This window comes from Thunnus maccoyii, chromosome 21 (genome assembly GCF_910596095.1).
Source record: "Thunnus maccoyii chromosome 21, fThuMac1.1, whole genome shotgun sequence".
Classification (NCBI taxonomy): domain Eukaryota; kingdom Metazoa; phylum Chordata; class Actinopteri; order Scombriformes; family Scombridae; genus Thunnus; species Thunnus maccoyii.
Window position 1 is genome coordinate 27,204,994 of NC_056553.1, and position 128,122 is coordinate 27,333,115.

The 128,122-nt window shown below is 39.6% G+C and overlaps 2 protein-coding genes across 6 annotated transcripts; both read right to left on the reverse strand.

The window, feature by feature from the left end:
* Positions 1-15,559: 15,559 nt before the first annotated feature.
* On the reverse strand, positions 15,560-58,857 carry dtx3l1 (deltex E3 ubiquitin ligase 3L1). 2 transcript variants are annotated; one of them, XM_042399424.1, is made up of 7 exons: positions 58,800-58,854; positions 58,557-58,631; positions 25,457-25,682; positions 23,529-23,611; positions 23,260-23,411; positions 17,430-17,641; positions 15,560-15,794 (listed from the first exon to the last, which is right to left on the reverse strand). In XM_042399424.1, exons 4-7 carry the CDS (start codon positions 23,608-23,610, stop codon positions 15,725-15,727), a joined length of 516 nt encoding a protein of 171 aa, XP_042255358.1. In that variant the 5' UTR covers position 23,611; positions 25,457-25,682; positions 58,557-58,631; positions 58,800-58,854; the 3' UTR covers positions 15,560-15,724. The 2 variants fall into 2 exon arrangements, with proteins under 2 accessions (XP_042255358.1, XP_042255357.1); XM_042399423.1 differs by having other exon boundaries at positions 58,557-58,857.
* A 14,874-nt stretch (positions 58,858-73,731) lies between these two features.
* On the reverse strand, positions 73,732-118,873 carry c1ql3a (complement component 1, q subcomponent-like 3a). 4 transcript variants are annotated; one of them, XM_042399420.1, is made up of 3 exons: positions 118,222-118,873; positions 98,918-99,055; positions 97,228-97,312 (listed from the first exon to the last, which is right to left on the reverse strand). In XM_042399420.1, the coding sequence occupies exons 1-2, from the start codon at positions 118,810-118,812 to the stop codon at positions 98,948-98,950; spliced, it is 699 nt and encodes a 232-aa protein (XP_042255354.1). In that variant the 5' UTR covers positions 118,813-118,873; the 3' UTR covers positions 97,228-97,312; positions 98,918-98,947. The 4 variants fall into 4 exon arrangements, with proteins under 4 accessions (XP_042255352.1, XP_042255354.1, XP_042255351.1 ...); XM_042399418.1 differs by lacking the exons at positions 97,228-97,312; positions 98,918-99,055 and adding an exon at positions 73,732-74,441; XM_042399417.1 differs by lacking the exons at positions 97,228-97,312; positions 98,918-99,055 and adding an exon at positions 116,139-116,688.
* Positions 118,874-128,122: the final 9,249 nt, after the last annotated feature.

Sequence of the window (128,122 nt, forward strand, 5' to 3'; positions counted from 1 at the left end):
ATCATCAAGCCAAAAATCAGAGGACAAAATACAACACAGAGTATCTCACCAACGCTCAAGTGGCAAAGAACTTCAAAGAGGTCCTCTCAAGAGAAAATAAAGAGCTACATCAGAGGAGGATGGAGGGATGGACCATAAACAAAGAGTGGGAACACCTAAAAGCAGCTTGGAGCTCAACCTGTGAGGAGGCCCTGGGGAAGAGGACCCGAAAGCACAAAGAATGGATAACACCAGAAACCCTCAAAACAATCCAACAGAGGAGAGAGCTCAAACAAAAAGTGAGCACTTCAAGAACAAGATCCGAAAAGGTATCTGCCCAAAAGGAGTACAACAGATGCCACAAAGAAGTGTGTAAGAACATCAGGAGAGACAAGAGATCACAGGTGGAGAGACTAGCCAAGGAGGCAGAACAGGTGGCAACTCAAAGGAACATGAAGGAACTATACAACATCACAAGGAAACTGTCTGGGACATATTCACATTCCGATGAACCAATTTTAGACAAAAGCGGCCAACTGATCTCAACTCAGGAGGCACAGCTTGACAGATGGGCAGAACATTTTGAAGACGTCCTGAACAGGCCAGTGTCAACAGACCAACCATATATCCCCAAGGCCACGATACCCCTACAAATCAAGTGTGACAGACCAACAAAAGCGGAAATCAGGGCAGCAATCAGTCAACTAAAATCTGGCAAAACTGCTGGACCCGACAATATCCCACCTGAAGCCCTGAAAATAGATGCCACTCTGTTGACAGACATGCTCTATGGTCTCTTTGGGAGAATTTGGGAAGAGGAAAGGACACCATCAGAATGGGCAGAGGGGCACATTGTGAAACTGCCAAAGAAAGGTGACCACAGCAAGTGCAACAATTATCAAGGGATCACCCTACTTTCTGTACCCAGCAAAATCTTAAACCGGGTCACTCTCAACCGTCTCCAGGAAGCTGTGGACAAGAGGCTCCAGGATCAGCAAGCAGGATTCAGGAAAGATCATTCATGCACAGACCACATACCAACATTATGTATCATCATCGAACAATCTATCGAATGGAACACGTCACTATACATAAACTTGATCGACTTTGAAAAAGCATTTGACAGTTTAGACAGGACATCACTATGGCACCTTATGGACTACTATGGGATTCCAACTAAAATCACAAACCTTATCAAGGCATCATATGAAGGAACATCATGCAAAGTCATCCATGCAGGCCAACTCTCTCAGAGCTTCAAGGTCAGGACAGGTGTAAAACAGGGATGTCTCCTTTCTCCATTCCTGTTCCTCCTGGCAGTTGACGGGATAATGAGGGAAACTACGGAAGGGAGGAAAAATGGGATCCAGTGGACACTGTGGTAGCAGCTGGATGACCTTGATATTGCAGATGACATAGCTCTGCTTTCACACACACAAAAACAGATACAAGAAAAGACAGACAGACTCGCACAAGCCGAATCAAAACTTGGACTGACACCCAAGACAGCTAAGACACAGATCATGAAGATCCATTCCAAATCCAGCAACCCCATCCTCATGAGCAACAATAGCCTGGAAGAGGTGGAGGTGTTCACATACTTGGGCAGTGTTGTGGACATCACTGGCGGGACAGAGGCTGATATAAAAAGCCAGATTAACAAGGCAAGGGTGGTGTTGCTCAGAAAGATCTGGAGCTCAAAAAACATCTCAACAAACACCAAACTGAGAATCTTTAACACCAACGTCAAGCAGGTGTTGCTGTATGGTTCTGAAACGTGAAGGACAACCAAACAAACAACAAACAGACTACAGACATTCACTAACACCTGCCTAAGAAGTATATTCAAAATCTGGTAGAGAGACAAATTAAGAAATGTGGATCTGTGGAGGAGAGCAGGCCAGGATCCCATTACCTTACAAATTCTGAGGAGGGTGTGGAGTTGGATTGTGCATTCCCTCAGAAAACCTGCCACAAACATCACCCGACCAAGCCTTGAAATGGAACCCACAGGAAGCAAGAAGACGAGGTCGACCCAGGAATAGCTGGAGGAGAGATGCCCAGGCGGAAATAACTAGAAGTGGGCTCAACTGGGGAGATCTAGAGGGAATCGCTAGTAATCAAGTGAAATGGAGGTCGTTCGTCAATGGCCTATGCTCCTTGGAGGAGCAAAGGGCCTAAGTAAGTAAGTAACATTGATTTGGAGGAATTTTAGCTCATTCCTCTGTTGGTATGGGAGATGTATTTGCTCCACTTGCTTTATTAATCAGGCACCTATGCACACACACGCACCACACACACACACACACACACACACACACACACACACACACACACACACACACACACACACACACAATGAGTATAGAATCATGACAAAGCCCTACACACGCATGCTCACACATATTGTATAACTACACTCCTTTGCAGTACAGAGGGAACATCTAATTATCCAACTGTAACCCAATACTACTAACCTACAAAAATACAGTATCAGTAAAATGTTTGGACACACTTTCCTGTTCAAGTGAATGGGAAGGTGTATCCAACTTTTGACTGGCACCGTATATCAAGATATGCCTGTTTTTTTCTTTCTTTCTTTCTTTCTTTCTTTTTCTGTCTATTGTCTTGTCTCTTGTGTCTTACTTACATACAAGGACAATGTGCAACAACATTTTCTTAATATCACAGTTATTTACTCTGAGATTTTGTAAACCTGTGTAGTCATTGTTTCCAATATGATTTGATAATATTTCAAAGTCTTTGGTAATCTGTACATTGGTCTTCCCCACTGCGGTGTGGTCAAGACACATGGGGAATAAGAGAGGTTCCATTGCACAACTGTTCCAGCTGGAGGTGGTGGACAGAACTCTGCCATTTATTGGTCTTATTTTTCTCTTCCACCTTACCCGCTTTACCTACAGCCCTGCCACTCTTATTGGTCCAAATTGCCAAGTGTGAACTTTCCCAGTTTAATGCAAGCCTGATGTTCTCTTCAAACTGAATTACAGCCTGGTCCTTGCTCTCACAATAAAGTATAATGTCATTTGGGAGGCCTCTGTCATCCAGGAGCCTCTTAAACCACTTTCTTGTGGATGCTCACACACACACCCATCTGTCCACTACTGGCAGGTCACACAGCCTGTCAAATCTGTCTTCACTGCAACATGCGCACACACACACACACACACACACACACATCTGGGATACACAAGGCAGTAGTATTGTTTGTAGCTCCAGGGGAGAGGAGGCTCCCAGTTTTTTATTTGCTGTGTCAGAATTGTTCAGTTGTGCAAAAAGTGTAATTCTTTTCTTTATATATTTCCTTCCAGTCAGCTTTGAAAAGAAAAAAAACAGTGGATTTTAAATGGGCATATTGTGACTGAAGTTGAACCACAGAAAGCGTTTAGCAACACTACATAGATATTTTATGTGCTGGCATTCTTCTTCCTCCTCTGTCATCACTGTCCTTTTGTTAGAGGTGATAAATAGTCCACAGAAGTGTTTCATTAAGCTCTTTAATTTGGCCCACAATTAGAGGCCATCCCTTTTGGAAGACTAAGCAGATTGTGTGCCTGGTAATTGCAAGGTTTCAGGATGGTGGATGCTGGAGATAGATGTAATCTAGATATCCATCTTTTCTTCGCAAAGAAAGCCAAAATACAATTTATATATCAATCTATAAAAGATAGATAGATAGACAGAATAGCAACAGCGAAGATTAAAGAAAACTGATATTGAGACTGTTGTCTTGAGAAAAAAAGACAGCATCAGTGGCTTGTTCATATGCTTAATATGACCATTGTTTACACTTACCTGACAAGGACCTCTAGTGGCTGTGTGAATCATGACTTATTTGCCTCAGAGGCAATGGTGGAAGTAGTGTGATGTTACAGTGTGCAGTGCTACAACAAAGCATGTGACTGTCACAGGAGGCTGCTGTTTGATTCCCGTTTGCTACTGACAGTCAACTTGGTTTCCTTTAACCCAAACAACACCAGACATAGTTTTTGTGTCTAAATCTAGCCAAACCTTATCACACTAGTGGGAGATCAGTAAGTCACATGAATCATTTTTGTAACAGTCATATGCATGTTGGAAGGCACTTACAAAAATGTGGTAATGATGGGGCACCATTATTAGAAAATGCTGCTATGGGTCACCTAGGAAAGCAATAATAAGTGGTACTTTGTCATTTAGTTTGCAGTATTTGCCTTCAAAAAGCATATTTGAGGGGTGCCCTGGTGGCCTTGGGGATCAAGACGCTGACACTGAGGATAAAAAATACAGCCAAAGTGTTTTCTGTGGTGCCCACACAGTATGATAAAGTGCCAACTAAGGTGCCCCCATAGTATGATAAAATGCCCTCTATGGTGCCCGCACAAAGGGAAAAAAAATACCAGTTATGTAATGACTGTCTAGTTGTAGATAAATCAGGATTAAGTGCAGAATTGGGTGCCCTCTCAATGAAAAAAGGTGTCCTACAGGGTGCACTGTGCAGGAGAAAAACATTGTGAAGTGGGGGCTGATTGAATGTACCAGGTGCCCTTCATATATTTTACTCTTGCCCCTGAGACAGCCTGAGTCCACCACTGATGCTGACCATGTAATCGTAACATTCCCAGTTCGAGTTCGGCTAAGGACCTTTGTTGCATGTCATCCCTCCTTTCTCTCAGCTCATTTCCCGTTATCTCTACTGTCCGTTGTCAAGCCACTCCCCCCAAAAAAAACATTAATTAAACCAATACAGCTCTGCATCTTTGATATCTGAAAACCTTTAGAATCAATCAGATAACTACCAAAGAGATTTTGAGGGTCGTAAACCTTTGGAGAGATATGCTTTCAAAAAGCCAGCATAAAACTTCCTTTACATTCATCTTCTCACTCTTTATTCCCCAATAAGCAGCCCTTTCCAGCCCTGCCCACTCACTCATCACAATGCTATCAGAGCCCAGGCCACAGCCAGCCTGCTAGACACTCACCATCCCCTGTGCTCTCACTTTATCCCTTCACAAAGACTCAACAATGGGCTATGTAGACATATTGTACAGTGAGGTTAGTCCCAGCCATGCTAAGTGAAACTGTGTATGAGGCCTTGCCAAGCAGACTCCCTGAACTCTACTAGATCTTCTGTTATGTGATAGAATCTTCACCCCTCAGTCTTTCCTTTTTTGCTCAAGCATTCTCATGACTGAAGATGGAGGGGTGCGATAGTATATACATAAGAGAATGTGCTAATGTCTTTACCCTCCATCATCTTACTCCCTATTCAGAAAGCAGTGAAGGAGTCTCGGAAAGCTGATTCCCCGTGGACACACTATTCATTCTGGGTCAAGGAGGTGAATCTGGTCTTTGTGGATAAGGGTAGGAGAAACCAGGCCTTTGACTATGTAAAAAAAATGTCCTGAATCTGAATGTGGTTAAGAGTGAGAGAATGAGAGAGAAGAGGAATGGACACCAGTGTTGGAGAGATGCTGACCATGATGAAAGTACAGGTGTAAAGAAAGGTAGTCGCACACTCATAGTCATGATGCGAAAAATATATTTTAATTAAAGCTGCAAGCAGCGATGAACGGGCCCTTGCACCTCCATGCATGTCGGGTTGCGAACGTCTTCTGTCACAGTCATGTAGATGTCTTCAGACTCGGGCTGTTTTCAGACAATGCAAGAGGGAGATAAACATCACGTCCTTTGTCCACTGTTTTGCCTGCTGCTGGGGCTGCTTCACTGAAATTTCATAGGGGGTGCTATTCAGCCAGTTTGCATCACTGATGGAATATTGTCATGTAGACGTGTTCAGGCCATGTACAATAAAGTTATAGCAACTTCCTCTGTCATGGCGAAGCATCAAATTTCAATGGTGCAAGGATGAGAATTATCTGCAGGGTGAGACATGTCTGTCTTGCTCACACCTGTGGCATCAAAATTATGCAAGTTTTGGGCCCATTCACTTGAATTTCAATTAGTAAACAAAACTCTTGATGAGTTTGTATGTAAAACAAATTAATTTCCCAATTTTCATCAAGTTTATTTTTAGAAAAGTTTTAACCCACATGACCTGGTCAAAGTTTATTGAAATGTGTACTGTCAGGTGTGTAGAGACAATAACTAACTGCAGCTGGACACAGAAAAATACAAAAAATAAAAAATATATATTTGAATGGAGAGTGTGAGTGAACCGCTAGGTGCTTGGGCCCCAGTAAAGGAAAAACTGCAGTACAAAGCTACAAATTTTAGTTTTGATTTTATTTTTCTGCAGCACTTTATCACTAAACTGTCACTCTCACTCAATGAGCTCCATTCAACCCCCACACCCCCCCCCCCCCCCCCCCCCCCCCCATTCTCTCTCTCTCCCTCTCAGTTGGAGAATGTCACTCTTCTTGTGAAATATCCTCATAAATCCCATGACTTTGGCCAAATCCTACATTAAAAATCACATTTTTTTGTAGGAAATTTCGTTGCGAATCCATTGATACAGGTCAAAGTGGTCAGACTTATAGTTTAGACATCAGAACCATTTGTTTGACACAAAGTCCATGCCTAAAGATTGCCTCCCCATTGGTTTACATTGTAAGGTGTGATGTGGCACTACAACTTTCAGGGCTTACAATATCTAAACGTGCGAGCTATTACAAAGTTTTTGACAACCTTTGTTCAGCACAGTGTCATAAGTCATGTATTTAAGTTTGAAGCCGATACCATTAATGCCCAAGGAGGAGATAGCATTTCTTGGGGGTCCAAAATTGGTGCAAAGTCGTACTTTGATGGGCATATTGCGGACTTCCTGTTGGATTTAGGTCAGGGGTGTCAGAATATGATTTGTACGTCTTGATGAGACGAATAATTGAGTTTTGGTTCGATCTCTCTACGACATTCCTACGGGCCGTGGCAGCCATATTAGATACATAGGTGGCACTATAGAGCACATTTTGGCACTTTGGGGGATAATTTTTACATTTTATCAAATATTTCACCAGACCTGATGTGCGTGCCAAATTTTGAGAGTTTTTGAGCATGTTTAGGGGGTAAAATTAAGGGTTGAAGTGGCGTAATAATAAAGAAAGAAAGAAGAAGAAACAAACAAACACACGAAATACAATACTTTACAGGTTTGATATGTACTGGACCTGTGCTGGTACGCACTGTGTCCAGGAAGTACGGGCAACATTTAGGTTACAAAAAGCGGGAGGTTTTTTTGGGCGAGACTCCCACAAAAATCGGGAGTGTTGGCAAATATGGTTGCCATGTAATTGCACTCTAAATCTGACACAAACAAAAGCCCTCACCCTCTCCAGCCTATTCTGCTTATTTTGTTACCAAACTAACTACCAGTGTTCAAAACAACATTAAATAGTACTAAAAACTCACTTGAGTACTGTATGAAACTGTTTACATGTTAGGCAGTCCAGGTGACTGGTGACTGACTGACACATATTTCTCCTCAGGGCTTACTGTCATGGCTGGATCTACCATATGGGCAAGTGCCCAGGGGCCCTTTAGCAGAGATGGGCCCACCATGATGGGGGGAAAAGAAATGTGTGCACTTTTTTTGTCAGGCTCTACAGATATATGACACAAGGGGTGACCCATTCTCTTGATGTTGATAATTATCGTTGCTGTCAGGCGGAAACCTAGTATGTCCAAAACTAAATATGGAGTTATGAGGTTTCCACCCAACAGCAGCGTTATCAAATCGGAATGAAGTAAAAGTTGTTTCCAAGAAAATTAAGTCTCATGATTCATGTATTATTTGTCAATTTGATGGCTGGGCAAGTGATGACTGGTTAGCAGGCTGCAATGCACTGTGGTTAGGATGCATCAATGAGTGTGTGAGAAAAATGATCAATTAGTGGAAAATGGACAGCGCCGGCGGTAGCCAAAAGCCCAGTGGGGCTGCCAAAAGAAAGAGAAGAAAGAAAAGGCAGAGAAAGAGGCGGCCGCAATAAAAAAAATGTCCCACTAATAAGTAGTTTTTTCAAAAAAGCTAAAAATGAAAAACGGGAGGTTGGAACAGCTCCATGTATTCTGACGGAAGATGTCGAGCTAGCTAATGGTGATGAGTGAATCATGTCCAGGGATGGCGTCCACGGCAAAGTCTCGTCTCTTCCAGCGAGGGGAAAGACTTCCAGTGGGGGAAAAACACGTGCATGGTCAAGCTGACTCACAGAGGGACCAAAGTTCCCACTAGCTCAGTCGACATGGAAAGGCGTGTTCCTCTGTGTGTCTTCAGGTTTTAAAGGGGCGGTGGTGTCACAGCTGTGTCATCATGACGCTCCTCTGTGCAGGAGCATCTCTGCTAATGAGGGACTGTTTGTTGAGACTGTTTCCTGTTTAGCACCTAGGTGCAAACTTGCAAAGTATCACTGAAAATAGAGTTTGCAATGGACTCCCATTGTCTGTGAGCAGCATTTTGGCACTCAGGGGGAACAAAGGAAAAGCACCTCATGGCCAGGCCTCAGGGTTTACATGTAGGCCATTCTTTGTGTGACCCAATGGTTGAGGCCCAACACCTCCTTACAGAGCAGTCTCAACTCAGGGATGTTGGTGGGCTTCTTTACATGAACTGCCTGCTTCAGGTCCTTCAACAGCATTTATATAGGGTTAAGGTCAGAAGTTTGACTCAGCCATTCCAAAACATTATCTTTCTTCTGCTCTAACCATTCTTTGGTAGAACGACTTGTGTGTTTAGGGTCATTGTCTTACTGCATGACACACTTTCTCTTGAGCTTCAGTTCACAGGCGGAGACCTTAACATTTTCCTATAGAATGTGCTGGTACAACTCAGAACTCATAGCTCCTTCAATGATTGCAAGCTGTCCTGGTTCAGAGGCAGCAAAGCAGGCCCAAACCATACTACATCCACCATGTGTCACAGATGGGTTAAGGTTCTTATGCTGGAATGCAGTGTTTTCTCATCGCCAAACATAACCCTTCTCATTCAAATCTAAAAGTTTGATTTTGGTCTCATCCATCCACAGAACATTTTTCCCATTGCCTTCTGGCTTATCCACGTGGTCTTGAGCAAACTGTAGACAGCTGCAATGTTCTTTTTGGAGAGTAGTGGGTTTCTCCTTGCAACTCTGCTATGCACAACATTGATGTTCAATGTTCCCCTGATGGTGGACTCATTAACACTGACTGTAGCCACTGCATGAGAGGCCTGTAGTTTCCTAGACATTACCCCGGGGTCCCTTGTGGCCTCCCGGAGTATTACATGCCTGCTCTTGGTGTGATTTTTGTTGTTCAACCACTCCTGGGGAGGGTAACAATGGTGTTGGATGTCTTCAATTTGTACACGATCTGCCTGAAAGTCGACTGGTGGAGTCCAAACTCTTTAGAAATGGTTCTGTAACCCTTTCCAGCCCGGTGACTATCAGCAACTCTTCTTCTAAGGTCCTCAGAAATCTCCTTTGTTCGAGCCATGACACACGTCCATAAACCTGTGTTGTGAAGCTCAGACTTTGATGGTGAAGACCCAGTTTTCTCTTCTTTAAATAAGGCAGGGCCTCCCAGACTCACACTTGATTGACATCCCATTTAACTGTACATCATATAATTGTATTTATTTATTGTTTGGGACAGTGTGCAGTTTTAAACATTAATGATGCACTGAGCCAGAGTTAGCTCAAAGCTAATTTACATCCTCAGTCCCCCCACAATCAAAACATACAACAGCACAACAACAAACAGTCCAAAGCAAAAAACACACAGACCACACCATACAAAATACAAAATACAAAGCTACACACAACAGCACATCACACACACCCACAATGTCAATTAGCAAATAATAATGTAAACTTGTCAAATTAAAAGCAAGACTACCCGCGCTAATGAGAAGACCATAGATAAAGTTTAGACTCAGTGATCTCACAGCTGATTGGTCTTTAATAGATTTTTTTAATTTGGCCTTGAATGTATTGATTGAACTACAGTTCTTCATATCATTAAGTAGGGCATTCCACTGAGTTGTGGCTTTCACAGAGAAAGTTGACTGCCCAAATGCAGTGCAACGAAATGGTATGGTACAGTCTTGTATAGAGGATATTCTGGAGGATCTAATAGAACTTACTGAGCGAGTGTACACAAAGTCACATAGTGGAGGAGGGGCCAAACCATTTAAAATTGAAACACCCAACTCTAATTTCCCCTTCAAATAAACTGATAATCCTAGAGGCTCACATACTTTTGCCATGCACAAATATGTAACATTGGATCATTTTCCTCAATAAACAAGTGTAAGGTTTTAATCTCATTTGTTTAAGTGATGTCTCTTTATCTAATTTTAGGGCTTGAACGGAAATCTGATCATGTTTTAGTTCATATTTATGCAGAAATAGAGCATATTCCAAAGGGTTCACAAACTTTCAAGCAGCACTGCATATAACTGCAGGGGGGGCTGTGTGAGTTGTGGATTAAAATAGTCATTGATTTGAGATAATGTAGGTTAAAATTATCTGCTTTGAAAGTTATGGTTGTTCATTTTCCTCGGCCAATTATGTATCTTTCTAAGATTGCTTCCCCATTTTAAAACATAACCAGGCACCTGTGTGTGTGTGTGTGTGTAAAGCTAAAACAGAAATATAAATAAATAAAGATACTAAAACTATGAGAAAGTAAGTAAAAAAAAGGAAATGCTTGGGGGTATCTCTGGTCGGGCCAGCAGGCACCAGAGAAGTGCTGAGGAAGAATGGAACAGGAAGAGGACAGCTGGGCCAGGCCAAATGGATTTTATTTTCATCAGTGCCCAAGCACCGAGTGGTGCGAAGGCCCTATTGTAATTGATGGAATTATTAGAGTCCCAGCACTGACTGCTGCAAACGCCCTATTTTGTCTGATCTACATTATTATTATTATTATTATTATTATTATTATTATTATTATTATTATTATTATTAGGGCAAAGCTTGCTACTGGAGACCTATTGTTTTTGTTCTCATTATTAGGGCCTGAGTACAAAAGTGCCAGGGGCCTGATGGTCTCTGGCATTGAAAGTGCGAGGAACCTATTCTTTTTGAAGGGATAATTATTAGGGCCCGAAAACGAAAGTGCCCTGGGCCCAATGGCACTGAAAGTGTGAGGGGATGATTATTATCATTATTGTTATTATTATTATTATTATTATTATTATTATTATTATTATTATTGTTATTATGGTACACCATTGCATTTTTGAGGGGCTTAGGATGCTCAAAAACTCACGAAAATTGGCACACACGTCAGTACTTGTGAAAAATTGCAGAGTTCTGTAGTGACTGGGCTCACGTCCCCAAACAAAACGCAGGGCCATTTTGGAACAAAGTTTCTTTGAAATTTGGTGGGTTCATTGCTCTTATTATTATCAACATAATACATATTTTTTCAAATTTTTTCACCCAACAGGAAGTCAGCCTTTTTGGATTTAATACTTAAATTTTCATTTTAAAAACACATCTGAGGCCTTTAGGATACGCAAAAACTCATGAACTTTGTACCTATGTTTGAATTAGTAAGTATTGCAATTAATATCACATTTGGGCTTGGGCATAGCACATTGGCTCTATAGCGCCCCCTAATTACTTTTAGCATTTTTGAGGTGCTAGGGGTGCTTGAAAAGTTACGAAACTTTGCACATGCATCAAAAATGGCATAACTTGATATCTGATATGGGTCTTGGGCATGAGTGTGGCAAAATGGCTCAAGGGCACCCCTTAGAAAATTTCAAAGTCAATGCCCCACCTTTAAATTTGACATATATGTACAAAATTTGGTAGGCAGATATGACCTCTCCAGACTTAAAAAAAGCCCCCTGGAGCCATACCCTACGTCCAACAGAAAGTCAGCCATTTTTAATCTACTTTGCATTTTTTTCGCAAAGTGAAGCCATTCACAGGTGTTGTATTTTAACGAACTCCTCCTAGAGGTTTAACCTGGGTGACTTCAAATTTGGTAGGTTACATCTAAACACTTTTTTGATGCTAAATTGCAAAGCTTTTTAGTTTTAATGGAACGACCTTGGTGTGGCATGCCAGGCAATTTTACCCAAAACATGTTTGGGGCATTAAAGAGGAAGTTGTTGTAACTCAGCTTTACGTTGAATCTGCCCAAAATTTCTCATGCTTGATGAAACTTGCAAGGTGTGGTTTACACTTGAAATACAGCAACATGAACTATTATTAGTGGGTGTTATCTAGCACTACATAGTGCACACAGCAAATGACATTTAATTCATTCGTACAATGTCCAATAAGAGCCTGGTCCTGAACATATCTGCATGCCTACAATAAAAGTCATTCAATTGCGTCACACCCCGACATGCGCAAAGGTACGAGGGCCCAATCATCACTGCTTGCACTTTTAATTAGGGCTCGAGCACCAAATGGGGCGAAGGCCCTCTTGTAATCGAATGAATTATTATTATTAGGGTCCAAGCACCGACAGTGCAAAGGCCCTGTTGGAATTCAAGGAATTATTAGTGCCTGAGCACCTAGCGGTGCAAAGTCCTATTGAAACTGAAGGAATTATGAGGGCCCATGCACCTAGCTGTGCAAAGGCCTTATTGTATATGAAGGAATTATTAGGGCCCGAGCACCGAATGCTGCTAAAATACTTTGAGTTTTCACCAAAAGCTGTTGCCATGGCGATGCATTGTTCACCATGGAACAGGAAGCTGTTTTTGAGGGGCTAAAGATGCTTAAAAACTTACTAAACTTGGCACATGCGTCAGAAGTAGGGAAACAAAGTAGGGAAACATGATATCTGATACCCCAACCTTTAAATTTGACGTAGGTAAACGAAATTTGGCAGGCACATGTATTATGTCTAAACACACGAAAAAGCTTCTTGGAGCCATACCCTAAGTCCAACAAGAAGTCAGCCATTTTGAATTAACTTTGCAATATTTGCTCCATTTTTGCCATTTGCAGGCATTGTATTTTAATGAACTCCTCCTAGAGATTTGAACTGATCTACTTCAACTTGGTTGGCTTCATCCTCAGACCTACGATGAAAAGTTCAAAATCATGAGTTTTCATGGAACTTCCCTGACGTGGCGTGTCCATTAATTTGCATGTCTCGCCACGAAACAGGAAATTGGAAAAGGTCCATTACCTTTATCCTATGATGAAACATTTCTATTTTGATGGGCGTGGTCTCTTCCAGGATGACAATGCCCCAATTCCCAGGGCACGAGGGGTAACTGAATAGTTTGATGAGTGACTCATATGCTGTGGCCTTCACAGTCCAGAAATCTCAACAACTGATGTGTTAGACAGCGCTCTCCACCACCATCATCAAAACACCAAATGAGGGAATATCTTTTTGAAGCTCCACCTTTCTTTAAAGCGCCACTCATAAATATGTTTTTCATTTTGTTTCTTCAGTTGAATGTTTGAGCTTCACTGTGTGGCATATATGTGCAGAGTTTGACACTAGAAGACTGTTTTCACATTCATCTGCTGAAAGTGGAAAGTTTTTTTGCACTCAATGAAAATCTGATTTTCTGACCCATAGGAGCTTGATGGCCTTTATTTAGTGCAAGACATGTGATTAACGCAAACTGAGTGAAACATAAGTAATTAACATGAGAACACATATGACATGGGACAGTACAAATGGGAGAAGCAAAGATAACCAGACAGTAACCCAAACAAAACAATAACATGCACAAAATAAAAAATAAATACAATTTTGGTTTAATATTAGAAACACGTAGTGTGTGTGTGTGTGTGTGTGTTATTGTGGGTATGCGTTATGTGTGTTTGTGTGTAAGGATATAGAGGGGAGAGAGCGGGGGGGGGGGAAGAAAAAAAAAAAAAAAGGGATCTGCAGTGTTGTTATGGGGGATCTCTGGTTGGGTGCTGGGGTAAAACCAGGATGAGTCAGGACAGAATTTTATTCATTTTTCTCTCTCCCCCTCTCCACTCCTACCAACCACTTCTTTTTATAGTTTGTTTGCCTGTCTGTCTGTACTCCCCCTTCTCTCCTCCTCCCCCTTTATTGCTCTCTCCTGCTTTGGGCTGCTCCCAGACCCATAGGAGGTTGATGGCCTGTTGCAGGGCAGATACCCCCATAGAACAGCCCCCATCCCTACAGGAGGGGTCTGTTCATTGGGGTCATTTCTATTTGAAGGGGGTTTTACAGGGGATAGGCCCTCAGACACCAAGCTGTCCAAACCAGTCAGGACCCCCAAGCCCCCTCAGCCACCTGTACCCAGTATGAGATGGTCCCATTATGCAAAGCCATCTTTTGGTTTGGGGAAATGAAACTTAACAGAAGATAGATAAATAAGTATGCAAACCAGTAAGTAAATAAAATAAGTAAGTAAATAAATAACTAAGAAAAAAATATAAATAAAAAAGGAAGAAGAATAAATAATAATAATAATAATGAAAACCAAAATTTAAAAAAATGGAGGAAAAATATAGGTGAGTAAATAGGTTGTTAAATCAGCAAGTACAATGCGATTTACAGCCTGAGGGTGAAGATGTCTGTGTGTTGTCTGGCATTGAGTGAAAATAATTTTTATCAGATTCCTATCAATAATTATAGTAATAATAATCATCATTATCATCATCATCATCTGTATGAAATCAACATTATCATACTATTACAAATAATCAGTGTATTCAATATTTTTTGAGCAAAATAGTAATCCTCACCATCATCCCCAGTCTCTATGGACCAATAATATTCAATATATTAATAATACCAAACAACATCATAATAATAGTCTTAAAAATTGTGCAATATTGCTAATAGTATTCTGTTTTAATAATAACTAGTGCAGTGGCTGTTCAAAATGTGCCTGTTCAGAACAGGCTGATTGCTTATTATTTCTCTAGAACTGCATATGTACAAACAAGCGCATCACCGCCGTCCGCACCGTTTCATTTTGGCATGAGTTGTCGCTTAAAACTTGCAGTGCCTGAAGACATTTTGGCAATTGTTTTTATAAGGTATGGAGACAACCACAAAATTGAACCATAAAAATGTTACGTAATGCCTCACGGGGCAGGACCCCAGCAAGAGATGTCTGCTCAACTAGAAAACAGCACATGTCCATCAGTTCTTTTATGTTTAATAAAACATTGATACTTGAGACTTTTCACCCAAATTATTTTTTAGACCACCCCTATCTGATTTTGATCTATTAAACAAAAGTCTGGGGGAAAATAATCATTTAATAGAATGCAATACTTTCACCATATCCATGACTTTAAACATGGAGTGTATTATACAAAATTAAATGCTATACAACAAATATAATGCATAAACAAATCATTCTGTTCAGTAAGTGGAGTTGATCCCTGTGCTGATTAAAAAGATATTACTCATACAGAAAAAACCCATACAAGGATATGGCCCATCCAAATTGCCATAGAAATACAATAATATGACTCCACATTCTGCTTAAAAACTTATTTTTGTGATCATACAACTAAAATAATTTCTAAACTGTAGAAATGTAATACTGTCTGATGTGATATATTTTTGTACCATTTGTTTTGTTTTCTGGGTAAATGTTATGTTCAATTATGTGGTGAATGTGAAACAGTGTATATCTTATTACACAAGACAAATTTCAGAAAAATATTCTGATAATAAAGTGAAATCAAATTAAATAATACACTCAGGATTACACATTGATAAAAACATCCATCAGATAATATTTTAAAAGAGTAATTTTCTAGTAATTTATGGCACAGGATCTATATAGTTTGATGTCTCTGCCTTCATCTGTCCATCCAGTAGTGTGTGTTGTGTGTTATTCAATGCCTTTGTGCTTCAGTAGCTTTCTCACAGTCTTCAAGTAGTCAGGATCTGGGTATCCATCACTGAAAGAACACAAATTACACAGAGATAATGACCTTATTACATTTACAGCAATGTTTCTCAAACATATTCTATCATGCACTCTTTGAAAAAGAAAAAAAACGTGTATACTTAGTATATTATATTAATTTTTACCACCAATTATCAGGAAAATTAGCAAAAAAGCAGGCTCTCACACTACAATGAGTTCAGTTGATTTCAGTTGTGACTGATGTGTTCACTTTAGTAGCATCATCTGTTTTTTGTTTTTCTTCTGTCACAAATCTGTCCATTGTACAAAAGAGAAACAAGAACATTGTTCAGACTGACATTGTCTTGATGTGTGAAAAAAGGCTGCCCTCCCATTCATTTAAATGAGACCTGACTGTCAGCACAGCTGGAGTGCCAATGCAGAGGGTAAAGGCCAAAAGGGTTGCAGGATCACCCAGAAAAAAAGTTGAACTTGGCCACAGCTTTTGCCACAGCGCAAGGTGACGTTGGCCAACCACAAGTGCACATTCAGTTGTAAAATCCTGTCTCTGTTATATGCAGCTGTGCAGTGTTTTGGCATCTTTTAAGCCTTCAAGGCATGGATCCGTTACTCAAAGTGGACGTCCTGGATAGTGTTTCATGTCTCACCAGTGCCTGAAACAACACGCCCCCAACAATGCAGAGCTGTTTTCCGTCTGAGTGTCTGATTAGTTTTTTCAGCAAATACCCCAAAACAACATGAGTTTACATTCAAGTGACAAAGCCCTCTAGCAGCTTTAGGACTTATGACTTTTGTCTGCTGGGACCAAAGCAAAGGAGAAAACAGTGTGACGTTATTATAGATCAACAAAGTCTGCAGAGGGATGAGTTCCGGGTGGATGGGAGGTTCAACAAAACAACAGACTTTGACATGGGAGACTACTGTTCATTTCCCATTTCCTACAGATGGCCAACATTAACTGCAGTTGTTCTCTAACTGTAACCAAGTTACTATTGTAAAAATGTTGAGGAACATCCCCTAACCTTAATCAAGTACTTATTTTAACCCAAGCCACAACATATCCCTAAACCTACTGAATTTATTTTTGTGCCTAAACCTGACCACGACCACAGCATTGTCACATCATGAAATGTTTATTTTTTAAACAGATGTTGTCTTGCTGGGGCGTCTGATCAGAAAAGGCTTCTATGTGTCTTTCTGGAGGGCACGGACCAAAAACCGATGTATTTTGTTGTTTAATTTGAAGGACTTTATTTACTATAACTAGATGTTTGCATGAGTTGAACCAGTATAAAACCCACTGCAAGATGATAATTCATTGATAGACTGATAGAGATCCATGATAGCAACATGGCAGTGACCATTAACTTGCTATACTGACCATCATGTGCTAAACTGAAACAACAGTTCATAAACTTTGATATAACCTTAAACTGGACATATTTGAACTTGATATGTCCACTTTAAGGTTTATTCTACTTGCCTTCACTTTTGTTTCATTTAATGAACCAAAAGTGGTTCATTAAATGAAACCAAACCAAATGAACCAAAAGTGGTTCATTAAATGGGGCACCTATCAAATTTTAGAATTTACTGTATGTTAAATTGTATTTATACAATATTGGGCATTTCTCCATGGCCAACAGGGGCTGTAATGTGTACTCACACCTTGGTCCCTCCGTCTGGTTGTGTTTTTAGGGGAATAGATGCTGGGGTGACCATATCCTCTCCGTCTTTATTGGTGGCAACAGTAAACAGGAGCTGCTCGTTGAAGGCCTTGTCCAGCCCCCTGAGAACCTTTCTGCCCTCACGGTTGTCAGGCAGGTAAGCACAGAGCCGTAGTCCTGCATAAGGCTGGCCAGGGTGGGGGTGTTTCTCCTGCAAACAGGTAAGTTAAGCTTCAGAGTAAATAACACTGCATCGCACAGTACATATTGTACATATATGCAATTAATTTGCTTTGGCTAATTAATTTGAAGGAAACATAATTGTTGCCTAGTTAGGTTTACCAGCAATGTTTTGCTCCAATACAGAAGTGTGCCATATTTATATCATAGGGATGAGGTCAGGATGGATGGTTGGGCATGCCTGTGTGCTGCCTTTTTTGTTGCCTTGCAAAAGACGTGGTTGTGGCTCAGGAGGTAGAGGGGGTCGTCCACTAATTTGAAGATCAGTAGTTCGATTCTTGGCTCCTCCAGACCACATGTTTAAGTGTCCTTGGGCAAGATACTGAACCCCAAATTGCTCCCGATGGCTGCGCCAGTGGTGTCTGAGTGTATGTGTGTGAATGTGTATTAGATTAGATCCTGATGAGCAGGTTGGCACCTTGCATGGCACCTCTGCCATCAATGGGTTAATGTTGACATGTATTGTAAAGTGCTTTAAGTGGTTGAAAGACTAGAAAGGCGCTATACAAGTGCAGACCAGTTACCGAAACTTTTGCAGTTGGTTATCAATTTGATATATCATTGTAAATGCATAAAGATATTACCCAGTTCGTAGCACAATGGTCAGTCGTGCAGGAACTGTAAATGCGCTTTGTTGCTGCTCTTGATGCTTTGTGGTACATTGAAACTTGTGGGTTGATGCTTGACTCATTTTTGTTTTACACACTTTGGAGATAAACTGTCCTTCAACGACATCATGTTCCCAGCAAACACAGACCTTAATTTGGATTATTACAATAATTTCAGGCCAAGAGTCACATTTGGGTCAGGCACATCGGACTGGCACAGGCTGGAGAAAGACATAATAACAGGCTGCTCTCGCCATGAACATGATAGTCAAGTCAGCAGAGGTGGAGTGCAGGGGTCCCTTGACGAAAACAGGAGTACGCCAGCCCCCAATAAGAGCCTTCATGGATGACTTCATTGTCACCACCACGTCCATCCTGGGCAGTAGATCACCTGGGCAAGGATGAGCTTTAAGTTGGTAAAATCAAGGTCTCTAGTGCTCAAGAGGGGAAAAGTAGTGGACAAGTTCCACTTCTCACTGTCTGGAGCCACCACCCCATCCATCACGGAGCAGCCAGTTAAGAGCCTTGGGAAGTACTTTGATTGCAGCCTCAAAGATTCTGCTTCCACCCAGAAAACGAGCAAGGAGCTCGAGGACTGGCTGAGTTGGGTTGACAAATCAGGCCTGCCAGGAAGGTTCAAGGCCTGGATTTACCAGCACTCCATCTTGCCTCTGATCCTGTGGCCACTGCTGGTGTACACAGTACCCATCACAACAGTTGAGGCCATGGAGAGAAAGATCAGCAGTTACCTGTGCAGATGGCTCGGTCTCCCACGCAGTCTGAGCAGCTCTGCCCTGTATGGCACCAGCAACATCCTGCAGCTTCCAATCAGCGGCCTTGCTGAAGAGTTCATGGTGTCCAGAACATGGGAAGCATTGCAGTAAAGGGAATCCAGAGATCAAACGGTGGGATCGGCTGGTATCCAGGTGTGAACAGGCTGGAAATGGAGGGCAGACAAAGCTCTGGAGGTGGCCGAGTCAAGGCTGAGGCAGAGAGCTCTGGTGGGGTTCAAAGCAACGGGGCATGCAGGCATTGGCTACCTCCCAGCAACTAGGGTTGACAAGGCTAAAGGCAAAGAGCAGCAACATCTCATTCAGGAGGAAGTGCGGGCAGGCGTGGAGGAAGTGAATGGAATGGGGCAACAAGGAGCATGGACTAAATGGGAGAATGTTCTGCAACGCAAGATCACCTGATCCAACATCTGGAAAGCAGACTTCTATCACATCAGGTTCTTAGTCCAGGCTGTGTATGATGTCCTTCCAAGTCCAGCCAACCTCCACGTTGGGGGAAAACCGACACATCATCCTGTCCTCGATGTTCAGGATGGGGATCCCTGGAACACCTCCTCAGCAGCTGCCCAAAAGATGGGCTCTATCACTGGGGCCATGACCAGGTGCTCAGGGCAGTTGCTGACAGCATAGCCACGGCCATCAACACCATCAAGGGCCACCACAAGCCAAAGACCATAATGTTTCACAGAGCCAGAGAGAAGCCCAACATACAACCGCAGGCAAAGTCAGGCCTCCTCACCTCCACCACTGACTGGAGACTAGAAGTGGACCTTGGCAAACAGCCAATGACCCCAGGTTACATCACTGAAGATGTGTCCCAGTGCATCCGCAAGATGTATCTTTCAACACATCTGAGCGGACAAAGATGACATGTTGCCCAAGGCTCCATTCTGGGGCCTCTTCTGTACAACATCCACATGCTTGCACTGGTTCAGATTAAGGAAAACAACTAAATATGTTACCACAGTTATGTAGACGACACACAAACTTACATAACCATATCACCAGGGGACTATGGTCCAATACAAGCTGACTAAGTGCATTGAGCAAGTTAACAATTGGATGTGACAGAATTTTCTATTCTATTTCTATTCTAATTAGCTTCAATCAATAATGTTAAAAACCACAAACCAAGCCGGAAATCTTGGTGTAGTCATGAACTCACACCTGAATTTCAACAACCACATTAAAGCTGCAAGCAGCAATGATAAGGCCCTCACACCCTTGTGCACACCGGGGCGTGCTGCAGTCAAAGGGCTTTTATTGCAGGCATGCAGATGTGTTCAGGACTGGGCTCTCATCGAACATTGCATGAAGGAGTTAAATATCATTTCCTGTGTCCACTATGTGGTGCTAGAGAACACCCATTAATTATACATCATGTTGCTGTATATCAACTGTAGGTGGTGCTATGATTATGACTCAATATTGACATGTATATGTGTTCAGGTCAGGGTTCTTATTAAGCATGAGAAATTTGGTGCAGATTGGACAATGTACATTCAAGTCACAACAACTTCCTGCTTCACGGTGAAACATCAAAGTTTGCTGTGTCACCACGGCAAGGGCATTCAATGAAAATTTAAGATTTTGATGATCTTTAGATGACATTGAGCAAATTTGAAGTCGGTTGGGTTAAATCTATAGGAGGAGTTTGTTAAAATACAAAGCCTGGAAATGACAAAAAGTGTGCAAAAATTGCGAAGTAAATTCAAAATGGTGGACTTAGGGTATGGCTCCGAGAGGCTTTTTTGTGCGTCTGGACATGATATATGTGCCTACCAAATTTTGTTCATCTATGTCAAATTTAAAGGTGGGGGCTTTGACTTTGAAATTTTCTAGGGGGTGCCCTTGAGTCGATTTCCCACACCAAAGCCCAAGATCCATATAAGACAACTAAATACGGCCCTTCTGATGGCTTTGCCAAGTTTTGTGAGTTTTCAAGCATCCCTAACCCCTCAAAACAGCTTCCTGTTTCATGGTGAATAATGCGTCACCATGTCAACAGCTTTTGATGAAAACTCAAAAGCTCCACCATTTAGCATCATCAATATCTTAGACCTTAGCTGACCAAATTTTAGGTGGATTCTAGTTAACCTGCTAAGAGTAGTTAGTAAAAATATGGTGCCTATAACTTCCTATTGCCAGTAGGAGGCACTATTACTATGATTCAATATTGTCTTGTACATGTCTTCAGACTGGCACTCTTATCAATCAAGTAAAATTTAGGAATCTGACCATGTGGACTTGAATTACAACAGTTTGATTTGCAATGGCGAAACATCGAAATTCATTGCGTCATCACAGCAACAGAGTTCAATGAAAACTCACAGTATTCACAATATAGAATCATCAAGGTCTTAAGGCCTTTCTGACCAAATTTGAAGTGCATATGTTGAACCTGCCAGGCACAGGTCATAAAAGTATAGCACCTGTAACTTCCTGTTACCAGTAAGTGGCACTATGACAATGAGTCAGTATTGACACATGGCTGCATTCAGGTCTGGACCTTTATCAAGCATGAGAAATTTGGATCAGATTGGGCGATTACATTAAAGTTGTAACAACTTCCTGTTTCATGGCAAAACATCAAACTTTGCTGCGTCACCACAGCAAGGGCGTTCAGCAAAAACTCAAGACTCAAGAAGCTATTTTGTGTATCTGGACATGATACATGAGCATACCAAATTTCGTTCATCTACGTCAACTTTAAGGATGGGTACTTTTAATTTGAAATATTGTAGGGGGTGCTCTCGAGCCATTTTGCCACACCCATGCCCAAGACCAATAAAATATTAATTTTTTTACCACTTCTGATGCATGTGCAAAGTTTCATATGTTTTTGAGAACATTTAGGCCCTCAAAAATGCGTTTCTTTTGGAAGAAGAATTCCTTCAGTTCAGGTCATAAAAGTACAGCACCTGGAACTTCCTGTTGCCAGTAGGTGGCACTACAACTATGACCCAATATTGACATGTAGAGGTGTTCACCTAAGGGAAACACTGCCTATCAAATCTCCTCCTGCAGGAAACACAGTACGTGAGAATGTGAAATCTGCACTTCCTTAAGTGTTCAGCATTTTTCCGTTCCCATCCTAATGAGAACGGAAAAGGAATATCCTCTATACAAGATTGTACCATACCATTTTGTCGCACTGCATTTGGGCCGTCAGCTTTCTGTATGAAAGCCACCACTCAGTGGAATGCCCTATCTGATTATATGAAGAATTGTAGTTCTATCAATATATTCAAGGCCAAATTTAAAAAATCAACTAAAGACGAAATAGCTGTGTGACCACTGAGCCTAGTTTACATTATTAATTTTTAATTGACATTGTGGGTGTATGTGATGTGCTGTTGTGTGTAGCTTCGTATTTTGTATGGTGTGTTCTGAGTGTTTTTTTGTTTTGTTTGTTTGTTTTTCTTTTTTTTGCTTTGTATTATTTGTTGTTGTGCTGTTGTATGTTCAATAATTCATATCAAATAAATGTTGATCAGCTAACCAGACTGACCAGATTATCAGAAAGAATGCTGCCATGATCCCCAAAGAAACCTTTGCTCTACTCTGAGCTCTTTTTGTTTGTTTAATTCAAATAAAATTAAACAAATTACCGTCTTTATCCATATATTTATGCATGAATCAAGCTGGTTTCTGGTCCTAGTTGTTGATTTTAAGAAATAAAAATATTTTCAATAAAAATAATGCTTTTGAATACATAATACACCAAACAAATAAATATACACCGTTCCTGAACATTAAACGAACACACACATAAAAACAGGATTCAATACACAAGGAGAGGCACTACAAAGAGAGGTTTTTAAATTAGACAGCGATGATTACATTACATGATTACAGTTCTGCTATTGATACATGTAACATGTCTATATCATCCAAAGTAGGCTGCCAAATAAACCCTATTTGCCTAGCTGAACATCTTTAGAGAATGTACTAGTTTGCGCACCAAAATCCAATTTCCTGTCAGTCAAAAACGTGATCATGCACATAAACCGTGAACAGTGTTTTTCTTTCCATGCTAAATAATTAAATCTTTTCATATTCGAAACTCGGGCTATTATTGTACATTAAATATAGATATTTATAAAACAAAACCATTTTGTTTCTGAGAGTGGATCATAATATAATTCAGACTTTAAATAGATGTAATGTGTAGTTTTAGCCATGCTTACTGTCTGTATTCCATCGGGGAAGATGTAGTTGATCTGCAGTGTGTTGCTATCAGGGAATCCTGGCAGGTCTCTGTGGAGGATCACCCAGGTCATCTGGCCCTCTGGCTGACAGCCATTCAGTTCTTTATACATCCCATTCACCCCGTCATTAGCTGCACAGACAGCAGGCCAGTTTTAGTCAAATTATCCGGAGATGGATAGGAGATGAGTATGGAAAACTTGACAGACACAGTGAGAGCGGTGTATATGTGTGTAATGTTGTGAAGGACCTTGCTGTAGTAGTGGTGGAGGACCCTGTCCGTTCAGATAGCGGTTACAGTGGAGCTTTTCGCTGCTTTGGCCAGAGCCCATACTGGGAAGCAGGAGACAAGCCACACACAAAGGGAAACAGATCAATAACACTGACTGACTGCTGAGGACATCCACAAATATATTGTCAGTGGGTTTATATCTACAGTAGATTGCAGTGCTTTAAAGGGGCACTCTACCGATTTTACTCATAAAGGTCAATTTACAAGTCATGCGTAGTACTACGAATGCTGTGAAAACAGAATGTCTGTGGCTGGAAAGAAAACAACCTTACACTGAGCATTTTTGGAGTGACTAAAATTGGGCCAAGTCAGGATATCTCTCTCAAAAATCTGTCTCTTGAGAGTCCCCCAACTTTATGGAGGTGTAACACCTAATCATTGAGTACCTCTAAGGAAAGTCAGAAACACCTCCTGGGGAAATTACTGGAGATAACGCCAAGAATATATTATATTGTCATGATCTTGAGCGTCCCTGTCGAAATCTAGTGTCAATACGTTATATGTTTAATCAAATTTTCACGCAGCAAATCTGGTGCCAGGTAGTATTCTGGAATAGAAAATCTGTACACAATATACAGAGTGGGAAAAAGAGGCAGTCAGCGTCACTTCTTCCCTGAGCCCCCAAGCAGGTTGTTTTATTTGTTTTATCTTTTTAAGACAGACCGATTTTAATTTGCTATATTTAGAACAGTTTAGGTCTGACAGCATTTTGTTAAAGGATGTGTTGCAGTAGTTTGTTATCTTAGTCTTGAAAATCTGTCTCCACTGAGACAGGAGGGTTTATCTGCTCTACCCACTGTTGGTGATTTTGATCTTGTGGTTACAGTGATTCACACCCCAACATGACACAAGGGTCATAAGGTCACATGACAGAGAGTTGTTTAGAGTCTTGTGAATAAATGTGTGAATTGTTGTTAAACTGCTGGATAAACATGTCTGGATGATTTATTAAAGCAGCTGTTACAGTATCACTCACCCCACCCCTCTCTTTCTTGAGCTTTACATCACACCTCTTTAACTGTCCTCAGAGGAGTGTCCCCTGTTATTTACATGTAGAAAGACCACTATGTTCGGCATTGCATGGTGCCAGCAGTTGTTTCCTCCCCATCATTAGTTGTTGCATATATTATTTGTTACATCGCACTTCATAGACACTGCAAGTGAAGGCCAAACATTCTCAAGACTCCACAGCAAGTCCAGTTACAGTACCTTTAAACTACAACTAGATCACTGAGTATTTATCTGTTAAATACTGAAAACTATTGTAATTTGACAACATCCTCCAATTATCATCCTCAATGTATTACATATATTTAGTACTAACCCTATATTATACCTGTAAAACTGGTGAACCAGACTCACTGTGGGTGAGAGCAGAAATCCAGTGTGTCAAACTGCTAACACAGGGAGCTGCAGTGTCAGTATGTGGTTAGCTGCCACAAATTACAAAGACAGTTGATGACAATAATCAATGAAAGATCAAGGTTAATAAAATTTGATGGTCTGACTCAATGTTGGTGTGGGCCTGTGTTTTACTAGATTTGAACTCCTTGAATAGACGTTGTTCAGGAAGTATTACAGTAAGATAGATGGTGGTGATGATACAATGGCTAAATGTAGCAGTCTTTATTTATATATATATTTATATCTCTTTTTAAGTACTTGTATCATATCTTTTGACTTCATGGCTGAACACTCTGACAACAAGAAAGAATAAGTCTGTGATATTTTGTAATGAAATCCCAAAGTTTTCGCAGCAAACTTGCAGTCAGTGCTGTAACTACCTCACAACAAATGCAGGTTTGGCTGGCACAGCCCAGGCAAAGAAATTCTAGTCATTACAATAGAGCTGATCAACAGCGTGCTACTGTTAATGTCATTAGTACCTGTTGAAATGCTCCTCTTCTCCACTCCTTTGTGAAATTTTCTCCTTTTCCTCTTTCTCTTTTTTGTGTTATCCTGGATTTTAGACGTTTGCTCAGCTCATGATGACATGAGAAAGTGACAGAGACACAGAGACAGAGAGAGGGAGAGAGCTGGGTGTGTCGAGTTGTTGGGATGTGGTTTACTGCTGAGTGATTCGTCCAACTGGTGTAGCAGCTTAGACAGGTACTGTGATGTGTGTGTGTGTGTGTGTGTGTGTGTGTGTGTGTGAGAGAGAGAGAGAGAGAGAGAGAGAGAGAAAGAGAAAGAGAGATAAAGTATGCAAGTATGTACAGTATGAAGGAGTGGTAAGGAAGCAAGAAAATAAAAACAAAACAATTTTTCACACACACACACACACAAGTTGGTCTATTTGGTATTAGGTTTGGTTGTTATTTTCTGTAAAGGGTTCACTGACAGACAGAGATGGGCTGAAACATTTATCAAAGTGTTTCATAGCTGTACAATCAAAATGAGAACCTGCTGCCACAGTATTTCAACTGCTATCTGAGTGTAGAAGCTGGAGTAGTCCATTGCACATAAACACATATGTGGACACATGTGTGTGGACACATAAACAACCAACAGCAAACAGGAATATAACATCTCTGATGAGAGGTAATTGAGTAGATAGATGTGTGTCTATGTGTGGAGTGTGTTATGTGTGTGTTGTATTAGACCAGGGCGATGGGAGTGGGGTTTGGGGGGGTTAGATGAATCAAGATACTAGCATTAATACACAGATACACTCATACCCATACACACACTGGACATACAGTGTGTGTATTTTTTTTCCCCCTTTTTCTTCCTTTTTTTTCCTCCTTGGGAGGCCATCATCACCAACCCGCTATGCAGCAACTACATATCAAGGACAGCTCCAAATACAGGACAGCTCCAAATACAGGAGGACATGACATACAGGGGGACATCCAGGGCTAGGGGTTTGGAGTTGTGGGGTCAGGTGGATTCAACCAGTGTGTGTGTGTGTGTGTGTGTGTATTTGTGGGGTGCGTGTAGGGAGGAAAAAAAAACTGAGAAAAGAACAATAAACGATAATATGTAAAAAGTACACAAATAAGTTGAGTCCACAAGAAGAAGGAAAGGGGGGAGAGATATATACATACATACACACAATATAATAAATATATAAACTTATCTATTTTACAGTAATAAACATTTTAAACTTCAAAACAAGCAAACAAAGAACAAAAACACAAAGATAATTGATACTCAATACTTGATACCATGGCAAGAGACAGAAGAAAAAAAACTGAGAGAAAAGAACAATTAACGATAATATGTAAAAGTTTACGAATAAGTTGAGTCCACAAGAAGAAGGAAAAGGAGGAGAGATATATACATACACACACAATTAAATAAATATATAAACATATTTTACCATAATAAACATTTTAAACTTCAAAGCAAGCAAACAAAGAAGAAAAAAAAACAAAGATAAACGATGCTCCATACTTCTTGATACTATGGCAAGAGACAGAGAAGAAAATATATAAATACATTTTTTTTTTTAAAAAAACAATTCCTAGCCATGCAACAAAACTTACTGATGTAGCAACAACAAGTCAAAAAAAAAAAAAAAAGAGAGAAGATGGGGGGAAGATAGTTTAGAGGAAGCTTGGGGAAGCCTAAAAGTGTGTGTGTTTGGTATGTTGTTGGGTGCATGTGTGTGCATGTCAATGACAGATATGTGTTTAGGCAATGACGTGTGACTATTATTGTGGATGATTGACAGGCAAAAAGAAGTTAGGAGTATAATTTGTGTGGAAATTAAGAATTAAGACTATTGATGACCGGATGCCAGATTATGTCAAAATCATAGTTTTTGTTTTTGATGGAGGCAGATAAATTTTCCATTGATATGTTTTCAATAAGTAGATTTTTCCAAATTATATTGATTGTGATCCTTGATTTCCAGTTCATGAGGATAGTTTTCTTGGTGATGATTAAGGCCGTGGAGAGTATTCTACTGGATGTGTTGTTTGGGTTGATGTTGGAAATGTTGTTGGAATTTGGTTTTTTTTAGTTGTGATGATTAGATTTGATGGTAATGGTGGTAATTCCAAGTTAGCTGATTTGATATTGATCTTAGTTTGAATAGAGGACTTGACCTATAGAAATTCTAGAAAGTGATTCTCCCCAATGCTGTACTTCTGAACCAAATGAGGGAATGTGATCAGACTGTCATTATGAAAGATATATTTGAAATCCATAATGCTAAGTTTATTGGTTTCCTGTCAATTAAGAAATCAGGGATGTTCCAGATGGGAGTGTGTATGGTAGGTGCAATTGTGGTGTTAGTTATTTGGTGAAACTCCCACCAGGCTGTCGGAGTTGTAGCTATCATTGGGTTTTTGAAACAAGGGTGGTGTGGAACGGCTTATGAATGGTAGATCTGAAATATGGATTTCTTTGCATATTGTTTATTTTATGTCTATCCATGAGTTGTCAGATTGATTGGGATTAGTTCATTTGTGGATGTATTGTAGTTGATGGGCAATGAAGTAATGGAGGAAGTTTGGTGCTTCCAGACCTCCTTGAGTTTTTGGGTTTTGTAAAGTGGCTAGTTTGATTCTGATTGTTTTGTTTTTCCAATAGAATTTTGAGATAAATAAGTTTAGGAATTTGAACCAGGATGGTGGGGGCTTGATCAGGATCATGGAGAGTAGATAATTTATCATAGGAAGTATAGTCATTTTAATTGTTGCAATTCTGCCTGTGAGAGATATCGGTTGATTCATCCAGTATTGAAGGTTGTCCTCTACAGTTTGTAGGAGTGGATTGAAGTTAAGGTTGACTAACAGCGCTCCTGAAAGTTTGTTAACCCTTTATTTTCTCTGTTTCTGCATAAATATGACTTAAATATAATCAGATTGGAACCCAATTAAATAAATGAGACAAAAACATTAGACTTTTTCATTTATTTATGTGGAAATTATTATTATTATATTTGTGTGAGGCAAAAATATGTGAACCCTTGCTTTCAGTAACTGGTGTGACCCCCTTTTGCAGAAATAACTTCGATCAAACATTTCCACTAACTGTTTATTGGCCCTGCGCATCAGCTTGGAGGAATTTTAGCCCAATGCTCCTTGGAGAACAGTCTCAACTCGGGGATGTTAGTGGGTTTCTTTGCCTGAATTGCCTGCTTCAGGTCCTTCCACAGCATTTCTATAGGATTCAGGTCAGGACGTTGACTCGACCATTCCAAAACATTTACGTTCTTCTACTTTAATCATTCTCGTTGTCTTACTGCATAATCCACTTTCTGTTGAGCTTCAGTTCACAGACAAATACTTTGACATTTACCTGTAGAATTTGCTGGTATAACTCAAAACTCATGACTCCATCAATGATTGCAAGCTGTCCTGGTCCAGAGGCAGCAAAGCAGGCCCAAATCATGATACTACAACCACCATGTGTCACAGATGGGATAAGGTTCTTATACTGGAACGCAGTGTTTGCTCATCACCAAACATAACGCTTCTCATTCAAATCAAAAAGTTTGATTTTGGTCTCATCCATCCACACATTTTTTCAATCACCATCTGGCTTATCCACATGGTCTTGAGCAAACCATAGATGGCAGCAGTTTTCTTTGGAGAGGAGTGGCTTTTTTCCTTACAACTCTGCCATGCACACCATTGATGTTCACTGTTCTCCTGATGGTCGACACATGAACATTGACTGTAACCACTGCAAGAGAGGCCTTTAGTTTCCTAGATGTTATCCTGGGGTCCCTTGTGGCCTCCTGGAGTATTACGCGCCTCGCTCTTAATGTGATCTCTGTCGTTCGACCACTCCTGGGGAACACAGTGGTGTTGGATGTCTTCTATTTGTACACGATCTGCCTGACAGTTGACTGGTGGAGTCCAAACTCTTTAGAAATTGTTTTGTAACCCTTTCCAGACTGGTGAGTATCAGCAACTCTTCTTCTAAGGTCCTCAGAAATCTCCTTTGTTTGAGCCATGACTTCCGCAAACCTGTGTTGTGAAGCTCAGACTTTGATAGTGAAGACCCAGATTTCTCTTCCTTAAATAAGGCAGGGCCTCCCAGACTCACACTTGATTGTCATCCCATTGACTGAAACACCCAACTCTAATTAACCCTTCAAATGAACTGAAAATCTTAGAGGTTCACATACATTTGCCATGCACAAATATGTAACATTGGATCATTTTCATTAATAAATAAACAAACAAGTGTAAGGTTTTTGTCTTATTTGTTTAATTTATATCCCTTCATGTAGTTTTAGGACTTGCATGGAAATGTGATCACGTTTTAGGTCATATTTATGCAGAAATAGGGAAAATTCTAAAGGGTTCACAAACTTTCAAGCAGCACTATATGTGATGTTATGTTACGACGCACAAAGAGAGAGGTGGAGTTTGGACTGTCACATCCCAACTACTATGGCTAAGTGGTAGAATCATGGTTTTACACCAGTTGATAGTGTAGTCAGAGATTTTAGAGAAAGTGTTTATGAGGAGGATGTTTTTGGATAATGTGGAGGAGGGCTTTCGTGGATAAAATTAAATGTTGGCTATCTTATGATGTGTATTTTTTGTTTGGATTTGACAGATAGCTGCTACAAGTGGTTTGATGAAGATGGCAAATAAAGATGGGGAGAGTGAGCATCCTTGCCTTGTACCCCTGTGCATAGTGAAGTGTTGTGATGTTAGTCCATTGGTGGTTATCATGGCCATTGGTGATGTGTACAAAATCCTCACCCAGTGGATAAATGATTCACCAAAACCAAATATTTTTAATGTGAAAAATAAAAAATCCCAATTTACTTAATGCTTTTTCTGCATCCAGCGAGACTATTGCTGTTGGTGAGTTGGTGTGTGATGTTTGATAAATTATGTTAAATAGCCTGTGTATTGTTAATCAGTTGACAATCATGTGACAATGAATCATTCAAAGGTCAGAACTCTTACCTGCCTGGATCCTGGACAGTACATAGCCTCTCCTCTAAAGAATTGTAGAATGTTATGTAAAATTTGCTATAACTGACAAGCTAACAGAATAGAGTTCATTTTGTGCTTTTATGTGCTCTTTGTGCTGCATGCAAGACCTACTATGTGCTATTCATTGTAAGTATGTACTTTGAACTTAGAGTTGTGAAAGTTTGTGTTGCAGTTTATCTAAGTTTGTCAATTCTAAAAATCTGTTTTGGAGTTTAGCAGATTCTACAGGTATGTTTTGAAGTTTGGATACTTCTTAGAAAAGTTATAAAACATTTGGATAAATCTAAGTTATAAGACAACAGACAGTGCTGAAGTTGTGCTGTCTTGAAGTAATCAAATTATATTGTGAGTACACAGTTGCAACAGCATTTGGAAAACGAAAAGACCGACACAGTTGTCAATTTCCCATTCAGCACCCACATTGTTTAAATAGCAAATGCACTTGCGCCCATCTGAGCACCCATGGGTGTGTTGGTCTTAAAATGAGGTGTGGTCAGGCGTATTGTTATCTTGAGGCAGCAGAAGGGATTGCCCTATTGACCAACAAAAAACTGGTCTGAAGTCAATGGCACAGTGTTTCACCTAGGCAGGTGCACAACGCTCGTTACTCTGCTTGTTACACACACACAGACATGCAGCAACACATAAACTTGCAAAAGATTACAAAAAGGATTACTATGTGAAAGATTATTATTGTGTACATCAACATATTTTAAAAAATACATGTCATAATGGTTAGTCCTAATATTTATCAGAATTAACTAATCGCAGTAATGACGGATGAAACTATCTATTTGACCAAATTGTGGCTTTACAATATTAAATAGGTATTTAAACAGACCCGTCAGGTTGAAGGTGTCTGTCAAGACCAAGCAAACAGATATTAACAACGGATCAGACACAGATCAACTTTCCTGCTACATCAATACATGAGGACATGAGGAACACATGGGGAAATAATAATGAGGTGAAAGCAATGATTAAACTAAAGAAGGAAAGAACTCTAGACAGCTCCTAGCCGCAGCCAGCAGCAGGATCAGCACCTTGGAGAGCTGATCAAGTCCTGACAACTGTGTATGATGATTTTTTTACATGACTAAAATGAATGATTTTATTTCTGAACAATATTTAACAAATATTCTTTGACATTTTTGAGATTAAAATGATCAGGTTTGTATACTTTCAGCAATTAAATCCCCGTTGATTTTACCTGTTATTCCATGACTGAACAAAATTACTTTAAAAAGAACCAAAGCTGTAATTAAAGTAATAAACCTTCTCAGAAAACAAATGAAAAGAAATGTGCAACAAATTAATCAACAGGATCTTAAACTGGTGGTCTGGGGCTGGCCACAGTAGGGTCCGGGAGCAGCAGGGGCCCGTGTGCTTGTTATGGATCATGCATTTTCACTTTGCGCACAAGCACATCCATTTCCTCTGCAGAGAAGTGTTCCTTCTTACTACTTGACATATGCACCATTATAATAGCAATCCGCCAAGGTGTAAGCGCACCTGGCTTTTAAAGGGAATGGGAAATGACACTCTGATTGGTTTATTGCATGTTACACTCAAAACACACCCATGATTAATGAAGAGACTAAGGACAACCGTTTTGAACCATGCGCCTGGCGCTGCGACCATTTTTTCCGCCATTAAACTAGCAAAAGTGTATTTGCACACACCCTTAATGCACTTACACCATGCACTTCAGACCATGCACTTTGGATCGTTAAAATAGGGCCCTGAGTGGAGGAAGTTGCTAGGGTGCCTAAAGAGGACGGCAACTGAATGAATAATCTGAGATACCGCTGTGTTAGGGCAGAATCCAGCTGTAAAACTAAGATACCAGTATGACAGGGCTGAATCCAGAGTTTGAGTCTGAAATACTGCTGTAGCAGGGCTGCATCCAACTGAGATAACACTGATACAAGGCTGCATCCAGATAAAATAAATGTACCGGCAGTGTGTGTTTTGTATGAAAAAGTAAGAGGTTGTGTGTTGTATAATAAGAGCACGCTGTACATACATTTGTGGTTGTTGGTACAAAATATATGTAAATAATGTGATTAAGTGCCTATTCCTCTGTTTGGAGATATTCATTGTATGCATTATTAGTGCCTCGAAGAGGGTGCTCAAGATCAGGCTTTTCTTGTTCCACTTTGTTCCACCGCACGACTCGTGTGGCCCAGTTGTACTAGTTTCCTTCACCAAGGACACTCAGCTCGTTGATCTAAAACTGTGGCTAAGTACTAAGTGGATCAATTTAAGACAGGTGCAGCCTGATTTTCCAGGCATTGAGTGGGAACCATTTCTGCGCAGGTTTTGGACAGCTGAAACCTTATAGCCAATATTAGGGTCTCTCTGCCGTGAACCAGAAGGAACAGCAACGTTTTCACTTAATCCATATCTTGGGGTGTCAGATGATTTTCCAACAGAAGAAGAAAACAGATTGTTGATCCATCCCAGGCTAATCTTTACTATAGTTCCTAGGAAAGTTAGGTGGGAAATAAGCAGCGACATTATCAGATTACCTGGTTTTGAAGAGGGCTCAGAATGACTAACATTGGGCCTTGACTCCCCTAGAAGATTTAAAACTGCCATAAAAGCTGGCAAAATACTGGTTCTGTTTAGAACCAGAGAATTAGATGGGGATTAGAAGATCAGAGCCAAGCTGTGCAAGGCAGGGATACAGGGGGACAGGTGCAGGAAAAATGGGGAGGAAAAATGCTGAAAAAGGGGCAACCACCCCAAGCCAATTGACGATCAAAGAACATCAACTTTAGAAAAAACAAATCTAAAATGCATGAAAAAATGAAACAAAAAGACAGCAATGGCCAGTAAAGGACGCCTTTAATATTGCCTGCTGCAATGAGGTAGAAGCCAATATTAAACATCACAAGGCCTCAGATACCAGTAACAAAAGAGTAGGGAAAAGGCAGAAAGAAAGAGAAGCATTGTGATGTTTTGTGCAGGAGGGCACAACATACTGGCAATCAATAAAATAATTGAGAAAAAAGTGAGTGCAGAAGCAAAAGAAAAGGTAAAAAAAAGCAAAAGAAAAAGTAAAAGAAGCAGAGAAAGTAGGTGAAAAACAGATGGATAGCATGGCATCAGAGCCAATGCCTGCCTCACTATATCCAGGTGATTTGAACCCATTCAGAGAAGGCCTGTACATAGTGAGGGAAGAAGGAGGCCATGAAAGAGGAGCGATAGACGGTCAGGGAGAGCTACAGGGACAGCTTAAACTAAAAATGGCAGAACATGTAACATGCAGACTGCCAGCACCAGAAATGCATGCCAGAGAAGAGCATGTAGCATGTAAACAACACTCATCACCATATGCCAAGCTAGGAGAAGACGCTAAGGCCGTGGAAAGAGAAATAGGCCAGAATCAATGAATGAATGCATGAATTCATGCAATGGCAAGAGCCACTGCCAGGAAAAGAACAGAGATTTAGCTAAGGAGCATGGGTTGATAAAGAAAGGGGAAGCCTCGGCCCCAGTAACAAGGAAAGACCAACTCACACATCTACATCTTACCCAGACATACTACAAGAAGGAAAGAAAAAAGAAGAAAAAAGAAAAATATAATGAGACAGACAGTAGCAGTGAGAGCACTGGCAGTGTAAAGGATAGAAGCAGTGAGAGTGATGACGATAGTGGTGATAACGAGAGATTCACTGAAAGACTGGTACATGGCACGCTAAAAATGGAAAGCAAGAAACAAGCCAAAAAGAGACAGCGAGAAAAATAAAAAGGGAGAATAGAAGATATGGAAAAATCAAGAAGACTGGCAGATAAGAACGGTGAGATATTACAGTCACAACTACATAAAGAGGCCTCACGAAACGAGTATGTTGAGACAATAAAAAGAATGCAGTTAAGCAAAGAACTAGTGCAAAGGAAACTGCAAGAATTACAGAAGCACATAGAATGAAGAACAAAGGAAGAGAGTGATGCATACCCAACAGGAAGGAATTGTATGGAATTAAGAAGAATCATAGAAGAGGTGCACTGAGTCAGATTCAGAAAACTTTATTGTCTGTTGTGATAGAAAATTGTCTTAGATGTGGCTCAGCATATAGAGTACTCTACAAAACTCAGACTAAGATATACAGTACCTATTCCTAGTCAGAGTGTGAATCACTTGGTAGCGCTCTATTAAGATGAAGAGAAGTCAGGGGATAGATCAATGTGTCCTTTAATGACAAGATGAGGTCGTGATCACTATGAGCCATGGACATTCATGGACATGGTGGGACTGGCAGAAAGACCTCTGGAACTCACAGCAGGTGCCAACAAGTGGATACTGACCCTGGAGGAAAGTACAGCAAGATTCAAGTTGGCCCTTGGTGGTATTAAAGCTCTGTTGACGCATGTAGCAGGAAAGCATGTTACAGAAGAAATCTTTTCAGCAGCAGGGCTGGATGCACTAATCCAAGGAAACAACATAAATGACCGGGAGCATGCTGCGTGTTTCCAATGATCGAAGCAATGGTTAAAAAAGCAATGGCCACAGTGACTGGACAGTTTCTTGTGAGTCAAAAAACTGACCTAGACATTAGCATCACCGATATTGATATCTGTGAACTAGAAAACATAGATAAGCCTGATTATGTCTTAACAGGTAACAGGAGAAATAGTTATGGAAGAACCCTATGATCCCAGACCAAAAAAAAGAGAAGAAACGACAGAAAACTATAACCAATCTTAAGTCGGCTGCCCTATCAACCATCATCAGGACACTGGAAGTAACAAAGGTCACATGTAATTGGGTATTTGATCAAGTTCGAAAAAAGGGAAGACATGGTTATTGTCTGCCCCTAGCCAATAGCCTGCTCTGATAATCTCACAAGGAGGAACCCAAAATTTTTAAGAGATTTTAAACTCAAAGTAGTTAAGTTAATTAAAGATCATCTTACAGTTGCTTCTGTCTTCAATCACTTTTTTCTTGAGTCTGTATATGAGTTAAGAAAAAAAATTACAAAAAGGAAACTGGATATTGTTCCTATAGATGCTACAGGCCAAGTAGCATCTATGAGTTAGAGAGACTAATGAGTTACAAGTAAATAAAATCATCAGCTCCTTATAAAGCTCCAAAAGTGGAGATGCTTTCTAATTTCACACCATGTTTGTTAAGTCACACAAAGATATTTTAACTCCTCCTATTGCTCATTTAATTAACTCGTCTTTTAAACACAGCTCCTTTCTTGATGACTGGAAATGTGCCATTGTCACGCCTATTTTTAAATCTGGAGACCGCCTTGAAGCCAGTAACTACAGACCACTAAGTATACTGCCAGTACTCTCAAAAGTTGCTGAGAAAGTTGTTGAACCACAAATGTATGCAGATGACACCATTGTGTACACACATGCAAAAACGGCTGAGTTAGCTGCTGCTAAGCTAACAATTGCATTGGAAAGCTGATATTCTCATCAAAGGTGAAAAGAGTTACTGATTTTAAATATCTTGGTGTAACACTGGATCCAAATTTGAACTTTAACAAACATGTTTAAAAAAACGGTTAAAACCATAAAGTACAACTTTATGAATTTATGACTTTAGACATTAGAAACTGTCTCTCTTTGGAAGCAGCCAAGATAGCTTAAGACAGCTATAAAACCTCTTGAGTCAAACTCAAACTATAAAAACAAACTCTAAAAATTCTGGACAAAAAGCAAATGCATTTCCATCACTGTAGGGTACTGGATAAATACAATTTACTGAGTTTTGAGAATTTTAGATTATTCTCAAATTTGTGCCTAGTTTATAAAATTTTAAATGGTTTGGCCCCTCCTCCACTATGTGACTTTGTGTACACTCGCTTAGTAAGTTCTATTAGATCCTCCAGAATATCCTCTATATAAGATTGTACCATACCATTTTGACACACTGCATTTGGGCAGTCAGCTTTCTCTGTGAAAGCCACAACTCAGTGGAGTGTCCTACCTGATGATATGAAGAGCTGCAGTTCCATCAATACATTCAAAACCAAATTAAAAAATCTACTAAAAACCACTCAGCTCTGTAACCACTGAATCTAAATTTCATCTATGGTCTTCTGATTAGTGCAGGTAGTCTTGCTTTTTATTTGACAGTTTACATTATTAATTTCTAGTTGACATTGTGGGTGTATGTGATGTGCTATTGTGTGTAGCTTTGTATTTTGTATTTTGTATAATGTGTTCTGTGTGTTTTTTGCTTTGTACTGTTTGTTGTTGTGCTGCGTATGTTTTGATTGTGGGGGACTGCAGATGTAAATTAGCTTTGAGCTAACTCCAGTGCAGTGCATCATTTATGTTAAAAACTGTACACTGTCCCGATAAATAAATACAATATACTTTTGTATTTCTAGGTCCAGCCAGGGATCGAACCAAAATCAAACAAAAAATCAACCAAAGGAGAGTCATCTACTTTTATGCACTCATGGCCACAAGCACACAACAGACAGTTAATAAAAAGAAAAAACAATACAATGAGAAGCTTCACCCTATTTTAGATGATTTGCCATATGGTCCTATATCTTTGTATCAGTCATAGACAAGGCATCACCTGACTAATCACACAGTGCGGTCAAAAGATTACCCTATGCCCATAGAGCCATCCCCCATCTATTTGGCCAATGTAAGATGTCAGTCCTGGAGAACCGAGACATACGCGTTGCCTAAAGGATTGACACTTGAGCTTAGCACCATAAGCCTTCATTACGCTTATGATCAAGTTAAGGAGTACTACATCAGTCTTTGGCGGCATGGAGCCTGCTTATCTTTGACCACAAAAGGGACAAAAATGGTCATCACATTGAAGATAGGGCCTCAGATATTGTTCAGTACGCATGAGGGTTTAGCATGATTGGGGTTTAGTATCTTGCCCAAGGACACTTCGATATGTGGACTGGAGGAGCCAGGAATCGCACCGCCAATCTTTCGATTAGTGGACAACCTGCTCTACCTCCTGACAACAGTTCCACAAATAAACTATGTTACATATCTCTACCTTTGAGTTTCCCTTTCCTACTACTAACAAGTTTTAATAAGGCTGTAAATTATTTTCTATGGCAGGCAAAACAATGTCTTTTAATAGAACAACATTATGTGCTGCTAATGAGAATGGGGGTCTCAGTCTACCAAGAATGGACTGGTACCACTATGCTTTTTCTCTTAATATACTGCAGAAGATCAAGCTACAGGATGGCTCTCAATTGAAAGGGAACTTACGGAACTTTTCCCCTTTCAAGCTTTCAAGCCTCAGACACTGGAAAACAAAAAATATCCTTTTTAACAAGTGTTGGGGAGAAATGACCAAAATAGCCAATTATTAACAATTAACTTAAATTGAATAACAGGCAGGGGGTATTTTTGAAAATATGGGGACCCTACATGAATACAATAGTGAATGGCTAACTAGAGAGAATTTGACACAGTTAATATATGTAAGATGTTACTATCAAGAACTGTGAGAGATGGCCTGTATTGTATGTCATTTTATTTTCATTATAAGTTCCTGATAGTAATGTGGTATATGATGTCGTGGTGGTGTTAGGTGAATGCCGATGTTTGCTGGGTATGTTACTTGCATTATGACATATGAATGGTAACTATATGATGATGACAATGTTTGTCCAATAAGGTATTATTAGTTTATGGGAGAGATGGTCATACTTATTAAATAGGAATGGTAGCTATGTAATGTGATGTTTGCCCTATTTGCCATTAATATTATACATGGCAGTAGCAGCTATGTGTCCAGTAATATTGACCCTGGTTGTAAGTATCATTTTGATATAGGTGTGATAGTCATACTTACTATGTATATTACTGTCACAGTGGTACATAAGTGATAGCATTATGATGAGGTGATGCCAAAGCTTACCCTGTGTATAAATTTACTTAATTATTTTTTTCTTTTTTCTCTCATCCCTGTCTTTTTCCCTGCTTTCTAAGTTTTATTGTTGTTATCTTTTCTGTTTATGTCTTTGTTTTGTAAGCTGTTACTATTTCTTAAAAAGCAATAAAAAGTGAATTATAAAGAAATGTCTATAAAGAAATAATTATATCTGAAAAATTAAGGAATCAGAAAAAATGAGAATGATTTTTTTTTTTAAAAAGTCAGACACCCAGGCAACCTCAACGACGACTTGGCTCCCAGCGTCTGTCTCCCATGGACCTTCCTTCTTGATCCCAAGCAGCCTGGTGGCTTTGTGGCTTCAGTGATGGATAGACTGGCCCTTGTTTTCACTTGCCCTGTGATGCCAAGCTGTGTGAGGGCTCAACATGGTTTAATTGCTGGTTCATTTATACATTTTACACACTTCATTCATATTATTATTTTTTCATACCTTTTTTATTTATTTAATATTAAACATATTAAGCACTTTAAACACAAAATTTGCCCCAGGACTGGCTTTGTACCCTATTTGGTCTGGTTTACTTACTGTTTGTTTGTTGTTTTGTTTTTTAATATATCTTTAAATGGATGGATGGATGGATGGATGTAGGGCACCTCTATCCTGGACAATACCAGCACACTTGACTGTGAAAGCATATTATAACGTCAGCATGGTTCAGGGATAGTTGTGAAGTAGAAGGTTGGACTTGATATCAAGATAGAGTTGATACAGAGTGAATGTAGTGTGGAGGATTCTCTTTGGATAGAAGCATGAGGAAGTGTATGTGAGTGAGTGTGTATCTGTTGCTGTGTGTATGTGTGTATGTGTGTTTTGGGGGGAGATGAGGGGTGGGCCCTATCTCAAATTAAATGGATCCCCACTTCGTTGTAGAAAGAAAAATCAATTGTGACATTCCCTAGACAGTGTACACCACATTTAATTAGCTGAGACACACATGGGAGAAAGCCAAATTATCCAATAACTGAGGAGTAGACACTGGTCGGTTAGGCCAGGGCGAAGGAGCGCAATGGGGGAGACAAAGGGAGAGCATATGGGAGATAATCGGGAGGCAGCAGGAAGGTAAAGGGGAGGCAAATGAGGTGAGTGAGAGGTGAAGGGAAGTGCGGGAGAGGGGAGGACAAGGTGAGAGAAAGAAAGTGGAGGCAATGAGGAAGGAGGGGATGAACGGGGGAACAAGTCCTACATGGGAGCACACGGCTCCTGTCCATTTATTTGGTAGTTTAGTCTAATTTCTCACTGCAGATGTCAGTAATACCTGACAGCAGCTCTGCAGCTAATTGTGGCATTCACCATGATAGAGTATAGAGCTGATGCTCATGTTGAAAGAAGCTCTCACAACACTAATCTTATTAGGTGAAAGTAAACTCTATCTTCAAACCTGAGAGGATGTGATTAAAAAGGGTTTCTTCTGTCACAGTCAAATGCGGGAAAACTGTAAAAGAAAGTGTTAGAGCTTTGAGTTTGTTTTGTTTTGCCATGAAAATTGATACTCATATACCCTTTTTCAGATATTTTGACATACCTTTTTTTTCTTTTTTCTTATTCTTATGGTCATGTAAAAGGTACAGCAAACACATGTCTTAACCTAAAAGATGATTATCTTTCAGCAAACACATGTCTTAACCTAAAAAATGATTATCTTTTAGGTTAAGACATGTGTTTGCTGTACCTTTTACATGACTCCATCCATCACTATGATGAATTGTCTTCATAAAGCAAGTTTCAATCTACAGGCTTCCATAGCTCTCCAGCCTTTTCCTGTCTTGCCTACCTTCCATAAGGTCAAATTACATATTTGACCTTGGTGATATTTACTGAGACTGACACAAACTACTGTCAGGAGCGCAAACATTTGCATTACCACATTTTTAAAATTTAGCAGGGTATTTACTAAATTGATGATGATGATGATCAACCCAGCCACAGTACATTGGATTCACATAAAACACAGCTAAGATCTGATGTCTGACTGTTTTGAAGTACGTTGCACATTTCTGGAAAGTTGTCATCAGTTGTTGTCAACTCAACAAAAAGATCAGTGATTGAATGAGTTATGAAAATCTTTGGTCAATTTTTGGTGAAATGTTTAACACAATTGTTTTTGTAAATAGATAATATAACGGTCTAATTATTAACTACAGTATAACCGGCTGCTTCAATCATATCACACTGGACTGGAGCTGCTGTGAGCTGTTAAAAGTCAGGATAAATAAGCAGGAAGGACCTGAAGGAACCGAAAGGAAAGTTGTGTGAAAAATAACAGACTGTTGTATTCTTGCTCTTTTGTCTCATGTTGTGTTGCCGAGCAGAGAGCTCCATTGAAGTCATTTTGAAATGCTTCTTTGAAACTATGTCTCTCTCTTTCTCTTACCCCGCCTGTCTATCTTTCTATCTCCCTTAGGCCGGGACGCACCAACAAGGATTAATCTTTAAACCCAATTAAATCATGGTTTAACTTTAAATCATGTTACACCAAACTTTAAAACTACCTTAGAATTAAGAAAGATTAAATTTAAACCTCTCTTTAAACATCAGTTGAGCTTTTACTCTAAACCAAGAATTTAATTCTGTTACACCAAAAGTTTAAACTCAATTTAAAATGTGATCCAATATTAACTTTAAACTTACAATTTTGGAGGTTTAACTTTAAAAATCGCTGCCTTTTTAAGATGGATAGAGCAAAATAATCAAGTTCCTCAAAGAAAGTTAAGGGACACACTCAACCCAAATGAATTTTATGATGTTGCTGAATTTTTTCAAGATACTGGTTCAGCAAGGAAACTGTTATGGAGCTGAACAGGAAGATTGGACCAACTGTCAAACATTGCAGTGAGAGAAATGCAGCTGTACCACCAGTGCTCCAACTCTTCATGGCCCTGAGATTTTATGCCACCGGATGTTTCCAGGGGGTGGATTCCACTGTCTGTCGAATTGTCAGCAGGGTGCCTAGGGCAACAGTAAGTCTGAAGAACCTGTACATCCGGTTCTCTCCAACAGGGGAAACAGTTGCTGGATTCCACAAAGTAGTCATCACGAGTAACTTTTTAGATAGTTAGCAAACAATGTAATGTTTACACAGACTGTTTATATGTTAATACAGAGCAGCCAAAAGTTAATGTTTATAATGGTCCCCCCCCCCCCCCCCCCACCCTTTTGTACTTACTAGGTCCAGACAGCATGCAAATATATTTATTTTTGTTTATTTAGCCTTATTTATTTATTTATTTTAATTTGGATAAGACAGCATCTCCATACTGTGCAACAGAGCTCTGCTTAATTCTAAATCTGGATTTACTCATTTTAAACCTAGTTTTGCTAAACTCTGATTAGAACTAATCTTAGATTAAATGAATCTTTGTTGGTGCAACCCAGTCTCAGACTCTTTCCCTCAGTGTCTGATAAAACAGTGCTGCACACTTCCTTTTCTCAGATGTTAAATTTCAGATGCAGTTTCCTGCTGCAGTGGTCTGTCTGCTGTGATAAATCAGGTGCTGGGGGTATTTGTGTGCATTTCCATTCCCTAATCCCACATTTTGTGCCTCTAAACAAGAATACCTTAAAATACATATTGCATGAGCCCAAATACACAATTTTTAGTGGTGCTGCTTTTCCTCCATTTTTCTGGCGCAAAACCTTGGTGCAGCCCTTTAGATAATAGGGAGAAACACAACTGGGATGTTTAGCAGTTTTCAAATCCATAGTAAACATCCCCCTCTGCTTTGCTGGAATGGACTACATGTTGTACATTTCGTCAACTGCTGATGTCCATGAACATCTGCATGGACTTCTGTCTGACATCCACATGCAGGTCAAACCATGGGAAGGATTGCAAGCAAGAATGTTCCTCCATTTTGAAAAATTTGAATTTGATCATATGATCTTGTACAATCAGTACTAATGAGCATGCATATTAATTCTGTACCAACAAAAAACAGGAATCCGTACCAATAGCCACTTCCTTATTTTATGTTTTGTTTTATGTTTTTGTTTTGTTTTGTTTTTGTTCTGTATGATGTTTGCGGCTGGTGCTATTGTTAATTTTGTTGTTATATGTTATGTATGTATTATTATTGTGTGACCTTATGTTTGTGTTTAAGGTTGTGCCCTTATGTAATAAAAAAGAATAGTCATTTTAAGTATTTATAAAGTACACCAAAATATATGAAATATAGGTTTTGAATATATACACAAGCATGCTTTGTCAGTTTCTGTCTTACAACAACAGCCTTAGTTGACATTGTTGTTCCTCTAGCTAATAGGTCCAATGAGCTAAATCAGGCAGCAGTTGTTGAGCTTGATAGCTTAAGAGACAGGGCCAGTTACTGGCCAGTTATTGGCTGAAGGTGAGAAGCCGTCTCATGACAACTGTCATGAGATAACATTATGAAGTAAAAAATGACATAATGAAATATGACAGTATGAAATATGAAAAGTGTCATTATGAAATAAAACCTGACATGAAATAAAACTGTTGTTTAGAAAAAATGCCATTACAAAATAAAAACAGATTTTGGAAAAGGGACATTTTAAAATAAAATACAAATAAAAATTACATTTCATAACAATCAGGTGGATTGTAATAATTTATTCAATTATTTTACAAATTGTTAGTTAATTTAGATATTTTAGCTTAAGCTTTAGCTTATTCATATGCTCATTCATTTTATAATTATTTCATTAATCATTTTTTTATTTTATTTTGAACACTTGGGGTTTTTACTTCTAAATCGGTTCTTTAGAGCATTCTTAAGTGTATTTCGTAGATGTTTTTATAAATATGGGTTTTGATTATGCATAGTGGTGCTGTATTGCAATATACACAATAGTCGATGTTGTTCATTGAAAGGGAAGATTCCTTTGAGTTTGGCTGACATGCTGACGTACTACGGTAAGCGTATTGTGTCATTTCCGGTTGCCGACTGTGTTTACTGATAGCGTTGTTGCTGCTCTTAACTCAGTTGATTTTGCTATATTTCACATTACTGTGGATAAATACCTGCTGTATATTTAAACTTTCGCTGGTTCTACACAAGCACTCTCAGTGCTTTCTCTCTTAGCGACTTTTCTCGCTAATCACACAGTTGTTAGTTATTTTAGCTCTACAGCTAGTATTGGCAGCTAACTTAAACTAAGCAGTTAGCGATGGCTTCTCTCTCTCCCTCTCGTTCCCCTGCTCTCTCTTGCTCGGTGTGTCAAATGTTTATTATTATGCGTTATTATTCCTCTGCCTCCTTTAGTGAAAAAGGTACGTGTAATAAGTGTAGTTTATTTGCAGTGCTGGAGGCGAGGCTCAGTGAATTCAAAGTGCGGCTCCACATCATGGAAAAACAATCAGTAGCTAATGTAGTTAGCCAGCTCCCAGTATCTGGTGCGGGCCGACTTCGCGTAGCTCCTACTCCCCCGGTAGTTCCCGAGTAGCCGGGAAGCCAGGGTGGTTGGGTGAAGTATGGCCCTAAGCAGAAGCCCACGGTTCACCACCAGAAACCAACTCTGATTATTGGCAGCTCCATAGTCAGAAACGTGAAGTTAGCGACACCAGCAGCCATAGTTAAATGTATTCCTGGGGCCAGAGCGGGCGACACAGAATCAAATTTAAAACTGCTGGCTAAGGATAAACATAAATATGGCACGATTGTCATCCATGTCAGCGGTAACAACTCCTGATTACGCTAATCGGAGGTCACCAAAATTAATGTTGAGTCGGTGTGTACATATGCAAAAACAATGTCGGACTCCGTAGTTTTCTCTGGGCCCCTGGCCAAATATGGCCACGTTTATTAGTAGACCAAAACCATGACAACCCAGAGTTGAGACCAGGAGGCAGAGCTGCAGTCCTACACGCTTCTCTGCGCTTCCATTAGAGTAGTTACCCACCCAAAACCACATAGAGACTGTGTCTGTCCCCCGACCACTTAAATCAATTAAATCGAAAGTAAACAGAAGAGGATTCATTCATAAAAATCTAATAAAAATTAAAACCACTACTGTAATAGTACAACAAAATAAGAGAACTAAATGTGGACTCTTGAACATTAGATCTCTGTCATCTAAAGCTGTATTAGTAAACGATTTAATTTCAGATCATCATATTGATTTATTTTGTCTTACTGAAACCTGGCTGTGTCATGAAGAATATGTTAGCCCAAATGAATCCACTCCCCCCAGTCATATTAATACCCACATTCCACGAGACACTGGCCAAGGAGGTGGAGTTGCAGCCATTTTCAACTCAAGCCTAATCATCCACCCTAGACCTAAATTTAATTATAACTCATTTGAAAGCCTTGTTCTTAATATCCCTCACCTAAACTGGAAAACTTTACAGCCAGTTCTATTTGTTATAGTGTACCATCCTCCTCGCCCGTACTCTGAATTCCTATCTGAATTCTCAGTTTTTATTAAACTTAGTCCTTAGTACAGATAAAGTAATTATAGAAGGTGATTTTAATATTCATGTGGACGTCGATAATGATAGTCTCAGCACTGCGTTTATCTCATTATTAGACTCAATTGGCTTCTCTTAGTGTGTAAATAATCCCACTCACTGTCTTAACCACACCCTCGACCTTGTTCCGATTTATGGGATTGAAATTGAACATTTAGTAATTTTTCCACAAAATCCTATTTTATCAGATCATTACTTAATAACTTTTGAATTTCTATTACTGGATGGTACACACCATTAGACAAAAATGTCTTCAGTAGATGTCTATCTGATAGTGCTGTAGCTAAATTTAAGGAAGCAATTCCAACAGTACTGAATTCAATGCCATGTCTCAATACTACAGAGGACTCTTATGTTAACTTCAGTCCTTCCCAAATTGATAATCTTGTTGATAGTGCCACAGGCTCATTACGAATAACATGCGACTCCGTCACCCCCTTAAAAAGGAAGATAATAAAACATAAGAGGTTAGCTCCATGCTATAACTCCCAAACCCGCAAATTAAAGCAAACATCACGAAAATTTGAAAGGATTTGGCGTTCCACCAAAGTGGAAGAATCTCGCTTAGTCTGGCAAGATAGTCTTAAAACATAGGAAGGCCCTCTGTAATGCCAGAGCTGCCTATTACTCAGCATTAATAGAAGAGAATAAAAACAGCCCTATGTTCCTTTTCAGCACTTTGGCCAGGCTGACAAAGAGCCATAACTCTATTGACCCATGTATTCCTATAGCTCTCAGTAGTAATGACTTTATGAGCTTCTTTAATGATAAAATTCTAACTATTAGTGGCAAAATTCACCACCTCCTGCCCAGGCACCGATTTCTCCCCAAACACAGGCACCTTAGAAACAGCTGTAAATCCTGACATATCCAAATCCTGATCAAATCCTTTTGCAGAGACTGGAACATTTAATTGGCATTAAAGGAACATTAAGCTGGTTTAAGTCCTATTTATCAGAGTGATTTCAGTTTGTACATGTTAATGATGTGTCCTCTATGAAGGCAAAAGTTAGACACGGAGTCCCACAAGGTTCTGTACTTGGACCAATACTATTCACCATGTATATGCTTCCTTTAGGTAATATTATTAGGAAACACTCCATAAATTTTCATTGTTATGCAGATGATACCCAATTATATTTATCAATGAAGCCAGATGAAACCAATCAGTTAAATAAACTCCAAGCATGCCTTAAGGACATAAAGACTTGGATGACCTGCAATTTTCTACTACTAAACTCAGATAAAACTGAAGTTATTGTGCTCGGCCCTAAACACCTTAGAGTCACAGCATCTAATGATATTGCTACTCTGGATGGCATTACACTGGCCTCCAGCACCACCGTAAAGAATCTGGGAGTTATCTTTGATCAGGATATGTCCTTTAACTCCCACATAAATCAAATCTCAAGGACTGCCTTTTTTCACTTACAAAATATCGCAAAAATCAGGCACATCCTGTCCCAACAAGATGCAGAAAAACTAGTCCACGCATTTGTTACTTCTAGGCTGGATTATTGCAATTCCTTATTATCAGACTGCTCTAACAAGTCTCTAAAGACTCTCCAGCTGGTCCAGAATGCAGCTGCACATGTACTGAGTAAAACTAGAAAAAGAGATCACATTTCTCCCATTTTAGCTTCGCTACATTGGCTTCCTGAAAAATCTAGAATAGAATTTAAAATCCTTCTTCTAACTTACAAAGCCCTTAATGGTTCTGGGTTCTGCTTGAGGTTTCTACCCGTTAAAGGGGAGTTTTTCCTTACCGCTGTCGCCAAGTGCTTGCTCATGGGGGAATGGTTGGCTCTCTGTAAATTAAAGAGTACGGTCTTGACCTGCTCTATGTGAAAAGTGTCCTGAGATGACTTTTGTTGTGATTTGGCACTATATGAATAAAAATTGATTGATTGATTGATTGATTGATTGACCAGCCAGCTGGCTGATAATGACTTCTCTATCAATGATTAACATACCTTTCAAACCACTAGCTATGATATGATCAGCTAATAATTGGGTAGATAGCAAAAATAAATAAGGACTGATAGGGCAGCCCTGACATATGCCACATTTTAACTAACCTAGGGGATGTGCAATTTTTTAACTTCATTGAGCTATTTCCATTGGTGCATAAAGTTTTAATTGTTCTGCAAAAAAAGTTGCCAAAACCAAATTTATGTAGTATTTTAAAGATAAAATTATGTTCTCTTGAATCAAAAGCTTTGTAGTAGTCCAGGAAATGGATGAAACTTTCATTATCAACTAACTCTGGGTAATCCAATATATCAAGTACAAGCCGAATATTGTTAGAGATATGCCTGTTCCTCATAAATCCAGACTGTGTTTCATCTATGATACCGTCCAAAACATTTTTTATACGCTTAACGAAGTAGCTAAAATTTTGTAGTCATTATTTAGAAGGCTAATCATTTGCCAATTATCAATATGTGAGAAATCTTTCTTAGGTTAAGGAATAAGGGTTATTAGGCCCCGTGTTAAAGTGGGAGGGAGAACACCTTTAGCAATATTTTCACAAAAGAAAGGAAAGGAGCCAGTTCTTCAGAGAAGGATTTATAGAACTCTGATGTAAGCCCATCCACTCCAGGAGATTTATTGTTCTTTAAACTATTAATTGAGTCTACTATTTCCTTAAGAGAAATTGGCCTATAACAAAATTCTCGGTCAGCAGTGTTGATTGATTAAGGACTCCAGAAATGAGACAGTACTATCCTTGCAATATTGAGAGCTATATAAATTTTTATAAAAGTTAGAGCTGAAGTTTGCAATCTGTGTTGCATCATCACATACTATGTTCTCTATTCTACACTGATGAATGGTGTTATTTTTGGCCTGGAATTTTTCTAATCTAAAGAAATATGTCTAATTCTGTTCACCCTCTTCCAGCCGTCGCTTCCTGGACCTTACAAAAGCCCCTGTAGCTTTAGATTGAGCTATCCATCTCCAACTGCCATTTAGAGTGTGTTATCATTGACATTGTTTCCTGCTCTTTATTGATTATTTTGTAGCTGTAAAAAAAAACATTCCCCACATAAGTGCACTCAATGCTTGTCTGATTTCCTTTCATACATGCTAGTATGTTTCATTGTTTAAAATCTAATACAGATTAGATTATTCGTCTTCATGAGAAAATTGGGTCTTTGCAGAGAAAAGGATAAAAATGGTAATGATTTCATGCATTTGCAATGTGGAATTACACAGCAATTCCAAATGTATGTATGAGTGAAAAACTTGGGATTCCACTTGATGGTCTAACAGCAGAACTGTGGGAGAAGGACACTGTAAAATGTGTGCATGGACTGGTGCACCTTACAATGGAGAGTCTACTGCAACAGCAAGTCACACCTAATCATGGCAGATATACCTAGTTTCAGGCTTTGCTCCTCTTGAATTTATTTGAGTAGTAGTACCGTACAGGGGTCGTTAATAATACTGCTCTATTTTCGAGAGTGCATTAAGTCTTTCTTGTAACACTGGTTTGGGATGATTCATAGCTCGAAACAAACCCACTTGCATTGTGCTGGTTGGTGTAGTGTGGTTGAGGTTGTGTTATTGCAGACCAGAACAGTGCAATTAACATTTTGGCATGAAATTGTTCTGCTTAGACCAAGTCTTGGCACAAATGCAAGCGCAAACAGTAATTTTCATAGCTTTAGTTGGAAGAGGTCCACACACAGCTGCAGATCCTGGTTATGAGCCAGCTAACTTATATACCATATGATACATTGCACTTCAAGACACACTTCCTGGACTGGGAAAATTTTTACCAGTGAACATGATCCAAGCAGCAAAAATGTTTCCTCCAAATGTACGTATTTGGCCAGGCAAATTAGGATACAAACAAATTTTGTGGGTGCAGCATTGTCTTTCACACACTATTAGATGCATATCCAATCATCCAAGATCAATGTTAATGCAATGAAAACGAGGATGACCAAAAAACATCTTCTGATAGAATACAATAGAAATACTACACCATCACAAACCACATCATCATAAATTCACAAGGATATGAATGATTAAAAAACATTGAACATTATACATTTCATAAGATAGTCTTCATTGCAAAATTATTGTGTGTGATGCATTATATTGTAGTATATATTCAAGTGTATTGTAGTACATTCCAGTCTTTTGAAGTTGTGAAAACATGTGAAAACCTGTTGTGTCACACAGAGAAAGAAAAAACTAGATGTACTTATTTAGGAGGAAAAATAGAGCAAGTCTGTTGGTCCATGAAATGTGAAGTCAAGTGACACAATGAGCTGATTTGTCTTGGTGGAAGAGATAGAGATAAATGGAGAGATAGATGGATAGAGAGAGAGAGAGAGAGAGAGAGAGAGAGAGAGAGAGACTGTGACAAATGTGCTTTTGCTATCAAGCGACTGCTAAGCAAGATGAGTCTTTTTGCACCCTGACAACAAATGGAGATATCAATGATATCAAACTAGACAAGGCCCCCTTTAACCTACTTGGCACACTTTGCTTGGAGTTAATAGTCTGTTGTTGGAGATTTGATCAGCAGTGGGCCAAGTGGATCGCATCCAGTCCAAACAGTCCACAGTACCTGTCACTTCTGATCACATCAGCCCCACTGCTATACCAGGCTAATTAAGAGAGAAGAATAAGTGCTGCTAAAGGAGGGAGATGTGAGTGTGTATGTGTGTCTGTGTCTGCATGTGAGTATATGTATTTTTTGCTTCAGATACAGGTTGTGTTGGCATGTATAGTGTGTGTACGCATGTATGTAAGAGGATCTTTATATTTGTGCGGAAAGTTATGAAGTACAATTCCAAAATTACATCTGACTTGATATAGTTATTTAAATTTTAGTTTTTTATTTAGATTTGTGCTCTCTGTTAAAGTGTGTCTGTGTGGTTTGGCTGACGCTACTGATTAAATGCTTTCAACTTGGAGATTAAAAGTATATTTACATGTTCATTTATGAAAGGTACAGTAAGTTTGGAAATAATGAAAGAAAACACAGACACACATGCAAGCACTGTACTGCACAGTATGCAGTACTCAAATGTTTACAGAGATTATATATATTCTTTCCGACTTATGGGTAGAGAATTCGCACCATAGGATATAGCCTCATGTCATCAATTGATGAGATTAAGAATAATAATAATAATAATAATAATTTAAGCTGGAGGCAACGATGACCAGGCCCTTGCTCTTTGTGTGCGTCAGAGGGAGCGGCAGCCATGGTATTGTAGAAATAAACGTACAGAGGCGAAGTCTTCAGAGGAATATGAGGTCTTAATTGAATTAGCAATATGGCAAAAAACTGAGTTATTCTGTACAGAGCAACTGAAAAGTGACTGACAGTACAGTGTCATATTTACAATAGATGAGAATACCTCTCCTGACCCTTCCCATTAATTTTATTGGTCCTTAGTGTTGTCACAGTCTTTCCCTATATCTTATAGTGGTTATGTGAGCAGCCACTATTTACTTATGTTTGACAGGCTATTGATTATGTGTCCTGCTCTGAACTAACTGGGTGTTCATGACTTGGGAAGGATCAGGTTGCACTCTCGTCTGGCAATAGCAAGTGGCTACATATTATTCAATTCATACAAAGGCTATGTGAGACTCAAAAGACATGAATAAGGCAATAGTGTAAGAGAATATATATCTATTGTTATATGAGTTTCTACCACAGTATTGCTATTGAAGGTTGGTTGACACGGCTTGGATTATCGGACACTCTGTGAATGGGTAAAATATTATTTCCTGTGTGCAGTATGTGGTGCTGGAGATGACTTTTTAGAAATTGTGTATAAATTTGATGAACTATGTGTCATTTAGCACTTCCTGTAGCCCTACGCAACACTACATAAGTGAAATATTAATACAGCAGTACATTTGCCAGAGGGCAACTGACATGGATATACATTTTTATGAATATTGGACATTGCATTTAGGAAATAACTATCATATCCTCTTTCCACTATGTGGCACCAGAGAACACCCACTAATTATACATCATCTTGCTGTAAATATATGGGGCAGATCGGACAATGTGAAGTCGAGTTAAAACAACTTCCTGTTTAATGCCCCAAACATGTTTTGGGCAAAATCCACCGGCATGCCTCGTCATGGGTGTTCCATGAAAACTAAAAAGCTTTGCAATATAGTATCGCAATGGTCGTCAGATATCACCTACCAAATTTGAAGTTGCTCGGGTTAAATCTCTAGGGGGAATTCATTGAAGTACAACACCAAACATGGCTTCACTTTATGAAAAAAATTTACAGTTGATTAAAAATGGCTGACTTCCTGTTGGACTTAGGGTATGGCTACTAGAGGCTTTTTTTCAAGTCTGGCAATGTTACATCTGCCCACTAAGTTTCATACATCTATGTCAAATTTAAAGGTTGGGGCTTTGACTTTAAAATTTTGTAGGGGGTGTCCTCAAGCCATTTTGCCACACCCATGCCCAAGACCCATATCAGATATCAAGTTTTGCCTGGAAGGCTCTCACCTGTTATCAACCAACATTGAACTGACTTTGCTATCTTGTAAGGCTTCTGCTGCCTGACTCACAGTCAATCCATCTTACTGTTCCTCCCTGGACTCATACAGTATTCCTGTTAGGATCGAACTACTACAACTAGATTATATACCAACCATCTTAAGCATCCTGTGTTGTCAACTGCTAGGCTTGATAATTTAATTACAGTTTGTAATTCCAATTCAGTTCAGCCACTCAATTCTGTTGTCTTTGCTCTTTCTCACTCAGTCAGTGTCTAACAAATCTTCCATTCTCAATGACCTAATCACAGCCCACAATCTTGATTTCCTGTTCCTCACTGAGACCTGACTTAAACCAGGGGAATGCGCCGCCCTAGTGGAGCTCTGCCCACCCAGCTAAGGTGCTGTGAATGCTCCTAGACTAACAGGCCTTGGTGTCGCCATTGCAACTGTTTTTAAGAAATAACTTTACTTGTATCCCATTCAGTTTTGGCTTCTTCAACAGTTTTGAAATTCTTTCATTTAAAATGGTGTGTGACAACCCAGTTTGCTGTGTAACCATTTATCGACCACGTAATTCAGTTATCAGTGTTCTAGATGAATTCTCAGAACTGTTGTCCTCTCGTGTGGCCAAATTTGACAGGGCTATTATAGTTGGTGATTTTAACATCCACTTTGACAACTCATCTAACTCATTTGCCCTAGACTTTTTAAACATCTGCAATTCTTTTAACCTTGTGCAGCACGTCTCTTGACCTACTCATAACTGTGGACACACTCTTGATTTAGTTTTGACTTTGGACTCTTTTAATATGATTGAGTTTGCCTCTGACCATAAATGTATTATCTTCGATGTACACCTGTTACCTCCTCCAATAATCCAGAAATGTAAAATCCGCTCCCGCATCTTTAATGAACATTCAGCTGTCCTGTTTTCAAGCTACCTCTCTAATTTGGTCAATTGCCCTCCTCACTTCACTAATATTAATGATTTATGTACATCAGCTCTTGATTTTTCTGCTCCACTCATTTCCAGGTCTGTCCCAGTTACTAACACAACTCCCTGGATCAATGAAAGTATCAGACAGCAAAGAAAGGGATCAATCTTGAAATCCATAATCTCCATATGAAGGATTTACTGGTTAACCTGAATCACGCTATTAAAGATGCACAAACGGCCTAACCCTAACCCTAACCCTTTTCTGATTTAATTAACAGTAATAGAAATAATAAAAGGTTTCTCTTTACGATCAATCATCTTGTAAATCCCTCTCCTCCTGCCATTCCTGCCTCACCTTCTACTGATTGTGAAATCTTCCTATCTTTCTTTGTTGGCAAGATTGATGGTCTCAGATCACAGTATACCTCTACTGTGTTACCCTCCACTCCATCCAGTTGTCCTGTTCTATTGTCTGAATTTTCTCCGATTACCCTCCAGTGCCTTCTTAACACTGTAGCCCAAATGCGTCTCTCCTCCAGCTCATGTGATTTGATCCTCACGAAATTTCTCAAATCCGTCCTACCTGTATTAATTCCCATTCTATTCTCCATTATTAATTATTCTCTCTCTTCTGGCACTGTACCTGATTGTTTTAAAACCGCCAGTGTCCAGCCTCTCCCTAAAAAATCCTCTCTCATCCCAGCCCAGTTAATGAATTATAGACTGATCTCCAAACTTCTTTTTCTATCCAAAATCCTGGAAAAAACTGTCAATGACCAACTCCTGAATCTGGTTTAGGATCATAGAATCTTTGATGAATTCGGCTTTCGTCACAAACACAGTACTGAGAGAGCACTATTAAGAGTAACAAATGACATCCTCATGCACGCTGACAAAGGTGAATGCTCCGTTCTCATTCTACTTGACTTAACTGCTGCATTTGATACCATCGACCATACCATCCCACGTGATTGATTGCACAACTGGGTGGGCATTTCTGGTACAGCTCTAAACTGGTTTCATTCATACTTAACAAATAGATTTTTTAATGTCTGTGTTAATAATCATGTATCCTCTTTAGCTCCCCTCCAATGCGGAGTCCCTCAGGGTTCTGTCCTTAGGCCAATCCTGTTTTCACTGTACATGCTCCCTCTGGGTCAGCTGTTCAGCCACTTTCATGAAATGTCATACCACTGTTATGTCGATGATACTCAGATCTATTTCTCTGCTAAACCCAATAACTTCAACCAACTATCCTCCCTCCATGATTGTTTAGCTGCTACCAAAGAGTGGATGACCCGAAATTTTTCCATCTAAACCCTGAAAAAAACTTCTTTTAATTGGTCCTGAAATCTTTGTCACTGCTGCTACTCAGTTTATTGGCCCACTTCACCCGAACATTAAATCCACTGCTAAGAATCTCTGTATCATCTTCGACCAGTATATGACATTTGACCATCATGTTAATAAGCTTGTCAAGTCCTGTTTTCTTCAGTTAAGAAATATTTTCTTCAGTTAAAATATATTCCCTACTGTTCTTGAACAATTAATGCACACAGTCATTTTCTCCCGGTTAGGCTACTGTAACTCCTTCTACACCTGCCTCAGTCAGTGTTCTCTAAAACGTTTACAGTTCATCCAAAATACAGCAGCTAGACTTCTAACCAGAACTAGCTGTAGGTCCCACATTACCCCTGTTCTTGCATTCCTCCATTGGCTTCCGGTAAAATTCAGAATAAACTACAAGATCCTGCTGATTACATATAAAGCACTCCATGACCTCGCCCCTAGCTAAATTTCTGAGCTCCCTGTTCCCTATTCCACTTCACGACCTCTTCGATTCTCAAATCTTGGCCTTCTATCTATCCCCCGCACAAACCGCAAATCAAAAAGTGACTGCACATTTGCATTCTTAGCCCCAACTCTGTGGAATAATCTTCCACAATCTGTTAGATTGGTTGAATCCTTGGACTGTTTTAAACAAGCCTTTCTATAGACCTCCCATGTCCTGTTTTATTTCATTTTGGTTGATTTCTCTCTGTGTCATGTTTGTCTATTTTATTAATCTATCTGTTTCAATTTTGCATGTGTCTGTGAAGCGCTTTGTAACTTTGTTTTAAAAAGTGCTATATAAATAAAAAAGCTTACTATATGTATTTTTTACTGCTTGGTAACATATGTACCTTTTTGGCTCTTGAAAAGGTACACATAGTTACTTTAATTAGTTAGTTACCACAATTAGCCCTAGGGGGTACATTAGTGTAGAGTGTACCTTCGGGGACAGAAATGGACTCCTACTGCACCCTTATTTCTGACAGTATAGGTTCCTTTTCAGCACTTTGGCCAGGCTGACAAAGAGTCATAACTCTATTGATCCATGTATTCCTATAGCTCTCACTAGTAATGACTTCATGAGCTTCTTTAATGATAAAATTCTAACTATTAGAGACAAAATTTATCACCTTCTGCCCTCAACAGGGACCAATTTATCTCCAAACCCAGGAACCTTAGAAACAGCTGTAAAACGTGATATATATTTAGACTGTTTTTCTCCAATTGACATTCCTGAGCTTAAACAATTTCTTCATCTAAACCATCAACCTGTCTCTTAGACCCCATCCCAACTAGGCTGCTTAAGGAAGTCTTACCCTTAGTTAGCACTTCTTTACTATTCCATTCGATTCAATTCAATTCAATTTTATTTATATAGCACCAAATCAGCACCAAAAAGTCATCTCAGGGCACTCTTCACACAGAGCAGATCGAGACCATACTCTTTAATTTACAGAGAGAGACCCAGCAAGCACTTAGCAGTAAGGAAAAACTCCCTTTTAACAGATCAAGGTAGATGGCTGCCCACTTAGAGCCCGGTTCTGCTTGAGGTTTCTTCCTGTTAAAGGGGAGTTTTTCCTTGCCGCTGTTGCTTGCTGTTTTTCAGTTTCAGTTTCAGGTTTTTACTGATTTCCAAAAAAACAAAAAACTACATTTTCTAAAAGGAGCATATCAGAAAATGCATTTTTCATTACCTTTTTTAATTTAACCACTAACGTTAGCAGAAGTAACTTCTAGGTAGTAGGTAGGTAGTTAGGCACTAAGTTACTTTAGCCACTAACGTCAGGTGTCCTTATAAAAGCCTTATCAATTTTACTTTATTGAATACTCGCCTTTATTTGTTATCTACACTAATCATTTATGTAAGTTAAAGTATGCTCAACAAGAAGCATTCACCTTGTAACCTCATTTGTGCAGTATAGCTATAACTTTAGCCTATTTTTTAGTCTATTTTTAGATTTTATACTGTTATACTCAATTTGAAAGTGGCCTATATTCAACAAATTAACTCATTTGTCATTTTGTACACATAATATGTACAGTTTGTGGTTAAAAATTGTGTACCGTACAAACTGTTCTGATTGGTGGTTTGACCAGCCTAATTTATCGTCTATTTAACTTGTGACTCATCAGTGTGGGATTCTGCAACAACATTCAGTGTTTACTCTCAAACAAGCAATATTAATTTCAGAAAAGTGAGGAAAGTGAAATTTTTCTTGTTGGTGACATATGTATTTTATATAAAGTAAGATAAAAAAGAACTAGACGAATATATACTGTATTTAACATTCATTTTAAGAAAATTTAAGGCTTTAAGGACATCTATGTGTCATGTTTATGTTTCAACAGCGGCTCGACAATTAGGATTTACATGAATTAATCATTAAACAGAATTGGTAAGTGCTGCTACTCCATAACCTGTTTTGTGTTGAGTAAATTTATTGTACTGTTGCTGCTTATTCATTTAATTGTTACTGTGAGATGTAAATGAGATTTTGGTATTTTATTGTGGCTCACACGTACTACAACCCCAGAGGTGCATTTTATAATGTGTGTATATAGGATGGCTTTCTACCTCTACTGTGATCTGTGGATTGCATATTTAACATTTTCCTTGCTTATTTGATGCAGATTTAATGTTGTTAGACTATGTTTTTATGCAGGTTTCTGGAAAAGTTATTAATGTACTTTTTTTTTTTTAATGAGTCAGGCAGGTTTTAACCGAGATTGTGCAGAAAACTGTCAATCTAATCTGGCGACACTGCTAATTGGTTGTTATGAATGGATTAGGTCCCCCATATTCCCTGTGCTCTCCTCTGTTTTTCCCCTCCCTTGTGTGTGGATTTGTCCCCAATTTGTCTCTCTCTCTCTGTGTATGCTGGGTGTGGCATCCTGGTTACCCTCTCCCACTCCTCAACCAGTGCACCCGCAGCTGATCATCTAATCAATTTAACAAGCCACTGCAGCATAAAACCTGGGCTCATCCATCAAGACTCTGCCAGATCGTTCAGTCTACCACACAGTACCAACGTCAAGGCCAAGTTCTAATTTGTTGAGCTTCATACTAGTTTGCTTTTGCTAATTCTGAGTCTGCCTGTGCACCACATTCTCACCCCAGTATGCCACCGTTGCCTGCCATGAACAGCTTCATCTTCGTCATCTGTCTCTGGTTTTGGATCCTCAACTCATCACCTGCCCAGCTCTGCTAAGAACTCCATTCCCCAACTTGCTTACTACACAGAACCCCTCACGTGCTCCGCTCCACCTGCTCCGTCTGCCACTCTCTGCCCCGCCTCTGCACTGGACTCTGGTGATATCAACCAAACTGCTTGCATTAAAGCCTTTCCTAAACTACTTTTGTCTGTGTCCTGTATTTTTGGTCCTAAATTGAGTAATTATAACACCTGTGGTGCATGCATAATTCAGTTATTCAATTAAAAGTTATCTCAGGACACTTTTCATATAAAGCAGGTCTAGACTGTACTCTTTAATTTACAGAGACCCAACAATTCCCCCATGAGCAAGCACATGGCAACAGTGGCAAGGAAAAACTTCCCTTTAATGGGAAGAAACCTTAAGCAGAACCAGGCTGTAGGTGAGCAGCCATCTGCCTTGATTGGTTGGGTGGGAGGGGGGGAGACACAGGGAACCATAATAACAACAATACTAACAATAACAACAACAACAATAATAATAATAATAATAATAATAGAGATGACTAGTAATAGTAATAGCAATAATGGCCGGAGAAAGTGTGAAGGCTGGACAGATGGAGAGGTGGAGGAGAAGAGAGGAGCTTAGTGCATAATGGAAAATCCCACAGCAGTCTAGGCCTACAGCAGCATAACTAAGGGCTGATTGAAGGCAAGCCTGGTTGGCCCTACCATATATATATATATATATATATATATATATATATATATATATATATACATAACTATAAGTTTTATCAAAAGGAAAGTTTTAAGCCTACTCTTAAATATAGAGAGGGTGTCTGCCCCCCCCGGACCGAATCTGGAAGATGGTTCTACAGGAGAGCAGCCTGATAAGCTGAAGGCTCTGCCTCCCATTCTACTTTTGGAGCACATCGTTCTAGTGGGGTAACAGGGTACCACAAGCTCCTTAAGATATGATGATGCTTGACCATTAAGGGCTCTGTAGGTGAGGAGAAGGATTTTATATTCTATTCTGTATTTTACAGGAAGCCAATGCAGCAAAGCTAAAATGGGAGAAATATCTCTCCAGTTTTTGTCAGAGTACACGTGCAGCTGCATTCTGGATCAGCTGGATATCTTTAGAGACTTGTTAGGGCAGCCTGATACTAAGGAACTGCAATAATCCAGCCTAGAATTAACATATGCGTGGACTAGTTTTTCTGCATCTTTTTGAGACAGGATGTGCCTGATTTTTGCAATATTATGTAAGTGAAAAAAGGCAGTCCTTGAAATTTGTCTTATGTGGGAGTTGAAGGACATATCCTGATCATAGATAACTCCCAGATTCCTTATGGTGGTGCTGGAGGCCAGGGCAATGCCATCTAGAGTAGCTATATCATTAGATGCTGTGACTCTAAGGTGTTTAGGGCCAAGCACAATAACTTCAGTTTTGTCTGAGTTTAGTAACAGCGCATAAGTGCATATCAGGTGTGCATGAAAATGCGGTAATGTACACTTATGCGTTCATGTTTGGGGGTTTGAAAATATGGTCACCCTAACTGGGGGGGGGGGGGGGGGGGGGGAGTTGGCAACTCTGTGTGTATCGCTAACGTACCTGTGACAGTAAATTAACAATTGGCCTAATATACAACTAGCTAGCTAGCTAATATTACAAGGTAATGTTAGCTAGTAAGTTAGCAACTTAGCCTAAACTGAGAGGAGGAACTTGATAATAGAAAAAATTTCCTCAAACTCCTACCATGACAAATATATATTGCACGCAGTATTGTCCTACCTTCAACAGTTTGGCAGGCCACTGTAAAGGCTTTCGTTGATGAAGGACCAGGAGTGGGAGTTGGAGTTGTGTTCGCTGTTCATAAAATGGATGAGGGAAAGGTGGCCATTACTGGAAGTTTCCTCTTTATCAAGAACTTCCAGCGCCTGTCTAAGCAGTTACACTAGCTCTGGCTTTGCCATTGCTAGAAGCCAATTACAGTTCTAGCTCTTAACATATAGCAGAACAACTAATCAAACTCACTGATGCTGTTAACTTAAAACTTCAACACAAATGTGGACGCCAGAGTACAGTGTGATTCCTCTTCTAGTTTGGAGGTGCCTCTGCACCTCAGCCATTTCAGACCGTCCCACCAGCTTTTGGGCCACACTTCCTCATTTACATACAACTTGAAAAGCCAATTGTCAAATGGAAAATGGAAAAGATAAAATATGAAATGCCAAATGTCAAATGGTAAAGTGCAAATGTAAATGTTATATTTAATCGTTTAAGTATTTCCATTTAAGCTTTTCCATTTCCCATTTTAAGTTTAATATTTGTTTCCCTTATTTCCATTGCCATTTTCAATTTCATCTTTACAATTTTTAAGTTTTCAGTTTGAGCATTTCCATTTAAGCTTTTGCATTTTAAATTTAATTTTTTTCATGGTCACTTTACATTTTCAAATTATCATTTCACATTTTAAATGAGCTTTTTTCAATTTCCTTTTGTCTTTTTTAGTTTAATTATGGCCTGATTATTCCTAGTAGTGTAGTAAAATCATAACCTTTTTTATGTCTTTTGATTTTCTACTTGGACTTTTAATTTGAATTATGACCAAAATATCCTCCATAAAACACAATGTTAGAGATCTTTAAAATCCTTTAAAATATACAGAGAAAAATAGGTTAGAACAAAAGAGTCATAAATGTAGAATATTTAAAGAATAAAAACAGCAGGCTACAATAAAAATTATATTTTAACCAGCATGTTAACAAAACTTTTTCCTGAAATGAACTTCAGCGTCAGGTAAGGGAGAGTCTGGAGTGCCCCCAACAGCTTCAGCCTCAGGTGACAATCTGAGTAACAGTCTGATTTGAGTGGGCAGGTAGGCTTTTTACAATAACTGCTAATGAAATCCTGTACTCTGCAACGATGAGTGATTGAAGAGGAGTCAAATACACAGTACCCATACAGCACCCACAATCATGGCCATCACAGGTTCAGCACCTTGACAGCGATTGTGACACTTTAAAGTTTGTTAAAAAGCTCCAGTAGTATAAAATTTATTCATTACAATTAACTCCATAATCTGTGTTTAACGTTCTAAAGTGGTCTATTAAATTTTGTTGTGTGTTTGAAATGATATATCCTCATTATGAAAGGTGTTAAAAGTCACCTGCTCAGTGCTGCAGGAGAGGGGCCCACTCAGGGTAGGCTGTGGGGGGGCCTCATGTTTGCGTTACAGTGCTGTTTTCACGCTTGTGTATGTTTACTAATTAAATAGAAATTACAGTAATTACAGAGTAATTGCAGTGCTGTACTTCCTATGAGGACTAAATGGTGATCTTTACAGATACTTTGTTTCTTCCTGGTAACATTATAACTAATTTGCCAGTTTACACTTTAGACTGTTGTTTATGTATCTCTTTCTGATTTGTAATCATCATTACTATTTGCTTGTCAATATTGTTTTCACAGTTTCACAATTGCTTCCAGTAAAAATCTCAAAGAGTTTTTGGATGCATGAGATGGTCAGACAGAGATTTTGTATATGGTGAGCCACTGAGGTATTCAGTGGCTTCACTGTATAGACCCTTGAAGCTCCCTTTGCAGGCAAACACAGAAGCCCATGTTAAGGAGCCTCTGTGTGCTCCTTTCCCATGGATTCCCACCTTCTATACTTCAAATGTACATACACCTTTTGTTAACAATACACACAATGGCAAGTTTATTGTCAGCAGCACATCATCCATCATAGACAAAAATCACTATGTGGACCACCACCTGAAAACCTTTGATATGATTTATGTGCATTTTAGAAGTGTTTTAGAAGGTCAAGACGGCTATTCTGTTGTGGGAACGAGGCAGTTCATTAATGGTAATGGTAAGTGGACTGCACTTACATAGCGCCTTTCTAGTCTTCCGACTACTCAAAGCCCTTTACACTGCTTACCAACATTCACCCATTCATACACTGATGGCACCGATGGCTTCTAGGCTGGATAATTGCAACTCATTTTTTTTTTTTTTTTGAACTTTATAATTGCAACTCATTATTATCAGGCTGTCCTAACAAGTCTCTAAAGACTTTCCAGCTGGTCCAGAATGCAAGTGCACATTTGCTGACTAAAACTAGAAAAAAAGATAACATTTCCCCCATCTTAGCTTCGCTGCATATCCTTCCAGTAAAATCAAGAATTGAATTTAAAATCCTTCTCCTCACATACAAAGCCCTTAATGGTCAGGCACCATTATATCTTAAAGAGCTCATAGTACTCTATTTCCCCACTAGAGCACTGCGCTCACAAAATGCAGGCTTACTGGTGGTTCCTACAGTCACCAAAAGTAGAATGGGAGGCAGAGCCTTCAGGCTTCAGCTATCAGGCTCCTCTCTTGTGGAACCATCGTCCAGATTCGGTCCGGGGCGCAGACACGCTCTCTACGTTTAAGAGTAGGCTTAAAACTTTCCTTTTTGATAAAGCTTATAGTTAGGGCCGACCAAGCTTCCCCACCCACCCACCCACCCACCTAGAGCCAGGTTCTGCTTGAGGTTTCTTCCCAGTAAAGGGGAGTTTTTCCTTACCGCTGTCGCCAAGTGCTCGCTCATGGGGGAACTGTTGGGTCTCTCTTAGCCTATATATTAATGATCTCCCTCAACAGTGTCATGATGTAGAACTACAAATATATGCAGATGACACTGTTGTGTACACACATGCACAAACAGCTGACTTAGCTGCTGCTAAGCTAACAATTGCATTGGAAAGGAACACACATTGGCTTGATCAATCATGTCTGAGTCTAAATGTTAACAAGACAAAAGTATATTTCTCTCTTAAACTATGGTGCAACCTCTTAACGCCGATATTTTCATCAGAGGTGAAAAAATTGACATAGTTACTGATTTTAAATATCTTGGTGTAACTGGATCTAAATTTGAACTTTAAGAAACATGTTAAAAAAACGGTTAAAACCATAAAGTACAACTTAGCAAATTTTAGACATATTATAAACTGTGTCTCTTTGGACGCAGCCAAGATATTTATGCATGCTATGATTCTTTCCCATATGTCTTATTGCATCACATGCTGGGGGCAGGCTGGAGAAAGTCATAAAACCTCTTGAGTCCTTATAAAAACAAACTCTAAAAACTCTGGACAAAAAGCCAATGCATTTCCATCACTGAAGGGTACTGGAGAAATACAATTTGTATTGTATTTTGTATGGTGTGTTCTGTGTGGGTTTTTTTTTTTTTTTGCTTTGTAATGTTTGTTGTTGTGCTGTTGTATGTTTTGATTGTGGGGGATTACGGATGCAAATTAGCTTCGAGCTAACTCCGGTGCAGTGCATCTTTAATGTTTAAAACTCCACACTGTCCCAATCAATAAATCAAATCTACACAATCTACACAATACTTCTTGCTATTTCATATATTTTACCTGTTAAGTTGACTGGTCTTTCAGAGAATACTGCCACAGACAATGCAGTGGCCATCAAAGATTCTGTGCGTGCCTTATCAGGCCTGTACCACACAACAAACAAACCTGAGGTGCTCTGGTAATATAGTGTCTGTGAGAAATACCCAACTCCTCTTTGTCAAGTCTCAAGTCTTTTTAAAAGGCACCAGGTACAGCTACGGAACTGGTGCAACTATTGACACAGAATGGGATTCCGTGCCAGTAGTCCATAGGCTGTCGGTCCAAACTGGTTTTCCGTGTTGATAGCAGTTTGTTCTATTGGTACATAAACACAATTTTAACAGGAGGGGGACATTATTTGAGGGGAGAAAAGACTTCAACACAACACTGGACCTCTTGTAGACCACTAACCAGACATTCTTTACCATCACATCAGGCATTTTAGTGCTGTTAAATGGGACATTTTTACTGGACAACTTGACCATCATGTCGGGCATTTTTGTGCCATTAAGTGATCATTTTTCCCCCACTTAACTGTTTTAACCATGATTTTTCACTAATCTTAACCAAGTGGTTTTTGTGCCTAAACCTAACCATTTCAACCCAAACATGGAAGACTGGTGTATCACCTGCAAGCAAAAACGTTCTTTCATTTTGAAACGATTTGAATTTGAACAATCAATACCATTGCGCTTGCGTAATCAACAATGAGTGGAGGAATCAATACCCACTTCCTTTTACAAAAGCTGCACACAATCAGGGTACAAAGATTCTTTGGATATCATTTGACCAGCAAATTATAAAACCATTTACTACAGTGGCCCCGAGGTACAAAACACAACACTGGACAAAACACAACATTTCAGAAAACACAATAGGAGATCATTTTTGCTGAAGTTCAGGAGCAGGACGACACCTCAGACATTCCTCTTTGTGTCATACATCAATAAATGCCTTCTTGTCCTGGGAGCTGTTGTAGACCCTTCCTGAAGCCTTCCCCACACCTCAGCCGTCATCCTGCTCCACCATTCTTAATCCCCAGTCACTACTCATACATTTGATATTCAATATACTATTCATATCTCAGTTGATTGTGGTCTGTGCTCGTGAACATCGAAACAGAAAACAACAAAAAACATTTCTCAAACAATTCTTGCCTGTGATTGGACAGAGGCTGGTGTTCCTCAGCCTTGGCATTGATTCTACAAGTCTCTGGAACTCTTCTGGAGGGATGAACACCATTCTTCAAAAAGATATTTCCTAATTTGGTGTTTTGATGATGGTGGTGGAGAGCGCTGTCTAACACGTCAGTCCAAAATCTCCCATAGTTGTTCAATTGGGTTGATATCTGGTGACTGTGAAGGCCATAGCATATGATTCACATCATGCCCTATGACTTGGGGTATCATCCTGGAAGAGACCACTCCAAGGATAGAAATGTTTCATCACAGGATAAAGGCGATGACTCAGAACTACTTTGTACTGATTTGCAGTGACCCTTCCCCCTAAGTGGACAAGTGGACCCAAACCATGCCAACAAAATGCCCCCCCAAAGCATAATAGAGCCACCAGATCCCCTCACTGTAGGGGTCAAACATTCAGGCCTGCGCCAGTTTTTCCTTTAATTTGTCACCCATCTGTATACAGTGATGGCTGCAGAAAGAGGAGGAAAGGTTAAAAAGAAAGTAGTTCAGAACATAAATGGACTTTTCTCTGTGTTTTCTTTTCCTGCCTGGATTAGAGGAGGGAGTTAGGCAGGATTTGGGACACATGGTAATTATCCCATCTGAGATCCCATCTGTGACCCCCCACCCACCTTCCCAGTCTGTTTTGTAAAGCCTCCCCAGCCCTCCCAGCTTAAGCAGGATTGTCTTTCTCTGCTCCAGAGTCTCTGAGGTCACTAAAAACAAGCCAGGCTTTTGTGTCACAACAACAAAGGATTTCAAATAAAGAAGAGTAGAAGATACCTTTTAACTCCCTCTGAGAGGAGCCAGCATTTGTTTTGCAGCCTTCACAGTTTCCGGAGTGCCTGAGTTTTGTTTTTCGTGTGTTTTGTGTTGCTTGAGTGTCTAGTTTGACGCTTGTTTTTGATTAGAACTGGACACAGCAGACATACAGAACAATTGTGGTATTTTTATCCATTACAACAATACATTTTTAATAAGAAAAGAAACAGCCAGATAATGGAAACAGCCTCACCTCATGCTTTATTTATATCAGGACACCCTCTAAATGCATGGATGTTTTTTAAATGTTCCTACATACCTTGGCTCGTTGGGGACCTGTCACGTATATAATGCAGGCTGAGTTACATAATAAAATAATATTGTCATTTAAAGATGACAAGATCATTATTTTTTTTCAAAATGTATTAATATTTCTTAGTAGTAGTAATATCTCTTCATGTAGGACCTTCACTGGAGTGATGTACAACAAGCTCTGTTTCTCCTTGGAGGAGGTTGGGCTGAAAACCACAAGTCCATTTCTGTTAGTATATAAGGTTACCTCATCTATTGCAGCTCAGACTGCTTCTTTTGCGATGGCTGCTTGAATAGCACCTTGACCCTTGTCATGTTCAGAGCTAATGTTGTCTGAGCTAGCATCTTCATTCTCATGCTCTAGTTCTGCTTTGGAATTATGTATTTGTTTCATCACTTGGCATAAAACATAACCCTGATCATCAGTTTCTCCAGTTTCATCTTCTTTTTCAGAGTTACTGTCAACAAAGCTTCCAAATATCAAAGAAAGTGCTTTCTCAGCAGAGTACCTGATACCTTGATGTTGTAACATCATGTTACTGTAACAGTAAACTAATATAAAACAAACTTAGTGATTTAATATATATATGATTTACTTTCAGTAACAATGAGACAAGTTCATTTCACATTCTTTTGAGAATTTGGTCTAATAATGAAAAAATCTAAGTTTTTGTTTGTCAGTTTATCATCTTTAAAAATATGATATGATATGATGGAAAGAAACTTGCATCAGAAAACATTTACTTGGAGTAGAGGCTACTTTACCTCCATACAGTGATGAATGTTTTTTTTAACCCAGCATGGCTGCATGTTACATTATGTATCTTCTCAACCTGTAGCACCTGGATGTATTTGCACCACTGTTTTGTTTACAGTGGAATATGATGAGGCTTGTGTAACTGAGAGAAATCAGAAAGAAAGTAGTCAAAATGAAGCACAAAAGGTATTTTTGTTGCTAAAAGAGCAGGTTTTCAGACTTTTTCCTTGGGCCCATTGGATCAGAACACAGAGAGCAACAATAGGAAACTGCAACCTACAGATATTGCATATTAGTCAAAACCACATTGATAAGAAACAGATTTTAAAGTTCTATTACCAGTTTTCTGCTCCCCCAGCCTATCATGGTCGCTGACCCAGTCTTTTACTGCATCACTAAGTACATCACTTTCTTATGTAACTGGACTGGCAGCATAAGTCACTGTTAACCTCCCAGTTGCTTATTAGTTGCATGCACTAAACAAAACAAAGTGTCAACATAACAGATGCCCCTCAGATAATAATAGTACTCAGAGAAAAGCAAGGGATTGATTTTAGATTGCCTTTTCCCAAACTATAGAGGCCCTGAACCTCAGCTGGTCTTTTTTTTTAAATCAATATTGCTTTTTTAAATATACTGTGTCCCTCTCATCCTCAGTAATGACACATAGGCGTCCTTTTTCCTGATCACCATGTTTTTTCAAAGGCAATTTTCACACATCCAGCTATCTCAGATGCAGGTATCACTTCAGTCTTGAGAAAGGAAGATTCTGCACACTGCTCTTGCATCACATTTTATTGATCATACTAACATGTGGGTCTAGTATTTTTAATAATTCTTACAACAAAGATCTTAAATAGATAATGCTTCATCCATTCTGGTGCAGGGGTGTGGGACAGTTATTCTCCTGTGGAAGTGTCTCTCAATAATTCACAGTCACATATTTACAACCTGTCATGTTATAGTCCACACATAAGAAAAAGAAAACAAAAAAGAAAAACATGAACAAATGTAAGATTGTAATTGTCAGTAATGATTTAGGCAAATACAAAGTGCAATATAGAATATATCAATGTAGAAACACTACTTAGTTCTCCTATAGATATCATGAGGGTGCTGCAATCAAATATATGGATTATAAAATTATAATATACAAGAATACAAATAACCAGGAATCAAGCTGAATTTAGAACATGATACACTTGACACAAGATCCTTTTAGCTATTATGAAATGCATTTTATTCTATGTAAAATATAATATAAAATATGTAAGTTAAATGTAAAGAACTTAACGGTGAACATGGGCTGATGTTTTGACTTACCTATTAGTGGCCTGGTTCCGATTTGGTAGGCCAGCACTCTCCCGGTCATGGAGGCTGACGAAGGCAGTCCTTAAAACATCTCAACCAAGGCAAACTGCCTCAGAGTTCTCCTGTTCTGTGATGCATGGGATATCTGTAAATATAATCAAACCTGTAGTCATCTTGTTAGTGCTGTATATTCTCATATATAAAGCATACGACGGCAGGGGATGCTAATCTCTGAAATTATTCATATTGGAGTATGTTTTATCATCCAATGATAGTTTGATTCATATGCTTACCTTGAACAGCTGCTGACAGAAAGCGGAGTTCTTTGCAACAAACACTCTCCCTCTCAGTTGGCACAGACAATCAGTTGCTGCACAGACACCATTGATTTTGCCCCACTCTGGCCTCCTCACCACTCTGATCGTCTTCATTTTGATGTACATGTAGAGCGGGTCATCCACTAATCAGAAGATTGGCGGTTCGATTCCTGGCTCCTCCAGTCCACATGCCGATGTGTCCTTGGGCAAGATAATTAACCCCAAATTGCTCCTGATGGCTGTGCCATCAGTGTATGAATGTGTGTGAATGGTTAGTTTCCTCTGATGGGCAGGTGGGGACCTTGCATTGTAGCCCCTGTACCCATTCAGCATATGAATGTGTGTGAATGGGTGAATGTGATTTGTAGGGTAAAAGCACTTTGAGTGGTCGGAAGACAAGAGAGGTGCCATACAAGTACAGTCCATTTACCATTTACATTTTGAGTAATGTCTTCTATGTTGTCCTCCTTGCTAACGTTGCACTTGGGTTCAAATTGAAATGGCTGAACAGAGTGTTTTTTATATCACATTTATATAGCTGATGTCAACATTAACCTAATGGCCTACAAGTCTCCATTGTTGGGGTTCCTTTTAAAGGGGATGAAAGTAGTGAATGTGATTCGCCATGATTGTCACAGCCTCTAACAAAGCCACCTTTAATGTACTCTTTCTGATCACACCATATATTTAAGTGTTCCACAGGTGCATCCAGTGTGTCTGGCCATGAAAATACCAAAATTGCGCCCTGGACAGAGTGTGCTTGACTGCAATCTGCACTGTGCACTGGGTTCATGAAGATAGGCCCCATAGTGTCAGTCAGTTGACACTCCACATACAATACTTAAATATGTCTCATCCATTTTACTTGATAAATGCAAAGGTGAATTGTATGACGGAGACTCATCTTCAAAAACACACCTGTTCTACTGAGGATGTTTGAACAAAAAAACAATCAACCCAATACACAGACACAATGTTATTTCTGTCCATTTAATGAAGACATTGTTGAGGTAACAGTACACAGGTGACTGTTGTAAGACAGAAGGGTGCCAAGTTTTTATAGTATTGCACACACCTGATATTGTATCTACCATACATATGCCTTTGACACCAATATATTGGCAAGAATATAACTTGAGGACAATCAGTGATTATTGAATGAATGAGTTGATTAATCAAGTATTTAAAATCATTTCCTCTGTGCTCTTTCAGCATTCTGTACATGAGATTGGCAGAAAAAAATAAGAACAGTTTGTGTCACTACAGTATTTACACGATTCCAGTAACAGTGATCCACATTTTGTAGACTATATTGAAGATATATAATACTGTACATTGATGAATTGTTATTCTTGACTTCTGCATAGTGCCTTCATTTCACATTGCAATACATGGTATACATACGAAGTATATTGCATATTGTTAATCATATATATGTATATATGTGTATATGTATATGTGTGTGTGTGTGTGTGTGTGTGTGTGTATATATATATATATATATATATACATAAAATATGATTAACAATATGCAATATACTTTCTAGAAAAAAGCTCAATGTATATGGTTAGGGAAAGAGTTGATGATTTCATAGCTGTATGTACAGTACCTTGACCTTGTTTGCAAGAAAAGAAGAGGTATGTATGTGTATGTATGTATCAAAACTTAGTGCCAACTACAGGGACTCTAAAACTTTTCCAAAGGACAAAGACAAGGCAAATCCACTCACCAGGATTGGATTTGGAGTGCTTGGCTATGTATTGGCACTATGTTAGAGGTATGAAATCCTGGCACCACCATACTAATATTACTAATATGTGTCACTTGCTTACATGCCGTAGAAAAACATAGTCATAGTGTCTGTGGTATAAGCCATGATTTGCTGAACATTTAAGTCTGGACCCTGTGTTTGGCACTCGCACCCATCTTGTCAGTTACTGGAAACAGAAAATCCAAATTTGGAAAGAGAGATGGAAGCCTTAATGGGGCTGAGGTAGGACCAGCAAGCACCAGGGCTGAGACACATCAAGCAAAATGCCCCAAAACTTTTAACTTAATGACACAATGATCCTTGAAAGGGTAACCATGACACACATTAGACAAAGTAAACATAAAGACCATAGCATCTCGTACAGGGAAAAAAACAAGTCTTGACAAGAAATGACAAGAAATCCATAGACTTATTGGAGTCAATCAGCCATGGTGATTGCTGTTTGGTTGGAACTTGTAAACAACTTCTGTTACAATATTGGTTGTGATTCCTTGGGGAGAAACTCCCAAATGTGGGGATTCTGTTTGTAGTTTCCAGATTTTTAGCCAATATGTAATAAGAATCACTAGTTCTTCAGCCAAATAATGGCACTTGTATATCAGCACAGACATCTTATCAGTGAAAAACATTTAATACTTATGGGTGTTTCTGCACAGAACAGGGTTTTGTAGGTTTTTATTGTGTTAATGTACTAAACTGTACATTTATATTTAAATTTTAGCAACTTTCTCTTTCATTCCACAATGTTTTGAACCAGACATAATCTCACTCTGATATATACTGTACCAAGAACATGTATGGTGGTTGCCAGCATTTTGTGCAATACCTTACACATTGACATTTGACAAGTCTCTACCTGCAACTGATCAGTAAAAACAAACGTGTACACAAACAGTCCTGAACATTCAGTCCATTACTGCTTTGGCAACCTCTTCTCAAAGGGATGTGAGTTGTATCCCCTCAACAGCAAAAATATTTGGCTTTTAAAAACTCTGAAACTCAAGAAACACTTGAGTTAAAGTGTTAAAATAATAACTAAAATAATAACATAATTTACAGTACAGTATTTCAGATGGAAATAATACACCAGTATTCTTAAGGAATACTCCAAATATGGGCATGGAAAGCTATTTTTTTTGCCATAAACCAGTGGCTGGAATAAAATAAGCAATGCTAATCTGTTTTAGACTCACCTTCACATGATTAAATTTTAGAGCATATTAAGTCACACCTTTAAAGTGTTACTTTTGATATTCTCACTTAAATTATATAATATCAAAGTATGTTTACTTTTCAACCCTGTATCCTAGAAATTGTGTTTATATACAACTTAATTGCAAAAGCAAATACATTTTGGAACACAATGCTGTTCAGATTACGTTTTTTTAAACAACATAATAAGGAAATGTTGTTAATTAATGTATCTGGCTTGTCACAGAAATGTTGATACTGAGCATAGCAATAAAATGGTCATTGGCCACGTATTTCATTTGTTCTCTGCCAAAATATCAGATCTTGCAGTACAATATCCTCTCAATTAACTTTTTTATGGTTATGTTTAGGCACTCGCAGCACTGTTAAGATTAGGGAAAGATTGTCTGTGTTTAATACAAAAAAGCCAACTACAGATATGATGAGTTTACAAAATTTAACCAAAAACACAATCAGATGTGTCGTGTTGCCTAAACGTAACCACCAATGGAACTCAGGATGCAAAGTCTGGTCCTAACCCCATAATTTAAGCAGCAGTTAGACAACCACAACCAACTTCATTTGGAAAACAATTTCATAGTTTACAAACTTAATTTCTAGGGGACAGGGTTGTTACTTTGGCAGTTTTGTGAATGTATTGAATGTCAACTCAGTCTCAGAGCAGTTTGTAAAATAGTTACAAATTTTAATCTATAGATTTTTGTACATGGACATAAATTTTCCATTTTTCTCATGACACTCAGCACAACTTCCAAACTAATGTATTTCAATTAGAATATCTTTCATGCCTGCAGCACGTTTTTTTTTTTCTGTTGGTCAGGAGTCAACTCGGGAGTACAGACACTGTTTTGTTTTTTCTCAATTGTTTTTCTTTTTTCTTTCTTTTTTTAACTATAACTGCTACATTACTCAAAATTTAATCACATGATTTTATTCTTGTTTTTATTTCTTTATTTTAATTTTATCAGTCTGCGTCAGTCCAGTGGGTGGACCTTTTCTTTCTTAAAACACAGTCTTCCTCAATTAATATCAAGCCACGTCATCCTATAAAGCACTGCAAAGTTGTGTGTGTGTGTGTGTATGTGTGTTTGCATTAAAAGTTGTACCATGGTCATATAAATGGGATGAAGACAGGGTTATCAAAATGGACTTTACATTTCACATCTCTCATTTAATCCCTGAACTTGTTACTTTCATATATTTCGTCAAACTGGACTTGAGATTGTGCATTGCATTCAACCTCCACTGTTACATAATTTAAATTATTTATGCACATGTCACATTTAATTGTTGCCTGTGTCACCTTCATATATTTCATACACTTCATTTCTTTGTCCATAGCACAGACCATATTTCCTTTGTACAGTAAATATTTCATTTCAAAACTATTACTATTCCATTCAGTAAATAGATTTTAAAATCTCAATTTAATTTTAATATGATTTTGTTTATTTCATTATTATTATTGTTATCATTATTATTATTATTATTATTATTATTATTATTATTATTATTGTTATTACCTTACTTATGTCTATTTTTATTCCTCTGTGTTGTGTTTTTTGGGAGCAAACACCAAGACACATTCTTTGTATTTTTGCATTGGCTATTGAAACAGATTCTGATTGAATGGGCTATGTCATGCTGACATAAAATCACAAAACCAAGAATCATAAAGATACAAAATTCTCCAGGGTTGTGCAAATAGTAGCATATGCACGCATCAGTATTTGATGATGTGGGAATGAGAATAGGTTGGTCTTTTCAGCCTTACCCTAACCCCTAACCCTAACCCAAGCACTTTAGGCATTCCTCCAAGTCTGTAGTAATGCCCTAGATTCTCAGCAGTATTGTAATCTCTGAAGGTGACGCATTTTGGTCACTATTTCCACTAAAACGAAAAAACAAACAAACAAAAAGCTTCATTTTATATACCGGGCTTTTAAAGTGCTCTCTGAAACCAGGCCTGGGGTGGCTTGTGTCCATGAAATGAGAAAATTTGCTTTGTCAAAGAGCTACACCAAATACATCGTTGGAAAGGTCTCGACCTGGGGAGTAACATATGTCAGTATGAAGATTCTACATGGTTCCTGATTTGAAATACTGACCTTTGAACCTTGACCTCGGTTCAAAATCTGATTACACAAATGTGTTTACCATCCACTTAAAGTCCTCAGTGTACTCTCAATTCAGTATTTACAACTTCCAATTCTATGAAAAACACTAATATTTTTTAAAAACTACAGTTCCCTAGAGCCGTGCCATGCAGCTTGATACAAATCAGCTCCACAGTTGTAGTTCTTCAGGTTTACAAAGTACATTTGTAAATAGGGTTGTAAAAAGATCTACTACATTTTGTTATACAATCTTGTGTTGTAAAATGATAATAGATGAATCTTGAATCTTGAATAATCAAAAATCTGGTACAGCCAAACTAGTAATTACACTGCATCTAGATGATCTATGTTAAGAAGACTTCGGTTTATTTCAGATATTTTAACCAAAAGAGGAGTCAAACAGGCCATGTCCTTCACAATCCTGTGAGTCATGTCATCCAATGTTTGTGTGTGCATGTGTGTGTGTGTGTGTGTGTGTGTGTGTGTATGAATGGGGGTGGGGAGGTCCTAATAAACCAACTGCACACAAAAATCTTAATCAGTTTGAAATCAATTCAGTAATTAAAAGTAAATAGCAGATATAAAAGGAAATAAAAGTTTTGTAGTGTAACGCAAAGTGGACTGTCTTCATCTCATCAAATCTATAGATTAAATTTCATGACTATTTCACAAACTGCCGTGAGACTGGGTTGTGCACGTGGTAGGTAGTGAAACAAACAATCTGACATTTTTGGAAATACACTTGTTTCATTTTTTACCCATGGTCACATACAAAGGTATTAGTTTTATAATGTGTTTACTTTATCACAAGGACAGCAAGCAGGGGCATACCTGCATCAAAAGTAGAACCAGTCACCGTCCAACAACTCCAGAACTGTCTTGTTTTACATGTTGTGTCTTGCTAGCTTGCAAACGAGTCAGTGATGGAGCCACTGAGTCACTAGGTTTTGTTCAAAGCACAGCTACAGTGCAAAAGCTGATACTCATAGTTTGACTAGCAATTTTCACAGTTGTATTCTCTGTTAATTAATCTCCCCACATAATGGTCTAAAGGCTATTTCAAAGCCTTTTGCACACTGACAGGAATATAGTTCTTGAGAAAACACTCTTAATCCCTCCATTTAAAAAAAAAACAACAGTTTTGATCTATTTCATATATTTAAACTGTCTATCAAAAATATATTGAGTCCAAAGAAGTATCAGGATACTTTACCTTAAAACCCAATTCCCCATAAACAACAATGAAGACATGACTTTCACGTTATCAATGGTAGATACTGTCCTGGCTGTATTTCCTAAGATGTTGGACTGTTTCTTTAACTGAGTGGTGTGTAGTACAGTAGGGAGTTGAGGAGTGGGGTTGGGAGTTAGGTGGGTGGACCAGTAATTATTAAAGTGTAGTGGGGTTGATGTGCTGGAGTGACTCACTCTCAACACAGTTCTTGCAACAGCAGTTGTGTGTTTTGTATTTTTCCCCACTCTGTTTCCCTGAATGCCACTCAGCAGACATCAGCAGAAACTCATCATGGGCCTCTGTTACAGTCATGTTTCCCAATTTATTTTTTTACCAAACATTCTCCTTCTTTTAATACAGTAATCAACAAATATTCCTATGCCAAGTTTTTGTATTATGTGAATAAGGTTTCTGTTCTTTTCTGGACAAAGGAAAAGGAAATGATAAAATGTGACTAATATGGAAAACAAGGCGCTTATGGCATGGATTAAAATAGTTAATTTTTCAGTTCAAAAATAATAACGATGGTTAATAGTTGGGGTAAACTAAAAACAAAAAATTAAAAACACAGATTGTACCGTTAAGTTGTAATTGTTTTGTTTTTTATTGGTCACTATTGGTGGTCAGTCTGAGACTGATTGTGATTGGCAGTAGGTGAGGACGAGAAGGGAGATATATGAGACCAGAGGCAGACACGTAACACGGAAATGTGTATCAAAGCATTTGAATGACACTTTAGTGGAAGTGGTGCTAAAACCAATGATAAAGAATCACCACATTATTAAATAATAATTAATATTAAAATCAGTGTAGGTAATGTAAAGGGTCAAATACTCTCAACATGTAGCTGTTATTTGAGGACACATTGATAAAAATAATTATTTTATTAATGGTTCTATTGATAAAAGTGGTAATTATGTTTATAATGGGATTATAATCTGCCACCAGTTTATCATAATGCACTTAAATTGTTAGAAAGTAAAATAATATGCAGGTTACAGAGGCTGATTTATATTGGATTCGCCACACGTTTCAAAGAGTAAGTCTGAGCATCTTATTTGTAAAGGGAAAATATGTAGGGCTGGATAACTGAGGGCAAGAGTGTATTGTCTAGTCAGCGTAGATGATGAATCCAGAGAAGGTGCTGTACTTGTTGTTGTTGCCTCCATGAGCTTTGCCTCCATCTAGTTTAATGTAGACCTCGTCTCCAGGCTCCAGATGCAGCACAGCGCTGTTACTGGCATAGTCATAGTTCTGGTCTGCATCCTGTGCTATGGCACTGGCACGTACCTGCAGGACACACACACACAAACATACACATTAAGAAAAAAATCTCAACTGAACAAAAAGTCTAAAGCCCTGCTAGTTACGACTAGAAGCTACAATATTCATGACATTTAGTAAAGTGTTCCACCCTGTCAAAAAAAAGAGTGACAGCAGTGTGTGGCAGAGCAGATTTTGTGTAGACAATGATGAGGACTGCAGGTGCTGCTGATGTGCTGCTATCATTACATGACCAGCGTAGGCAAGGTGTCAGATGAAACAATAAACATACATAAGCAGTAAGGGTTTAATTAATTTCAATTTTGCTGTGTTTACCACCACCTGCTGGATATTTTGTTAAACTTAAATTGAGCAATTATGCACACAAATATATAGGCTAAATAATTCAATTACCAGTATACATACAAAGCAGAGAATTTATAGCATGAAAATATAAATGTTCTCAGTTTAAAATGGTAATTGTTTAAATCAAAGAAAATGACTATAGAAAATATGATTTATTCAATAACATATATTACATATATTTTTAAATAAGACAAAAACATTTTTTACATCAATAGACCAATAATACAAAAAGTCATCATCATCGAGCTTCTCCTTCCAGTCCACACAAATGGTGTGAACCCATATGTGGCAGCCGTCACACTGGACCCACCAATCCCTCCAAACTTTCCAGAGGGTCACGCTCCCTGTACCAGCCACACTATCAAACTGTTAGCTCCATTCTTCACTTTCCAGTGGTGTGACCTAGTCACAGAAGAAAAATTAGGTAAGAAAATTGCCCAATAATCATGGATTGGCATGCAAAGTCAGACATTAAGTGGATGTTGTGGGTCCAGCAGATGAGCTGGACAATAAAGGAACAGTGAAGGTCATCTGCTGAGGGAGGGTGTATAAATGGTAAATGAACTTGTGTAGCATCTTTCTAGTCTTCCGACCGCTCTTTTACACTATGAGTCATATTCACCCATTCACACACATTCATACACTGAATGGGTACAGGGGCTACCATGCAAGGTCCCAACCTGCCCATCAGAGGGAATTAACCATTCACACACATTCACAAACAGATGGCACAGCCATTAGGAGCAATTTGGGGTTCAGCATCTTGCCCAAGGACACTTCAACATGACGACTGGAGGAGCCAGGAATTGAACCCCCAATCTTCCGATTAGTAGACAACCTGCTCTACCTCCTGAGCCACAGCTGCTCCATAAATAATAAATAAGTGACAAAGTTAAGACATGTCAAAAAAAGTAAGAACCTGGTTTTCAACGCATAGTCAATGTTCTCTCTAATGTCATGTTCATGTTCTTATACAGTTTATATGGTTTTTAATAGTTTTTATGTAATAGGCATGAAAAAGTCAAGTGATGCAACGATCAATTCAAGAGAAATGGTATATTTAATGATAATAATGATATATTTTCATGTACCTTAAATACATCTGAGTATACAGATATTAATATTAAGACATTAGGGGTTTGAAGTCATATTCGATACATATTTTGGCCCATAAATATTTTATTAATATGAATGTATTACATGACACAAGAACATCCAATATTACTGATTTAGGGTTACTACAAACAGTTATGCCTATTCAGTCTCTAAACAAAGACACAAACAAAGATAAGAAACATGTTATCAGAGCCAATTGATGAGTTAAAAATAAGTAAAATAAGAAATAAGGAAATGTAAATCTGTCAGTCTGTCTGTATGTTAAGCCATTTCTTTGCATATTTATATGTCAACACTAAAATTGTGACTATTATTGATGGTTAGGCTATTAGTCAAATTGTAGTGTTACAAAACTAATTTGGAAATACATAAATTACTGTCACTCAAAGGGAGTAAGAAATGTATTTACATTCTAACTACGAACTAGTATAGTCTAGTCTAATGTAGTATCACATGTAGCCTGTGGCAACATTCGCGGCATGTACAAGAGCATGAAGAAAGCCTTTGGCCCAAGCGTCACCAAGATCACACACCTAAAGTCTGCTTCAAGTGACATTATAATAGACTGAGGCAAACAGATGGAGAGAAGGGCGGAGCATTACCAGGAGCTCTATTCAAGGGAGAACATTGTCACTGACACAGCAGTCAAGATTACCAACCTCCTGCCTGTCATGGAAGAGCTCGACATTCCACCCTCTGTAGAACAGCTCAGCAAAGCCACCAACTCCTTAACTACCTAGCCTGCGGTAAAGCTCCAGGAAACAATGGCATTCCTCCGGAGGTAATCAAAGCTGGCAAGAACAGCGCTCTCCTCAATCACCTGCATGAACTCCTACTACAGTGCTGGGAGGAAGGGACAGTGCCCCAAGATATGCATGATGCTAACATCATCACACTCTACAAGAACAAAGGAGATTGCGGAGACTGCAACAACTACCACAGAATATCCCTCCTCAGTATTGTTGGCAAGGCATTCGCCTGTGTAGTAATGAACAGGCTGCAGTAACTTGCAGAACGGGTACAGGGCGGATTCAGAGCAGGAAGATCAACAATTGACATGATCTTCTCACTAAGGCAGCTTCAAGAGAAGTGCTGTAAGCAGAGGCAACCACTTTACATCACCTTCATTGACTCTGTCAGCAGGAAAGGCCTCTTCACTCTCCTGCAGAGGATTGGATGCCCCCCAAGCTCCTGAGGATGTTTACATCTTTTCATGAAGACATGCAAGGCACTGTCCAGTATAACGGCTCTTCCTTGGACCTATTCCCAATTATGAGCGGCGTGAAACAAGGGTGAGTGCTTGCTCCGACACTTTTCGGTATCTTCTTCTCCTTGTTGCTATCTTATGCCTTCGGCCAGTCAGATGATGGCGTATACCTCCACACCAGAAGCGAGAGAGTTTGGTCTCACTATCAGTCTCAAGAAGACCAACATTATGGGTCAAGACGTCAAAAGCACCTGCACCATCTCCATCAGCAACTACACCCCTGAGGTGGTGGAGGTCCTCACCTACCTTGGCTCCACCATCTCTAACAACTTCACCCTTGATACTGAGCTGAACACACGTATTGGCAAGGCAGCAACAACAACGGCCTGCTAGCAAAGAGGGTCTGAGACAACTCCATGCTGACCACCAATACCAAGATGAATATGTACCAAGCCTGCATTCTTAGCACGCTGCTGTATGGCAGTGAAGCATGGACTCTTTACTCCCGCCAAGAATGCAGACTCAATTCCTTCCATCTATGTTGTTTAAAAGGATTCTGGGCATCACCTGGCAGGACCGCATTCCAAACAAAAACGTTCTAGCTCAGGCAGGAATACAAAGCATGTTTGCCTTGCTCGCTCATAAGCACTTGCACTGGCTCAGTCATGTCAGCCGTATGCAAGATGACCGGATCCCCAAAGACATGCTGTATGGTGAGCTTTCTATTGGTACCAGAACTGCAGGAAGACCTGTTCTCCATTACAAGGATGTTTGTAAACCAGACCTGAAGACATGCAACATCAACCCAGCAGGCTGGGAAATGTAGCTGCAGACTGCAACAGAAGGAGGCTTGCCATCAAGTCAGGCACCCAGAAGAGCGAGAAGAAGAGAGAGGACCTGTGGGAAGAAAGGAGAGAGCATAGACGACAAAAGGCAGAATCAGTACCCAGAGTCAGGCACAGACTACACCTGCAGAAACTACAACAGAGACTGCCATTCAAGAATTGGGCTGTTTAGCCACAGCAGGCACTGCAAATTAACCACAAACTAATCCTTGGCGCATACTTCATTGTCTTGCAAGACAGAAGGAAGCCAACAGTATCACACAGTGGAGGCTGGTCCATAGAGGCAGAGGAGGTTGATCCTCCTCTATTTTTTGAGAGGCAAAAGGGAGATCAAAATATAAAAAAGAATATTTGGTTGAAATAAACCATTACAAATCTCAGTATTATTTATAAAGTATCTTTTCTCTCTTCTTTGGAAAAAATCTGTTACTGAAATTCTGTTTAAAATGCTTCAACAGCGACACCTGCAGGGTGGGAGGAGAAAGAGCAGTGTGTGAAATGGTGGGGTGGGTACTTAATGTATTTCATTTTTTTTCATGCTAATCTGTGATTGGCCATGACACGTAAAATGACGCTCCAAGGGAGGTTGTCCTCCCTTACCAATCAACAACCAGAATGCAATATTGACAGCAAGTTAGTCCAATGATAGTTTCCAGATTTCATCTGCAATTCTCTCCACTGTAAGGCAGAGTAGCAGCAGTAGATAGCTCCTTGGGTTAGCTAATGCAGCAGCTGGCTTGTTGTAGCAGCCTGAGGGACTCTTTATACATCCATGGAAGGACTATTAAGGACTGTTGTTAAGCTAATGGGAGAAATTATCTGAACTGGGCCGCGTAGCAGCAGCAGGACGCTGCTGGGGAGGCTGGAGAGAGAGGCAACCCGAGAAACAACCAGGAGAGTTAGCTCGTTTGTCATTGTTGCTAATGATATCAGACTGGTTAAGCAGCAGCCACAAAGTTCTGTTAACTAACATACAAGATGACCAACAGTCACAAATGGACGTTATGACATGAATACTTCATCTCCATGACAGAAAGAAGAAGACATCAGATAACGTGAGTCAGATACAGCTTCTCTCTCTCTGTCTCTTTGGTCGCTAATTTCATCTCTGATGATAAAATGTCTTTTGTGGCTTTTTTGTGTTTTTTTTATCTCCTTAACAAGAATGCAGCAGAGATCATATAATGTGTTGTGGGTAACGTTAGTTTGCTTGTTGAAGTTACAGTGAGCTGCCTGGACTCAGACGTAGTTGATTTTGGCCAAGAGATGGGCCAGGTCTGCTGTTATCAGGCCTGATGCTACCAGGGGATGGGTGGGGTAGGGATTGGGAGGTGTAAGGGCTGCTGGAATCTTCCAAGGAAGAGTGGCTCACTCCTGACAGATCTACTGTAAAACCAGAGTAATCTGCCTTCAAGGGTCAAAAGAAACTTATATCCAGAGGCTGCATGATGATGATGTGAGATGTGTGGTGGCAGGCACACAGGAATGACCCCCTCCCTCTGTGCCACCCAGAATAGCTCTGAATTCAGGTGGGACTGGTGTCCGTCCATTTGGAGCAGCAATGTTCCTGAGCAGTGAACTTCAGGGGGTGCCCAACAAACCTCCCATAGAGGGCATCAGGGACCCCTTCCTTGTTGTAGGGGCCCCCTGGATATTCCCCCTTATATATAATGAAAGGGGGGACATCCCCCCCAGCGGCATTGAAGCAGGCCAGGACAGTGATGTGATACCTGCTTCCCTGGGCCTGCCCATATGCATGCTTGGTACCCCAGGGCACGATAACACTGTCTCAATACAGTTGTAGTGATGAGCCTGAAGTATTCATGGATGGGCCCCATGATCACATCATCATCAAGATGGCTGGGGTCTGTCCAGAGAGGCAATGGTGATGCCTTTCTCTGAAATCTATCCACCATGTATGGCCTTCTATGTGTCTGGGTATAAGTGGTTATAGATGGACAGAGTGTGGGCCAGGACCTGAGGCCTCACATCAGTGGAAACCTATAACAGGCAGAAAACAAACACTACTCCACCAAGATTTCTCATCTTCAGGGGTGAGAAGTTGCCTCTGACCATGAACACAGCCAGAGGCCACCCATCATCTGACTCAGTCACTCAGGCTGGACTTCAGCACCCCAAACTGTTTGGCTTCCTGCCTGCTTCCACCTCCTGCATGGCCAGTTCCATGGCCTCTGGGGTCCACTTCCTCTTCCATCTCCTTATTTGCCAGATGTTTGGGATCTGTAAATTCATATAAATTTTTTCAGTGAGAAATAAATGCAAAAATAGCTCATTGTGGGAAGGCAGATTTCATCTCCTGAATAAGGTTGAAAACACATTGTATAAATTACCATATTATCATGCATAGTATATTTACCTCAAACCAATGCAGTATTACAATTTCTATATCCACCTTTACATCTTGATGCTCCTTTAAGGGAAAAAGCACTCTCTCTCACATACACACACACATACCTTATCCACCTCTTACCTTTTCTTTCTGTCCTCTTCACTGTATTTTGTTTTTTGTCTCCCTTCTCGTGTCATTTCTCCTTCCTTTCACTTTTCTCCTTGTCTCCTTTCTCATCTTTTACCTTTCCTTCTGTCTCCTTTTGTTTTCCCTGTCTGGTTTTGTTTTCTTATTACTGTCCCTTCTCCTTTCACTAACATTAACCACACAAGAGCAAATAAATTCATGTTATTTTTAAGGTTTATCTGAATAATTGATCTTTCCAATTTTCAGAGCTTCTATTGGCCTTCCACACTTGCACAGACACATGCTCTCTCTCAAACACACTAACTCAGTCTCTCTCACACACACACACACATGCACACACACATTTAAGTTATTTTAATTAAAATAATTATGTATGAATATACTTGACCTGAACAAACTTAGGAACAAAAACATTTAAAAAACTAATATTAAAATATTTTAGCTTTAAGTATTTATTTATGTGTACTGTCATATTTTAGAGATCAGAAAAAAATCTGCATTTGCCATGCAATTCTTTGTTGAAGTCTTTTGCGTTTCGACAGCTTTTTTCCCCACTTCCCTGCCTCCCTCCAACTCGACTACAGATTATGTGACTCATTATCCCATATTTTCATTGATTATACAAAGCAGTGTAAAACTAGCTACAAAATGCACTCATACGAATGCAGGTTTAAGGCACAGTGAAAACACATTTTTTAAGGGTAAAGATCATCCAAGCAATCAAGCAATTCCAAGCAATTCCTCTTACTAAAGTCACTTTTGTACAGTAACTGGACACTTAAATGTCCATGTATACATATGAAATTTGCCATGTAGTTTCTTAGATATGTATAAATTTATTCCACTTACACTTTGGTAGCAATTGGCAAAAATAATCCTGTAGATTGAAAAAGGCGTCAGACCAGATGTGTCCGACTCAGGGCAATAGCAGTGGAGTGTAGCCAACTCAGGACACAGTTCTATATCAGAGCTTAAGAGCAAGGAAATGTACAGTAGGTGAATTATTTTGAGTTTAGTTTAAGTAGTAGTACCTGTTGTAAAGAGTAATTTTGAGAATTAAAGTGACCTTTTAAGAACTCGGGTTGATTTGCTGGCACTTTCAGTGCCACGGCCCAACAGTCCCTGGCACTAAAAGGAACCTTTTGTTTTTGTAGAGATCATTATTATTATTAGGGCCTTCGCATCGCTCAGTGGTCGGTGTATAAGTCAAACCTCCCACCTTTCAATATGACATAGATGTACAAAATTTGGTCAACAGATGTAACATCTACAGACTTTTAAAAGAAGCCTATTGGAGCCATACCGTAAGTCTGGTTATATGCCTATTCATTTAATTTTATTCCATGTACTGTTTTATTTACCTATTTTATTCACTGTTTCTGTAATGGAGCCTCCCAGCCAAAGAATGTCCCACGAGTATACTTGAATACTTGAATACTACAACCAGAGCTACAACAAACATCTTGAATCTTGAATCTTGAAGCCTGACTTCCATCCAAATCATCCACTTCCCTACGTTTCAGACATGAACAACAAAACCATCACAGGCCTCACAGTCACAATAGTGAATTACACTGATCATCCCCTAAATCCAAACTTCACACTACTGCCGTCAGGCTGTAGATACAGGACTCTAAAATGGAGAAGAGCTGGCTTTAGGAGACACAGGCAGGGGAATGAATGTTATGTGTTTATGTAGTAGGTATTTCTGTTTACAAGTCAAAATAATTTTACTATAAATGGGTAAACCTTGATGCTATGCATGATCTGAACCACCGGTGGTTTGAACCAATGAGCATATGAAGATTCTCACGTGATCTTGCAAATCCAGGAGCCTCGCAAGGTAAGACAGTGGCTCTGTTTCCACCTGGCATTAACATCCGTCTTGGGTGATCTGATCACAAGTGGGCAGCTCTAAGTACAGGTGTGAATGCACCCAAGATGCATTGAGGACACATTGAGATTCAATCACTCAGACCACATTTGGAGGTGGTCTGGGCAGCATGTGGCCACATTCATTAGCAGTGTAAACACAATACATTCTGGGCCAGAAGCTCCAGGTGTGCGACGTGCTGACGTGCTACGGTAAGCGTATTGTATCATTCCCGGTTGCCGACTGTGTCTACTGATAGCGTTGTTGCTGCTCTCAACTCAGTTGATTTTTCTATATATATCACATTACTGTGGATTAATACCTGCTGTATATTTAAGCTTTCGCTAGTTCTACACAAGCACTCTCAGCGCTTTTCTCTTAGCGACTTTTCTCGCCAATCGCACAAGTTGTTAGTTACTTTAGCTCTGCAGCTAGCATTAGCAGCTAACTTAAACTAAGCAGTTAGCGATGGCTTCTCTCTCTCCCTCTCGTTCTCCTGCTCTCTCTTGCTCGGTGTGTCAAATGTTTAGTTATTCCTCTGCCTCCTTTAGTGATAGTGGTACGTGTAATAAGTGTAGTTTATTTGCAGTACTGGAGGCAAGGCTTAGTGAATTGAAAATGTGGCTCCGCACCATGGAAAAACAATCAGCAGCTAATGTAGTTAGCCAGCCCCCAGTAGCCGGTGCGGGCCGACCTAGCGTAGCTCCCACTCCCCCGGTAGCTCCCGAGCAGCCAGGAAGCCAGGGTGGCTGGGTGACTGTCCGAAGGAAGCATAGCCCTAAGCAGTAGCCCACGGTTCACCACCAACCAGTTCGCGTTTCAAACAGGTTCTCCCCCCTCAGTGACACACCTGCTGAGAAACAAACTCTGATTATTGGCAGCTCCATAGTCAGAAATGTGAAGTTAGGGGCTAAGAATAAACGTAAATATGGTACGATTGTTATCCATGTTGGCGGCAACGACTCCCGATTACGCCAATCGGAGGTCACCAAAATTAATGTTGAGTCGGTGTGTACATTTGCAAAAACAATGTCGGACTCCAGAATTTTCTCTGGACCGCTGCCTAATCTGACCAGTGATGACATGTATAGCCGCATGTCACAATTCAACCGCTGGCTGTCAAAGTGGTGTCCAGCAAACGATGTGGGCTTCATAGATAATTGGCAGACTTTCTGGGGAAGACCTGGTCTGATTAGGAGAGACGGCATACATCCCACTTTGGATGGAGCTGCTCTCATATCTAGAAATATGGCTGAGTTTATTAGTAGACCAAAACCATGACAACCCAGAGTTGAGACCAGGAAGCAGAGTTGCAGTCCTACACGCTTCTCTGCGTTTCCATTAGAGCAGTTACCCACCCAAAACCACATAGAGACTGTGTCTGTCCCCCGACCACTTAAATCAATTAAATCCAAAGTAAACAAAAGAAGAGTCATTCATAAAAATCTAGTAAAAATTAAAACCGCTACTGCAATAGTGCAACAAAATAAGATAATTAAATGTGGACTCTTGAACATTAGATCTCTGTCATCTAAAGCAGTATTAGTAAACGATTTAATTTCAGATCATCATATTGATATATTTTGTCTTACTGAAACCTGGCTGTGTCATGAAGAATATGTCAGCCTAAATGAATCCCAGTCATATTAATACTCACATTCCTCGAGACACTGGCCAAGGAGGAGGAGTTGCAGCCATTTTCAACTCAAGCCTAATCATCAACCCTAGACCTAAATTTAATTATAACTCATTCGAAAGCCTTGTTCTTAGTCTCTCTCAGCCAACCTGGAAAACTTTACAGCCAGTTCTATGTGTTATAGTGTACCGTCCGTACTCTGAATTCCTATCTGAATTCTCTCATTTTTGTCGTGTTTGTGTTAGTCCTTAGTACAGATAAAGTAATTATAGAAGGTGATTTTAATATTCATGTGGACGTCGATAATGACAGTCTCAGTACTGCATTTATCTCATTATTAGACTCAATTGGCTTCTCTCAGTGTGTAAATAATCCCACTCACTGTCTTAACCACACCCTAGACCTTGTTCTAACTTATGGGATTGAAATTGAACATTTAATAATTTTTCCACAAAATCCTATTCTATCAGATAATTTTTTAATAACTTTTGAATTCCTATTACTGGATTACACACCATTAGACAAAAATGTCCTCACTAGATGTCTATCTGATAGTGTTGTAGATAAATTTAAGGGAGCAATTCCATCAGTACTGAATTCAGTGCCTTGTCTCAATACTACAGAGGACTCTTATGTTAACTTTAGTCCCTCCCAAATTGATAATCTTGTTGATAGTTCTGCAGGCTCATTAAGAAAAACACTTGACTCCATCGGCCCCTTAAAAAGGAAGATAATAAAACATAACAGGGTTAGCTCCATGGTATAACTCCCAAACCCACAAATTAAAGCAAATATCGCGAAAATTTGAAAGGATTTGGCGTTCCACCAAAGTGGAAGAATCTCGCTTAGTCTGGCAAGATAGTCTTAAAACATATAGGAAGGCCCTCTGTAATGCCAGAGCCGCCTATTACTCAGCATTAATAGAAGAGAATAAAAACAGCCCTAGGTTCCTTTTCAGCACTTTGGCCAGGCTGACAAAGAGTCATAACTCTATTGATCCATGTATTCCTATAGCTCTCAGTAGTAATGACTTTATGAGCTTCTTTAATGATAAAATTCTAACTATTAGAGACAAAATTAACCACCTCCTGCACTCAACAGGCACCGTTCTCTCTCCAAACACAGGCACCTTAGAAACAGCTGTAAATCCTGACATATATTTGGACTGTTTTTCTCCAGTCGACTTTTCTGAACTAACTTCAATGATTTGTTCAGCTAAACCATCAACCTGTCTCTTAGACCTCATCCCAACTAGGTTGCTTAAGGAAGCCTTACCCTTAGTTAGCACCTCTTCACTAGATATGATCAATCTGTCTTTAGTAACAGGCTATGTACCACAGTCCTTTAAAGTAGCTGTAATTAAACCTCTTCTTAAGAAGCCTACTCTTGATTCAGGTGTTTTAGCCAATTACAGACCTATATCTAACCTTCTATTTCTCTCTAAGATCCTTCAGAAAGCAGTCTCTAATCAGTTATGTGACTTTCTACATAACAATAGTTTATTTGAGGATTTTCAGTCAGGATTTAGAGCACATCATAGTACAGAGACAGCACTGGTGAAAGTCACAAATGACCTCCTGACTGCATCAGACAAAGGACTTCTCTCTATACTTGTCCTGTTAGATCTTAGTGCCGCATTCGACACAATTGATCATCAAATCCTTTTGCAGAGACTGGAACATTTAATTGGCATTAAAGGAACTGCATTAAGCTGGTTTAAGTCCTATTTATCAGACCGATTTCAGTTTGTACATGTTAATGATGAATTCTCCGTGAAGGCAAGGGTTAGACACGGAGTTCCACAAGGTTCTGTACTTGGACCAATTCTATTCACCTTGGATATACTTCCTTTAGGTAATATTATTAGGAAACACTCCATAAATTTTCATTGTTATGCAGATGATACCCAATTATATTTATCAATGAAGCCAGATGAAACCAATCAGTTAAACAAACTCCAAGCATGCCTTTAGGACATAAAGTCCTGGATGACCTGCAATTTTCTACTATTAAACTCAGATAAAACTGAAGTTATTGTGCTTGGCCCTAAACACCTTAGAAACACATTATCTAATGATATAGCTACTCTGGATGGCATTACCCTGGCCTCCAACACCACCGTAAGGAATCTGGGAGTTATCTTTGATCAGGATATGTCCTTTAACTCCCACATAAATCAAATCTCAAGGACTTCCTTTTTTCACTTACGTAATATCGCAAAAATCAGGCACATCCTGTCCCAAAAAGATGCAGAAAAACTAGTCCACGCATTTGTTACTTCTAGGCTGGATTATTGCAATTCCTTATTATCAGGCTGCCCTAACAAGTCTCTAAAGACTCTCCAGCTGGTCCAGAATGCAGCTGCACATGTACTGAGTAAAACTAGAAAAAGAGATCACATTTCTCCCATGTGTGTTTCGCTACATTGGCTTCCTGTAAAATCTAGAATAGAATTTAAAATCCTTCTCCTAACTTACAAAGCCCTTAATGGTCAGGCACCATCATATCTTGAAGAGCTCATAGTACCGTATTATCCCTCTAGAACACTGCGCTCCCAGAATGCAGGCTTACTGGTGGTTCCTACAGTCTTTAAAAGTAGAATGGGAGGCAGAGCCTTCAGCTATCGTGCTCCTCTCCTATGGAACCATCTACCAGATTCGGTCCGGGGTGCAGACACCCTCTCTTTGTTTAAGAGTAGGCTTAAAACTTTTCTTTTTGATAAAGCTTATAGTTAGGGCCGACCAGGCTCGCCTTGGATCAGCCCTTAGTTATGCTGCTATAGGCCTAGACTGCTGGGGGACTTCCCATGATGCACTGAGCTCCTCTCTCCTCCTCCTCTCCATCTGCATGCATTCATGTAACATCAATGCATGTCAATAACTTTGCTTCTTCCTCTGAGTTTTTTTTGTGCTTTCTCATCTCACAGGAAACCCTGGGTTCTGGGCTGAGCCTTCGCGGTCCTTCACAGTCCTGTTGGCATCCTTCCCTGGCTATTGCTGCTTATACTTATTGTTATTGTTATGATTGTTGTTCTTCTGTCCCCCCCCCCCCCTTCCCCTTTCCCTCTCTCTTTCTCTCTCTCAACCCAACTGGTCAAAGCAGATGGCCGCCCACCAAGAGCCGGGTTCTGCTTGAGGTTTCTACCCGTTAAAGGGGAGTTTTTCCTTACCGCTGTCGCCAAGTGCTTGCTCATGGGGGAATTGTTGGGTCTCTGTAAATTAAAGAGTACGGTCTTGACCTGCTCTATGTGAAAAGTGCCTTGAGATGACTTTTGTTGTGATATGGCACTATATAAATAAAAATTGATTGATTGATGAAATTGACTTTGAAGGACCACCTACTCAACTGACGTCCTCTATTTTCCTGCAGACCAGGCATTGGAATTGCATTGCTGCCTCCTGGTCCAAAGCTGTGTTCAACTTGTTTGATAACAGGATAAAGCAGTGCATTATTTTGTTTTCTTGTTTGTCTGTCTAAAAGAATATTTCAGAAGCTAAACATTGCTGGATAGTTTCCTCTGTCCTGTCAAGTTGATAACTACAATTTTTAGTTTTGCTGCGCTGCTCGACATAATGAGCTCAGGATTTATCAGGAGGATGGCTGCTTTACTCCAAAGAGTTTCACTGTATGAACCTGGACTGTGTGTGTATAGCAGCTGACCTTTTGGATGTGTAGAAAAACACAGAACATTAATTTACATTAGATCCTGACCAATCCTGTCGGCGTGTCTGGAGATTTAAATAATCAATGAAGTTATGCTGCTGTGCCTTGTGCGTAAATACACAGCTGCAGGGAGATCGCTGCATATAACTGTATATTTCTTAGATTTATATTTTCTGACTTGGCGCTAGAGCAAATCAATAGGACGGGCATTTGATTTTTGTGAGGGGGCAACCAGTGAATTGTATATTTGTTTATTCTGTTACCAAACAAGTTGAACACAGCTTTGGGTGAACGGTACACAGACCCCTGGTCCTATCGCTGGGTAAAAACAAATGAATTTGGTCTTTGCAAATGGAAATGATGTATGTGTTTATTTGCATATAGAGCAGGGAAGTGAGATCTGATCACAAGTGGTCACTCAGGATGCATGTGGAGACGTATGTTAATACCCGGTGTAAAGAGACGAACTTAGAGCTGTCCACTTGCAATCAGATCACCCAAGACGCATGTTAATGCCAGGTGTAAACAGAGCCAGTGAGAGACTGTGATAGACAGATGGTTCATCTTTTTTTTGTCCACCACACACAACCCTACATCTCCTGCCTGCATCTCTACTGTCACTGTAAATAAAAGCAATCATGTTAGTAGTTGTTGATATTGATTGTGATCAAAGTGTTGGGCAGACAAACTGACCTACTAAATGACATGTTCAAATATGGACACATCAACAGTTTATCTACCTGGCAATTACTGATACTTTGACAAAGGTTAGGGTTAGGATTAGGCAGCTAAAATGGGTGAAAACAATTAGGTAAAGATTATGATTAAGGTTGGCAACTTACAAACATACATAAATATCAGATCTTTGCTCAGGACTGTGGAGATCTACAGGGAGTGTTGTACCATTTTAAATAAAGGCTGACCTGTGCACATGTATGAATATAATTTAGATTTAGATTTCACTAGTCAGCTGATTTCCAGTCTCCTCCAGTGCTCTACATGAATGCAATGCTCTATGTGACATCAAGGTGTGAATTACCCACAGACTCTAAAATGGTTTTCACCACCTTACAGTAGAACAGAGCCACTGCTGTGCATATTATTTTATATAAAATCAGTCAGACTGAAGTCCAGTGTGGGGAGTTTGGGGTAACCTGTTTTATATCTATTTAGTTATGTTACATGTTATTTACTGTTGAAGGCTGCAGCACTTTTGATTGAGGAAAAATGGGTCACATTTATTTTAATTGTTAGATACGTCCTCCAATGAAGCTGGAAGTGGTGCAGCTGTTTGCCGCGTTTAATACTAAATCGGGCCTTTTGTTGAATAGTGGACGACAGGAGCTCTGCAATTTTTTCTGTTATATAATATATAGTTCAAGTAATTGTGTTTGTCATGTAAGTGGTTAAAAAAATATATGTCTTTTCTTTTTATGGAAAAACGTCCACAGTTATATTAATGGTAGAGCACGGCAAGATAACATCAACTCCTGCCCACTGCCTTAAACCACAACCTTCTTCTGATGCTCTAGCTGAGGCTACAGTGATGCTGCCCATGTCTCAGGCTGCACACAGCCCCCTAAAGGTGATTCCTCCCTCCCTGTACCTGCAGATGTTCAGCGTGTTGTTGTCGAGCACTATGTGAAACATGATCCACAACAATATTGTTCCACTGTCAAAGAGCTACACCCATTTTCAGGCAATAACCCAAAACCACCCTCTGAAGTAGACAACAATGTTTGGAGGCTTCGTGCTAAACAAGTGCTAAATGGCATTTCTCTTTCTGAGGGGCTGTGGCATTGTGTGCTATTTGATAACTTAATTATACCTGCTTTAAATGTGGCCCTTGGCATCAGTCCCCAAAAGCCCCCACATGCATACCTGCAGGAACTGGACAATGCTTATGGTAATGTCACAAAGGGGAGGAACAATTCTTAGAGACATGCCAAAATAATGGAGAGAGAGCTTCTGATTATGTGCATCGTCTTCAGACACTACTTCAGGATGTCATAGAGGTTAATGGTGTGACTAGACAAGATGCGCAGTCTCAGTTACTTAAGCAGTTTCTTAGAGGCTGCTGGGATGATAGTTTGATAACTGGCAGGAGCTCATAGCCAAACCAGTTCCACCTGCTCTAGCCATGGTATGTATGAGCTCCCACAGTCGCAAGCATAAGTCTCTCAAATCCCCAACGGAACTGGTGGGAGAACCCTGAAGCTTGGATGAATGGAGTTCATTTTCACTGTTTGATGGATTCTGAGTCACAGGTCACTATTGTATCTCAATTATTTTATTCCTGACACTGACAGCTGTAAAAAACTGGGAGAGTACTTGACATTGAAGGAGCAGCAGGACAACAGGTTCCATATATAGGGTACACTGAAGTGGAGCTTCAGTTCCCCCACCTTGCTTGTGGTACAATGTCTTTCTGCCCCAATATTAATGAACCCGGATCAGTCATAAAATGTGAAGGTCCCGCTCCTTGTCGAGACTAATTTCTTACGTCTGTTGGTACAAGACTGCATAAAGAAAGGTGGTACACAGTTTCTTAAGACCTTACCAATCCAGACTAACTGGGATAAATGGTAAATGGACTGTACTTGTATAGCCTTTCTAGTCTTTCAACCATTCAAAGCACTTTTTACAGTATGAGTCACATTCACACACATTTATACGCTGAATGGGTACAGGGGCTACCATGCAAGGTCCCAACCTGACCATCAGAGGGAATCCAATCATTCATACACATTCACACACTGATGGCACAGCCATCAGGAGCAATTTGGGGTTCAGTATCTTGCCCAAGGACATTTCGACATGCGGACTGGAGGAGCAGGGAATCGAACCACTAATCTTCCGGTTAGTGAGAATGTAAGTTGCTTTGTCAATCAGAAACCAGACAACGTGCGTTTCAGACTGCTGTCCATACGGGGTCTCTGTGGAAAAGCAACCACTTCTCCCCCCACGGTCGTTTTCCTCTTTCCTCTCGCTACTAACACACACACGCGCGCGCGTGCACACATACACATACACACACACACACACCTTCTTACACATCTGATGGTCAGATAACATGGGACACTGCCTCTCATTATCTGCCATAACACATGTGTGTTTTACACTGAATTGGGTGAGTGCAAGACGCCGACCACCAGGCAGGGCCATCTTGCTATTGTCTAACCAAGACACATTGGTCACTTCCACTTGGTTTTCATGTGACTTCACGTCCGCTATCCTTAAGATCGCATGATGTCATCTCATGAGATCACGCCAGCCATCTTAAATCTCACACAAAGTCATCTCACCAGATGACAGCCGCCATCTTGCCCACACACAGAGACACACACATACCCATCTACACTCCCATACTCTCTCTCTCTCTCTCACACACACACACACACTCACTCTGGCATTCACCTGCATGTGTGTATAGCTGTTTGCTGTATGCTTGCTTAGGTAGAATTAGATTTTAGAATAGTGTTTTATTTATCAAAGCATTTGTTAACTTTGTTAATTGTGCTAAGGTTAATAAACATTGCTATATCTTTAAAGAGAAGTCTTTTGTCATTATTGTGTTTTATATATTGTGAAAAGTGGCCGATTGAGGGAGTCAGAGCTTGAGTTCATACCTTCCTTGTTCACCTGTGAATAGTGATATCCCTCAAATATTAACATTCTAGGTGAACTCTTTTATGAGACTATCTTATTGTTTGATTATTGGTCCCGGTTTCTGGGTGGTGCCCCATGATTATCAATTCATATTAATAATTTTCTTCATTTTTATTATTAATAATTATCTCTGATAATTATCAGATTATCTCTGATAATTATTAATCATTGCTAATAACCAACCGTTCTCCTCACAGACGGTTGTGTCCCCCTGTGAGGCTCTCTAACAGTTGGTGCCCCATATTATTAATTCATATTAATAATTTCTTGATTTCATAATTCATAACTATCTATGATAATTATTAATTATTATAATGACCACTTCTACCAGACCGAACAATACTTTTGAGCCTCAGGAGTTAGACTTTGGAGAGCCCTGTATCATTACAGTTTGAAGAGTACATACAGACTAGGATTGATAAAGAAGTGCCACATGCATTCTCTAGACATGAACTCAACATTGGCAGTGTCTCAGGAGTCACTCATCGTATCGAGTTAGAGCCCCATGTTCCATTCAAAGAAAGAACAAGACTTATCTCACCAGCAGACTTTAATGACCTCAAAAAGCTACTTTTAGTAGCAGGCGTTGTAGAGGAATCTACTAGTCCTTATGCCTCCCCAATTGTGCTTGTTTGAAAGAAAAACAGGGACTTGCAAATGAGTACAGACTATTGAAGGCTGAACAACCTCACTAAAAAGGGCGCCTATCCTTTGCCTCATATTGAGGAGACATTCACACTACTGTCGGGCTCGAAATGGTTCACTGTCCTTGATCTTAAAAGTGGGTACCATCAGCTGGAGGTGGAGCCTTCTGACCGGCCCAAGACAGTGTTTACAAGCCCCTTTGGTTCATGTCAATTTTGGAGAATGCCACAGGGCCTGATCAATTCACCGACAACATTTCAACGGGCTATGGAGAGAGTAAAGGCTGGATTTAAACCTTCAGGAAGTTATTACTTTTCTCAATGACCTAATAGTCTTTTCAGACATGAATTGCAGACTTCAGGATGAAATTATCCCCACTAAATGCAATTTTTTTCAGACAAAAGTGAAATATCTGGGACATGTGATATCTGCCTGGGGAATCCAGCCTGGTCCAGAATCCAGACCTGACAAAGTAGGAGCCATCAGGGAATGGCCACATCCTCAGATGGTTAGAGAACTTAGATGATTTCTGGGTTTCACTGGATATTACAGGAGATTTGTAAGTGATTATTCCAGAAGGCCTCTCAACAGCCTCTTGAAGGGACAGTTTACTCCCAGACACAAAAGCCAGAGTCACTGGAAAAGAAAAAAGTCACCTTCTCTCACCAGCAGTTGGACCAATAGCTGTCAGGAAGCATTTGAGCTTATCATCAAGAAACTGACATCAGCATCGGTCCTTGGCTTCGCAGATTGGTGACTGCCCTATGTGGTACATAGGTTCAAGATGGTCAGCCTCGTGTGGTAGACTACACTTCAGGCAGTAAGGCAATAAGTGAGAAAGTTAATGACTACTTGTATGGGGCTACCTTTGAGATGTTGAATGATGATAACCCTTTAACCTACATCCTCACAAGTACCAAGCTTGACACCAAAAGCCACAGGTGGCTTGCCACCCTATCACCCCAGGATTCCACCGGGCGTATGTGCCGCATTCCAGCTCCGACATGGGTTTGCTCCGTCCTCTGTACAGCGCCCTATTCCACCAGGAGCGTGTCAGAAGCGGAGCATCTTCACAGCGGGGAAGCCATCCGCCGTTTAAAGTCAGTTGCACTCCTACTACAGTAATTACAGCAGCCTAGTCAAAGCTTATAGAGTGCCTTATAGCTACCGTAATTACTGCAGTAGCAGGGCAACTAAACTGCCCAATTTTGTTAACTTGCTCAGCTTTCGTTGATTTGGTCATTTTCCTTGATCTTTGTGCCTCTGCTATGGTTAAGTAGGCTGCGTAGTTAAATAGTTTCTTTATTCGTCTGGTTTAATTGCGTTTATTGTTGATACATGACCAGGAGTCTGCACGAGGTGTTTTATTTTGAAAATTGACTGGATGCTCAATGTTGTTTCTGTGTCTGACTTCCTGCCCAGCTCGATCTGCTCAGTTTTCCAGTTGTCAGAACTGGAAAATAGTCCATCCCAACTTCAGAGTAGGCCACAGAAGAGGTGAGCTCCCTCAGCTCACCTCAGTGACTACCAGCTTGGTTCCAGGTTTACTGGTTGGCAGCACAGTGTCAGTCCACCAGCATATCAAACACTGCTGTATAGCTTTTTAATATCTTTGCAAGAGCAGATTGCAGGATTAATGTATTCCATGGAGAGACAGAGTGATGGGGACATCAGTTTTTAGTGGGGGAGGATGTAACCCAGCAGGTTACTAGGTTTGATTCAAGGTTGAAACTGTTTTGTTCCAGCTTTTTCCACACACACTCAAAATATGCATGTTCCTTTACAGTGCAAACATTTAGGTGGTTTTCTATTATCCACAAAAAAAGTTCAGTGTCACACTAAAGTTAAGAAAGATAGAAAACAGGCCTCCCTGCTGAAGTTAATGTAACTCAGCGGTCACTTTGTTTGATTCAATGTTAACAGGCACACTTTCTCTTTCACGACAGTAAGCACAGCTTTACGGCTGTAGAGTAGGGATCTCATAGAAATGTATTAGCAGTAGAGCTTGCAGGTCCGCTTGACTGAATGCTAGGAAAAATTCAGTTAAGACCGAGAGAAAGGACACTGAACAAGTGTTTGATTTTTTGTTATGTAAACTATCACTATGTTTGTTATTCATTTATGTTGCTTAGTTAAGTCAAAATTTATAAATTGAAGCAAAAGTTGTTTTATTTATTTATTTTTTGTTTTGTTTTGTTTTTGCTTGGACTTGAAAAAGAGGGACAAATATTTGGCTGAAAACCTTGAAATTCATTTGAAGGAAGATACGTTCTGGTCCACTACTTGATTCTTTGGACTTAGGTAGCATACTACTACCAGACCCTGAATAAATGTTCAGTTAGCCTATAGTACCAAGGAAATCTGGTCTCATCTTAATTTTATTTCTATTTAAAAAGGAGCAAATAGATGCATGGTTACACGTACAGTAATGATTTCACTACTGCAAATACTGTGAGACATGAATGCATGGAAGTGGCAAATAAAAAGTAAGCTGCCCTTCCATCACAGAGAAAAAACTGCTCACCCAGAGAAAATGGGTTTTGGACCGTTAAAAATAAAAATGTTCTGACAGCTTTGACAGAGTTCCAGACCAAAAAGCACAGAAGGTCCTGTGTAGGGATATGGAAAATTTTAAATGTCTAAATGAAAAAAAAAGAAGTTAAGAGAAATACAATACACATTGTTATTTAAATGCACTTCCACAGTAAATCCACACTTAAGTGGATTTACTGTCATATTTAAATTAATCAAATGTTTTAATTGTGTCCTGCCAAGGGACTACAGATAAAAAATTAGCTTTAAGAAAACTTGCACAATTTTGGACCGTCAAATGGCAACATTTATGTTCGATATTGTACATGGTCTCTTCAATAAATAAATAAAAACATATGGAAAATAACAATTATTTAGCCTTTTGTCTTTAATAATAATGAATTGTTTTTCATTGTGACATGAATTTTCCATGCCACGTTAAAATCAAATCACAACACAGAAATCAAAGTGAGGAGGTGTATTCATTTCAGCGTTGTCAAGAGAGCAGCATAGAGCTGCCAATACTATACACAAAGCACTGTCATTTGTTTTCATGAGGAGGTGCATGGGAATTTTGTCTGTCTTCAGATTAGAGATGCATCCTCCATGCCAAAATGAAAAACAATCAACTAGTTTGCAACCCCTCTGTTATAAGAAACTTTAAATATGAACAGTGGGAGATTCATGTTAAAGGTGCCAGAGGAAAAAATATAGACAGAGTGTAAAATACGTTGTGGTGATGATGCACGTCACGCATGAGTGTCAGAGTCATTGTAGATTGATACATTTGATAAAATGGAAGCGTATTTTTTTCCATGAGACGGGTGAATGACTGACATCAGAAATGCCCTTGTGTGTACTGCCTTTACATTGTATTTCTACTATATTGCATATCATACGTTGTAATTCTACCACTGCTGCTTCTGTCATTTTTTAATATTCATCTTTTGTTTTTAATTATGCAGATTGTTCCTGTTGGCTATTGTGATCTGTTTTTTGTTGATAGTTTTCTCTTTTTTTATCATAGACACTTCAGACCAACCTTACATGCATCTTAGGCTCATCCCATTTTATACACAACCATATTGTTACGGCTGTGGCTGTAGCCCAGTGTTTCTTGTGTTTCCCCCCTCCTTTGTGTTTCTAGTGCTCGTCCGTGTGTCCCTCTCTGTCTGTCTCTGTGGGTACATCTCAAGTCTCTAATTGCATCCACATTTCCCTCACTTGCGTCTTTTCCCTCCCACCGTGGATGCATGGAGAGACGCAAGGAAACCAGGCAACAAGAGAGGAAACGAGGAAATATGTTTTTAGAGAAATGAGACAGCCTTTCCTCTGAAGTGTCGTCTGAAGCGACGTCCATTTCTGATGATGGCAGCAGCTGATCACAGCTGGATCAGCTGTCAGTCAGCTTTATCAGCTATACCGACTTTGATGGAGTTTGTGTCTGCACACGTGCTAATACTAATAAAGGTGCAGTTAGGCTACAGAGACAAAACATGGCTGCTCTGACAGTGATATTACCTGTTAAACACCTGCACATAACTAAAAACCTGCATTCTGTATTTATACTGTGTACTGTGTCCTGTTCAGAGGCACAGGAACCTTTTCTACTGGCAGAATGCATTTGTATTATTTATTAATTGTTTGCGTCTGTATTTGCTGATATTCTGATTGTGAATTTACTATTTAATAACCCAGAGTATGATTACAGTGTCTTTTGAACACTCGAAATTATTTACTTGGCTAAATGTTTCAGGGAAAATTGAAATCATGTAACTCATCAAATCTGCCACACATGCGACTGAATGGATATGACAACAAATAATTAAATAATAGTAAAATAATTAATTTAGTTTTATCCATAATAACAGTTAATGGGGGAAATAACAGATCATGAAAAGAAAAATCTTATAATAACTGACGAAAGTTATGGTTCTCTTGTTTTATCAGACCAACAATTAACACAGATTTTTAACTAGATGATGAATCAGAAAACAAATAAAATATGAATTTGGGGGTGACACGCTTGAGTTTAATCTGTGATCTTGCTCCACTGGTATGAAACTGCAGTGATGTTGTGATGTATCAGATGAGTCCAATCAGCTGTAGCATCCAACCAATAACTGATGTCCAACAAGGGGGTGTGCTGTCCGGTAATTGTTAAAAGAACCATAAACAACTTTCTTTATTTACTTTATTAACTTTTATTATTGATCAAATTAAAGTAAGGGAGAGTCTGTCTGTCAGCAAGAAACAAATTTTAAGCACAATTATATTTTATATAATTTATCGTCATTTCCATTCAGTCATATGTGAGTGTTGGGTTTGATATGAGTTACACAATTTCCTTTTTCCCTGAACCATTTAACCCAGTAAATAATTTCCAGTGTTCAAAAGACACCTTGACCATATTCTGGATTATTAAATAATTAATTCACTATCAGGATATCAATAAATAATTAATATTATGGAGGCATTCTGCCAGTAGAAACGGTTCATGTGCCCCTGAGCAGGGCATAGTGCACAGTAGGCCTATAAATAAAGAATGCAGGTTTTTATTCATGTACAGGTGTTTGTCAAACAGGTAACAGGCTGCAGAGAGAAAACAGCTCCTGGCAGTGATAACTGTGAGCCTTTATTAGTGTCAGCAAACTGCATGTGTGCAGACACAAACTCCATCAGAAGTCGCTGATACAACTGTGATCAGCTTCCCCCATCATCAGAAATGGATGGTGCTTCACATGACACTTCAGAGGAAAGGATGTCTCATTTCTCCAAAAAAAATATTTCTTCATTTCTTCTCTCCTCGTATGGTTTCCTTGCATTCCATGCATCCTCGGTGGGAGGGACTAAGACACAAGGAAAAGACACAAGTGAGGGAAATGTGGATGCAATTTAAGAGACTTGTGTGTTTGTGTTGGTGTTGACATCGCTTCCCATCCTCACTTTCCCGGCTCCTGGTTCCCTGCTTCACCTGCACACCAATTGGCTCTTCTTCTCCCTCAGTCACACACCTGCCGTCCATCTCACCTCTTCTCCAGTATAGCAGCCTCTGCTTGTCACCCACTCATCACCAGATTGTTGTTTAAACCTCAGTGGTAGTACTAGTTTCTGAGCCAATTTAATCAGTGAGGTCCTTGTGTCAAGCTATCTATTGAATGCTAACCCATTTTTCTTGTGTCCCAGAATCATCTCACGTCTGCCTGCCATCCTGCCTGCCCACCAGTCACCTCCTATTTTCCATCCAATTAAAAAATACAGTCTTAAAACTCATCCTCGTCATAAAAATGCCTCATCATAAGTTGTCATCAATATAATACATCACGATTGTTCACGATCACCCAACATCATGCAGTTCATCCACAAACTTACCTTAATCTCAGCCCAACACCAATACATCATCCACACTGCCCACATTCCAAGTTACAAGATACTATCGCTGACTGCTTCCCTCGTCTCTGGTAAAGGATTTACATTCCCATCTGATGCCAATCCCTCAGTTTTTTCAGCTACCACCTCCATCTGAACCCTCAGCTTCTCCTCCTGACCCCCGCATCACAAGAAGTCATCATAAATAGTCCTGCTCCTGAAACCTCATCACAGTACTCAGGGCAGGGCAGCTCTAAGCTTTATGTGCCTCACACAGCCTACCATTAACTCCCATTGGCATCTTATCACCAACCAGCTTTATCACTTACGCCCATTCAGTTCTCAAAATGCATCCTCCATCCAAGTGTACATCAACATGATTTACATCTTCATCAAACTGCTTTATGAAGCTCCAGCCACTTCCTCTCAACCAAACCAGTCAAGACAGATGATGGCCCACCAACTTCTGCTCAAAGTTTCTTCCTGTTAAAGAGAGTTTTTCCTTGCTGCTGTTGCCAAGTGCTTGCTCATGGGGGGATGTTGAGTCTCTGTAAATGAAAGAGGATGGTCTAGACCTGCTCTATATGAAAAGTGCCCTGAGATAACTCTGATGTGATTTGGCACTATATAAATAAAATTGACTTGGCTTGACTTGACTCCTCCATCCATGCTTCTTGAGCTAAACCCCATTGCCATAGCTGCTACTCTTTGGGGGTATAAATCGTCTAAGAAGTCCATACTCATTCATGCAAATAACACTGCAGTTGTAGAGATCCTAAACAACAGTCAATCCCATTCTCCAGCCATTATGCAGTTCATCTCAGCTGAACACCAGTTCATCCTCCGGGTAGCCCACGTTTCTGGGTACCAAAACAGCATCGCTGATTCATTGTCCCGCCTCTCATTTCAGAAATTCAGATTCTCCGCCCCAGAGTCAAATATTCATCCTATACCAGTCCTACCATTTCAGCCACAACATTAAACTAGTTCCACAGCTGGGAAACCTCAAATGAATCACAAGAAGCCATCCTAACAGCCTTGTCCTATGCACTCTCTTAGTACTTACCACTTACACTCCGTCTTACCTAACCTCCAAAACATCCCAAAACTGCATTTCAAATGGAGGACCTTGGCAACATGTCTAAACGTCCTGTGGTACACTGTGGTTGGCTTGCAGCGGTGTGGTTCCTTGGTGCAGCAGCAGCAGTCCCAGGAAAAGAGATCTGACAAGGAAGAAAGAAAAGGGCAAAACAGGATCCCTGAGCTGTCAGATGGCCACCTCACCTCTAAAGCAGCAAACAGCTGCTTCCCGTTAATTTATCTCCAGCAGGAGAAGACGGTAAAGAAGATAGTGAGTGAGAGAGAGCGAGTTGGTGTGTTGTGCTAATTCTTGTCTCATTTGTGGTCTGATAACAGTAAATTCATCAATTCAGTGCCCTATATTGCTTTTTCCAAGTTACATATAATACAGCCTCTATGTTTGACTCAAACTGTTGCACTCAGATGTCAATCAACCAATAGACAAAAAGTTGACCCCATGACACACTGAATGACAGCCACCTCATTTGCATAATGAGGCAGAAATGCATAAAGAAATGTAAAAAGAAATACAGAAATAAGTTTGGGGAAGTAAATGGGAAAAATGCAAAGGGAAAATAATACAGAAATAAATATATAAGTTTAGAAATGAATAAATGAATGAATAAAATTAAAATTAAATGGAAAAGTAAATAAATAGGGGAATTTATTTGCAAAGGTAAAATAATACATACATACATACATACATACAAAATAAATCAATACATTTAAAAACATAAATAAAATGGAAAATTACATGGGAAAGTAAATAACTTGGGGAATTTATACAGAGATAAATAAATACAGAAGGAAGAAGAATTAATACTATTTTTGGTGCATTTAATGGCATATTAATTTATTGACTCATTTATTTATTTATTATATATTTATTTATCCATTGTTGTGTGCATGACTTTATCAAGTTCACCTCTCCAACCAAACACGGTTTAAATTGTTTACCTGCCCACCAGAGTAGTTAACTGTTAGCTTCAGAAGATTACCATTGCTAGTAATGCTAGCTGTTTTGGCTAACAAACTACTGTTGTATGCTGACATTACTTGTTTATTATCATCAGCTATTTTTCACCTCATTTTGATATTTGCTCATCTATCTGTGTCAAATGTCTACATGTATGGTAGAAGTGAGTTAACTGGACCCTCTTCAGTCATATATGTAAGCATTAGCATTTTGATGTGCATTTTGGATTTATTAAACTCTAGTGTGGTCTTTGTGTTCAAAAATGTGTGTATTACCAGAAATGTATTTGTACTGTAGACTGCAAAGTAAAGAAATGTTATGAATAATATAATAAATGCCATTTGTGACAGGTGTGGGACCTCCACTGGTAGGCTGATTCATAAACTCACCCTATGACTGCACCAGGATAACCTGGAAACAACCAGAGGAAACTAGGAGCTGGTAAATAGAGAGTAGAGACCATCATTTGTGACACATTTAGGTTGTTTTGGCTCTGGCACATTTAATTGGAAATGAAACAATGACACGAAATGAAAGAGCTGACTTGGTAGTTTTATTGTGTTCACATCCATACTGGGTGAACAGTGAAGCAACTGTGGCCCCCTTTTTTAGGTAGTCTGCCAATTTTAGGACAAAGCAGGAGGAGGACAATCCTAAATATACAGCAAATGCAGCCATAGAGTTTTTTATTACCCAGCAGTGGGATGTTCTCATTCACCTGACCTCTGTCCAGCTGAGCAGGTGTGTCATTTGCCGAAAATCAGACCAAGGAGATATAAGTGTCCTCTGGGATCACAGGCTTCAGACAGTCAGTGTCCAAAAACAGTTTGATTCCAAATTTCAGATATATGTTAAAAACTTTAGTTACAAGTAAAGACTAAAGCTACCATTCCCACACTTTTCATCTGTGAATGTAAACACCATCAAGTTAAGAGGAAAGATGAACCTCATAGTCATGGTGTCATTTCAAAGCCAATGGCTGAAAGTACAGAAATTACAACAGAACTAACAAATATGCGTCACTGTCAACATAGTCTTTCTTGAACAATTTTAGTAGTCGTATTACAGTTCCCTTATCAAACCTTTGCTGGTGCACAACTTGGCATTACATATGTAGCTCTGCTGGAGTAGACAGACAATATTTTGGGAGGTTTTTCAGGGAGTTTTGTCTTAATGTTTTCCAGGTTTACTCGCTCACACCACCACACTGGCTTCCTTCACCTTGTTCACCTGTTGCAGGCTGGCAAGATGTACCAGCACTCACACTTTAAGGGGCATGGAAGCATGTGAAGTAAAAGTTAAGTAAACAGACTCACACTGAATTTACTTAATTTAGTTGGACATCTGTTTAAACTTAACAAAACATTTTCTTTTATTAGAGTATCCAGAGGACTAGAGTAGAGAGCTTGTGAGACACCAAGGAAGACAGTTATGGATGGAGTGTCGCTCATCTCAGATGCTTTTGCTGGGGTTTCAGATTGTCTGCTTTTTGAGTCTCTGTCAGGGGTGGACAGTAACCAAGTACATTTACATGAGTAATGTACTTAGGTACATTTTTCGAGTATCTGTGCTTTACTTGAGTATTAATTTTTTTGGAAACTTATGACTTTTACTCAACTACATTTGAAAGACAAATATTGTACTTTTGACTCGACTACATTTCTATGAAGGTTCCTGTTACTCCTTACTTTAAAGCATAGCTTTGAAGTCACCCGATTAATTTTCTCTTCTTTTCTAAAATGGGATAGGCCATATGCTGTGTTCATCACAGTAGAAAAACCAATCACAGTAAACTACTCTTACGCTGTCAGTCAAGTTCAAAGTGCTTTTTGAACAGTTCAGTTTGAACTTGGTGGTGGTAATGACGGCTATGGCAGATAAAGATGACAATTCCTCACCATAGCACCCATGGCCATATCTGAATACCATGTTTCATATTTTTGAAATGAAGAAAGATTTGTAGTTTTTTTTGTGTTTTGTCTCACTTAAAGCAGTGTTGCTGTTGAGCAGTTATAATGCTAGAGGTGTGCAACTGGGATTTAAAATTAGGTAGGTTGTTTTATTTATTTTTTATTTTCTTTTATTTTCTTTTTTCTTATTTCCACTGCCTAAAGCACACATGTGCAGCACACACACACACACACACACACACACACACACACACACACATACATAAAATGAAAACGAAAATGGCTGTCCTTTTGTCGATTTAATTGTGTTTCTATAGGCTTTGTAGCATATTCTAAAAGCTTTTTATTCTTTTCATCCTACGAGTTTTACAAGCAAATCGGTACATTCAGTAGGTTGTTTCAGAGTCATTCAGTTCTGTAAATGCATTGTGGCAACAGTACAACAATGTGTTGAAATTAAAAAGAAAATGTACTTTTGAATACTTAAGTATTTTTAAAAGCAAGTACTCCAGTATTTTAACTCAAGTCAAAATTTTACTTGTATTGGAGTAATATTTGACAAGGTGTATCTATACTTTGAATTCATGTAATGGAGTTGTGTACTTTGTCCACCACTGCTAACTGTACTTACCATGACTGGCTTTAACTGTGAAACCTAGTTTTCTTTTCAGTGCAAAGGACTAAGACACATGTGGTGCTGGGTCTTTACAGTTTTTGAAAAATTAATGATGAATGAGTTCATAATTTTTATTAATCAGTGATTACATACAAAGCCTGGCCTAATTCTTCTGTAAGAAAGAATGCAGCAATCCAGAGAGGCTCCACAGTTTAATGCCAGATGTCTTATCAAAGAATGACAAGATATATGATATCAGTACAAACAGTTGGAAACTAGAAGTAAAGAAATCCAAGACACTTTGATTCCTGAGTGTATATACATTTTTTGAATGCTGTAATGTGTAAGAGTATATTGATTTAGTTTTTGATTTAAGCACTCTTTTAATTTACCTTTTTAATTATATGGTTAATGTTTGTACAGTGTATGAATGAAACATGTACAGTAGCTCATATTGGTCCCATAAAATGGATTCTGCATCATAAATCATTGTGATATTGTTTTGTTGGATTTGTATTCATCAGTGTTGGTGTACACGACATGGTTTAATTCTGTCAGTAAAACAATGCAACAATTCATGAAATAAATTTAATTTTACTTGTGTATTGTGCCCCATTCTGCCATTGTTAAAAGCCTATTAAAATATAAATGTCAAACTGTTTTCAGTCATTGTCTGTGACTGAAAACAAAGTCTGTGATCCCAGAGGACACTTATATCTCCCCTTGTAATTCTATGCCAGACCTAGGCTGCAAACTGGCCTTTGGTCTGATTTTCGGCGAGTGACATACCTGCTCAGCTGGACTGAGGTCAGATGAATGACAATGCCAGTCAAGACTTCCTACTGCTGGGTCATAATAAACTCCCTGGCTGCATTTGTTGTATATTTAGGATCATCCTCCTCCTGCATTGTCCTAAAATTGGCAGACTACCCAAAAAGGGGGGCTACAGTTGCTTCACTGTTCACCCAGTATGGATGTGAACACAATAAAACTACCAAGTCAGCACTTTCATTTCATGTCATTGTTTCATTTCCAATCAAATGTGCCAGAGCCAAAACAACCTAAATGTGTCACAAATGATGGTCTCTGCTCTCTACTTACTAGCTGTTAGTTTCCCTCTGGCTGTTTCCAGGTTATCCTGGTGCAGTCATAGGGTGAGTTTATGAATCAGCCTACCGATGGGGGTCCCACATCTTTCAACAGGCACACATGACATTTATTGGCAACAATCACAGTATTGTATAAAAATCACAGTATCCCAAAAATAATGATACATTCTTGAAACAAATCCATTTAAAATCAATATACTATTAGAATTCCAATAAAAATAAAATAGGCTTATAATAAAGTATTAGAAATGACTAATTCTAATATATCAAAAGGTATTAAAACTCATTCATTGATCTACAATTCTCATGACTAATATATTTTATAGAAAACAATATATGAACCCAAAGATTACAATACATTAAATGGTATTACAAATTAATCTTTCTTCTATAAGTTTATTAACTACTAAAATCACACATTCTGTGCTACATACAATGTATCTTAGCTATATTTACAATAAAGCTTGATTCTCCACTCTATTTACATTACATTAGCCCATACGTGAATGTTTACCGTTGCTATGCCAACAAGTGACAGCTGACGTTAGCATATGTTAGTTAGCTTAGCTCAATCATCCGACAAACAATAACCCATAAAATTACAATTCAACATATTAGAAAAAAATCAACAACAGTTACCAACAGTTATAGTTCTTACAACCTTAGCTAATGTGTTGTCACAGATTGACAACATGTTAGATTGTCAAAATTAGAGAAATAACAGTTTCAATCCCTGAGGAGCTACGTTAGCATTAGTGATGGTTGCAACCACTCGTTACCTTACAGTTCCCTCAAACAATATAATGAAGCACAATACAAACTGTATAAACAAATGATCTTTTAAGGGTAGACTGATAAAATCTGAAGGTGCTTAGGTGACATTATACAACACGTAGTTCCGACCAAGCAATCTGATTGACTGGCTGAGTCAGCAGGGACTAGAAATTGTCTCTGTTGCTAGGTCGTTGACCTACTTGCTTGAGTAGTAAACTAGGTTTTATTACATTGGATTCTACTGATGTGAGTGATGCTTTACTGGTATTAGTCTTACCCCATGTATTTCCATGGAAACGGAGATAACACAAGCAAAAAGTTTATTTGTAGAGCAAACTGCCTCACAATATGAATAACTTTTGTTTATATCTTTAAATGCTTTATAATCGCAATATTACACTCGAGGGTGTGCTTTACCTTATTGTTGGCGCGACAATGACCGTAAAGTACACCCTCTCGTGTAACATTGCTTAATTTACCCACCTGAAAGATTAAATGAAAACAAACAGTGATTTTGCTGGTCTTCAGTTGCTTTACTCTATAGGCCCAAACGCACTAAAAGAGACAATCGACGCGCCTCATTTGATGCACATCAATTGATGCTCATTATACACTGCAAACATCAGATTTGAAATGCCAACTCCACAGAACCAACACAGATTTGTCATTTTGTTCTTTGCATTAACCACTGTATTAGTTGGATGTAATGAATGAATGGATGAAAAGGAGAAATGCAGAGGAGGAAAACAAAACTGAAACTAAGAAACAGTAACAGTAAATCATCTGGCTATTTATTTGTGCTGAAAAACGTAACTGCCATGAAATAACCAGAATCTAACTTTTTTTCTCTAATGCAGAGGCTTTGTTCTCACTACCGCTTGCTCTCCTTGCTCGACCACTGCTGTGCTGTCTCTCTCTCTTTCTTGCTGTCCCATGCTCAGCTGGCTTGTGCCATCTCTTTCTTTTTTGACTGCAGAGAAGCAGACGCTCCAAAATCGAAACAAGGTTGGAATCGGGGCGTCAAGACAGTTTGATGCACCTCATAACGCTTTCGGTGCGTGTTCAGCCATTGAAAACAATAACACTGTGTCTCAAATCACATACTACTGTTAGTACACTTTCATGTAGTACACTGTACACTATGTACTTACTGGCGTAGTGCGCAAATTTTGAGAGGGTAGTGTTGTCTCAAATCAAACACACGTTGTACACTTACCGGTAATGACGATCGCAAATTAGCATTAGCTAGCGTTAATATTCGCATTATCATTCACGCTACCAAATCATTATTGCAAACTGCTAAATTAACCCAAAAAACATACTGATGGCTTACATCCGACAACAGTATAGTGGTGCTTAGTGCTAAAAACACATGTATAACTTACATTTGTATAATGTGACGATGTTCACCATAGTTACAACGTACCTGGCCACCATTTCCAGTTTGAAAAGTGGTCCCTCCCCTTCTGCAACATAGCCAAGATGGCCACCACTGAGGGCGAGAAGTGTCCATAGTTCCACACTCAACTTTTTGACCGTTTTGAGTGCACCATCCGGGTACTCACAGTGCACTGCATTTTCCATACTTCTCAGTGTGAATGCACTCAAAATGTTAAGTGAAAGTACAGAAGTATGCAATTTGAGACACAGCATAAGTGTACTTCAAAACGCGTGTGTCAGATGCTTTCAGTGTGTTTGGGCTTTATGTGTAACTGCCAACTGAAGAACGCAGCACAAACCCACCGTTATATACCCACATTTGCTCTCGTGCTTGTACTGAAATCACTAACGCATTAAATTGAATGGCGGGTATCTGTAAAGATACAAAATTGATTTCATATACATAAAATAATGTTACAATTGAGTGGGCAAATACACATAAATACCCTATATGTCACACATGCAAACACATTGCTGATGATTTTGTGAACACAAAGACCACACTAGAGCTTATTAAATACAAAATGCACATCAAAACACCCCTAACGCTTACATATATGACTGAAGATATGATATGAGTCCAGTTAACTCATTGTAGCATTGATCAGCAAGAACAGAAGAGAAAATATCATCTTTGGATATATTTTTCAAATCAACACAACTAGCTAACTGTCAACTGCTAACTGCTACCTGCTGTTACCAATATTCCAAAGGAGATACAGCACTAAAGAAGCTAACAGAAGAGTTATTATATATATATTTTTTATTTATACAAGAAGAAAAAAGGATTCTTGCTGGTAAAGGATCCTTGCGGGTAATGTAACCCAAGCATGCCGGAACCTCTCTATGCACCCTGGACTCAAGACGGTGCGGACCTATCTCGTCGTCTCTCTGTCAGTTTCGCTAAATTTGTGCACTTCTGTAAACTCTTTGTGAATAATATTGGACATTATTGGACAGTGATGGCATATGACTGTGGGTCACTCATCGGGATGGGGAGGTGGTTGGCTCACCCCCCTGCCGACTCTGCTACCAGGCTGGTCCAGGTTTTCAAATGTAAACATCAGATTAACATCGAGGAAAAGATGGAGAGGATAAACACCAGCTGTGATCCCGACCACCTGGACAAGCAAGACCATCTGTACATCCATCTCAACATTGAAGGAAACAGTCCAGGCCATATGGATCTTCTGGAGACCCTAACCGTCCAGATGGCATCCTTTTCTCCCTGCTGAGGTCGAGAGGAGGTTCCAGGTGCACCGGGTTGGTGCTGAGGGGCTTAAGAGGAGCCACCTCAGGCCACCGGGATCCTGGATGGGATTGCTGCATAGGACTGTCCTCTGAGGCTATTTATCATACCACAGAGCATGCCAGTCAAAAACTGCATCAAGTTCAAAGCAGTGTTTCATCAGCAAAAAGACCTGAGCTGTGTTTCATGGACTGATTTGTAATCAACGTCTAATAAGATAGATACCATGAACTCTTAAGTCATAAAGCTACAATAATAGAATTGATCATTAGGTAAGGACGAACTATGATGATGAAACGCCAAAATAATGTTTAACTCTTTTGACCTTGTGGGTGATGCTATCTCAGTGTTTCCCCTATATTCATTCAGCAGCAGTACACCACCGCTGCAAAATTATGAGCGCTGCTGCTAAAATTTCAGACAATCATTAATATCAACGGGCTACTAATGATTTTCACTCGCACACTGTGCCAGAACAATAACACACTACGTTATTGTGGATTTTTTAAGTCATCCTCCCTCTCTTCGTTCTTCAAAGGACATCTACGTGAAAGGTACAAGAGTGGCGTAGCTCCGTTGAGGAATAAGGCAGTGCGTGTGTGTATGTGTATGTGTGTGTAAATGTGCGTGTGGGTGAGCGGCAGAAATGTGACGTTAACGTGAGCGGCGCAGAGGAAAAGTTTAGCAGTAAGTTGTCAATCTGGCAGTAAATGTAGAATACAGGCTGTGTGTCAGTTAATAAATGCTCCAGATCCTCAAGACAAAAAAAATACTCATCTATCAAAGGGGATTAGCCCCGAAGTTAGCAACAACGCGTTAACTTGACCAGGCTCACTTAAGGTGGGCTGACTTTTAAGGTGGACCAGCAATTCTCATTTTAGTGTCAATCTCAGGCGCTCTTTAACAGAGAACGGCTCTCCAAAGCAGTCAGCCTAGGGGAAACACTGTATCTGTGATGGAGGGGCAATCCGGTGGAAGATTTTTTTCTGAAACCCATGGTTTGTCAGACATTGATAGGGAAACAATGTCCCAGTCAAGCCTTGAAGAACATTCTCACAAGATGATGGACAGGAATGCATGGCCTGTGGCAGAAGAAATCCAACAATGCATTGACAAGTCACCTGCACTGTCTGGTTACATCAGAGCATTAACTGTGAAGAAGCAAGGTATTTTGCTCCGATTAGTCTGATGCAAATGTTTAAACACAGCAACATGCTCACACCATTGCCATTATTTTTTGGAACATACTGAAACATGTGATTTGTTAAAAGTCACATTAAGGCTGAGAGGTATACGGTATATGAAGGTATACGTCATGGATCCATACAAAGTTATGGATCTTTATTATACTGAAAAAGTATTTTTTATTGAAATGGAACCATGACAATTGTATTACAACATAATAACATAAAATATGTCATAGCACACTGTAATTTGTACTTGAAAACTATATGCTGTCAAATACCATTATATCATCAAAACTAACAAAAAAATATCATATGATATTTTGGCCATATCACCCAGCCCTAGATTACATGTCCTATTAATGGCAGTGTGTTTTTGCAGATTATCAGTTCTTCTGTAATTAGGACTACCTACGGCAGTACATGAGAACTACCAAGACACAGAGATCATCAGTCCCTGGCCATAATTACTTACAGAAGATCAACACCTTCATTGAAAAACATTTTAAGGTTGGAGGACTTGAAGGGGAGTTGCAAAGGTGAGTATGCAGTCACATATGATTTTATATTGACACTGACATTGAATGGTAAAAACAGTTGATTTAAAACAGCAGCATAGGAAAGTCACTAAAACAATAGTAATCTCAATAAAGAATGTTAACTAAAATGGCAGAGCTGGACAAGAACTTGTCCGAGCATGGGCTAAACCTGGCAAGAAAAAAGCCAAGTTGGCAATAGTGGAGGCCCATACAGGTAGGGTTGTTTGCACCAGCTTTATTGATGCCATGGATACTCCAGATCAGATCAGGTCAGAAGCTGACTCTGAAAGTGAAGTTCTTATAGAAGTTAACAGTGAAAGTAGTGAGGATGAAGGTGGTCAGGAAGATGTCTCGGGATTTGGGAGGCTCAAACGCACTGAAAGTGATAATTGACGTGCATCAATTCTCAGTGTGCTCCTATGGCACACTGTAGGCATCAGATTTGAAATTCCAACACCACAGTACCAACACAGGTTTTTCATTTTGTTCTTTATATTAACCGCTTGCATCCAGTGTCTCTCTCACAAAACCTGCTGCTGACTCCACTGCGTGTCGAAACCCTGCAGTGATGAGGCAGAGGTTATTCAAAACCTTCCAAACTGTCAATCATGCAAAAGTCTTATGGGACCCGAAGCTGAAACCAAAGGGGCAATTCAGTGGACATTTTAACATCAGAAGCATTACTGCAAAGAGAAATCTGCTAACTCATCTTGTGTCTGACTCAAATCTGGACTTTCTCTGTCTGACAGATACATGGTTGAAGGGGTGCTTTTTTATGTGAGAGACAACATCACATGTGAACGTGTGGTTAATAATGTGGGTATGTTGGGATAAAAATAATGTTATCCCAACAAATGGGATAACATTATTAATGAGTTTTGAGAATTTGAGATTATTCTCAAATTTGTGCCTAGTTTATAGAATTTCCACTATGTGACTTTGTGCACACACACTCAGTAAGTTCTATTAGATCCTCCAAAATATCCTCTATAAACGATTGTACCATACCATTTCATCGCACTCAAGTCAGCTTTCTCTGTAGTTCTATCAATACATTCAAGACCAGACTGAAACATGTACTAAAGACCAATCTAAACTCAGCTGTGTGACTCAATGGTCACACAGCTGAGTTTAGTTTACATTGTTTCTAATTGACATTGTGGGTGTATGTGATGTGCTGTGTGTAGCTTTGTATTTTGTATGGTATGTTCTGTGTGTTTTTTTGTTTGTTTGTTTTTTTGTTTGTTTGTTTGGTTTTTTGTTTGGGGGGGGGGTGGGGTTGCTTTTTATTGTTTGTTGTTGTGCTGTTATCTGTTTTTTGTCGGGGACTACAGATGCAAATTAGCTTGAGGCTAACTCTGGTGCAGTGCATCTTTAATGTTTCAAACTGCACATTGTCCCATTCAATAAATAAATAAATCAATTAGTTGGATGTCATGAATGAATGAAAAGGAGAAATGCAGAGGAGGAAAATGAAACTGAAACTAAGAACGTCTGTGTCCACAGTAAATCATCTGTTGACTGTTTGATGGTTGTGCTTGATGGTTGATTTGTGCTTTAAAACGTAACTACCGTGAAATAATCAGAATATAACGTTTTATTTCTCTAATTCAACGGTTTTGTTCGTGCGCTATCTCTCTTTTTCGGCTGCAGAGAAAACAGTGTTGGTCACTGGGTCCTCATTTGACACTCCAAAAGCGAAACAAGGTCAGAGTTGGGGCATCAAGACAGTTTGATGCACCTCATAACACTTTTAGTGCGTGTTCAGCCATTAAAAACAATACCTGTACTTTGAAACGTGCACGTCAGACGCTTCCAGTGCGTTTAGGCCTGAAAAGGCAAAAAGTGGTGAATCTTGACTTTGTATTCTGGTGGGCTCTTCAGCCCAAATCTATCTAGATCTAAAGCTATCTATTTAAAGCTGCAATTATGGAATTTGTAGTGATCAAGCTCTGTAGCTTACTACATTACTTCAGGCTTTTCTGTACCGTTTTAAATAACACTTCCTCACTCCCGACCATTTTCATAGCTTAGCATAGCATAGAGGAATGGGGCGCTCTTGTATTGTGGCTTTCAAAAATATTTGTTAATGTGGCTCATGAGTTGGCCAATTCTGAGAACCACTGCAGACTGCAGTATCTGAAAGGTTTTTGAGCCAAATGGCTGAGCATGTTTTTCTTTTAATTTTTTCTAACTGTAAAATACAGGGCTGAGTTACAACTGATGTTAATATCGGGGTGGATGGATCGGGGTAATATTGTGAAAATGTCTAATTCAATATTTTAAAATAGTACACATACTCTATTGTATGTTTACATGTGTAACAATGAGTAAAGCAGATTTTTAATCATCTGGATACTTACTTCAAGCACAGGATTTATGCAACAAGTAACAAACGAAATTATAATCAGAATCTCTTTATTACGTAATATAATGAGTAATTTATATAGTAATTTACATAAGTAAATTTTGCATATACAGTGGAAACCGCTATAGTGATCACGCCTGTCCGGGTCAAATTGATCACTATAAGCAGATGATGATTATAACCGATTTTTTTTCTTTTTTTAAATTTCTCAGGCAGATTACCATCTAATTGACATTTGTATATTTATTACATGAATATAAAGTAATGAAATGGACAGCTTTGCTATTCACTGAATTTTATTGACTGTTTCAAAATACAGAACAGCCATGGTATAAACGCTTGTTGTTTTGCTGCTGCATCTCGTTGGCTTGTTTTTGGCAGTTTGTCATAACCTTCAAGAAGACTATATTTTTCACAGAGACAAAATGACTTTTTCCTTTTCTTTTTCCCATCATGATTTCAACGTGCATGCAGCCTCCCAGCCCAAAGCGTTGTGCGTTTAGGATTCGGAGGCAACCCGTAACACTGTGCCGCAACGCCTGCGGAGGTGCGCCACAACGCCTGATAATGGTGTCACAGCCACTAAATACACATCATACCATACTATGGGAGTAAGCTAAAAAGAAAATAGAATTACCTTAGTTTAAAAAATTTTTCCATATTTTTTCACATATGAAAAGACTGAAAATGAACACTGTAAGCAGACTACTTGATTACTACAAGCAAATTATTTAAACAACATTTGTATAGGAATGATGGGGGGGGGGGGGGTAGTCATATTTGGGGGCATATGAAAAACTCAAGACAGAGACTCATCAGACATTTCTCCGTTCTCTGTTAAAGAGCGCCTGAGATTGACACTAAAATGAGAATTGCTGGTCCACCTTAAAAGTCAGTCCACCTTAAGTGAGCCTGGTTAACGCATTGTTGCTAACTTCGGGGCTAATCCCTTTCAATAGATGAGTATTTTCTTTGTCTTGAGGATCTGGAGCATTTATTAACTGACACACAGCCTGTATTCTACATTTACTGCCAGATTGACAACTTACTGCTAAACTTTTCCTCTGCGCTGCTCACGTTAACGTCACATTTCTGCCGCTCACCCACACGCACATTTACACACACATACACATACACACACGCACTGCCTTATTCCTCAATGGAGCTACGCCACTCTTGTACCTTTCACGTAGATGTCCTTTGAAGAACAAAGAGAGGGAGGATGACTTAAAAAATTCACAATAACTTAGGGTGTTATTGTTCTGGCACAGTGTGCGAGTGAAAATCATTAGTAGTCCGTTGATATTAATGATTGCAGCGATGCGCCGCTGCTGAATGAATATAAGGGAAACATATCAGATAAAGGTGAAAAATGTAGATCAGTGTTTCCCAAAGCCCAAGATGACATCCACAAATTTCTTGTTTTGTCCACAACCCAAAATGATTCCGTTTACTGTCACAGAGGACTAAAGAAACCAGAAAATATTCACATTAAAGAAGCTGGAACCAGAGAATCTGGACACTTTCTTCTTGAAAGATGAATCAAAGTGATTAATCAATTATCTAAATTGTTGGTGATTAATTTTCTGTGACCCACTAATCGTTGCAGCTCTAGTATGAACTTTTGAACTATAATCCTATCCAATACAACAAAAGACTTGAGTACTCAGACTGATCTGACAATATTGCAGAATACTGAACACTATGCAGGTACTGATGTGTTTGATCTTTTTAGATGCTGCTGCAATATGAAACAAAACATAATAACAAACATAACAATAACCCCTGGAAAGTTTTTTTACAGAGTGTGTAAGTGATGTTTGTAAAATATTTCAATAGGAAAGGGGTTATGTTAGAGATGCAATTTACATGTCATTTTGTATGCATAGTCCCACTTTCCATTTATGTTAGAAAGACCAGGCATCTAGTTTTGCTCTGACCAAAAGCTCAACACTTTCTTCAAAGCAGACCCTCTTTAGCAAGACATCCAGATCCATTGTTGATGTACAGTCCTCTAGGGTCTGCATGTCCAGCTCAGCCCTAGCTGTGGCAGTCCTGTTTGATATGGCGCATATCCTGATCTGACCACCAAGCCTTTGAAAGAAGGAGGCAGTTTTTTGTTCAAAGAGACAATGGATTGACTCACAGTCTCCCTTGCAGGACCCGTGCCACTTCTGGTGGGCTTCCTGCAACCCTTTCTTAGTAGAGTCATTGAGACCAACAAGAATCTTGTGTTTTCCCTTCTCATCAGTGTTAGAATCTTGCAACATGCTTTAAATATAACGACCCTGCTTATATGTCAGCACTGCAATCATATTAGATTTGATCACTGCAGCAGTTACTGGGCTACTGGGGGATTTGTTCTGTATTTGTGTTGAGACATTTCGCTTTATTCCTTTTTGTTTTATGACGTCGTTGTTTCTTCATGCGTACTCCTTTTTTTGACATCTCTTCAGGGAAAAAGTGCTTCAGCCATTGTAGGACCATACCCAATCTCTGATGAGTGGCTTTAACAGTGTTCACCAATTTGTCTATCTTTTTAAGCTGTTTTTAAGTCATGCATCAAGGAATGACCAGAATGTAGGTGTAGTCCATCAGGTTTGAACAGGCTACTGTCATGGTCTGCAATGCTCTTTCTCTCCTTCAGCAGCATTGGGTTGATGGTACAGGTGACTTTGTCATGCTCACTTTTGATGTGGAACTCTTCCTGCAGGAATCTTCCAGCACTGGCTGGATTATCCCCCTGCACAAATGAGAGGATCTTTTGACATCTGTCAGTCACCTCCTTGCTGAGGAATTCTCTGTTTCTTTCTTGGAGGAAGTGTGATTGAAATTGTTTGTCATCAAGGCATGCAGGGTAAAAGGCTTTGTAGAAACTTGGGAGAATGGCATTTGAGAACTTGGTCTTTGCTGCCTTTGGGTCTTTATTCTGACAGCTGTGAAAGCAAATGGACAACAACAGTATGAGATGGTGAATTATAGGAACCAGCTATAATCAAGGTACATGTCATTTCCCCATCTGTATTTCCTGGCATGTCAAATATGACATTGTATCTAATAATAATATACATTATTTTATATAGTGCCTTTCATGCAGGATTTTAAAGCATTTACAATCAGAACAGACAATGTTTTGCTTGGGACATAAATTGTTATTGATATCCCACCATTCAGGGGTGGGCCACATTGCTGAAAATATGTAGTAAATGCATATTTAAAGTTTCATATCTAAAATAGGACATATCTGTATTGTACTGCAGTGTATACATTTAATATACAAGTTGTGTTCCACTGTAGCGAGCTACTGCATGCTATTTGTGTAGCTACGATATATTTTAAGTACACAAGTATTATCAGCTTGTCAGCAGTCTGTCTGACTGATGGCTGTAATTTAAACAGTAGAAAACATCAGAGCTGTATACTTCGTTTGTAGTCACTTTATTGTTCTCTTGTTCTGTGATATTAGATTCATCAGAATTTTCATTGTTTTCTGTATTTTTGACTCACTGTGTTATGTGCTGCAACTTGCCCTTGTTTGTAACTGAAGGTTTTATATCTGTAGGGGCAGTGGGTGGCAGCATAAGACTGACACAACACATCCAGGTCCATTTAAAGTTACTTTCTTGTACTATTAGTTTATATGAAATATGAAACATGAATATACATTTACAGCATGGTGTGACTACTGTTCAGAATACTCTCCTGAACGATAGGCTATGGCCCAAGCAAGACATTTGGAGCTTTCAGATGAAACTAGCTGGCTAAAAACATTAGCAACTGGACTAGCTAGTTAGGCAGCCTGCGTATTGTTACCTGAGCAAATGCATTGTTGCCAGAAGAAGTGGATGTAGACGGTGCCGCTGACTCATCAGTAGTACGGAGATGTGCTCCAGGTGGAAAGCCACAGTACCCACATGGGTTTGCATCTTGTCCAGGCTCATACTTGTCACACACCAAACAGGAAAGACACCTGCCCCTCAAAATTCCATGTTTATCATTTATTGCGTATCAGATCCTGTGCTTCGCTATGTGAATCCACGTTGGCTATGTGGTGCATGCGCACCACGAGGGAAACCGTCTGGGCCTATTATATTCAATAAAGAATATTTAAAAAGTCACCAGTTCTAATTTTATTTTATCAATTCACAATTTCACAATCAACATCTAAACAAAACGTTTCTGAAGAAATAAACCCTTCTCGTGCCTATTCAGTTTAGTTCCACCCACTGTGCGCTGTAAATCACAAGTTAGCGAGAAAAAAACAGACAAGCCGAGTGTAACACCATGGCTAGTGAGGATTATCCATGCGTTTTTCAAGATTAACTTTTAATGAAAAGTTGGAGTTAATCGGCAAAGGAAGACCTTCACCAGAGCTAATTTGGTGCTTAAAACCAACTCCTGGATTTCATTTTCAAGTAACTTTCGTTAATGCGATCATCAAAGGGTACATTTTTAAAAATCTAATAACAGCCGCTGTGCCAACTGATATTATTCTGGCCACTGCTGCCACTGTTGTGTATGCTATGGTTTATTTGGAAAAACAGTCATATGTCATATGCACATGTTGCTAATGTTGACTGTGTGCACGCTGTGGTGTGTGTGTGTGTGTGTGTGTGTGTGTGTGTGTGTGTGTGTGTGTGTGTGTGTGTGTGTGTGTGTGAGTGAGAGAGAGAGAGAGCGAGAGAGAGAGATGTGTAGGCTTATTAAATTTTGTTGGTTTTGTGTGGTAGAGGGGTGGCTGTCATGCACCTTTATTCTTCTGAAGTGCACACAGCCTGTGTGATGATGTGATTATTTGTAAGGAGGATTTGCATTTTGCTTAAGAAATTAGCTGTTTGTTTTGGTGATAACTCTCACTCCCTCCGTGCTGTTTGCTCATTACATCGGCTGGACTAAGTTAGCGTCTTATTTTTGTTTCTGAGCTGGAATTATCATAGGTAACTTAAGCTGGGTTGGTAGATTGATTTTTATCCTGATGAAGGAAGGGAGGTCAGAAGGCAAAGATTGAGGAGTCATGGTTCAGGTCAGCCTTTGCTTTTTATTTTCTTTTATTTTCTTGCTTTTTTTCAATGTAAATGTGTTTGAAGGATTTGTTTTTTAAAGCTGTCTGTATCTTGACACAATCATGATCGCTGCACTACAGATAAGTAAATGTTGAAGATTTTAGAAAATAGTTGAAACAAGATATCTGAATTTGATTTTTAAAACTAAATAACAGACAGAATTACTTCTTAAGATGCAAAGATTTTAGAGCATGACTTATTTCAATGAAATAAAGTGAGGTCAAATTTTACAAGTGATTTTAATATGGATGACAAATCAAGGATATGGGTAGTCTCACTGTGTTGATTATTCACACAGAAATGTGTTCTTTTTTCCCTCTGAACATATTTAAAAGTCTCAGCAGTAGTAGTCCTAATTGAAACATGTTTTTCAGCATCTGATTTGTCATGGAGTGCAGTTCTGCTGGTTTAATCCCAGAGATGTTTGCTGTGTTCGCTGCGGTCTGGAGCACTATTACAGTAGCAGGCTGACAGGCAGGAGGGATGTGCTTGGTGGAGCGATGCTGCAACACTGGTTTACCCCACGGATTAGATCTGCTGCTGAAAGCCTGATCACCACAGAGAGAGCAGGACACTGTTATGGAGCAAACACACAGCCAAGGAGACAGGAGGCAGCAAAGGGCCTCCGAAGATCCTCAGTTTTTATTATGATTATTATTGTTATTGTTATTACTAATTCTATTTAGTAGTTGTAGCAGTAAGTACATTAAGTACATTTACTTATTTTTCAATTTACTTATTTTTACTCTTTGCACTACAAAAGTGTCCTCCTTTATATTTGACTGTCTTGTACCATACAGCAAACAATTTGCAGTTGCAGGAATGATCTAGAAACTACCAAGTAACTTTTTCCAGACATTCTGTGGAGGTATTTAAAAAAAACCTGGTCATTCATTTTCCCTGACTGAATTCACATAACCATGAAAAAATGTTATGTTCAGATATTCAGGTAATATTCCCAGAACTTGTTAACAAAACTGGAATGGAGCTGAAATGCACTTTTATTTAATTTTACCAGACAGGAAACTTGGTAAACCAGAGAGTGAAATGTATATTTATATATGTATTCTTTTATGTACTCATTTTGCTGCAAATATGCAGTAATTATATCAACTCTGATGCACTTCTGCATTTTAAACAAGCCAAAAGTATATGAGTTAATTACACATCTTAGTACTCAGATCAGCTAAAACATGGCATTATGCATCAATATAATGCATTGATAATTTACTATTCTGGATAATTTGTCCATCATGATTATTGGGTGTAAAAATATGGAGAAATATACATTTTAAACATTGAGATCACAGAGAAATTGCCACTCTTGTTCTGGTTTAGTAAAATATGAAATTAGCCTACCTACAGAAAAAACAGATAAAATTAAGATCCTATATCAGATGTACACAAGCCCACATGGCTGCTGCAACATTGTTGTCCTGTGGAATGCAGTTAACAGGTCTATTGAAAATGTCAGGGGATCTTTATACTCACAGTGAATTGTCTACATTTTAGACAGCTTTCCTGACCATTGCTCCGAGTGCTCAGACTTTTTTCCATCCAGCCTCCGTGAGGAGGACAGTAACTACCCATCTACCCTTCAGATTCTGACCTCTGACCTTCTGTCCCATTAAGCCCATCAACATGTAGTCTATAACCAGCATTTGCATCCTGCATTCTTCTCATTCCCCCTTCATGGTAGCTACCAATGCCTTGTAACAGACTCCCTTTTGTCGTTATTTTTGTGTTAGATCATGCTTACACATGTGAACTGCTGCGCTGTGAATGCTTGGCTTGTTTTATTAATGCATGAATAATGAGAGCTGCTGCTGCATGCCTGAACTTTAACTGTAATCAGTAGTTCAGTTTATATCAGATGGTATCTGAAGGATGAGGTGTGTAGGCTTATGCTACAGTAAATGTAGTGTACTCTAACTACAACAAAAATAGGCTAAACGTTTTTTTGTTTTGTTTTGTTTTAAAACAAACACTGTATCTGTCCTCTACAGCCAACCGTTGACAGCTGGGTGGACTGTTAGATTGTGTCGTTAGTGTTATGCTCTTACATGCACAGTTTTTGTTACCTGGTTGTTCTTGCACAGATCAGCCCACATGCTAGTGCCGTCCCCTCCGCGCATCAGGACGTGGTAAGTGAAGAAATAAATCCCGGGGATGGAGCACGTGAACTTCCCGGTGGTCGGATCGTAGTGGTTTCCCAGGTTGGTCACCACGTCATCGAACTTGAGCACCTCATAGCCCTCGTGTTGCTTTTTCAGCCCTGCGTAAAAAGCGATCTTGGGAACGGTGCTGTAGGTGGCCGCACTAATTGCACCGGCAGCTGCGCTGGGTCCCGGCGGTCCTGGTAAACCAGGTCTGCCCTGTTCACCTTTCTCCCCAGGCGGCCCCGCCGGACCGGGCTGTCCTGGCTCACCAGGAGGTCCCCTTGGACCCGCCTTACCCGGGCGACCCGGTTCCCCCTTCGGACCTTGGATAAAAGTGGGTAAAGACTGGACGAGGCTGTTGTCTCGGACTGTGTCCGCCGTGGCGGTGCTGGTGGGAGATTTAGTGCCATAAGGGTCGCACACCATCCTGCAGGTACCGAGCATCTCGTAGTGCGCCGCCGTCCCCGCTGAGTTGACCAGAACTGGGATGAGGATGACCAGAACCAGAACCATAACGACCCCCAGGACCCCCGCCGCTACCAGCCGCTTCCTGCCGACCAGGCGCGTCAGCGCAGGACGATCCTGTTGTCTGCTTTTGGGTGAAATTTTGCTGACTGGAGAGGTAACCCTTGAAAGAAAAAAAAATGTAGCAGAGCTACACTTTGTTGGTTATGTTAATTAACTTTTTAAAGCGGAGCCCCCCTCCCCTTGGCGTCCTCGTCTCTCTCTTATCCACACTTTTTCTGCTGATGCGCTGCTTATTCAAGTCTCTCTGAAAGTTCAGCCTTTGGTGATTTCCACAAGCACTGGATTCAGCATCTCCGAGAGGTTCTTAATTCCAGACTTGGGGTCTGGCCCCTTTTTGACCCAAAGGTCCCGAACTAAAGTGGCTGTACGGCAGCTGGACTCTTAATACGGATCAGAACCAGTTAGACCGTATGCCTGATATAGCCTAGAGGCTCAAAGAATCAATAGCGCAGAGACACAGCAGGAGCACAGCAAAGAGAAAGAGAGAGAGAGATAGAGAGAGAGAGAGAGAGAGAGAGAGAGAGAGAGAGAGAGAGAGAGAGAGAGAGAGAGGATCCCGATGCTCCGTCATACTGAACAGATTACACAATGCCAGAACAACCAACTTAAAAAGGCAATTAATGCCTTAATAAATAAAGACAGTTACTAAATGGTTAGAAGAAAACACATCAGAAGAAAACAGCTTAGCAGGCTTCAGACTTTGATAAATATTGCTTAGGTGAAACAACGTTAGAAACATCTTAGTCATTAATTGATTGTGCTCATAAAGAAACAGTCATTTGTCTCATGAATCAGGAGGACATAGAGGCAGTGACGGTGATGCCACTAAAATCGAACTACCATCGTCTTCGCTGGCTTCATTAGGCCTCCAAACGTCCACTTATTGAGAGTCCCTGAAAATGAGCTGCGAAGGTAACAAAGGATCATTGGATTGCCACTTCACTCAATATCAGTGCAATGAATGATGAATTGTTATGGAGGGTTTATAGAAGGCAGGAATAGGCGAGGAACTGAAACAGTATGACAAAATAATAAAAAGGGGACAGAACTTCACCAGCTTCATGCAGTGAGCCCTGCTGAAATCTCTCTGAACAAGTAGGTGAAGTTAAAGTGGTTTAATGCAGTGGTTCCCAGTCCTTCTGACTTTGACGCCTCAAAGGTCACATATTTCATTGAGCTGTGAGCACTTAAAGCAAGCTAAATCTGATTTCTTTTTATCTAGTGACCTGTTTATAAGATGTCCTAAAAAAATGTCCCGAAAAAATTACAGAGCTGTTTTTGTTAGTCTAACTGTATTTCCAAAAATGCCAAACTATTCCTTTAACAAATAAAGCCTCTGTCACATATCGACACATCTGTAACATTTGCACCTTCTTTGTGGCTTTCAAATATCCAACATTACAGGACGAAAACTGAAATCAGCAATCTTTGCATGATGTTTGGCCTTTGGTTCATGAGAGGGAGAGCTACAGCTCTTTTTCCCCCTCAGCCAGGTGGCACCACTGCTGGAAAACAGCCTTTAACAAGTCCCTCAGGTTTGATATCTTCACTCTTCATTCAGAATTTATATATACATTTTCTGCTACACCCAATTTCCCCCCTAAATGTTCAAATGTAAGTGAAAACTCCTTTATAATTTGAACTTTGACAATTACTACAAAGGGAAATCCTTATTTTCATTGTAACAAAGTTACTATGGAGTTGCTGTAGGAGTTCATTTTGTTTTTGTTATGGATTTCAAAATGTGTTGTTTTTTTAATCCATTTCATTTCATATCAGTATTTTTCCCCCGGACACGTCACTTTTCAATAAAGAAGCTTGTAAGAGCAGCAGGTAGCTGGTTAATTCAGAATTTACTCAGCAGCATTGATTCCAAAGATGTTGCCCAAAGGAAAGACTGTGTGAACAGCATGTCTTTATCTTTGGTTACTCTTGCTAACAGGATCTAGCAAGTTGCTGCTGATTAAGAAGCTGAAAGGTGATGAGGCGGGGAGTGGAATGGAACAACTCAGAGGAATAGTGACATTATGAAATAAAGGTATCATTGGAAAAATGCTACTATTAAATAAATGACTTTAAAAGAGCTTTGTGAAATAAAAAAAACTACAATACCATATGTTTGTTACCATGAAAATGAGAATAAATTACATTTTTAAAAAATTGTTGGTTCATTATATATTTTACTACATGTCTTTAAATTTCCGTATTTATTTAAAGGAAAGGCCAATAACCAAGTTACCAATTTATTGAACCAATTCCATCATCAGGCAAAACAGCATGAAGACCCAAGGAAAGACCCCAGCCTACCACCCAAAGAAGAGCATTTGTACCTGTTTCAACTGATCTGGCAGAGCTACAGAGAGAAGTGCTACTGCTGCAGAAGAAAAAAACAGAGCTTGAAATTTCCAAATCAGAAATGGAAAAGAATAATCTGATTTTAAAACACATACTACTACAACACAGTAGTTGAAGAATGCAAAGCACAGTGAACAAACATTTATTATTGATTCTGTCAATGAATTACATTACCTTGGTCTACTTAAATAATTATTTATGTACATTATTTATGTAGACCTACATCTATTGTTAGTTTATTTAGCTTGCTTCTCTATTTATTTAGACCTGTTTTGTTGACCATCTCTGTGTCCCTCAAATCAAATAAACAAAGTAAAATGCAATAAAACAATCAAGTCATATACTCATTTATCAGGTATTAAGTATTTTGTCGGGCACAAGTATGGCCTGAGCCCTAGATTCACAAGTCTGGTCTGGTTTATGTGAAAAAATTGTCCACCAGTATGTCTCAGACAGCATTGCCATCATTTGGTGTATCCTCTTCACCCCCTCTCTCATCACCATCTCTTGGTCCTTGTGGTTCATAGGATGAACATATTAGGCCACGTGACAAGCTAATAATAATATTAATACACAGTGGCATAGTGTGTGGTGACTGGACTTGAGTTATTCTAGGAGAACTACCAAACCTTAAATTAAAAAGACATTTGCCTATTTCTCACAATTTTTACATTTGCCTAGCTCACTAATATCTGTAACAGACGCATGTCTGTGTACAGTGGGAGGGAGACTGGTTGACAGGCCCTCCTGTGTAAGTGTGCGCACAGCAGGCCAGGTGTACATATACATTTGGATGACAGTTCATTTAGGTCAATGCAGGCAAAATGCACAGAATATTACCTTGAAAATGAAACAAAATAAAACATTTTATTCATTAAAGCTGTTCTATTCTCTCACAGTGTTCACAAATCCATTTGATTCTGACACCAAAAATGGTTTTCCGTCTTTTGTTTTGAAACAAATAAGAGATTTACCGTTTTTTGGTTTTTAAATTAAAAATGAATTACCGTTTGCTCTTTGCAAACGGTAATGATGTACGTGTTTATTTGCATATCGAGCAGGGACATGAGATCCGATCACAAGTGATCACTGACACATGTGGAGAAGCATGTTAACGTCAGGTGTAAATAGGACCATAGACTGTATGGGTTAGATCAGATGTAGGTACACTTACATTTTGCATTTGTATTCATTCTGTTTAATGAGTAGCTGTGTTTACTTTTTTATTGTTTAATGATAAAATGGTAGATAAAAGTAGTCATCTTTTAAATGCTGTGCTGAAAATGTCTAAATCTTAAACCCCATAATTTTCTACTGATTACACTAGCAATGAAAGGCTATGGAGAGATGTCTGGTTGGTCTGATGTCAGTTACCAGCATCTTCTACAGTGGCCCTCTTTACAGGTTGGATTGTCATGACTTTTGGTCCATTTACAATGCATCTCAATCATATTTACAATGTATAAAATCCTGCACCTTGCTTTCATTCCCCCAGCCCGCTAAAAAGAATGTTTACTGTTGCCATGGCAACCGATGGCGGTGCAGTATTTTAGCGTAATCTACATCAGCGATTCTCAACTGGTGGGTCGCGACCCAAAAGTGGGTCGCGGACACGTTCTGGGCGGGTCATGGACAGCTTGTAAAAAATAAATTAATTTTAAAAAAAAAATTAATGCTCATCTGATTTTGTACTCGTCTTTTATCTTGAAAAAAAAGAGACAGAGAGGCACGCGTCAGACGCGCGCAGCATTCTCGTTGCCATGGTAACCACCATTCGTTTGCCGGTAACCCTTCTCTTTAAATTTGTGATGTTCGGAGGCAAGATGGCGAAACGCAAATATAACCCGGAGTATTTGAAATGTGGATTTTCGTTCACTGAGGACAAACACGGACAGAAACCCCAGTGAGTTATTTGTAATGAAGTGCTGGCACATGCGACATTTACAAACGAAACATCCCGCATGTAAAGACAAGCCGACAACCCTTTCAACGTCAACATGGAAAGCGTCATGTTGCCAAGCAACGAAGAACATCAGCTGGTGGAGCTGTCATGTGACCAGATGCTGAAAAAGAGATTCCGCGACGTAAGCCTTTCCCACTTCTGGTGCAGCGATGTGATGGCTGAGTATCCATCTCTCGCCACTCTTGCAGTCAAAACGATCCTACCATTCAACACGACCTATCTTTGTGAAAGTGGCTTTTCTACCTTGGTCCAGCTCAAGTCAAAGCAGAGAAACTGGTTGAACACTGAGCATGATCTGAGAGTAACTCTGTCTACTGTCACCCCCAGACTTTGAAACTCTGATCAAAAGTAAAGTAGGCTACATGCCCAACTGTCTCACTGACTTCGACAAAAGACAGGTTGGGTGAAAGCATCTTGTTTTGTAGCCTTATTTATTTTATGCAGTTTTGATATTTAAATTTATTGTAGTAACTTTTTTACATGCAGTTGGCATGGTCCTCCTCAGTTTCTTACAAATGTACTCTGAATGCAGAGATATGCAGAGAAGTGAAATATCTAATTCTGTGGCCTTATTTATTTTGTGCAGTTTTGATATTTAATTTTATTGCAGTAACTTTTATACATGTAGTTGTCATGTTCCTGCTCAGTTTCTTATAAAAATTGCTCTTACATTCGTTTTGCATGCATATGTATGTTTAAATGTGTTTTTGAAGGTTATTTTTCAAAAATAAATTTGTTTGGTTTGTATTCTATAAAAGTGGGTCGCGACTTAATGACCATGGGAAAATGTGGGTCCCGGGCTGAGACCAGTTGAGAACCCCTGATCTACATAACAATAAAACTACAATACGACATTTCTAAACCAAAACAACTATCAACACTAACAGCCATTCTATCAAAGACCTTAACCAGGATGCTGTCACTTGTCATATCTCACAACAGTTTACGTAGCCTCACTGAAACAATGTAATTTAACTAAACACGGTGCGGTTCACACAGACATCACGCCTACATTAGTAAGAGTAAACTACTAATAAGATGTGAAGTGCTTTGTGACTTTTACCCACCTGAAAGAATAAATGAAAAATATAAAGGATGAGGTGGCTGATAACTGCTAGCGAAGAAGCAGCCAATCCACCGCTTTAGAGAGCTGAACGTTGCCAAGCAAGCATCCTCGTGCCTTTCATATTCAAATAGAAATGTATAGAAAGTGTGTGCTAGATAATATACATAGCGCAAATAAACACACACTAATACTCACTGTATAATATTAACATAAAACAATGAATGCACGTTACTTATCGCTGATTATTTAAAAAAACAAACAAAAAAAAACAGCTCATAGAATTACTGCGTGCTCTTACTTTGAAATGCGAAAATGACGTTTTCAGCAGATGATCACGTGCTATACGAAAATGACCGAGTGACACGAGTGGATTTTCATTCAGACCGGCGGTAAGTTTGTTTCAAAACTCCGTGTGTGTAAAAAGCAAATCCATAACCGTAGAACTGAGATCCACAAATGAGTTCACAAATGCCTGTTGGAAAGTTCCAAAGGTTAGGAAGATGTTCACAAATGCTTTTAATTTATTTGTAAATTAATTTAATGTATTCACAGATATTTTTTTTTATTTGTGGAATTTGTTTGTGTATTTGCAGATCTGTTTTATATTTGCAAAATATTTTTGTGAGTTTACAAATCTTTTTTGTATCTGTGGAAGGTGTTTATGTTTACAGATTACACATTTACACACAGATTGTCGATCTGTTCACACAAATCATTATGAAACAAATCTCACTCCATAACCAAACCATGAACAAAAGGAAACAGACAAAAGACTGATCTGATACAACCAATTTAGAAGAGAATTAATACTTTTAAACTAAACTTGTATGTATGTGTGTGTGTCTGTCTGTCTGTATGTATGTATGTATGTGTATGTATCTACAGTATGTGTGAGAGAGTGTGTGTGTTCTTTATCTAAGATATCTCTGTAACTCGTGTTTGCAGTAGTCTGTTACACAGAGTGTGGAGCATCTCTTTGCCCCTAGTTCAGGCATTGGTGTAGTGGATAGGAGAGGGGTAGGACTGGTCATCATAGATGCGTAGGTCATCTGTTGGTGATGGTGGAGGGGGCCTTTTGAGGCTGGGTGGGCAGGTGGGTGGGATATATGATGGGGACGGGGTGCTACGGGGAGGCAGAGTGCTGCAGGGGGTGGCGCAGCAGGGAGGTGGGAGGTAGACTTTCTTGTTGGTATCTGGGTGGTCTTTAGTTCCTGGGAGCAGCAGCTGTGTGGGAGAGGTTGTTGGGATTGCAAGAGTAACATCCGTTAATGTTTTAGCAAATGTCTTCAACTCAGTCTTGTTCAGGTGTAGTCCATCATAGAGATCCCATGTCCCAATGTTGGTGTGGTGTGCAGATGGATGTTTGGGAGAGGTGCACAGCTTCTTGTGATTTCCATGTAGATTTTGTGGATGACATGTAGAGGGGTGTCTGTCCTGGGAGGAAGGGTAGAAAATATTACCCTGCTGTCAGGGAACTCCCTGGAGGCCCACTCAGCCACCTTGTTCATGGCTCAGGAGTGCTGCAGTGTAGGGTATGGAGGTCATTGGTGTCTGTATGCACCATGATGCACTAGGGGCTCCCCAGTGTGTCCTCCATAAGCAGTTCCATGGCATGGCCTGTGTTTCAGCAGCATTTGGATGTGGTGTCGAGGCCAGGAAAGAGGCATTTGGTGTCCAAGTATTTTCCATTGGAGTCCATGAGAACGACCACCTGGGTTTCTGGCTTGGCTGGTCTATCAGGGTTGGGATCTGTGTTAAATAGGGGTTGGGCAGCAGGGGGGATTCTGTGTCAGGAGGGGAGTTTCTGGGTGTCAGGGTTGGAGAGGTGGTTAAAGGCTGTGGGAAGGGGGAGCTGTTGGTGTTGGAGGGAGTTGGTGGTTTGGCAGCAGGGGAGAGGGTAGGTGTTGGGACAGCAACGTGTATGTGGCAAGGTGGAGATACAAAACTCCAAATTTCTTCTCACCTGGAGTTGCTCCCTCACCTCCTGTAGCTCTCTGCTGAAGCTCAAGTCTCTGTTGGTGTCATGTGGAGTGGAGTGTAGAGCAGGTGGACCAAAATGCAGGAGACAGGAGGTAGCAGGAACTGCTCTCTTGTGTGGCCTGCTCACAGCAGACACACACAGTCTTCTTTACTGCAGAAGACGCGAGAGCCTGCCTAAGACTCAGAAACTAAGTTTCCTTGTGCCAGCAGCTAACACACAAGTCTGCTGGCCAGTTTAACAAGTACAGGAGCCGCGGAATGGAGTTAGCTTGCCGCTAACTCTACACCAAGGAGTGACCTGGGCCCTCTGCACGACTGGAGTGCTCTCTCCCCAGCAACGCCTGCATCTTTCAGCTTCAGAGCCAAAGCCTTCTCAGCCTGACTCACCCACGGATTCACCAGCTACAAAGCAGGACACCACAAAGCATCTCTTCCTTCATGGACTGGTAACAACTGGGCATAGCCTAGCAACACAGTGAAGCATAGTACGGCTAAGCAAGAATGTTTAACTCAAACAATGTACTGTACGTGTATTGATTTGGTTAAGGTTATACATTGAACTGTTGTTGTGATGTCCTTGTTGCCTATAGTCAGGTTACTGCATAGCCACACCGCTAGGTTAATGTTAGCATGCTTAACACATGTTACATCCAGTAACTAGGCCTTGCATGCAACTAACCTCGTTTTAACCTGGCACCTTTAGCATACACCAATTGGCCTTGAATAGAGAACCACACAGTTAAGAGGTTAAAACCTAGTTTGGCAAACTTTGGTTCAGGCAGCACATGTGGTTCAAGACACCACATGGTCTGGCCTTTTATCCCTGTAGTTCCCTTTATCAGCCAAAGTGTCGGCATGCCATGTGCTCAGTCACCAGGTGACTGCAGCCATCTTGCTATTGTCTTCCCTACACACACACACACACACACACACACACACACACTCACACATTCACACTTGTATATAGATACACTTAGCTAGATTAGTATTGTGTGTTGCTTTTACCCTTTTGTTAAATAAATGCTTTTGGATATACCTGTTGTCTGTTTTAATGTTGCACAAGAATGAGTTTTGCCAACCTCTGCTCTGTAAAGAACTCCAAATCCTTCAACCTTAACTAGCTATTGATATGGTGATTTTGTTTATAGTTATTAAATTAATTATTAATCAAAGTCCCAAATTCATAGATTAGTACACTTTGAGACTGAATTGGCTATCTTTTTCCCTGAGTCCAGGGTGGTGCCCCGTTATTATTAATTCTTATTAATAATTTTATTGATTTTAATAATTAACGATTATCAAAGATAATCGTTAATTATTGCTGATAGCCAAACTTGTAGCCACGGCCCAACAACTGTATCATCCTCCTCTTCCTGTTCTGATGCTGTGTCTCCTCCTGCTGGCACTGGGTTGGTCTCTCTCAGCTTGTTGGTGGGCTTCTTCGCATGAACTACATGCTTCAAGTCCATCCACAGCAGCCCAAACCATGATACTATCACCACCATGTTTCACAGATGGGTTTAGGTTCTTATGCTGGAATGCAGTGTTTGCTCATTGCCAAACCATAATGCTTCTCATTCAAGCCAAAAAGTTCAATTTTGGTCTCATCCATCCACAGAACATTGTTCCAATCACCTTCTGGCTTATCCACGAGGTCTTAAGCGAACCTTAAACGGCAGCAATGTTCTTTTTGGAGAGTAGTGGGTTTCTCCTTGCAACTCTGTCATGCACACCATTGATTTTCAATGTTCTCCTGATGGTGGACTCACTAACATCGACTGTAGCCACTGCAAGAGAGACCTTTAGTTTCCTAGACATTACCCTGGGGTCCGTTGTGGCCTCCCGGACTATTGCATGCCTACTCTTGGTATGATCTTTGTTGTTCGACCACTCCTGGGGAGGGTAACAATGGTGTTGAATGTCCTCCATTT

Coding starts and splice junctions, on each gene's coding strand:
- dtx3l1 (XM_042399423.1), bottom strand. CDS start 23,610: ATGGGCTCTGGCCAAAGCAGCGAAAAGCTCCACTGTAACCGCTATCTG. Junction 23,412..23,528: donor TCCACCACTACTACAGCAAG/GTCCTTCACAAC, acceptor CTGTCTGTGCAG/CTAATGACGGGGTGAATGGG. Junction 17,642..23,259: donor TCCCCGATGGAATACAGACA/GTAAGCATGGCT, acceptor ACCTGTTTGCAG/GAGAAACACCCCCACCCTGG.
- c1ql3a (XM_042399417.1), bottom strand. CDS start 118,812: ATGGTTCTGGTTCTGGTCATCCTCATCCCAGTTCTGGTCAACTCAGCG. Junction 116,689..118,221: donor ATCTGTGCAAGAACAACCAG/GTAACAAAAACT, acceptor TGTGGTGATCAG/GCTTTCAGCAGCAGATCTAA.